Below are 144,179 nucleotides of genomic sequence, written 5' to 3'. Positions count from 1 at the left end.
ATCAAATGAAAGTCAAACACATTCTAACAAAGCTTTTTCAATCAAATGATAGTCAAACACATTCAAATAAATCTTTTTGAATCAAAGTAAAGTCAAACAAATTCAAACAAAGATTTTTGAATCAAATGAAAGTCAAACATATACAAACAAAGCTTTTTCAATCAAATGAAAGTCAATCACATTAAAACAAAGTTGTTTGAATCAAATAAAAGTCAAATACATTCAAACAACTCTTTTTAAATAATATGAAAATCAAACACATTCAAACATATCTTTTTGAATCAAATGAAAGTCAAACACATTCAAATAAAGCTTTTTGAATCATATGAAATTTAAACACATTCAAAGAAATCTTTTTGGATCGAAATACATTCAAACACATTCAAATAATGCATTATAAATCAAAAGAAAGTCAAACACATTCAAAACATTCTATTTGAATCAAAAAAAGTAAAAACACATTCAAATAAAGCTTTTTGAATCAAAAGAAAGTCAACACATTCAAACAAAGTTTTTTGAATCAAATGAAAGTCAAACACATTCAAACAAGTCTTTTTAAATCATATGAAATTCAAACACATTTAAACATAGCTTTTTGAATCAAATGAAAGTCAAACACATTTAAACAAAGCTTTTTGAATCAAATGAAAGTCAAACACATTCAAAAAAATCCTTTTGAATCGAAATAAAGTCAAACACATTCAAACAAAGCTTTTTTAATCAAGTAAAAGTAAAACACGTTCAAACAAAGCTTTTTGAATCAAATGAAAGTAAAAAACATTTAAACAAAGCTTTTTGAATCAATGAATGTCAAACACATTCAAACAAAACTTATTGAATCAAATGAAAGTCAAACACATTTAACCAAATCTTTTTGGATCGAAATACAGTCAAACACATTCAAACATAGCTTTTTGAATCAAATGAAAATCAAACACATTCAAACAAGCTTTTTAAATCAAATGAAAGTAAGACACATTCAAACTAGTCTTTTTGAATCAAATGAAAGTCAAGCACATTTAAACAAATCTTTTTAGATTAAAATACAGTCAAACACATTCAAACAAAGCCTTATTAATCAAAAGAAAGTCAAACACATTCTAACAATTCTCTTTGAATCGAAAAAAAGTAAAACACATTCAAACTAGTCTTTTTGAATCAAATGAAAGTCAAGCACATTTAAACAAATCTTTTTAGATCAAAATACAGTCAAACACATTCAAACAAACCCTTATGAATAAAAAAAAAGTCAAACACATTCTAACAATTCTCTTTGAATAGAAAATAAGTAAAACACATTCAAACAAAGTTTTTTGAATCAAATGAAAGTTAAATAAAATACATTCAAACAATTCTTTTTGAATCGAAAAAAATCAAAACACATTCAAACAAAGCTTGTTGAATAAAAAAAAAGTCAAACACATTCAAACAAAGCTTTTTGAATTAAATGAAAGTCAAACACATTCAAACAACTCTTTTTAAATCAAATGAAAGTCAAACACATTCAAACATAGCTTTTTGAATCAAATGAAAGTCAAACACATTCAAACAAAGCTTTTTGAATCAAATGAAAGTCAAACACATTCAAATAAATATTTTTGAATCGAAATAAAGTCAAACACATTCAAACAAAGCATTTTGAATCAAATGGAAGTAAAACAAGTTCAAACAAAGGTTTTTGAATCAAATTAAAGTCAGACACATTCAAACAAAGCTTGTTTAATCAAATGAAAGTGAAACACATTTTAACATAGATTTTTGAATCAAATGAAAGTCAAACACATTCTAACAAAGCTTTTTCAATCAAATGATAGTCAAACACATTCAAATAAACCTTTTTGAATCAAAGTAAAGTCAAACGAATTCAAACAAAGATTTTTGAATCAAATGAAAGTCAAACACAGTCAAACAAAACTTTTTGAATCAAATGAAAGTCAATCACATTCAAACAAAGTTGTTTGAATCAAATAAAAGTCAAATACATTAAAACAATTCTTTTTAAATCATATGAAAATCAAACACATTCAAAGATAGCTTTTTGAATCAAATGAAAGTCAAACACATTTTAACATAGTTTTTTGAATCAAATGAAAGTCAAACACATTCAAAAAAATCTTTTTGAATCAAATTGAAAGTTAAACACATTTAAACAAATATTTTAAAATGAAATGAAAGTCAAACATAGCTTTTTGAATCAAATGAAAGTCAAACACATTCAAACCAATCTTTCAAAATCAAATGAAAGTCAAACACATTCAAATAAAGCGTTTTGAATCAAATGAAAGTTAAACACGTTCAAACAAAGCTTTTTGAATCAAATGAAAGTAAAAAACGTTCAAACAAAGTTTTTTTGAATCAAATGACAGCCAAACACATTCAAACATAGCCTTTTGAATCAAATGAAAGTCTAACACATTTAAACAAAGCTTTTTGAATCAAATGAAATTCAAACACATTCAAACAAATCTTTTTAGATCGAAATTCAGTCAAACACATTCAAACAAAGCTTTATGAATCAAAAGAAAGTCAAACACATTCTAACATAGCTTTTTGAATCAAATGAAATTCAAACACATTTAAACAAATCTTTTTAGATCGAAATTCAATCAAACACAATCAAATATATCTTTTTGAAGAATAAAAAGTCAAACACATTCAAACAAAGCTTTATGAATCAAAAGAAAGTCAAACACATTCAAACAAATCTTTTTAAATCATATGAAAGTCTAACACATTCAACATAGCTTTTTGAATCAAATGAAAGTCAAACACATTTAAACAAAGCTTTTTGAATCAAATGAAAGTAAAACACATTCAAATAAATCTTTTTGAATCGAAATAAAGTCAAACTTATTCAAACAAAGTATTTTGAATCAAATGGAAGTAAAACACGTTCAAACAAAGCTTTTTGAATCAAATTAAAGTCAAACACATTCAAATAAAGCTTGTTAAATAAAATGAAGTCAAACACATTCAAACAAATCTTTTTAAATCATATGAATGTCAAACACATTCAAACTTAGCTTTTTGAATCAAATGAAAGTCAAACACATTCTAACAAAGCTTTTTCAATCAAATGATAGTCAAACACATTCAAATAAATCTTTTTGAATCAAAGTAAAGTCAAACAAATTCAAACAAAGATTTTTAAATCAAATGAAAGTCAAACACATTCAAGAAAGCTTTTTGAAACAAATGAAAGTCAATCACATTCAAACAAAGTTGTTTGAATCAAATAAAAGTCAAATACATTCAAACAATTCTTTTTAAATCATATGAAAGTCAAACACATTGAAACATAGCTTTTTGAATCAAATGAAAAACAAACACATTTAAACAAACCTTTTTGAATCAAATGAAAGTCAAACACATTCAAATAAATCCTTTTGAATTAAATTAAGTCAAACACATTCAAACAAAGCTTTTTGAATCAAATAAAAGTAAATAACACGTTCAAACAAAGCTTTTTGAATCAAATAAAAGCCAAAAACATTCAAACAAAGCTTTTTGAATCAATGAATGTCAAACACAATTAAACAAAGCTTATTGAATCAAATGAAAGTCAAACACATTTAACCAAATCTTTTTGGATCGAAATCTAGTCAAACACATTCAAACATAGCTTTTAGAATCAAATGAAAGTCAAACACATTCAAACAAAGCTTTTTTAATCAAATGAAAGTTAAACACATTCAAACAAAGCTTTTTGAATCAAATGAAAGTAAAACACATTCAAACAATTTTTTTTAAAACATATGAAAGTCAAACACATTCAAACATAGCTTTTTGAATCAAATGAAAAACAAACACATTCAAACAAAACTTTTTGTATCAAATGAAAGTCAAACACATTCAAACAAATCTTTTTAGATCGAAAAAAGTCAAACACATTCAAACAAATCTTTTTAAATCAAATGAAAGTCAAACACATTCAACCATAGCTTTTTGAATCAAATGAAAGTTAAACACATTCAAACAAAGCTTTTTGATTTAAATGAAAGTCAAACACATTCAAATAAATCTTTTTGAATCGAAATAATGTCAAACACATTCACAGAAAGCTTTTTGAATCAAATTAAAGCCAAACACCTTCAAACAAAGCTTTTTGAAACAAATGAAATTTAAACACATTCAAACAAATCTTTTTAGATCCAAATACAGTCAAATACATTCTTTTTGGATCGAAATCTAGTCAAACACATTTAAACATAGCTTTTTGAATCAAATGAAAGTCAAACACATTTAAACAAATCTTTTTAAATCATATGAAATTCAAACACATTTAAACATTGCTTTTTGAATCAAATGAAAGTCAAACACATTTAAACAAAGCTTTTTGAATCAAATGAAAGTCAAACACATTCAAATAAATCCTTTTGAATCGAAATAAAGTCAAACACATTCAAACAAAGCTTTTTGAATCAAGTAAAAGTAAAACACGTTCAAACAAAGTTTTTTGAATCAAATGAAAGTCAAAAATATTTAAACAAAGCTTTTTGAATCAATGAATGTCAAACACATTCAAACAAAACTTATTGAATCAAATGAAAGTCAAACACATTTAACCAAATCTTTTTGGATCGAAATACAGTCAAACACATTCAAACATAGCTTTTTGAATCAAATGAAAGTCAAACACATTCAAACAAGCTTTTTTGAATCAAATGAAAGTAAGACACATTCAAACTAGTCTTTTTGAATCAAATGAAAGTCAAGCACATTTAAACAAATCTTTTTAGATCAAAATACAGTCAAACACATTCAAACAAAGCCTTATTAATTAAAAGAAAGTCAAACACATTCTAACAATTCTCTTTGAATAGAAAAAAAGTAAAACACATTCAAACAAAGTTTTTTGAATCAAATGAAAGTTAAGTAAAATACATTCAAACAATTCTTTTTGAATCGAAAAAAAGCAAAACACATTCAAACAAAGCTTGTTGAATAAAAAAAAAGTCAAACACATTCAAACAAAGCTTTTTGAATCAAATGAAAGTCAAACACATTCAAACAAATCTTTTTAAATCAAATGAAAGTCAAACACATTCAAACATAGCTTATTGAATCAAATGAAAGTCAAACACATTCAAACAAAGCTTTTTGAATCAAATGAAAGTCAAACACATTCAAATAAATCTTTTTGAATCGAAATAAAGTCAAACACATTCAAAAAAAGCATTTTGAATCAAATGGAAGTAAAACAAGTTCAAACAAAGGTTTTTGAATCAAATTAAAGTCAGAAACATTCAAACAATGCTGTTTTAATCAAATGAAAGTCAAACACATTCAAACATAGATTTTTGAATCAAATGAAAGTCAAACACATTCTAACAAATCTTTTTCAATCAAATGATAGTCAAACACATTCAAATAAATCTTTTTGAATCAAAGTAAAGTCAAACAAATTCAAACAAAGAGTTTTGAATCAAATGAAAGTCAAACACATTCAAACAAAGTTTTTTGAATCAAATGAAAGTCAAACACATTCAAACAAGTCTTTTTAAATCATATGAAATTCAAATACATTTAAACATAGCTTTTTGAATCAAATGAAAGTCAAACACATTCCAACATAGCTTCTTGAATCAAATGAAAGTCAAACACATTCAAACAAAGCTTTTTGAATCAAATGAAATTTAAACACATTCAAAGAAATCATTTTGGATCGAAATACGTACAAACACATTCAAACAAAGCATTATAAATCAAAAGAAAGTCCAACACATTCAAAACATTCTATTTGAATCAAAAAAAGTAAAAACACATTCAAATAAAGCTTTTTGAATCAAAAGAAAGTCAAACATATTCTAACAAAGTTTTTTGAATCAAATAAAAGTCAAACACATTCAAACAAATCTTTTTAAATCATATGAAATTCAAACACATTTAAACATAGCTTTTTGAATCAAGTGAAAGTCAAACACATTTAAACAAAACTTTTTGAATCAAATGAAAGTCAAACACATTCAAATAAATCCTTTTGAATCGAAATAAAGTCAAACACAATCAAACAAAGCTTTTTAAATCAAATAAAAGTAAAACATGTTCAAACAAAGCTTTTTAAATCAAATGAAAGCCAAAAACATTTAAACAAAGCTTTATGAATCAATGAATGTCAAACTCATTCAAACAAAGCTTATTGAATCAAATGAAAGTCAAACACATTTAACCAAATCTTTTTGGATCGAAATACAGTCAAACACATTCAAACATAGCTTTTTGAATTAAATGAAAGTCAAACACATACTAACAAGCTTTTTGAATCAAATGAAAGTAAGACACATTCAAATTAGTCTTTTTGAATCAAATGAAAGTCAAGCACATTTAAACAAATCTTTGTAGATCAAAATACAGTCAAACACATTCAAACAAACCCTTATGAATCAAAAGAAAGTCAAACACATTCAAACACATTCAAACATAGCTTTTTGAATCAAATGAAAGTCAAACACATTCAAACAAAGCTTTTTTAATCAAATGAAAGTTAAACACATTCAAACAAAGCTTTTTGAATCAAATGAAATTTAAACACATTCAAAAAAATATTTTTGTATCGAAATACATTCAAATACATTCAAACACAGCTTTATGAATAAAAAAAAAAAGTCATTAACATTTAATTAATTCTATTTGAATCGAAAAAAAGTAAAAACACATTCAAACAAAGATTTTTGAATTAAAAGAAAGTCAAACACATTCAAAAAAAATTTTTTTAATCAAATGAAAATCAAACACATTCAAACAAATCTTTTTAAATCATACGAAAGTCAAACACATTCAACATAGCTTTTTGAATCAAATGAAAGTCAAACACATTTAAACAAAGCTTTTTGAATCAAATGAAAGTAAAACACATTCAAATAAATCTTTTTGAATCGAAATAAAGTCAAACTTATTCAAACAAAGCGCTTTGAATCAAATGGAAGTAAAACACGTTCAAACAAAGCTTTTTAAATCAAATTAAAGTCAAACACCTTCAAACAAAACTTTTTGAATCAAATGAAAGTCAAACACATTCAAATAAATCTTTTTGAATCGAAATAAAGTCAAACACATTCAAACAAAGCATTTTGAATCAAATGGAAGTCAAACACATTAAACAAAGCTTGTTTAATCAAATGAAAGTCAAACACATTCAAACATAGATTTTTGAATCAAATGAAAGTCAAACACATTCTAACAAAGCTTTTTCAATCAAACGATAGTCAAACACATTCAAATAAATCTTTTTGAATCAAAGTAAAGTCAAACAAATTCAAACAAAGATTTTTGAATCAAATTTAAGTCAAACATATACAAACAAAGCTTTTTCAATCAAATGAAAGTCAATCACATTAAAACAAAGTTGTTTAAATCAAATAAAAGTCAAATACATTCAAACAATTCTTTTTAAATCATATGAAAATCAAACACATTCAAACATATCTTTTTGAATCAAATGAAAGTCAAACACATTCAAATAAAGCTTTTTGAATCATATGAAATTTAAACACATTCAAAGAAATCTTTTTGGATCGAAATACATTTAAACACATTCAAATAATGCATTATAAATCAAAAGAAAGTCTAACACATTCAAAACATTCTATTTGAATCAAAAAAAGTAAAAACACATTCAAATAAAGCTTTTTGAATCAAAAGAAAGTCAACACATTCAAACAAAGTTTTTTGAATCAAATGAAAATCAAACACATTCAAACAAGTCTTTTTAAATCATATGAAATTCAAACACATTTAAACATAGCTTTTTGAATCAAATGAAAGTCAAACACATTTAAACAAAGCTTTTTGAATCAAATGAAAGTCAAACACATTCAAATAAATCCTTTTGAATCGAAATAAAGTCAAACACATTCAAACAAAGCTTTTTGAATCAAGTAAAAGTAAAACACGTTCAAACAAAGCTTTTTGAATCAAATGAAAGTTAAAAACATTTAAACAAAGCTTTTTGAATCAATGAATGTCAAACACATTCAAACAAAACTTATTGAATCAAATGAAAGTCAAACACATTTAACCAAATTTTTTTGGATCGAAATACAGTCAAACACATTCAAACATAGCTTTTTGAATCAAATGAAAGTTAAACACATACTAACAAGCTTTTTGAATCAAATGAAAGTAAGACACATTCAAATTAGTCTTTTTGAATCAAATGAAAGTCAAGCACATTTAAACAAATCTTTGTAGATCAAAATACAGTCAAACACATTCAAACAAACCCTTATGAATCAAAAGAAAGTCAAACACATTCAATAACATTCAAACATAGCTTTTTGAATCAAATGAAAGTCAAACACATTCAAACAAAGCTTTTTTTAATCAAATAAAAGTTAAACACATTCAAACAAACCTTTTTGAATCAAATGAAATTTAAACACATTCAAAAAAATATTTTTGTATTGAAATACATTCAAATACATTCAGACAAAGCTTTATGAATAAAAAAAAAAAGTCATTTACATTTAAACAATTCAATTTGAATCGAAAAAAAGTAAAAACACATTCAAACAAAGCTTTTTGAATTAAAAGAAAGTCAAACACATTCAAACAAAATTTTTTTAATCAAATGAAAATCAAACACATTCAAACAAATCTTTTTAAATCATACGAAAGTCAAACACATTCAACATAGCTTTTTGAATCAAATAAAAGTGAAACACATTTAAACAAAGCTTTTTGAATCAAATGAAAGTAAAACACATTCAAATAAATCTTTTTGAATCGAAATAAAGACAAACTTATTCAAACAAAGCGCTTTGAATCAAATGGAAGTAAAACACGTTCAAACAAAGCTTTTTAAATCAAATTAAAGTCAAACACCTTCAAACAAAGCTTTTTGAATCAAATGAAAGTCAAACACATTCAAATAAATCTTTTTGAATCGAAATAAAGTCAAACACATTCAAACAAAGCATTTTGAATCAAATGGAAGTCAAACACATTAAACAAAGCTTGTTTAATCAAATGAAAGTCAAACACATTCAAACATAGATTTTTGAATCAAATGAAAGTCAAACACATTCTAACAAAGCTTTTTCAATCAAACGATAGTCAAACACATTCAAATAAATCTTTTTGAATCAAAGTAAAGTCAAACAAATTCAAACAAAGATTTTTGAATCAAATGAAAGTCAAACATATACAAACAAAGCTTTTTCAATCAAATGAAAGTCAATCACATTAAAACAAAGTTGTTTGAATCAAATAAAAGTCAAATACATTCAAACAATTCTTTTTAAATCATATGAAAATCAAACACATTCAAACATATCTTTTTGAATCAAATGAAAGTCAAACACATTCAAATAAAGCTTTTTGAATCATATGAAATTTAAACACATTCAAAGAAATCTTTTTGGATCGAAATACATTTAAACACATTCAAATAATGCATTATAAATCAAAAGAAAGTCTAACACATTCAAAACATTCTATTTGAATCAAAAAAAGTAAAAACACATTCAAATAAAGCTTTTTGAATCAAAAGAAAGTCAACACATTCAAACAAAGTTTTTTGAATCAAATGAAAGTCAAACACATTCAAACAAGTCTTTTTAAATCATATGAAATTCAAACACATTTAAACATAGCTTTTTGAATCAAATGAAAGTCAAACACATTTAAACAAAGCTTTTTGAATCAAATGAAAGTCAAACACATTCAAATAAATCCTTTTGAATCGAAATAAAGTCAAACACATTCAAACAAAGCTTTTTGAATCAAGTAAAAGTAAAACACGTTCAAACAAAGCTTTTTGAATCAAATGAAAGTTAAAAACATTTAAACAAAGCTTTTTGAATCAATGAATGTCAAACACATTCAAACAAAACTTATTGAATCAAATGAAAGTCAAACACATTTAACCAAATTTTTTTGGATCGAAATACAGTCAAACACATTCAAACATAGCGTTTTGAATCAAATGAAAGTTAAACACATACTAACAAGCTTTTTGAATCAAATGAAAGTAAGACTCATTCAAATTAGTCTTTTTGAATCAAATGAAAGTCAAGCACATTTAAACAAATCTTTGTAGATCAAAATACAGTCAAACACATTCAAACAAACCCTTATGAATCAAAAGAAAGTCAAACACATTCAATAACATTCAAACATAGCTTTTTGAATCAAATGAAAGTCAAACACATTCAAACAAAGCTTTTTTTAATCAAATAAAAGTTAAACACATTCAAACAAACCTTTTTGAATCAAATGAAATTTAAACACATTCAAAAAAATATTTTTGTATCGAAATACATTCAAATACATTCAAACAAAGCTTTATGAATAAAAAAAAAAGTCATTTACATTTAAACAATTCAATTTGAATCGAAAAAAAGTAAAAACACATTCAAACAAAGCTTTTTGAATTAAAAGAAAGTCAAACACATTCAAACAAAATTTTTTTAATCAAATGAAAATCAAACACATTCAAACAAATCTTTTTAAATCATACGAAAGTCAAACACATTCAACATAGCTTTTTGAATCAAATAAAAGTGAAACACATTTAAACAAAGCTTTTTGAATCAAATGAAAGTAAAACACATTGAAATAAATCTTTTTGAATCGAAATAAAGTCAAACTTATTCAAACAAAGCGTTTTGAATCAATTGGAAGTAAAACACGTTCAAAAAAAGCTTTTTGAATCAAATTAAAGTCAAACACATTCAAACAAAGCTTTTTGAATCAAATGAAAGTCAAACACATTCAAATAAATCTTTTTGAATCGAAATAAAGTCAAACACATTCAAACAAAGCATTTTGAATCAAATGGAAGTAAAACACGTTCAAACAAAGGTTTTTGAATCAAAATAAAGTCAAACACATTAAAACAAAGCTTGTTTAATCAAATGAAAGTCAAACACATTCAAACATAGATTTTTAAATCAAATGAAAGTCAAACACATTCTAACAAAGCTTTTTCAATCAAATGATAGTCAAACACATTCAAATAAATCTTTTTGAATCAAAGTAAAGTCAAACAAATTCAAACAAAGATTTTTGAATCAAATGAAAGTCAAACACATACAAACAAAGCTTTTTCAATCAAATGAAAGTCAATCACATTCAAACAAAGTTGTTTGAATCAAATAAAAGTTAAATACATTCAAACAATTCTTTTTAAATAATATGAAAATCAAACACATTCAAATATAGCTTTATGAATCAAATGAAAGTCAAACACATTCAAATAAAGCTTTTTGAATCATATGAAATTTAAACACATTCAAAGAAATCTTTTTGGATCAAAATACATTCAAACAAATTCAAATTAAGCATTATAAATCAAAAGAAAGTCAAACACATTCAAAACATTCTATTTGAATCAAAAAAAGTAAAAACACATTTAAATAAAGCTTTTTGAATCAAAAGAAGGTCAACACATTCAAACAAAGTTTTTTGAATCAAATGAAAGTCAAACACATTCAAACAAGTCTTTTTAAAACATATGAAATTCAAATACATTTAAACATAGCTTTTTGAATCAAATGAAAGTCAAACACATTTAAACAAAGCTTTTTGAATCAAATGAAAGTCAAACACATTCAAATAAATCCTTTTGAATCGAAATAAAGTCAAACACATTCAAACAAAACTTTTTGAATCAAGTAAAAGTAAAACACGTTCAAACAAAGTTTTTTGAATCAAATGAAAGTCAAAAATATTTAAACAAAGCTTTTTGAATCAATGAATGTCAAACACATTCAAACAAAACTTATTGAATCAAATGAAAGTCAAACACATTTAACCAAATCTTTTTGGATCGAAATACAGTCAAACACATTCAAACATAGCTTTTTGAATCAAATGAAAGTCAAACACATTCAAACAAGCTTTTTAAATCAAATGAAAGTAAGACACATTCAAACTAGTCTTTTTGAATCAAATGAAAGTCAAACACATTTAAACAAATCTTTTTAGATCAAAATACAGTCAAACACATTCAAACAAAGCCTTATTAATCAAAAGAAAGTCAAACACATTCTAACAATTCTCTTTGAATAGAAAAAAAGTAAAACACATTTAAACAAAGTTTTTTGAATCAAATGAAAGTTAAGTAAAATACATTCAAACAATTCTTTTTGAATCGAAAAAAAGCAAAACACATTCAAACAAAGCTTGTTGAATAAAAAAAAAGTCAAACACATTCAAACAAAGCTTTTTGAATCAAATGAAAGTCAAACACATTCAAACAAATCTTTTTAAATCAAATGAAAGTCAAACACATTCAAACATAGCTTTTTGAATCAAATGAAAGTCAAACACATTCAAACAAAGCTTTTTGAATCAAATGAAAGTCAAACACATTCAAATAAATCTTTTTGAATCGAAATAAAGTCAAACACATTCAAAAAAAGCATTTTGAATCAAATGGAAGTAAAACAAGTTCAAACAAAGGTTTTTGAATCAAATTAAAGTCAGACACATTCAAACAAAGCTGTTTTAATCAAATGAAAGTCAAACACATTCAAACAAAGTTTTTTGAATCAAATGAAAGTCAAACACATACAAACAAATCTATTTAAATCATATTAAATTCAAACACATTTAAACATAGCTTTTTGAATCAAATGAAAAACAAACACATTTAAACAAACTTTTTGAATCAAATGAAAGTCAAACACATTAAAATAAATCCTTTTGAATTAAATTAAGTCAAACACATTCAAACAAAGCTTTTTGAATCAAATAAAAGTAAATAACACGTTCAAACAAAGCTTTTTGAATCAAATGAAAGCCAAAAACATTTAAACAAAGCTTTTTGAATCAATGAATGTCAAACACAATTAAACAAAGCTTATTGAATCAAATGAAAGTCAAACACATTTAACCAAATCTTTTTGGATCGAAATCTAGTCAAACACATTCAAACATAGCTTTTAGAATCAAATGAAAGTCAAACACATTCAAACAAAGCTTTTTTAATCAAATGAAAGTTAAACACATTCAAACAAAGCTTTTTGAATCAAATGAAAGTCAAACACATTCAAACAAATTTTTTTAAAACATATGAAAGTCAAACACATTCAAACATAGCTTTTTGAATCAAATGAAAATCAAACACATTCAAACAAAACTTTTTGTATCAAATGAAAGTCAAACACATTCAAACAAATCTTTTTAGATCGAAAAAAGTCAAACACATTCAAACAAATCTTTTTAAATCAAATGAAAGTCAAACACATTCAACCATAGCTTTTTGAATCAAATGAAAGTTAAACACATTCAAACAAAGCTTTTTGATTTAAATGAAAGTCAAACACATTCAAATAAATCTTTTTGAATCGAAATAATGTCAAACACATTCACAGAAAGCTTTTTGAATCAAATTAAAGCCAAACACCTTCAAACAAAGCTTTTAGAAACAAATGAAATTTAAACACATTCAAACAAATCTTTTTAGATCCAAATACAGTCAAATACATTCTTTTTGGATCGAAATCTAGTCAAACACATTTAAACATAGCTTTTTGAATCAAATGAAAGTCAAACACATTTAAACAAATCTTTTTAAATCATATGAAATTCAAACACATTTAAACATTGCTTTTTGAATCAAATGAAAGTCAAACACATTTAAACAAAGCTTTATTAATCAAATGAAAGTCAAACACATTCAAATAAATCCTTTTGAATCGAAATAAAGTCAAACACATTCAAACAAAGCTTTTTGAATCAAATAAAAGTAAAACACGTTCAAACAAAGTTTTTTGAATCAAATGAAAGCCCAAAACATTTAAACAAAGCTTTTTGAATCAATGAATGTCAAACACATTCAAACTTAGCTTTTTGAATCAAATGAAAGTTAAACACATTCTAACAAAGCTTTTTCAATCAAATGATAGTCAAACACATTCAAATAAATCTTTTTGAATCAAAGTAAAGTCAAACAAATTCAAACAAAGAGTTTTGAATCAAATGAAAGTCAAACACTTTTAAACAAAGCTTTTTGAATCAAATGAAAGTCAATCACATTCAAACAAAGTTGTTTGAATCAAATAAAAGTCAAATACATTCAAACAATTCTTTTTAAATCATATGAAAGTCAAACACATTCCAACATAGCTTCTTGAATCAAATGAAAGTCAAACACATTCAAACAAAGCTTGTTAAATCTAATGAAAGTCAAACACATTCAAACAAATCTTTTTAAATCATATGAATGTCAAACACATTCAAACATAGCTTTTTGAATCAAATGAAAGTCAAACACATTCAAACAAATCTTTTTAGACCGAAATAAAGTCAATCACATTTAAACATAGCTTTTTCATTCAAATGAAAGTCAAACACATTCAAAAAAAGCTTTTTGATTAAAAAGAAATTCAAATACAAACAAACAAAGCTTTAAGAATCAAAGGAAAGTCAAACACATTCTAACAATTCTTTTTCAATTTTAAAAAGAAAAATACATTTATACAAAGTTTTTTTAATCAAAACAAAGTCAAACACATTCAAACAAAGCTTTTTGAATCAAATGAAAGTCAAACAAATTCAAACAATTTTTTTTAAAACATATGAAAGTCAAACACATTCTAACATAGCTTTTTGAATCAAATGAAAGTCAAACACATTCAAACAAAACTTTTTGTATCAAATGAAAGTCAAACACATTCAAACAAATCTTTTTAGATCGAAAAAAGTCAAACAAATTCAAACAAATCTTTTTAAATCAAATGAAAGTCAAACACATTCAACCATAGCTTTTTGAATCAAATGAAAGTTAAACACATTCAAACAAATCTTTTTAGATCCAAATACAGTCAAATACATTCTTTTTGGATCGAAATCTAGTCAAACACATTTAAACATAGCTTTTTGAATCAAATGAAAGTCAAACACATTTAAACAAATCTTTTTAAATCATATGAAATTCAAACACATTTAAACATTGCTTTTTGAATCAAATGAAAGTCAAACACATTTAAACAAAGCTTTTTGAATCAAATGAAAGTCAAATACATTTAAATAAATCCTTTTGAATCAAAATAAAGTCAAACACATTCAAACAAAGCTTTTTGAATCAAATAAAAGTAAAACACGTTCAAACAAAGCTTTTTGAATCAAATGAAAGCCAAAAACATTTAAACAAAGCTTTTTGAATCAATGAATGTCAAACACATTCAAACAAAGCTTATTGAATCAAATGAAAGTCAAACACATTTAACCAAATCTTTTTGGATCGAAATACAGTCAAACACATTCAAACATAGCTTTTAGAATCAAATGAAAGTCAAACACATTCAAACAAAGCTTTTTTAATCAAATGAAAGTTAAACACATTCAAACAAAGTTTTTTGAATCAAATGAAATTTAAACACATTCAAAAACATATTTTTGTATCGAAATACATTCAAACAAAGCTTTATGAATAAAAAAAAAATCATATGAATGTCAAACACATTCAAACTTAGCTTTTTGAATCAAATGAAAGTCAAACAAATTCTAACAAAGCTTTTTCAATCAAATGATAGTCAAACACATTCAAATAAATCTTTTTAAATCAAAGTAAAGTCAAACAAATTCAAACAAAGAGTTTTGAATCAAATGAAAGTCAAACACTTTCAAACAAAGCTTTTTGAATCAAATGAAAGTCAATCACATTCAAACAAAGTTGTTTGAATCAAATAGAAGTCAAATACATTCAAACAATTCTTTTTAAATCATATGAAAGTCAAACACATTCCAACATAGCTTCTTGAATCAAATGAAAGTCAAACACATTCAAACAAAGCTTTTTGAATCAAATGAAATTTAAACACATTCAAAGAAATCATTTTGGATCGAAATACGTACAAACACATTCAAACAAAGCATTATAAATCAAAAGAAAGTCCAACACATTCAAAACATTCTATTTGAATCAAAAAAAGTAAAAACACATTCAAATAAAGCTTTTTGAATCAAAAGAAAGTCAAACATATTCTAACAAAGTTTTTTGAATCAAATAAAAGTCAAACACATTCAAACAAATCTTTTTAAATCATATGAAATTCAAACACATTTAAACATAGCTTTTTGAATCAAGTGAAAGTCAAACACATTTAAACAAAACTTTTTGAATCAAATGAAAGTCAAACACATTCAAATAAATCCTTTTGAATCGAAATAAAGTCAAACACATTCAAACAAAACTTTTTGAATCAAGTAAAAGTAAAACACGTTCAAACAAAGCTTTTTGAATCAAATGAAAGCCAAAAACATTTAAACAAAGCTTTTTTAATCAATGAATGTCAAACACATTCAAACAAAGCTTATTGAATCAAATGAAAGTCAAACACATTTAACCAAATCTTTTTGGATCGAAATACAGTCAAACACATTCAAACATAGCTTTTAGAATCAAATGAAAGTCAAACACATTCAAACAAAGCTTTTTTAATCAAATGAAAGTTAAACACATTCAAACAAAGCTTTTTGAATCAAATGAAATTTAAACACATTCAAAAACATATTTTTGTATCGAAATACATTCAAACAAAGCTTTATGAATAAAAAAAAAATTATATGAATGTCAAACACATTCAAACTTAGCTTTTTGAATCAAATGAAAGTCAAACAAATTCTAACAAAGCTTTTTCAATCAAATGATAGTCAAACACATTCAAATAAATCTTTTTGAATCAAAGTAAAGTCAAACAAATTCAAACAAAGAGTTTTGAATCAAATGAAAGTCAAACACTTTCAAACAAAGCTTTTTGAATCAAATGAAAGTCAATCACATTCAAACAAAGTTGTTTGAATCAAATAAAAGTCAAATACATTCAAACAATTCTTTTTAAATCATATGAAAGTCAAACACATTCCAACATAGCTTCTTGAATCAAATGAAAGTCAAACACATTCAAACAAAGCTTTTTGAATCAAATGAAATTTAAACACATTCAAAGAAATCATTTTGGATCGAAATACGTACAAACACATTCAAACAAAGCATTATAAATCAAAAGAAAGTCCAACACATTCAAAACATTCTATTTGAATCAAAAAAAGTAAAAACACATTCAAATAAAGCTTTTTGAATCAAAAGAAAGTCAAACATATTCTAACAAAGTTTTTTGAATCAAATAAAAGTCAAACACATTCAAACAAATCTTTTTAAATCATATGAAATTCAAACACATTTAAACATAGCTTTTTGAATCAAGTGAAAGTCAAACACATTCAAATAAATCCTTTTGAATCGAAATAAAGTCAAACACAATCAAACAAAGCTTTTTAAATCAAATAAAAGTAAAACACGTTCAAACAAAGCTTTTTAAATCAAATGAAAGCCAAAAACATTTAAACAAAGCTTTATGAATCAATGAATGTCAAACTCATTCAAACAAAGCTTATTGAATCAAATGAAAGTCAAACACATTTAACCAAATCTTTTTGGATCGAAATACAGTCAAACACATTCAAACATAGCTTTTTGAATTAAATGAAAGTCAAACACATACTAACAAGCTTTTTGAATCAAATGAAAGTAAGACACATTCAAATTAGTCTTTTTGAATCAAATGAAAGTCAAGCACATTTAAACAAATCTTTGTAGATCAAAATACAGTCAAACACATTCAAACAAACCCTTATGAATCAAAAGAAAGTCAAACACATTCAAACATAGCTTTTTGAATCAAATGAAAGTCAAACACATTCAAACAAAGCTTTTTTAATCAAATGAAAGTTAAACACATTCAAACAAAGCTTTTTGAATCAAATGAAATTTAAACACATTCAAAAAAATATTTTTGTATCGAAATACATTCAAATACATTCAAACACAGCTTTATGAATAAAAAAAAAAAGTCATTAACATTTAATTAATTCTATTTGAATCGAAAAAAAGTAAAAACACATTCAAACAAAGATTTTTGAATTAAAAGAAAGTCAAACACATTCAAAAAAAAAATTTTTAATCAAATGAAAATCAAACACATTTAAACAAATCTTTTTAAATCATACGATAGTCAAACACATTCAACATAGCTTTTTGAATCAAATGAAAGTCAAACACATTTAAACAAAGCTTTTTGAATCAAATGAAAGTAAAACACATTCAAATAAATCTTTTTCAATCGAAATAAAGTCAAACTTATTCAAACAAAGCACTTTGAATCAAATGGAAGTAAAACACGTTCAAACAAAGCTTTTTAAATCAAATTAAAGTCAAACACATTCAAACAAAGCTTTTTGAATCAAATGAAAGTCAAACACATTCAAATAAATCTTTTTGAATCGAAATAAAGTCAAACACATTCAAACAAATCATTTTGAATGAAATGGAAGTAAAACACGTTCAAACAAAGGTTTTTGAATCAAATTAAAGTCAAACACATTAAAACAAAGTTGTTTAATCAAATGAAAGTCAAACACATTCAAACATAGATTTTTGAATCAAATGAAAGTCAAACACATTCTAACAAAGCTTTTTCAATCAAATGATAGTCAAACACATTCAAATAAATCTTTTTGAATCAAAGTAAAGTCAAACAAAATCAAACAAAGATTTTTGAATCAAATGAAAGTCAAACACATACAAACAAAGCTTTTTCAATCAAATGAAAGTCAATCACATTCAAACAAAGTTGTTTGAATCAAATAAAAGTTAAATACATTCAAACAATTCTTTTTAAATAATATGAAAATCAAACACATTCAAATATAGCTTTATGAATCAAATGAAAGTCAAACACATTCAAATAAAGCTTTTTGAATCATATGAAATTTAAACACATTCAAAGAAATCTTTTTGGATCAAAATACATTCAAACAAATTCAAATTAAGCATTATAAATCAAAATAAAGTCAAACACATTCAAAACATTCTATTTGAATCAAAAAAAGTAAAAACACATTTAAATAAAGCTTTTTGAATCAAAAGAAGGTCAACACATTCAAACAAAGTTTTTTGAATCAAATGAAAGTCAAACACATTCAAACAAGTCTTTTTAAATCATATGAAATTCAAATACATTTAAACATAGCTTTTTGAATCAAATGAAAGTCAAACACATTTAAACAAAGCTTTTTGAATCAAATGAAAGTCAAACACATTCAAATAAATCCTTTTGAATCGAAATAAAGTCAAACACATTCAAACAAAACTTTTTGAATCAAGTAAAAGTAAAACACGTTCAAACAAAGTTTTTTGAATCAAATGAAAGTCAAAAATATTTAAACAAAGCTTTTTGAATCAATGAATGTCAAACACATTCAAACAAAACTTATTGAATCAAATGAAAGTCAAACACATTTAACCAAATCTTTTTGGATCGAAATACAGTCAAACACATTCAAACATAGCTTTTTGAATCAAATGAAAGTCAAACACATTCAAACAAGCTTTTTAAATCAAATGAAAGTAAGACACATTCAAACTAGTCTTTTTGAATCAAATGAAAGTCAAACACATTTAAACAAATCTTTTTAGATCAAAATACAGTCAAACACATTCAAACAAAGCCTTATTAATCAAAATAAAGTCAAACACATTCTAACAATTCTCTTTGAATAGAAAAAAAGTAAAACACATTCAAACAAAGTTTTTTGAAACAAATGAAAGTTAAGTAAAATACATTCAAACAATTCTTTTTGAATCGAAAAAAAGCAAAACACATTCAAACAAAGCTTGTTGAATAAAAAAAAAGTCAAACACATTCAAACAAAGCTTTTTGAATCAAATGAAAGTCAAACACATTCAAACAAATCTTTTTAAATCAAATGAAAGTCAAACACATTCAAACATAGCTTTTTGAATCAAATGAAAGTCAAACACATTCAAACAAAGCTTTTTGAATCAAATGAAAGTCAAACACATTCAAATAAATCTTTTTGAATCGAAATAAAGTCAAACACATTCAAAAAAAGCATTTTGAATCAAATGGAAGTAAAACAAGTTCAAACAAAGGTTTTTGAATCAAATTAAAGTCAGACACATTCAAACAAAGCTGTTTTAATCTAATGAAAGTCAAACACATTCAAACATAGATTTTTGAATCAAATGAAAGTCAAACACATTCTAACAAAGCTTTTTCAATCAAATGATAGTCAAACACATTCAAATAAATCTTTTTGAATCAAAGTAAAGTCAAACGAATTCAAACAAAGATTTTTGAATTAAATGAAAGTCAAACACATTCAAACAAAGCTTTTTGAATCAAATGAAAGTCAATCACATTCAAACAAAGTTGTTTGAATCAAAAAAAAGTCAAATACATTCAAACAATTCTTTTTAAATCATATGAAAATCAAACACATTCAAAGATAGCTTTTTGAATCAAATGAAAGTCAAACATATTTTAACAAAGTTTTTTGAATCAAATGAAAGTCAAACACATTCAAATAAATCTTTTTGAATCAAATTAAAAGTCAAACACATTTAAACAAATATTTTTAAATGATATGAAAGTCAAACATATTCAAACATAGCTTTTTGAATCAAATGAAATTTAAATACATTCAAACAATGCTTTTTGAATGAAATGAAATTTAAACACATTTAAACAATTCTTTTTGAATCGAAATAAAGTGAAACAAATTCAAACAAAGCCTTTTGCATCAAAAGAAAGTCAAACACATTCAAACAAGCTTTTGGAATCAAATGAAAGTCAAACACATTCAAACCAATCTTTCAAAATCAAATGAAAGTCAAACACATTCAAATAAAGCGTTTTGAATCAAATGACAGCTAAACACATTCAAACATAGCCTTTTGAATCAAATGAAAGTCTAACACATTTAAACAAAGCTTTTTGAATCAAATGAAATTCAAACACATTCAAACAAATCTTTTTAGATCGAAATTCAGTCAAACACATTCAAACAAAGCTTTATGAATCAAAAGAAAGTCAAACACATTCTAACATAGCTTTTTGAATCAAATGAAAGTCAAACACATTCAAATAAATCCTTTTGAATCGAAATAAAGTCAAACACATTCAAACAAAGCTTTTTGAATCAAATGAAAGTCAAACACATTCAAACAAAAATTTTTGAATCAAAAGAAAGTCAAATACATTCAAACAAAGCTTTTTAATCAAATGAAAGCCAAAAACATTTAAACATAGCTTTTTGAATCAAATGAAAGTCTAACACCTTTAAACAAAGCTTTTTGATTCAAATATAAGTCAAACACATTCAAACAAAGCTTTTTTAGTCAAATGAAAATCAAACACATTCAAACAAAGCTTTTTGAATCAAATGAAAGTCTAACACAATTAAACAAAGCTTTTTGAACCAAATGACAGTCAAACACTTTCAAATATATCTTTTTGAATCAAAATAAAGTCAAACACATTCAAACAAAGCTTTTTGAATCAAGAGAAAGTCAAACACATTCTAACAAAAGTTTTTGAATCAAATGAAACTTAAAAACATTCAAACAAAACTTTTTGAATCAAATGAAAGTCAAATACATTCAAACAAAGCTTTTTGAATCTAATGAAAGTCAAACATATTCAAACAATTCTTTTTGAATCGAAATAAAGTAAAATAAAATTCAAACAAATCTTTTTGAATCTAAAGAAAGTCAAACACGTTCAAACAAGCTTTTTGAATCAAATGAAAGTCAAACACATTCAAACAAATCCTTCAAAATCAAATGAAAGTCAAACACATTCAAACATAACTTTTTAAATCAAATGAAAGTCAAACACATTTAAACAAATCTTTTTAAATCATATGAAAGTCAAACACATTTAAACATAGCTTTTTGAATCAAATGAAAGTCAAACACATTCAAAAAAGCATTTTGAATCAAACGAAAGTCAAACACATTCAAACAATTCATTTTAAATCATATGAAAGTCAAACACATTCGAATATATCTTTTTGAATCGAAATAAAGTCAAACACATTCAAAAAAATTTTTGAATCAAATGAAAGTCAAACACATTCAAACATAGATTTTTGAATCATATGAAAATCAAACACATTCCAACAAAGCTTTTTGAATCATATGAAAACCAAACACATTCAAACAAAGATTTTTGAATCAAATGAAAGTTAAACACATTCAAACAAAACTATTTGAATCAGCTGAAAGTCAAACACATTCAAAAAAGCTTTTTGAATCAAATGAAAGTCAAACAAATTCACACAAATATTTTTAAGTCATATGAAAGTCAAACATATTCAAACATAGCTTTTTGAATCAAATGAAAGTCAAACACATTTAAACAAAGCTTTTTTAATCAAATTGAAAGTCTAACACATTTAAACAAATATTTTTAAATGATATGAAAGTCAAACATAGCTTTTTGAATCAAATGAAATTTAAATACATTCAAACAATGCTTTTTTAATGAAATAAAATTTAAACACATTTAAACAATTCTTTTTGAATCGAAATAAAGTGAAACAAATTCAAACAAAGCTTTTTACATCAAAAGAAAGTCAAACACATTCAAACAAGCTTTTGGAATCAAATGAAAGTCAAACACATTCAAACCAATCTTTCAAAATCAAACGAAAGTCAAACACATTCAAATAAAGCTTTTTGCATCAAATGAAAGTCAAAAACATTTAAACAAAGCTTTTTGAATCAATGAATGTCAAACACATTCAAACAAAGCTTATGGAATCAAATGAAAGTCAAACACTTTTAACCAAATCTTTTTTAATCGAAATACAGTCAATCACATTCAAACATTGCTTTTTGAATCAAATGAAAGTCAAACACATTCAAACAAGCTTTTTGAATCAAATGAAAGTAAGACACATTCAAACTAGTCTTTTTGAATCAAATGAAAGTCAAGCATATTTAAACAAATCTTTTTAGATCAAAATACAGTCAAACACATTCAAACAAAGCCTTATGAATCAAAAGAAAGTCAAACACATTCTAACAATTCTTTTTGAATCGAAAAAAAGTAAAACACATTAAAACAAAGTTTTTTGAATCAAATGAAAGTTAAATAAAATACATTCAAACAATTCTTTTTGAATCGAAAAAAAAGCAAAACACATTCAAACAAAGCTTGTTGAATCAAAAAAAAGTCAAACACATTCAAACAAAGCTTTTTCAATCAAATGAAAGCCAAACACATTCAAACAAATCTTTTTAAATCAAATGAAAGTCAAACACATTCAAACAAAGTTGTTCGAATCAAATAAAAGTCAAATACATTCAAACAATTCTTTTTAAATCATACGAAAATCAAACACATTCAAACATAGCTTTTTGAATCAAATGAAAGCCAAACACATTTTAACAAAGTTTTTTGAATCAAATGAAAGTCAAACACATTCAAATAAATCTTTTTGAATCAAATTGAAAGTCTAACACATTTAAACAAATATTTTTAAATGATATGAAAGTCAAACATAGCTTTTTGAATCAAATGAAATTTAAATACATTCAAATAATGCTTTTTGAATGAAATGAAATTTAAACACATTTAAACAATTCTTTTTGAATCGAAATAAAGTGAAACAAATTCAAACAAAGCCTTTTGCATCAAAAGAAAGTCAAACACATTCAAACAAGCTTTTGGAATCAAATGAAAGTCAAACACATTCAAACCAATCTTTCAAAATCAAACGAAAGTCAAACACATTCAAATAAAGCTTTTTGCATCAAATGAAAGTCAAAAACATTTAAACAAAGCTTTTTGAATCAATGAATGTCAAACACATTCAAACAAAGCTTATGGAATCAAATGAAAGTCAAACACTTTTAACCAAATCTTTTTTAATCGAAATACAGTCAATCACATTCAAACATTGCTTTTTGAATCAAATGAAAGTCAAACACATTCAAACAAGCTTTTTGAATCAAATGAAAGTAAGACACATTCAAACTAGTCTTTTTGAATCAAATGAAAGTCAAGCATATTTAAACAAATCTTTTTAGATCAAAATACAGTCAAACACATTCAAACAAAGCCTTATGAATCAAAAGAAAGTCAAACACATTCTAACAATTCTTTTTGAATCGAAAAAAAGTAAAACACATTAAAACAAAGTTTTTTGAATCAAATGAAAGTTAAATAAAATACATTCAAACAATTCTTTTTGAATCGAAAAAAAAGCAAAACACATTCAAACAAAGCTTGTTGAATCAAAAAAAAGTCAAACACATTCAAACAAAGCTTTTTGAATCAAATGAAAGCCAAACACATTCAAACAAATCTTTTTAAATCAAATGAAAGTCAAACACATTCAAACAAAGTTGTTCGAATCAAATAAAAGTCAAATACATTCAAACAATTCTTTTTAAATCATACGAAAATCAAACACATTCAAACATAGCTTTTTGAATCAAATGAAAGCCAAACACATTTTAACAAAGTTTTTTGAATCAAATGAAAGTCAAACACATTCAAATAAATCTTTTTGAATCAAATTGAAAGTCTAACACATTTAAACAAATATTTTTAAATGATATGAAAGTCAAACATAGCTTTTTGAATCAAATGAAATTTAAATACATTCAAATAATGCTTTTTGAATGAAATGAAATTTAAACACATTTAAACAATTCTTTTTGAATCGAAATAAAGTGAAACAAATTCAAACAAAGCCTTTTGCATCAAAAGAAAGTCAAACACATTCAAACAAGCTTTTGGAATCAAATGAAAGTCAAACACATTCAAACCAATCTTTCAAAATCAAACGAAAGTCAAACACATTCAAATAAAGCTTTTTGCATCAAATGAAAGTCAAAAACATTTAAACAAAGCTTTTTGAATCAATGAATGTCAAACACATTCAAACAAAGCTTATGGAATCAAATGAAAGTCAAACACTTTTAACCAAATCTTTTTTAATCGAAATACAGTCAATCACATTCAAACATTGCTTTTTGAATCAAATGAAAGTCAAACACATTCAAACAAGCTTTTTGAATCAAATGAAAGTAAGACACATTCAAACTAGTCTTTTTGAATCAAATGAAAGTCAAGCATATTTAAACAAATCTTTTTAGATCAAAATACAGTCAAACACATTCAAACAAAGCCTTATGAATCAAAAGAAAGTCAAACACATTCTAACAATTCTTTTTGAATCGAAAAAAAGTAAAACACATTAAAACAAAGTTTTTTGAATCAAATGAAAGTTAAATAAAATACATTCAAACAATTCTTTTTGAATCGAAAAAAAAGCAAAACACATTCAAACAAAGCTTGTTGAATCAAAAAAAAGTCAAACACATTCAAACAAAGCTTTTTGAATCAAATGAAAGCCAAACACATTCAAACAAATCTTTTTAAATCAAATGAAAGTCAAACACATTCAAACAAAGTTGTTCGAATCAAATAAAAGTCAAATACATTCAAACAATTCTTTTTAAATCATACGAAAATCAAACACATTCAAACATAGCTTTTTGAATCAAATGAAAGCCAAACACATTTTAACAAAGTTTTTTGAATCAAATGAAAGTCAAACACATTCAAATAAATCTTTTTGAATCAAATTGAAAGTCTAACACATTTAAACAAATATTTTTAAATGATATGAAAGTCAAACATAGCTTTTTGAATCAAATGAAATTTAAATACATTCAAATAATGCTTTTTGAATGAAATGAAATTTAAACACATTTAAACAATTCTTTTTGAATCGAAATAAAGTGAAACAAATTCAAACAAAGCCTTTTGCATCAAAAGAAAGTCAAACACATTCAAACAAGCTTTTGGAATCAAATGAAAGTCAAACACATTCAAACCAATCTTTCAAAATCAAACGAAAGTCAAACACATTCAAATAAAGCTTTTTGCATCAAATGAAAGTCAAAAACATTTAAACAAAGCTTTTTGAATCAATGAATGTCAAACACATTCAAACAAAGCTTATGGAATCAAATGAAAGTCAAACACTTTTAACCAAATCTTTTTTAATCGAAATACAGTCAATCACATTCAAACATTGCTTTTTGAATCAAATGAAAGTCAAACACATTCAAACAAGCTTTTTGAATCAAATGAAAGTAAGACACATTCAAACTAGTCTTTTTGAATCAAATGAAAGTCAAGCATATTTAAACAAATCTTTTTAGATCAAAATACAGTCAAACACATTCAAACAAAGCCTTATGAATCAAAAGAAAGTCAAACACATTCTAACAATTCTTTTTGAATCGAAAAAAAGTAAAACACATTAAAACAAAGTTTTTTGAATCAAATGAAAGTTAAATAAAATACATTCAAACAATTCTTTTTGAATCGAAAAAAAAGCAAAACACATTCAAACAAAGCTTGTTGAATCAAAAAAAAGTCAAACACATTCAAACAAAGCTTTTTGAATCAAATGAAAGCCAAACACATTCAAACAAATCTTTTTAAATCAAATGAAAGTCAAACACATTCAAACAAAGTTGTTCGAATCAAATAAAAGTCAAATACATTCAAACAATTCTTTTTAAATCATACGAAAATCAAACACATTCAAACATAGCTTTTTGAATCAAATGAAAGCCAAACACATTTTAACAAAGTTTTTTGAATCAAATGAAAGTCAAACACATTCAAATAAATCTTTTTGAATCAAATTGAAAGTCTAACACATTTAAACAAATATTTTTAAATGATATGAAAGTCAAACATAGCTTTTTGAATCAAATGAAATTTAAATACATTCAAATAATGCTTTTTGAATGAAATGAAATTTAAACACATTTAAACAATTCTTTTTGAATCGAAATAAAGTGAAACAAATTCAAACAAAGCCTTTTGCATCAAAAGAAAGTCAAACACATTCAAACAAGCTTTTGGAATCAAATGAAAGTCAAACACATTCAAACCAATCTTTCAAAATCAAACGAAAGTCAAACACATTCAAATAAAGCTTTTTGCATCAAATGAAAGTCAAAAACATTTAAACAAAGCTTTTTGAATCAATGAATGTCAAACACATTCAAACAAAGCTTATGGAATCAAATGAAAGTCAAACACTTTTAACCAAATCTTTTTTAATCGAAATACAGTCAATCACATTCAAACATTGCTTTTTGAATCAAATGAAAGTCAAACACATTCAAACAAGCTTTTTGAATCAAATGAAAGTAAGACACATTCAAACTAGTCTTTTTGAATCAAATGAAAGTCAAGCATATTTAAACAAATCTTTTTAGATCAAAATACAGTCAAACACATTCAAACAAAGCCTTATGAATCAAAAGAAAGTCAAACACATTCTAACAATTCTTTTTGAATCGAAAAAAAGTAAAACACATTAAAACAAAGTTTTTTGAATCAAATGAAAGTTAAATAAAATACATTCAAACAATTCTTTTTGAATCGAAAAAAAAGCAAAACACATTCAAACAAAGCTTGTTGAATCAAAAAAAAGTCAAACACATTCAAACAAAGCTTTTTGAATCAAATGAAAGCCAAACACATTCAAACAAATCTTTTTAAATCAAATGAAAGTCAAACACATTCAAACAAAGTTGTTCGAATCAAATAAAAGTCAAATACATTCAAACAATTCTTTTTAAATCATACGAAAATCAAACACATTCAAACATAGCTTTTTGAATCAAATGAAAGCCAAACACATTTTAACAAAGTTTTTTGAATCAAATGAAAGTCAAACACATTCAAATAAATCTTTTTGAATCAAATTGAAAGTCAAACACATTTAAACAAATATTTTTAAATGATATGAAAGTCAAACATATTCAAACATAGCTTTTTGAATCAAATGAAATTTAAATACATTCAAATAATGCTTTTTGAATGAAATGAAATTTAAACACATTTAAACAATTCTTTTTGAATCGAAATAAAGTGAAACAAATTCAAACAAAGCCTTTTGCATCAAAAGAAAGTCAAACACATTCAAACAAGCTTTTGGAATCAAATGAAAGTCAAACACATTCAAACCAATCGTTCAAAATCAAATGAAAGTCAAACACATTCAAATAAAGAGTTTTGAATCAAATGAAAGTCAAACACGTTTAAATAAAGCTTTTTGAATCGAATGAAAGTAAAAAACGTTCAAACAAAGTTTTTTGAATCAAATGACAGCCAAACACATTCAAACATAGCCTTTTGAATCAAATGAAAGTCTAACACATTTAAACAAAGCTTTTTGAATCAAATGAAATTCAAACACATTCAAACAAATCTTTTTAGATCGAAATTCAGTCAAACACATTCAAACAAAGCTTTATGAATCAAAAGAAAGTCAAACACATTCTAACATAGCTTTTTAAATCAAATGAAAGTGAAACACATTCAAATAAATCCTTTTGAATCGGAATAAAGTCAAACACATTCAAACAAAGCTTTTTGAATCAAATGAAAGTCAAACACATTCAAACAAAATTTTTTGAATAAAAAAAAAGTAAAAAACATTCAAACAAAGCTTTCTTAATCAAATGAAAGCCAAAAACATTTAAACATAGCTTTTTGAATCAAATGAAAGTCTAACACCTTTAAACAAAGCTTTTTGAACCAAATGAAAGTCAAATAAATTCAAATAAATCTTTTTGAATCGAAAAAAAGTCAAACATGTTTCGGGGGTTTTTGTCCCTCAGGAGAGTTACAACACTGAAACTGGATTCAACTGAGGATGCCTGTACCTGCAAAGCAAACGGACCGCCGGATGGTCGGTGGTCCGCCTCCGAAGATTAAGTCAGTAAATGTTCGGAGATAAAACGTGCGGAAGTAAAGTTATCTGCTTGGATTCCAAGCTCAGGTAAAGTGTTGTGTGTTCCTTGAAAACGACAGCTCTGTGGTAAGTGACGTATTGTCTCGTATTACGTGTCAAAAATTCTCTCTTTGTCATAAATGACATAATGTCCCTATTTATAGGGTCCTTTTGAAAAGTGTGCCTTCCTAGGATCTGGTGACCCAGTAATTAGGTCACGCCGTTTTGCGGCGCCTCGGGATTTGGGCTTTAGAAGGCCGCCATCCCAGGGCCAATGCCTGAGTGACACGTGTCACTGTGCCCAAAGGATTTTGAAGCACTTTATGTGTGACACGTGTCGCCACCTGAATGGTCCCTGCTGGACCTGCAGTCCACGTAGGACGGAGAAGAGTCCACCCTCCACGTGTCATTAATCCATAGGTCCAAATGGCACCTATACGGAGGCCACGTGGCACTTTCTGATTGGGCTACCTGGCCGGGTATAAAATACCCAAATCATTTGCCCCTTACAGGGGTCACGTGCATTGCACGTGACTCCTGTGAAAAGTGTCAGTATCTGAGTGGTCAGATTCAAAAATTTACTGGAGGGAAAAAATTAGGGTTTTACCCCCCTATAAATAGTAAGGTTTGACCCCCCCCTCTTGGATTCACACCTTGGCGAATCTCTGGAGAATCTTGGACTTTTTTACTTTAAAGAATCTCAAAATTCCCTAAGCGTTTTTCAAGCATCCGACACTCGGCTACTAGTTCGACCGTTCTTTAGTCAACCAGGCGTCTTTCTCCCTTCTTCTAAAGGTAACGCCTGTATTTTCTTTTTACTCTTCATTTTTTCTTTGTTTTCGAAAAAATGGCTCCCCAAATGCATGCGGCACGGCGTAGGATAGTGATCAGCCGGTCACCGGGGACGGCTGAATCTAGAACTAGCAGTGCCGAATGCTTGGCCAAAGACCCTGCTTTGCGAACTTCTCCGAATCCGACCGTTTCCGTGTCTGTGCAGGACACTATGGCCAGAATCAAAAGAACAACAAGGCAGTGTAGCTCCGATGGAGTTTTCTACCATTCGGATGGGTCGACTGTTTTTTCAGACGGCTCAATAAGAGTGCCTCGAAGTGAGCTGTCGGAACACCCTGACAGCCCTTCCTATCTTCCTCCTACCCCCACTTATTACCATTCGCCCACATCTAGCGGAACTCCCAGTGATGGAATCCTAGGGGAGGCGGATGAAGAATATCAACCCGGGCCTTCTGGACAGGCGCAGGAAGAGAGTCTAGGGGAGGACCCCGCTGGCACCAGTCGGCGGTCCCCTAGCTCTGATGAGAGCTCTGATGACGAGTCGGCCTCGTCATCTTCTTCAGAGAATGCCTCCGTAACTTCAGAGGAGGCTAGATCAAACATAGATTCTGCCAGAGAGTCCCTGGCAGTGGATAGGGGGGAAAGCTGGGCCGAGCCGAGTGCTTCCAGGCGCTTGGAGAGAGCCCCCTACTATCAGCATGTTCCGCCAGGCAGGCGGAGCGCCATGGCGTCCGGCCTTGCCAATTTTAGGCGCAAGGTCGTCCTAGGCTATGGCTACATTTTGTCGGTCCCTAACGAGGGCGACACCATAACCTGGCCGAGCCTGGCCAGCTATCAAGACAAAGCATTCGGCTGCTATGAAGCGGCCTTCCAAGCTGGCCTCCGCTTCCCTCTCCATTCGGCCGTGGAGAGGATCTTGGACGGATACCAACTGGGTATCTGGCAACTTGTACCCAACTCTTGGATCAATATTCTGGGGTACGTTGCCGCCTGTGAGATGCTGCAGGTGGAGGCGAGCTTTGAAGCGTTCGCCCACATGCACTATCTGAGCAGGGCGCCTGCTAGGGGCGGTGAAGGCTGGTACACCTTGACCACTTGCAAGGGGTACATGATGGCTGTTGGCAAAGAGAACAAGTGGAAAGACTGGAGGACTAAGTTTTACATAGTCAAGTCTGCCGATAGCCGCCTGAACCAAAAGTATAACAGGTGGAATAAGGATCCACCTCTCCTAGCAGGCAGGAGCGCATTGCCGCTTATTCCCAGGCGGGCAAAGGAGGAGATCATGGACGCGGGGTTGTTTACCGTGTCCGTGTGGACGAATGATGAGGGGGACAAGGAGGTCACCCTTCAATGCTATCTCCCTTTGTACAAGTGGTTTGAAGAAGGGACATTCTTAGCCGCCTGTGGGCTAAGTTCTGAGATGCCGAGAGGTAGTCGGCCGTCTATTTTTTATGCAATTTACTTCTGCTTTTCAGTACTTGTTTAATGATGCTAGTCACTTGTTCATTTTTGCAGACAAAGCAATGGAAAAGCTCTCGGCCACAAGGAAGCCGGCTGTATCTGCTGCTCGATACAGGTCGAATGTCTTAAACAGGGCAGAAGTAACCACTCACACCAAAGTGGACGAGCAGAAAACTGGCGGCACCTCCAAGGTAGAAAATTGTTATACTTTCATTTCTGACCAATATTAAATTTGCCCGAATGATTTCTAACTTGCGTTTATCTTGTGTTGATGTAGGGTGCGCCTTCCAAATCTCCTTCAAAACCATCCGACCCTAAAATCCAAAAGACTAGGGCGGGTGATGTGAGCGCATCCGGCAAGGGCGGCCGGAAGCACATTGCTCATAGGCCTAAGAAGGGCCCAGACGCCTCTTCTCTCGATGATGAAAAGGAGATCAGCAAACCGGATGCCCAGAGGGCATCGAAGGGTGGCTTTAAGCCACCCACCACTGCTGTCGGCTCAGCAGGAGAGAAGAGGAGCCTGGGGAGAGAGGAGGAACAGATGGACGACGGTAAAATCCATTCGCCCCTATTGTTCTTCCATTTAGATGTACTTGAGTTATTTTTCTAACTTTCTCTCCTTCTCAGTTCCTGTGCAGAGGCCGACTGTAGTCCAGATGGCCAAGTCCATGCTGAGGGCGGTTGATCCTGACGACAAGGCGTCTATCAGAGGAGTCGGCACCCTTGACTTGGATGACATCTTGGGGAACCTCTGCGAGGTATGAGTCTTAGCTCAAGAATTTTTTTTTTTTTTATTAAGCATTATTTCTTTTTCCGCCTGATTTTAACCATTCGGCTCTTTTGCAGGCCATGCTGCGCGTCCAAGGGCTCAGGCAACCCCTCAAGGAGAAATCCAAAGAGGTAACAGTCGCTAAAGCTCGGGCCGAGTCCGCCTTGGATCGAGCTCAATTTGATATTGCTCAGAATGAGTATCTGACGCTTGATATGATGTATTCGCAGGCGGAAGCCAATATGCAGGTGAAGAAGGACCTGGACTCGGCCCGCCTGCGCATCACTTCCCTTAAGAAAGAGATTACAACTCTTAAGGAGAAGCTTGAGCCTCTTCAAGATGCCAAAGAAGAGGCCGAGAGAGCCAAGCAGAAGGTGGGCCGCCTGGAGCAGCGCCTCAGCAACCAGGAGCATCAGCTGAAGTCCAAGTTTGAGTCCGTGGCTGATCAAGAGAGAGAGGCTCTTGTTAAGCAAATGATGAGCGATTATAAAGCCATCATGCGGGACACTTGGGCGGCTGTACAGCCGGACTCGGACTATCAGATTTGGAAATCCAAATTTGACGAAGCCAGCAAAGCATTCGACGCTCGCCTTATTAAAGAGGCTGAGAATGCTGAGGCCTCGCTTAGCCTCTACTTATGCCTCGCTTAGCCTCTACTTATGAAACAGTGACCATTTCTGAACTGCGCTAGATAGAAAATTCAGGTCTTTTAGATTTCATTTTCGATTAAAACAAATGACTGCGAATGCTGCCTTAGCATTCGGTAGGGCCGCTTGATATATTCGTAGAGCAATGTGCCACCCAAATGGGAGATGCTTCTCCTCGACGAATTCGCCCAAATGGACGTCGCCGGTTATCTGACTCATGTTGGAGCAGACTGTGACCATTCGGTCTCTTTTTGTTTATTAACATCCGGCCATGGGCCTCATCATGATTTTATCTGGCCTTAGGCCTCTTAAATGATTAAGTAAATATTCGTCAAGTGTTGGTGTAAACTTGATGAATTTCGTAGGAACGACTGTTCTACAACAATCGGTTCCTTCAGAAGGATTGGAATGTCTGCTTTTGAGACAAACGCTCTACAAACGTATTGGACGTCTGTATTGTATACAGGCGACACTAAGAGCTTAAATAGAAAGACAAGTTGGGAAATGAAGGCATATTCTCATTAACAATACGTGAGATTTACAAAATTGAGGTTTTTACATGCGTACTTAGAAGTAGTACTTTTTCAAGTTGTCTACATTCCAAGTTCTGGGCAGCTGCCTACCGTCTGGGTTTTCCAGGCGGTAGGTGCCGTCTCTTACTTCCTCATAGATTCGGTAGGGGCCTTCCCAATTTGGGGTTAGCTTTCCCTGTTCGTTTGTCCTACCGACTGCCTCCATTTTCCGTAGCACAAAGTCCCCCACTTTGAGAGGACGCTTGTGTACTCTTTTGTTGTATGCCCGAGTCATTCTCAGACGGTATATCTCATGACGCAAGGCAGCATTGCCCCTGCGCTCTGGAAGTGAGTCCAATGCTAGGCGCATGGCCTCCCAATTCGCCTCTTCATCATACAACATGATTCGAAGGGTCGGCTCATAGTGCTCAATGGGCAGAACAGATTCCGCACCATACACCATTAAGAATGGGGTTTCTCCCGTTGCCCCATTAGCAGTCGTTCTGATGGACCAAAGGACGTGTGGTAATTCATCCGCCCAAAGGCCACCAGCCCGCTCAATTTTCTTTTTAATCCCGTCTGAGATTAACTTGTTGAAGGCTTCGACCTGGCCGTTTGCTTGCGGCCGGCCGACTGATGCGAAGAAGCTTGAGACCCCCTGGTCTCCCAGCCAAGTCTTGAGTTGAGGCGTCTCAAATTGAGGACCATTGTCAAAAACCATAGACATGGGCACCCCGAAACGAGTGATTATGTTCCTCCAGATAAAGGAAATGACATCTTTAGTCTTGATATTTTTGACTGCCTCAGCCTCTACCCACTTGGTAAAGTAATCCACAGCCACCAATATATAGCGCTTGCCGCCTGGTGTAGTTGTATATGGCCCCAGAATGTCCATGCCCCATTTGGCAAAGGGTATTGGGTTGTGGATGGCCGTCAGGTCTGTAGCCGGACGATGGATGAGCTTGCCAAACTTTTGGCACTTGTCACATTTTTTCACCATTTCCATGGCATCCGACTCCAGAGTTGGCCAAAAGTAAAGCCGCCTGGCCTTGGCCGCGAGGGATCTGCTGCCTATATGGGAGGCGCAGAATCCCGAATGCAACTCTTCGAGAACTTCCTTCCCCTTTTCAGGGGTAACACACTTCAACAGGGGTTTCAAAAAGCCAGCCCTGAAGAGCTCTCCTTGTCGCAACTCGAAGTTAGCTGCTCGTTTTTTTAGAATAGCCGCCTCCCGTGGTGAGTCAGGGAGCGTGCCGTCTGCAAGATAGGTCCGGATGCTGTCCATCCAGGTTGAGCTTCGGTCGAGAATTCCAATGGGGTCTTCCTCAGATATACTTCTTTTTTCCATGACCTCCCAGAAGACTGACCGAGGCGTTTCACAGGAGGCGGATGATGCCAACTTGGACAGAGCATCCGCCTGATTGTTTGAAGACCTGGGCACTTGAGTTAGATTAAATTCTTCAAGTGTCCCAACTTCACTCTTGACCACCTGCAAATATTTTATCATGGCCGGATGAGTGGCCTCGTACGTTCCATTAACTTGGAGTACAACTAGTTGAGAATCAGAGCAGGCGGATATCTTCTTCGCCCATTCCGCCTTGCAATACCGGATGCCGGCCAGCAGGGCCTCATACTCGGCCTCATTATTAGAGACCTGAAACTTGAACCGTAGTGCGTATTCGTACTTATCTCCTTCAGGAGATTGACAGATAATCCCCGCACCACAGCCATTCACAGTGGAGCTCCCATCCACATACACTTTCCAGACCTGGTCCGTATTGTCCGGAACAACCGGCCTTGTCATTTCGACAATAAAGTCAGCGAATGCTTGTCCCTTTATTGCCTTCCTTGATTCATAAGTGATTTTTAATCCTTGTATTTCAATCGCCCATTTGAGCATTCGTCCAGAAGACTCCAAGGTTGTGAGTGGCCGTTTGATCGGTTGGTCAGTATAGGCCTCTACCGCATGCGCCAAGAAGTAAGGTTTAAGCTTCTTGATGGCCATGTAAAGGGCAAGGCCGAATTTCTCGACCATGGGGTAACGAAGCTCTGCATTTCTCAAAACATGGCTTATGAAATACACCGGGAGCTGGATGCCATCTCTTTCAGCTAAGAGGACAGCACTGAGGGCATGATCAGAGACGGCTAAGTACATGAAGAGGTTCTCTTTAGGCAAAGGGCTGACAAGCCTCGGCAAAGAGTGCAGATGAGTTTTTAGCCTTTGAAAGGCCGCCTCTGCATCATCCCCCCATTCAAAGTTTGTCTTCTTTTTTATTGCCTGGAAAAAGTAGAGACACTTGTCGCCTGAACGGCTGAGGAATCTCCCCAGGGCCGCCAGACAACCTGTTAGTTTTTGCACTTCCTTCACAGTACGGGGCGACTGCATGTTGATTACCGCCTGTATTTTCTCAGGGTTGGCCTCTATTCCTCTTTGGTCAATCAAAAATTCCGAGAAAATTCCCAGACTCAACACCAAAGACACACTTTTTCGGGTTAAGCATGACCTTGTGCCGCATGAGTGTGGCGAATGTTTCTCGGAGATCAGCAAGGTGATCCGCCTGCTGTTTGGATTTGACTATCATATCATCAATATACGCCTCTACATTCCTTCCGATTTGATTAATGAAGACCGTATTTATCATTCGTTGGAAGGTAGCAGGCGCATTCTTCAAACCAAACGGCATCACCGTATAGCAGAACAACCCCTGATCAGTGACGAATGCCGTCTTTTCTTGATCTTTTTTCCACAGGGGGATCTGATGGAAACCTGAATAGGCGTCCATGAAACTCATCAGGGCATGTCCGGCTGTTGAGTCGACCAGACTGTCGATCTTAGGCAGTGGATAGCTATCCTTTGGACATGCCTTGTTGAGGTCTGTGTAATCAACACATATCCGCCAAGTTCCATTCGGCTTTTTTACTAACACAACGTTAGCTACCCACTCAGGGAAGTTGCACGGCCGAATGAACTTGGCATCTAACAGCTTTTTTACTTCGGCAGCTGCCGCCTGACTTCTTTCTTCGCCGTGGTTTCTTTTCTTTTGCCGGATGGGCTTCTTTTTAGGATCCGCGGCGAGTTTGTGGACAGCGAGATCCGGGCTGATGCCTGGCATCTCCTCCACTTCAAAGGAAAAGATGTCTTTGAATTCCTTGAGCAGCTGGTGAATGTTTTCACCCAACTTTGCAAAGGCAATCGTCCCCACCTTAACAGTCCGCTCTAGACGGCTATCATCCAGAGGGATATCAATGTGCTCACCAGTAGGCTGGGGACGAAGATCATCCGACCTTTCCCCGGTCAGTGATTGCTATTGCTTTTCTTTTTTGACCACCACCAGCTGATCAGTCTTTCTTTTCTTTCCGGCTGGTGGAGCCGACTGTTCTTCCTCGACATCGTCGAGGTCAATCATTTTCTTGCCCCGGCCGGATGTTGCGGCCGCAGGCTTGACGTCCGAGAGATAACACTCTCGAGCCGTCTTTTGGTCCCCATTAAGGGAACCAACTGTTCCATCATCCTTCTCATACTTGAGTAGCATGAGAGCAGGGATGATGATGGCCTTACACTCATTAAGAGTGGGTCGGCCAAAGATGAGGTTGTAAGCCGTGAGCTCTTCAACCACTAGGAAACGGATGGTCATGTGCCGACCGTCTCCCCTGCTTCCCAGGCGGACAGGTAGGTCAATTCGTCCGACTGGGTGCACAAGTCCTCCCCCAAACCCAACTAAGGTGTGGGTGACCTCCATCATGCTATCCGGTTTGTACTTGAGATTGGACAAGAATTTGAGGCTGATGAGGTCAGAGGAACTTCCTGTGTCAATCAGAATTCGGCCAACCAGCTGGTTGGCGACTTTACACTCAATGACAACAGGGTCATCATGCGGCCGACGGACTTTGCCTCTGTCCTGTTCGGTGATGACAACTTTAGGGAAGGTGGATGTGCTAGCTGCATCCCCCTCCTCAACAGAATTGACCATCTTTCTTAGATGGTCCTTGGTACCCCGAATGGTTGGGCCACCACCGGCAAATCCGCCTGCTATGGTGTACACCGGTTCTTCATCAGTTTCGGTACTCACAGCGGGCTGGGGAGTCTTTTTCTTGGACTGCCCCGGATTTGCCTTTGAAGTCACTTTGGACTTCACATAGGACTTCAGCTGTCCTTTGTCGGCCAGACGGTCGAGCTCCCGCTTGAGACTAAAGCAGTCGTTCGTGTCATGGCCAACATCCTCATGGAAATGGCAATGATTGTTCTTGTTCCGATTTTCAGCGGAACCTTTCATAGCAGTCGGCTTTTCAAGAGTTAGCCGATCCTTAATTTCCAAAAGGATGGAGCAGCAGTCCTTGTGGAATTCGTACCTTGGGACGTACGGTTTCCACTCTTTTTTCTTCTTCTGGGCCGGTTGATCAGAGTTATCAATGGCCCAGACTTGCTTTTTCTTTTTGCTCTCTTCTGGCTTAGGAGCCGGCTGAGCAGGCCGACTCTCTTTTTGCCGGTCGGACTTCTTATGGTCCGACTGCTTACTAGAGGAGCAGAGTTCGGTCGCCTGTATGTAGGCTTCCGCCTCTCGCAAGGCTCCTTGTAGGGTAAAGATTTGTTTGCGGACGAGTTCGTACTTAAAAGTAGACCCGTCCTTTAGACCCTTAAAGAAGTCTGTGAAGGCGACCTCATCAGACAGCCCATGAATCTAGATTCGGACCAGATAGAACCGCCTGACGTAGGATCGCAAACCTTCTCTATCTCTTTGCTATACATTGCCCAAGTCATGACTTGTCTTTTTGGCAGGGATGTTCATAGAGAAGTTTGATGCAAACAAGAACGCAAGCGTCTTGAAGCTATTTATGTAGCCAGCCGGCAGGTTGCCAAACCACTGCTGGGCTATGCCTTTCAGGGTGGCTGGAAAGCAACGACACCATGCGGCATCATCCAACCCCTGTAAATACATGAGGTGGGTGTATGCCAACAGGTGGTCCTCTGGGTTGGAGGTCCCGTCATAGGCTCCAACCAGAATGTTTTTAACTTTAGCCGGCTGCACGGCTTCAGTTATTTCTCTAGAGAAAGCAGAGGGTTGGTCTCCAAGGTGTTGCAGCCTAAGCTGCCAGTCCATCGGCTGATAGCCGTATGCCGCCTGTCCCCCGTAGAGGGTAGGCTGCATGTAAGGCACTACTGGCGCCTGGTACAATGGTTGTGCCATGTACTGGGCGAACTGAATCACATGCGGCCCAGATTGAACCCTTTGGCTGCTTGCTGGAGTCTCATGTACAGACTGTGAACACCGTACAGAGGTATTCTGAAAGCTATCATGATAAGTCGACGTTGAAGCCGACTCTGATTGCTGGGTTCTCCTCTCCTCAATGTATTGCCGAGCGTCAGAGAACGTTTTCTTGCTACCATCCGGCTGTATGTGCCGGATGGGTTTTCTTGCGCCCGTTTATGGGAAACGGAGCCGATTGAGGTCAAATTGGGGCCTGACCTTCTCCTTAGGAGCAGGATGAGGAGTCGGCTGACGATCCCTGACCGACTTCTGTTTGCCAGCTTGGGCTGGCTTCTTGGCCGACTGCTCCTTTCTAGGAGTAGGCGACTTCTTTGAGGCGAGCTGCTTGATTTCACCCCTAAGGCTGCTCAAGAGTGACATTAGCTCATCCCGAGTGACGGGAGTTGATCCTGCTGCCTGGGAAGGATCAACCGGCCGCCCCGAGGGCTTCTTTGGCTGACCAGCAGTTTTGCTTGGTCCTGCCTGAACATGGGGACGCTCTCGTCGTTCCTTACTGCGGATGCGTTTAGAGATGAGGGATCCATTTGGATCCACATAGGTTTCGACATCAGCGTCGTCACCTGAGTCATGGTCCGTTTGGACCAGTACATCATTTGGAGGCCGAATAGCCTCCGGATTTGGTACAGGTTCTTGTGAAGCCATTTCAGAGGTACTCTCCCCACAGACGGCGCCAAATTTTTCGGGGATTTTGTCCCTCAGGAGTGTTACAACACTGAAACTGGATTCAACTGAGGATGCCTGTACCTGCAAAGCAAACGGACCGCCGGATGGTCGGTGGTCCGCCTCCGAAGATTAAGTCAGTAAATGTTTGGAGATAAAACGTGCGGAAGTAAAGTTATCTGCTTGGATTTTAAGCTCAGGTAAAGTGCTGTGTGTTCCTTGAAAACGACAGCTCTGTGGTAAGTGACGTATTGTCTCGTATTGCGTATCAAAAATTCTCTCTTTGTCATAAATGACATAATGTCCCTATTTATAGGGTCCTTTTGAAAAGTGTGCCTTCCTAGGATCTGGTGACCCAGTAATTAGGTCACGCCGTTTTGCGGCGCCTCGGGATTTGGGCCTTAGAAGGCCGCCATCCCAGGGCCAATGCCTGAGTGACACGTGTCACTGTGCCCAAAGGATTTTGAAGCACTTTTTGTGTGACACGTGTCGCCACCTGAATGGTCCCTGCTGGACCTGCAGTCCACGTAGGACGCAGAAGAGTCCACCCTCCACGTGTCATCAATCCATAGGTCCAAATGGCAACTATACGGAGGCCACGTGGCACTTTCTGATTGGGCCACCTGGCCGGGTATAAAATACCCAAATCAAAACACATTCAAACAAAGCTTCTTGAATAAAATAAAAGTTCAACATGTTCAAACAAATCTTTTTAAATCAAATGAAAGTCAAACACATTCAAACAAAGCTTTTTTAATCAAATGAAAGTGAAACACATTCAAACAAATCTTTTTGGATCGAAGCACAGCTAAACACATTCAAACATAGCTTATTGAATCAAATGAAATTTAAACACATTCAAACAAAGCTTTTTGAATCAAATGAAAGTAAAACACATTCAAATAAATCTTTTTGAATAAAAATAAAGTCAAACATATTCAAACAAAGGTTTTTGAATTAAATGAAAGTCAAACACATTCAAACAAGCTTTTTCAATCAAATGAAAGTCAAACAAATTCAAACAAAACTTTCAAAATAAAATGAAAGTCAAACACATTCAAATATAGCTTTTTGAATCAAATGAAAGTCAAATACATTCAAACAAAGCTTTTGGAATCAAATGAAAGTCAAACACTTTCAAAATAAGCTTTTTGAATTAAATGAAAGTCAAACACATTCAAACAAAGCTTTTTGAATCAAATGAAAGTCACACACATTCAAACAAAGCTTTTTGAATCAAATGAAATTTAAAAAAATTCAAACAAATCTATTTGGATCGAAATACAGTCAAACACATTCAAACAATGCTTTATGAATTAAAAGAAAGTCAAACACATTAAAACAATTCTTTTGGAATCGAAAAAAGTGAAAACACATTCAAACAAAGCTTTTTGAATCAAAAGAAAGTCAAACACATTCAAACAAAGTTTTTTGAATCAAATGAAAGTCAAACACATTCAAACAAATCTTTTTAAATCATATGAAAGCCAAACACATTCAAACATAGCTTTTTGAATCAAATGAAAGTCTAACACAATTAAACAAAGATTTTTGAACCAAATGACAGTCAAACACTTTGAAATATATCTTTTTGAATCAAAATAAAGTTAAACACATTCAAACAAAGCTTTTTGAAGCAAGAGAAAGTCAAACACATTCAAACAAAAGTTTTTGAATCTAATGAAAGTCAAATACATTCAAACAAAGCTTTTTGAATCTAATAAAAGTCAAACATATTCAAACAATTCTTTTTGAATCGAAATAAATTAAAATAAAATTCAAACAAATCTTTTTGAATCTAAAGAAAGTCAAACACATTCAAACAAGATTTTTGAATCAAATGAAAGTCAAACACATTCAAACAAATCCTTCAAAATCAAATGAAAGTCAAACACATTCAAACATAGCTTTTTAAATCAAATGAAAGTCAAACACATTTAAACAAATCTTTTTAAATCATATGAAAGTCAAACACATTAAAACATAGCTTTTTGAATCAAAAGAAAGTCAAACACATTCAAACAAAGCATTTTGAATCAAACGAAAGTCAAACACATTCAAACAAATCATTTTAAATCATATGAAAGTCAAACACATTCGAATATATATTTTTGAATCGAAATAAAGACAAACACATTCAAAAAACTTTTTGAATCAAATGAAAGTCAAACACATTCAAACATAGATTTTTGAATCATATGAAAGTCAAACACATTCCAGCAAAGCTTTTTGAAACATATGAAAACCAAACACATTCAAACAAAGCTTTTTGAATTAAATGAAAGTTAAACACATTCAAACAAAACTATTTGAATCAGCTGAAAGTCAAACACATTCAAAAAAGCTTTTTGAATCAAATGAAAGTCAAACAAATTCACACAAATATTTTTAAATCATATGAATGTCAAACATATTCAAACATAGCTTTTTGAATCAAATGAAAGTCAAACACATTTAAACAAAGCTTTTTGAATCAAATTGAAAGTCAAACACAATTAAACAAATATTTTTAAATGATATGAAAGTCAAACATATTCAAACATAGCTTTTTGAATCAAATGAAATTTAAATACATTCAAACAATGCTTTTTTAATGAAATAAAATTTAAACACATTTAAACAATTCTTTTTGAATCAAAATAAAGTGAAACAAATTCAAACAAAGCTTTTTACATCAAAAGAAAGTCAAACACATTCAAACAAGCTTTTGGAATCAAATGAAAGTCAAACACATTCAAACCAATCTTTCAAAATCAAACGAAAGTCAAACACATTCAAATAAAGCGTTTTGAATCAAATGAAAGTCAAAAACATTTAAACAAAGCTTTTTGAATCAATGAATGTCAAACACATTCAAACAAAGCTTATGGAATCAAATGAAAGTCAAACACTTTTAACCAAATCTTTTTTGATCGAAATACAGGCAAACACATTCAAACATAGCTTTTAGAATCAAATGAAAGTCAAACACATTCAAACAAGCTTTTTGAATCAAATGAAAGTAAGACACATTCAAACTAGTCTTTTTGAATCAAATGAAAGTCAAGCACATTTAAACAAATCTTTTTAGATCAAAATACAGTCAAACACATTCAAACAAAGCCTTATGAATCAAAAGAAAGTCAAACACATTCTAACAATTCTTTTTGAATCGAAAAAAAGTAAAACACATTAAAACAAAGTTTTTTGAATCAAATGAAAGTTAAATAAAATACATTCAAACAATTCTTTTTGAATCGAAAAAAAGCAAAACACATTCAAACAAAGCTTGTTGAATAAAAAAAAAAGTCAAACACATTCAAACAAAGCTTTTTGAATCAAATGAAAGTCAAACACATTCAAACAAATATTTTTAAATCAAATGAAAGTCAAACACATTCAAACATAGCTTTTTGAATAAATTGAAAGTCAAACACATTCAAACAAAGCTTTTTGAATCAAATGAAAGTCAAACACATTCAAATAAATCTTATTAAATCGAAATAAAGTCAAACACATTCAAACAAAGCATTTTGAATCAAATGAAAGTCAATCACATTCAAACAAAGTTGTTTGAATTAAATAAAAGTGAAATACATTCAAACAATTCTTTTTAAATCATATGAAAATCAAACACATTCAAACATAGCTTTTTGAATCAAATGAAAGTCAAACACATTTTAACAAAGTTTTTTGATTCACATGAAAGTCAAACACATTCAAATAAATCTTTTTGAATCAAAAGAAAGTCAAACACATTCAAACAAAGCTTTATGAATCAAAAGAAAGTCAAACACATTCTAACAGTTCTTTTTGAATCGAAAAAAATTAAAACACATTTAAACAAAGCTGTTTGAATCAAATGGAAGTTAAATACATTCAAACAATTCTTTTTGAATAAAAAAAAAAGTAAAATACATTTAAACAACGCTTTTTGAATCAAAAGAAAGTCAGACACATTCAAACTAATCTTTTTTAATCAAATGAAAGTCAAGCACATTTAAACAAATCTTTTTAGATCAAAATACAGTCAACACATTCAAACAAAGCTTTATGAATCAAAATAAAGTCAAACACATTCTAACAGTTCTCTTTGAATCGAAAAAAAGTAAAACACATTCAAACAAAGTTTTTTGAATCAAATGAAAGTTAAATAAAATACATTCAAACAAAGCTTTTTAAATTAAATGAAAGTCAAACACATTCAAACAAATCTTTTTAAATAAAATGAAATTCAAACACATTCAAACATAGCTTTTTGAATCAAATGAAAGTCAAACACATTCAAACAAAGCTTTTTGAATCAAATTAAAGTCAAACACATTCAAATAAATCTTATTGAATCGAAATAAAGTCAAACACGTTCAAGCAAAGCATTTTGAATCAAATGAAAGTCAAACACATTCAAACATAGCTTTTTAAATCAAATGAAAGTCAAACACATTCTAACAAAGCTTTTTTAATCAAATGAAAGTCAAACACATTCAAATAAATCTTTTTGAATCAAAGTAAAGTCAAACACATTCAAACAAAGCTTTTTGAATCAATTGAAAGTCAAACACATTCAAACAAAGCTTTTAGAATCGAATGAAAGTCAATCACATTCAAACAAAGCTGTTTGAATCAAATGAAAGTCAAATACATTCAAACAAATCTTTTTTAATCAAATGAAAGTTAAACACATTCAAACAAAGCCTTTTGAATCAAATGAAATTTAAACACATTCAAAAAAAATATTTTTGTATCGAAATACATTCAAATACATTCAAACAAAGCTTTATGAATAAAAAAAAAAGTCAAATACATTTAAAAAATTCTATTTGAATCGAAAAAAAGTAAAAACACATTCAAACAAAGCTTTTTGAATTAAAAGAAAGTCAAACACATTCAAACAAAGTTTTTTTAATCAAATGAAAGTCAAACACATTCAAACAAATCTTTTTAAATCATATGAAAGTCAAACACATTCAAAATAGCTTTTTGAATCAAATGAAAGTCAAACACATTCAAACAAAGCTTTTTGAACCAAATGAAAGTCAAACATATTCAAACAAAGCTTTTTGAATCAAATGAAATTTAAACACATTCAAACAAATCTTTTTGAATTAAATGAAATTTAAACACTTTCAAAGAAATCTTTTTGAATCGAAATAAAGTCAAACTTATTCAAACAAAGCATTTTGAATCAAATGGAAGTAAAACACGTTCAAACAAAGCTTTTCGAATCAAATTAAAGTCAAACACATTCAAACAAAGCTTGTTAATTCAAATGAAAGTCAAACACATTCTAACAAATCTTTTTAAATCATATGAATGTCAAACACATTTAAACATAGCTTTTTGAATCAAATGAAAGTCATACACATTCAAACAAATCTTTTTAAATCAAATGAAAGTCAAACACATTCAAACATAGCCTTTTGAATCAAATGAAAGTCAAACACATTCAAACAAAGCTTTTTGAATCAAATGAAAGTCAAACACATTCAAATAAATCTTTTTGAATCGAAATAAAGTCAAACACATTCAAACAAAGCATTTTGAATCAAATGGAAGTAAAACACATTCAAACAAAGGTTTTTGAATCAAATTAAAGTCAAACCCATTAAAACAAAGCTTGTTTAATCAAATGAAAGTCAAACACATTCAAACATAGAATTTTGAATCAAATGAAAGTCAAACACATTCTAACAAAGATTTTTCAATCAAATGACAGTCAAACACATTCAAATAAATCTTTTTGAATCAAAGTAAAATCAAACAAATTCAAACAAAGATTTTTGAATCAAATGAAAGTCAAACACATACAAACAAAGCTTTTTCAATCAAATGAAAGTCAATCACATTCAAACAAAGTTGTTTGAATCAAATAAAAGTCAAATACATTCAAACAATTCTTTTTAAATTATATGAAAATCAAACACATTCAAACATAGCTTTTTGAATCAAATGAAAGTCAAACACATTTTAACAAAGTTTTTTAAATCAAATAAAAGTCAAACACATTCAAATAAATCTTTTTTAATCAAATTGAAAGTCAAACACATTTAAACAAATATCTTTAAATGATATGAAAGTCAAACATATTCAAACATAGCTTTTTGAATCAAATGAAATTTAAATACATTCAAACAACGCTTTTTGAATGAAATGATAATTAAACACATTTAAACAATTCATTTTGAATCAAAATAAAGTGAAACAAATTCGAACAAAGCTTTTTACATCAAAAGAAAGTCAAACACATTCAAACAAGCTTTTGGAATCAAATGAAAGTCAAACACATTCAAACCAATCTTTCAAAATCAAATGAAAGTAAAACACATTCAAATAAAGCGTTTTGAATCAAATGAAAGTCAAACACGTTCAAACAAAGCTTTTTGAATCAAATGAAAGTAAAAAACGTTCAAACAAAGTTTTTTGAATCAAATGACAGCCAAACACATTCAAACGTAGCCTTTTGAATCAAATGAAAGTCTAACACATTTAAACAAAGCTTTTTGAATCAAATGAAATTCAAACACATTCAAACAAATCTTTTTAGATCGAAATTCAGTCAAATACATTCAAACAAAGCTTTATGAATCAAAAGAAAGTCAAACACATTCTAACTTAACTTTTTGAGTCAAATGAAAGTCAAACACATTCAAATAAATCCTTTTGAATCAAATGGAAGTAAAACACATTCAAACAAAGCTTTTCGAATCAAATTAAAGACAAACACATTCAAACAAAGCTTGTTAAATCAAATGAAAGTCAAACACATTCTAACAAATCTTTTTAAATCATATGAATGTCAAACACATTCAAACATAGCTTTTTGAATCAAATGAAAGTCAAACACATTCTAACAAAGCTTTTTCAATCAAATGATAGTCAAACACATTCAAATAAATCTTTTTGAATCAAAGTAAAATCAAACAAATTCAAACAAAGATTTTTGAATCAAATGAAAGTCAAACACATTTAATAAAGCTTTTTGAAACAAATGAAAGTCAATCACATTCAAACAAAGTTGTTTGAATAAAATAAAAGTCAAATACATTCAAACAATTCTTTTTAAATCATATGAAAGTCAAACACATTCAAACATAGATTTTTGAATCAAATGAAAGTCAAACACATTTAAACAAAGCTTTTTGAATCAAATGAAAGTCAAACACATTCAAATAAATCCTTTTGAATCGAAATAAAGTCAAACACATTCAAACAAAGCTTTTTGAATCAAATAAAAGTAAAACACGTTCAAACAAAGCTTTTTGAATCAAATGAAAGTCAAAAACAATTAAACAAAGCTTTTTGAATCAATGATTGTCAAACACATTCAAACAAAGCTTATTGAATCAAATGAAAGTCAAACACATTTAACCAAATCTTTTTGGATCGAAATACAGTCAAACATATTCAAACATAGCTTTTTGAATCAAATGAAAGTCAAACACATTCAAACAAGCTTTTTGAATCAAATGAAAGTAAGACACATTAAAACTAGTCTTTTTGAATCAAATGAAAGTCAAGCACATTTAAACAAATCTTTTTAGATCAAAATACAGTCAAACACATTCAAACAAACCCATATGAATCAAAAGAAAGTCAAACACATTCTAACAATTCTCTTTGAATCGAAAAAAAGTAAAACACATTCAAACAAAGTTTTTTGAATCAAATGAAAGTTAAATAAAATACATTCAAACAATTATTTTTGAATCGAAAAAAGCAAAACACATTCAAACAAAGCTTTTTGAATCAAATGAAAGTCATACACATTCAAACAAATCTTTTTAAATCAAATGAAAGTCAAACACATTCAAACATAGCCTTTTGAATCAAATGAAAGTCAAACACATTCAAACAAAGCTTTTTGAATCAAATGAAAGTCAAACACATTCAAATAAATCTTTTTGAATCGAAATAAAGTCAAACACATTCAAACAAAGCATTTTGAATCAAATGGAAGGAAAACACATTCAAACAAAGGTTTTTGAATCAAATTAAAGTCAAACACATTAAAACAAAGCTTGTTTAATCAAATGAAAGTCAAACACATTCAAACATAGATTTTTGAATCAAATGAAAGTCAAACACATTCTAACAAAGATTTTTCAATCAAATGATAGTCTAACACATTCAAATAAATCTTTTTGAATCAAAGTAAAATCAAACAAATTCAAACAAAGATTTTTGAATCAAATGAAAGTCAAACACATACAAACAAAGCTTTTTCAATCAAATAAAAGTCAATCACATTCAAACAAAGTTGTTTGAATCAAATAAAAGTCAAATACATTCAAACAATTCTTTTTAAATTATATGAAAATCAAACACATTCAAACATAGCTTTTTGAATCAAATGAAAGTCAAACACATTTTAACAAAGTTTTTTAAATCAAATAAAAGTCAAACACATTCAAATAAATCTTTTTTAATCAAATTGAAAGTCAAACACATTTAAACAAATATTTTTAAATGATATGAAAGTCAAACATATTCAAACATAGCTTTTTGAATCAAATGAAATTTAAATACATTCAAACAACGCTTTTTGAATGAAATGAAATTTAAACACATTTAAACAATTCATTTTGAATCAAAATAAAGTGAAACAAATTCGAACAAAGCTTTTTACATCAAAAGAAAGTCAAACACATTCAAACAAGCTTTTGGAATCAAATGAAAGTCAAACACATTCAAACCAATCTTTCAAAATCAAATGAAAGTAAAACACATTCAAATAAAGCGTTTTGAATCAAATGAAAGTCAAACACGTTCAAACAAAGCTTTTTGAATCAAATGAAAGTAAAAAACAATCAAACAAAGTTTTTTGAATCAAATGACAGCCAAACACATTCAAACGTAGCCTTTTGAATCAAATGAAAGTCTAACACATTTAAACAAAGCTTTTTGAATCAAATGAAATTCAAACACATTCAAACAAATCTTTTTAGATCGAAATTCAGTCAAATACATTCAAACAAAGCTTTATGAATCAAAAGAAAGTCAAACACATTCTAACATAGCTTTTTGAGTCAAATGAAAGTCAAACACATTCAAATAAATCCTTTTGAATCAAATGGAAGTAAAACACATTCAAACAAAGCTTTTCGAATCAAATTAAAGTCAAACACATTCAAACAAAGCTTGTTAAATCAAATGAAAGTCAAACACATTCTAACAAATCTTTTTAAATCATATGATTGTCAAACACATTCAAACATAGCTTTTTGAATCAAATGAAAGTCAAACACATTCTAACAAAGCTTTTTCAATCAAATGATAGTCAAACACATTCAAATAAATCTTTTTGAATCAAAGTAAAGTCAAACAAATTCAAACAAAGATTTTTGAATCAAATGAAAGTCAAACACATTTAATAAAGCTTTTTGAAACAAATGAAAGTCAATCACATTCAAACAAAGTTGTTTGAATAAAATAAAAGTCAAATACATTCAAACAATTCTTTTTAAATCATATGAAAGTCAAACACATTCAAACATAGCTTTTTGAATCAAATGAAAGTCAAACACATTTAAACAAAGCTTTTTGAATCAAATGAAAGTCAAACACATTCAAATAAATCCTTTTGAATCGAAATAAAGTCAAACACATTCAAACAAAGCTTTTTGAATCAAATAAAAGTAAAACACGTTCAAACAAAGCTTTTTGAATCAAATGAAAGTCAAAAACAATTAGACAAAGCTTTTTGAATCAATGATTGTCAAACACATTCAAACAAAGCTTATTGAATAAAATGAAAGTCAAACACATTTAACCAAATCTTTTTGGATTGAAATACAGTCAAACATATTCAAACATAGCTTTTTGAATCAAATGAAAGTCAAACACATTCAAACAAGCTTTTTGAATCAAATGAAAGTAAGACACATTCAAACTAGTCTTTTTGAATCAAATGAAAGTCAAGCACATTTAAACAAATCTTTTTAGATCAAAATACAGTCAAACACATTCAAACAAACCCATATGAATCAAAAGAAAGTCAAACACATTCTAACAATTCTCTTTGAATCGAAAAAAGTAAAACACATTCAAACAAAGTTTTTTAAATCAAATGAAAGTTAAATAAAATACATTCAAATAATTCTTTTTCAATCGAAAAAAGCAAAACACATTCAAACAAAGCTTGTTAATTAAAAAAAAGTCAAACACATTCAAACAAAGCTTTTTAAATCAAATGAAAGTCAAATACATTCAAACAAATATTTTTAAATCAAATGAAAGTCAAACACATTCAAACATAGCCTTTTGAATCAAATGAAAGTCAAACACATTCAAACAAAGCTTTTTGAATCAAATGAAAGTCAAACACATTCAAATAAATCTTTTTGAATCGAAATAAAGTCAAACACATTCAAACAAAGCATTTTGAATCAAATGGAAGTAAAACACATTCAAACAAAGGTTTTTGAATCAAATTAAAGTCAAACACATTAAAACAAAGCTTGTTTAATCAAATGAAAGTCAAACACATTCAAACATAGATTTTTGAATCAAATGAAAGTCAAACACATTCTAACAAAGCTTTTTCAATCAAATGATAGTCAAACACATTCAAATAAATCTTTTTGAATCAAAGTAAAATCAAACAAATTCAAACAAAGATTTTTGAATCAAATGAAAGTCAAACACATACAAACAAAGCTTTTTCAATCAAATGAAAGTCAATCACATTCAAACAAAGTTGTTTGAATCAAATAAAAGTTAAATACATTCAAACAATTCTTTTTAAATAATATGAAAATCAAACACATTCAAACATAGCTTTTTGAATCAAATGAAATTCAAACACATTTTAACAAAGTTTTTTAAATCAAATGAAAGTCAAACACATTCTAATAAATCTTTTTTAATCAAATTGAAAGTCAAACACATTTAAACAAATATTTTTAAATGATATGAAAGTCAAACATATTCAAACATAGCTTTTTGAATCAAATGAAATTTAAATACATTCAAACAACGCTTTTTGAATGAAATGAAATTTAACCACATTTAAACAATTCTTTTTGAATCAAAATAAAGTGAAACAAATTCGAACAAAGCTTTTTGCATCAAAAAAAGTCAAACACATTAAAACAAGCTTTTGGAATCAAATGAAAGTCAAACACAATCAAACCAATCTTTCAAAATCAAATGAAAGTCAAACACATTCAAATAAAGCGTTTTTAATCAAATGAAAGTCAAACACGTTCAAACAAAGCTTTTTGAATCAAATGAAAGTAAAAAACGTTCAAACAAAGTTTTTTGAATCAAATGACAGCCAAACACATTCAAACATAGCCTTTTGAATCAAATGAAAGTCAAACACATTCAAACAAAGCTTTTTGAATCAAATGAAAGTCAAACACATTCAAACAAAGCATCTTGAATCAAATGGAAGTAAAACACGTTCAAAGAAAGGTTTTTGAATCAAATGAAAGTCAAACACATTCAAATAAATCCTTTTGAATCGAAATAAAGTCAAACACATTCAAACAAAGCTTTTTGAATCAAATAAAAGTAAAACACGTTCAAACAAAGCTTTTTGAATCAAATGAAAGTCAAAAACATTTAAACAAAGCTTTTTGAATCAATGAAAGTCAAACACATTCAAACAAAGCATATTGAATCAAATGAAAGTCAAACACATTCAACCAAATCTTTTTGGATCGAAATACAGTCAAACACATTCAATCATAACTTTTTGAATCAAATGAAAGTCAAACACATTCAAACAAGCTTTTTGAATCAAATGAAAGTCAGACACATTCAAACTAGTCTTTTTGAATCAAACGAAAGTCAAGCACATTAAAACAAATCTTTTTAGATCAAAATACAGTCAAACACATTCAAACAAAGCCTTATGAATCAAAAGAAAGTCAAACACATTTTAACATAGCTTTTTGAATCAAATGAAAGTAAAACACATTCAAATAAATCCTTTTGAATTGAAATAAAGTCAAGCACATTTAAACAAATCTTTTTAGATCAAATACAGTCAAACACATTCAAACAAAGCTTTATGAATCAAAATAAAGTCAAACACATTCTAACAATTCTCTTTGAATCGGAAAAAAGTAAAACACATTCAAACAAATCTTTTTAAATGATACGAAAGTCAAACACGTTTAAACATAGCTTTTTAAATCAAATGAAAGTCAAACACATTTAAACAAAGCTTTTTGAATCAAATGAAAGTAAAACACATTCAAATAAATCTTTTTGAATCGAAATAAAGTTAAACTTATTGAAACAAAGCATTTTGAATCAAATGAAAGTAAAACACGTTCAAACAAAGCTTTTTGAATCAAATTAAAGTCAAACACATTCAAACAAAGCTTGTTAAATCAAATGAAAGTCAAACACATTCAAATAAATCTTTTTAAATCATATGAATGTCAAACACATTCAAACATAGCTTTTTGAATCAAATGAAAGTCAAACACATTCTAACAAAGCTTTTTCAATCAAATGATAGTCAAACACATTCAAATAAATCTTTTTGAATCAAAGTAAAGTCAAACAAATTCAAACAAAGATTTTTGAATCAAATGAAAGTCAAACACTTTCAAACAAAGCTTTTTGAAACAAATGAAAGTCAAACACATTCAAACAAATCTTTTTAAATCATATGAATGTCAAACACATTCAAACATAGCTTTTTGAATCAAATGAAAGTCAAACACATTCTAACAACGCTTTTTGAAACAAATGAAAGTCAATCACATTCAAACAAAGTTGTTTGAATCAAATAAAAGTCAAATACATTCAAACAATTGTTTTTAAATCATATGAAAGTCAAACACATTCCAATATAGCTTCTTGAATCAAATGAAAGTCAAACACATTCAAACAAAGCTTTTTGGTTCAAATGAAATTTAAACACATTCAAAGAAATCTTTTTGGATCGAAATTCATTCAAACAAAGCATTATAAATCAAAAGAAAGTCAAACACATTCAAAACATTCTATTTGAATCAAAAAAAGTAAAAACACATTCAAATAAAGCTTTTTGAATCAAAAGAAAGTCAAGCACATTCAAACAAAGTTTTTTGAATCAAATGAAAGTCAAACATATTCAAACAAATCTTTTTAAATCATATTAATGTCAAACACATGCAAACATAGCTTTTTGAATCAACTGAAAGTCAAACACATTCTAACAAAGCTTTTTCAATCAAATGATAGTCAAACACATTCAAATAAATCTTTTTGAATCAAAGTAAAGTCAAACAAATTCAAACAAAGATTTTTGAATCAAATGAAAGTCAAACACTTTCAAACAAAGCTTTTTGAAACAAATGAAAGTCAAACACATTCAAACAAATCTTTTTAAATCATATGAAATTCAAACACATTTAAACATAGCTTTTTAAATCAAATAAAAGTCAAACACATTCAAACAAATCTTTTTAAATCATATGAATGTCAAACACATTCAAACATAGCTTTTTGAATCAAATGAAAGTCAAACACATTCTAACAAAGCTTTTTGAAACAAATGAAAGTCAATCACATTCAAACAAAGGTTTTTGAATCAAATAAAAGTCAAATACATTCAAACAATTCTTTTTAAATCATATGAAAGTCAAACACATTCCAATATAGCTTTTTGAATCAAATGAAAGTCAAACACATTCAAACAAAGCTTTTTGGATCAAATGAAATTTAAACACATTCAAAGAAATCTTTTTGGATCGAAATTCATTCAAACAAAGCATTATAAATCAAAAGAAAGTCAAACACATTCAAAACATTCTATTTGAATCAAAAAAAGTAAAAACACATTCAAATAAACCTTTTTGAATCAAAAGAAAGTCAAGCACATTCAAACAAAGTTTTTTGAATCAAATGAAAGTCAAACATATTCAAACAAATCTTTTTAAATCATATGAATTTCAAACACATTCAAACATAGCTTTTTGAATCAAATGAAAGTCAAACACATTCTAACAAAGCTTTTTCAATCAAATGATAGTCAAACACATTCAAATAAATCTTTTTGAATCAAAGTAAAGTCAAACAAATTCAAACAAAGATTTTTGAATCAAATGAAAGTCAAACACTTTCAAACAAAGCTTTTTGAAACAAATGAAAGTCAAACACATTCAAACAAATCTTTTTAAATCATATGAAATTCAAACACATTTAAACATAGCTTTTTGAATCAAATAAAAGTCAAACACATTCAAACAAATCTTTTTAAATCATATGAATGTCAAACACATTCAAACATAGCTTTTTGAATCAAATGAAAGTCAAACACATTCTAACAAAGCTTTTTGAAACAAATGAAAGTCAATCACATTCAAACAAAGTTGTTTGAATCAAATAAAAGTCAAATACATTCAAACAATTCTTTTTAAATCATATGAAAGTCAAACACATTCCAATATAGCTTCTTGAATCAAATGAAAGTCAAACACATTCAAACAAAGCTTTTTGGATCAAATGAAATTTAAACACATTCAAAGAAATCTTTTTGGATCGAAATTCATTCAAACAAAGCATTATAAATCAAAAGAAAGTAAAACACATTCAAAACATTCTATTTGAATCAAAAAAAGTAAAAACACATTCAAATAAAGCTTTTTGAATCAAATGAAAGTCAAACACATTCAAATAAGCTTTTTGAATCAAATGAAAGTAAGACACATTCAAACTAGTCTTTTTGAATCAAATGAAAGTCAAGCATATTTAAACAAATCTTTTTAGATCAAAATACAGTCAAACACATTCAAACAAACCCATATGAAGCAAAAGAAAGTTAAACACATTCTAACAATTTTCTTTGAATCGAAAAAAAGTAAAACACATTCAACCAAAGTTTTTTGAATCAAATGAAAGTTAAATAAAATACATTCAAACAATTCCTTTTGAATCGAAAAAAAGCAAAACACATTCAAACAAAGATTGTTGAATAAAAAAAAGTCAAACACGTTCAAACATAGTTTTTTGAATCAAATGAAAGTCAAACACATTCTAACAAAGCTTTTTCAATCAAATGATAGTCAAACACATTCAAATAAATCTTTTTGAATCAAAGTAAAGTCAAACAAATTCAAACAAAGATTTTTGAATCAAATGAAAGTCAAACACATACAAACAAAGCTTTTTCAATCAAATGAAAGTCAATCACATTCAAACAAAGTTGTTTGAATCAAATAAAAGTCAAATACATTCAAACATTTCTTTTTTAATCATATGAAAATCAAACACATTCAAACATAGCTTTTTGAATCAAATGAAAGTCAAACACATTTTAACAAAGTTTTTTGAATCAAATGAAAGTCAAACACATTCAAATAAATCTTTTTGAATCAAATTGAAAGTCAAACACATTTAAACAAATATTTTAAAATGATATGAAAGTCAAACATATTCAAACATAGCTTTTTGAATCAAATGAAAGTCAAACACATTCACACCAATCTTTCAAAATCAAATGAAAGTCAAACACATTCAAATAAAGCGTTTTGAATCAAATGAAAGTCAAACACGTTCAAACAAAGCTTTTTGAATCAAATGAAAGTAAAAAACGTTCAAACAAAGTTTTTTGAATCAAATGACAGCCAAACACATTCAAACATAGCCTTTTGAATCAAATGAAAGTCTAACACATTTAAACAAAGCTTTTTGAATCAAATGAAATTCAAACACATTCAAACAAATCTTTTTAGATCGAAATTCAGTCAAACATATTCAAACAAAGCTTTTTGAATCAAATGAAAGTCAAACACATTCAAACAAAGCTTTTTGAATCAAATGAAAGTCAAACACATTCAAATATATCTTTTTGAAGAATAAAAAGTCAAACACATTCAAACAAAGCTTTATGAATCAAAAGAAAGTCAAACACATTCTAACAATTCTTTTTGAATCGAAAAAAAAGTAAAACATGTTCAAACAAAGCTATTTGAATCAAATTAAAGTCAAACACATTCAAACAAAGCTTGTTAAATAAAATGAAAGTCAAACACATTCAAACAAATCTTTTTAAATCATATGAATGTCAAATACATTCAAACTTAGATTTTTGAATCAAATGAAAGTCAAACACATTCTAACAAAGCTTTTTCAATCAAATGATAGTCAAACACATTCAAATAAATCTTTTTGAATCAAAGTAAAGTCAAACAAATTCAAACAAAGATTTTTGAATCAAATGAAAGTCAAACACATTCAAGAAAGCTTTTTGAAAAAATGAAAGTCAATCACATTCAAACAAAGTTGTTTGAATCAAATAAAAGTCAAAATACATTCAAACAATTCTTTTTAAATCATATGAAAGTCAAACACATTCAAACATAGCTTTTTGAATCAAATGAAAGTCAAACACATTCAAACAAAGCTTTTTGAATCAAATGAAATTTAAACACATTCAAAGAAATCATTTTGGATCGAAATACATACAAACACATTCAAACAAAGCATTATAAATCAAAAGAAAGTCAAACACATTCAAAACATTCTATTTGAATCAAAAAAGTAAAAACACATTCAAATAAAGCTTTTTGAATCAAAAGAAAGTCAAACACATTCAAACTAAGTTTTTTGAATCAAATAAAAGTCAAACACATTCAAACAAATCTTTTTAAATCATATGAAATTTAAACACATTTAAACATAACTTTTTGAATCAATTGAAAAACAAACACATTTAAACAAATCTTTTTGAATGAAAAAAAGTCAAACACATTCAAATAAATCCTTTTGAATCGAAATAAAGTCAAACACATTCAAACAAAGCTATTTGAATCAAATAAAAGTAAATAACACGTTCAAACAATGCTTTTTGAATCAAATGAAAGCCAAAAACATTTAAACAAAGCTTTTTGAATCAATGAATGTCAAACACAATTAAACAAAGCTTATTGAATCAAATGAAAGTCAAACACATTTAACCAAATCTTTTTGGATCGAAATCTAGTCAAACACATTCAAACATAGCTTTTAGAATCAAATGAAAGTCAAACACATTCAAACAAAGCTTTTTTAATCAAATGAAAGTTAAACACATTTAAACAAAGCTTTTTGAATCAAATGAAATTTAAACACATTCAAAAAAATATTTTTGTATCGAAATACATTCAAATACATTCAAACAAAGCTTTATGAATTAAAAAAAAAAAAAGTCAATTACATTTAAACAATTCTTTTTGGATCGAAATCTAGTCAAACACATTCAAACAAAGCTTTTTATTTAAAAGAAAGTCAAACACATTCAAACAAAATTTTTTTTAATCAAATGAAAGTCAAACACATTCAAACAAATCTTTTTAAATGATACGAAAGTCAAACACATTCAAATCTAGCTTTTGGAATCAAATGAAAGTCAAACACATTCAAATCAATCTTTCAAAATCAAATGAAAGTCAAACACATTTAAATAAAGCGTTTTGAATCAAATGACAGCCAAACACATTCAAACATAGCCTTTTGAATCAAATGAAAGTCTAACACATTTAAACAAAGCTTTTTGAATCAAATGAAATTCAAACACATTCAAACAAATCTTTATAGATGGAAATTCAGTCAAACACATTCAAACAAAACTTTATGAATCAAAAGAAAGTCAAACACATTCTAACATAGCTTTTTGAATCAAATGAAAGTCAAACACATTCAAATAAATCCTTTTGAATCGAAATAAAGTCAAACACATTCAAACAAAGCTTTTTGAATCAAATGAAAGTCAAACACATTCAAACCAAATTTTTTGAATCAAAAGAAAGTCAAACACATTCAAACAATGCTTTCTTAATCAAATGAAAGCCAAAAACATTTAAACATAGCTTTTTGAATCAAATGAAAGTCTAACACCTTTAAACAAAGCTTTTTGATTCAAATATAAGTCAAACACATTCAAACAAAGCTTTTTTAGTCAAATGAAAATCAAACACATTCAAACAAAGCTTTTTTAGTCAAATGAAAGTCAAACACATTCTAACAATTCTTTTTGAATTGAAAAAAAGTAAAACACATCCAAACAAAGCGTTTTGAATCAAACACATTCAAACATCGCTTTTTGAATCACATGAAAGTCAAACACATTCAAACAAAGCTTTTTGAATCAAATGAAAGTCAAACAAGTTCAAAAAAAGCTTTTTGAATCTAATGAAAATCAAATACATTCAAACAATTCTTTTTGAATCGAAAAAAAAGTAAAACACATTCAAACAAAGCGTATTGAATAAAAAGAAATTCGAACACATTCAAACAAATCTTTCAAAATGAAATGAAAGTCAAACAAATTCAAACATAGCTTTTTAATCAAATGAAAGTCTAACACATTTAAACAAATCTTTTTGAACCAAATGAAAGTCAAACAAATTCAAATAAATCTTTTTGAATCGAAAAAAGTCAAACACATTCAAACAAAGCTTCTTGAATAAAATGAAAGTTAAACATGTTCAAACAAAGCTTTTTGAATCAAATGAAAGTCAAACACATTCAAACAAAGCTTTTTTAATCAAATGAAAGTGAAACACATTCAAACAAATCTTTTTGGATCGAAATACAGCTAAACACATTCAAACATAGCTTTTTGAATCAAATGAAAGTCAAACACATTCTAACAAAGCTTTTTGAAACAAATGAAAGTCAATCACATTCAAACAAAGTTGTTTGAATCAAATAAAAGTCAAATACATTCAAACAATTCTTTTTAAATCATATGAAAGTCAAACACATTCCAATATAGCTTCTTGAATCAAATGAAAGTCAAACACATTCAAACAAAGCTTTTTTGATCAAATGAAATTTAAACACATTCAAAGAAATCTTTTTGGATCGAAATTCATTCAAACAAAGCATTATAAATCAAAAGAAAGTCAAACACATTCAAAACATTCTATTTGAATCAAAAAAAGTAAAAACACATTCAAATAAAGCTTTTTGAATCAAAAGAAAGTCAAGCACATTCAAACAAAGTTTTTTGAATTAAATGAAAGTCAAACATATTCAAACAAATCTTTTTAAATCATATGAATGTCAAACACATTCAAACATAGCTTTTTGAATCAAATGAAAGTCAAACACATTCTAACAAAGCTTTTTCAATCAAATGATAGTCTAACACATTCAAATAAATCTTTTTGAATCAAAGTAAAGTCAAACAAATTCAAACAAAGATTTTTGAATCAAATGAAAGTCAAACACTTTCAAACAAAGCTTTTTGAAACAAATGATAGTCAAACACATTCAAACAAATCTTTTTAAATCATATGAAATTCAAACACATTTAAACATAGCTTTTTGAATCAAATAAAAGTCAAACACATTCAAACAAATCTTTTTAAATCATATGAATGTCAAACACATTCAAACATAGCTTTTTGAATCAAATGAAAGTCAAACACATTCTAACAAAGCTTTTTGAAAAAAATGAAAGTCAATCACATTCAAACAAAGTTGTTTGAATCAAATAAAAGTCAAATACATTCAAACAATTCTTTTTAAATCATATGAAAGTCAAACACATTCCAATATAGCTTCTTGAATCAAATGAAAGTCAAACACATTCAAACAAAGCTTTTTGGATCAAATGAAATTTAAACACATTCAAAGAAATCTTTTTGGATCGAAATTCATTCAAACAAAGCATTATAAATCAAAAGAAAGTCAAACACATTCAAAACATTCTATTTGAATCACAAAAAGTAAAAACACATTTAAATAAAGCTTTTTGAATCAAAAGAAAGTCAAGCACATTCAAACAAAGTTTTTTGAATCAAATGAAAGTCAAACATATTCAAACAAATCTTTTTAAATCATATAAAATTCAAACACATTTAAACATAGCTTTTTGAATCAAATGAAAGTCAAACACATTCAAACAAGCTTTTTGAATCAAATGAAAGTAAGACACATTCAAACTAGTCTTTTTGAATCAAATGAAAGTCAAGCACATTTAAACAAATCTTTTTAGATCAAAATACAGTCAAACACATTCAAACAAACCCATATGAAGCAAAAGAAAGTTAAACACATTCTAACAATTCTCTTTGAATCGAAAAAAAGTAAAACACATTCAACCAAAGTTTTTTGAATCAAATGAAAGTTAAATAAAATACATTCAAACATTTCCTTTTGAATCGAAAAAAAGCAAAACACATTCAAACAAAGATTGTTGAATAAAAAAAAAGTCAAACACGTTCAAACATAGTTTTTTGAATCAAATGAAAGTCAAACACATTCTAACAAAGCTTTTTCAATCAAATGATAGTCAAACACATTCAAATAAATCTTTTTGAATCAAAGTAAAGTCAAACAAATTCAAACAAAGATTTTTGAATCAAATGAAAGTCAAACACATACAAACAAAGCTTTTTCAATCAAATGAAAGTCAATCACATTCAAACAAAGTTGTTTGAATCAAATAAAAGTCAAATACATTCAAACATTTCTTTTTTAATCATATGAAAATCAAACACATTCAAACATAGCTTTTTGAATCAAATGAAAGTCAAACACATTTTAACAAAGTTTTTTGAATCAAATGAAAGTCAAACACATTCAAATAAATCTTTTTGAATCAAATTGAAAGTCAAACACATTTAAACAAATATTTTAAAATGATATGAAAGTCAAACATATTCAAACATAGCTTTTTGAATCAAATGAAAGTCAAACACATTCACACCAATCTTTCAAAATCAAATGAAAGTCAAACACATTCAAATAAAGCGTTTTGAATCAAATGAAAGTCAAACACGTTCAAACAAAGCTTTTTGAATCAAATGAAAGTAAAAAACGTTCAAACAAAGTTTTTTGAATAAAATGACAGCCAAACACATTCAAACATAGCCTTTTGAATCAAATGAAAGTCTAACACATTTAAACAAAGCTTTTTGAATCAAATGAAATTCAAACACATTCAAACAAATCTTTTTAGATCGAAATTCAGTCAAACATATTCAAACAAAGCTTTTTGAATCAAATGAAAGTCAAACACATTCAAATATATCTTTTTGAAGAATAAAAAGTCAAACACATTCAAACAAAGCTTTATGAATCAAAAGAAAGTCAAACACATTCTAACAATTCTTTTTGAATCGAAAAAAAAGTAAAACATGTTCAAACAAAGCTATTTGAATCAAATTAAAGTCAAACACATTCAAACAAAGCTTCTTAAATAAAATGAAAGTCAAACACATTCTAACAAAGCTTTTTCAATCAAATGATAGTCAAACACATTCAAATAAATCTTTTTGAATCAAAGTAAAGTCAAACAAATTCAAACAAAGATTTTTGAATCAAATGATAGTCAAACACATTCAAATAAATCTTTTTGAATCAAAGTAAAGTCAAACAAATTCAAACAAAGATTTTTGAATCAAATGAAAGTCAAACACATTCAAGAAAGCTTTTTGAAAAAATGAAAGTCAATCACATTCAAACAATATTGTTTGAATCAAATAAAAGTCAAATACATTCAAACAATTCTTTTTAAATCATATGAAAGTCAAACACATTCAAACATAGCTTTTTGAATCAAATGAAAGTCAAACACATTCAAACAAAGCTTTTTGAATCAAATGAAATTTAAACACATTCAAAGAAATCATTTTGGATCGAAATACATACAAACACATTCAAACAAAGCATTATAAATCAAAAGAAAGTCAAACACATTCAAAACATTCTATTTGAATCAAAAAAGTAAAAACACATTCAAATAAAGCTTTTTGAATCAAAAGAAAGTCAAACACATTCAAACTAAGTTTTTTGAATCAAATAAAAGTCAAACACATTCAAACAAATCTTTTTAAATCATATGAAATTTAAACACATTTAAACATAACTTTTTGAATCAATTGAAAAACAAACACATTTAAACAAATCTTTTTGAATGAAATGAAAGTCAAACACATTCAAATAAATCCTTTTGAATCGAAATAAAGTCAAACACATTCAAACAAAGCTATTTGAATCAAATAAAAGTAAATAACACGTTCAAACAATGCTTTTTGAATCAAATGAAAGCCAAAAACATTTAAACAAAGCTTTTTGAATCAATGAATGTCAAACACAATTAAACAAAGCTTATTGAATCAAATGAAAGTCAAACACATTTAACCAAATCTTTTTGGATCGAAATCTAGTCAAACACATTCAAACATAGCTTTTAGAATCAAATGAAAGTCAAACACATTCAAACAAAGCTTTTTTAATCAAATGAAAGTTAAACACATTTAAACAAAGCTTTTTGAATCAAATGAAATTTAAACACATTCAAAAAAATATTTTTGTATCGAAATACATTCAAATACATTCAAACAAAGCTTTATGAATTAAAAAAAAAAAAGTCAATTACATTTAAACAATTCTTTTTGGATCGAAATCTAGTCAAACACATTCAAACAAAGCTTTTTATTTAAAAGAAAGTCAAACACATTCAAACAAAATTTTTTTAATCAAATGAAAGTCAAACACATTCAAACAAATCTTTTTAAATGATACGAAAGTCAAACACATTCAAATCTAGCTTTTGGAATCAAATGAAAGTCAAACACATTCAAATCAATCTTTCAAAAACAAATGAAAGTCAAACACATTTAAATAAAGCGTTTTGAATCAAATGACAGCCAAACACATTCAAACATAGCCTTTTGAATCAAATGAAAGTCTAACACATTTAAACAAAGCTTTTTGAATCAAATGAAATTCAAACACATTCAAACAAATCTTTAAAGATGGAAATTCAGTCAAACACATTCAAACAAAGCTTTATGAATCAAAAGAAAGTCAAACACATTCTAACATAGCTTTTTGAATCAAATGAAAGTCAAACACATTCAAATAAATCCTTTTGAATCGAAATAAAGTCAAACACATTCAAACAAAGCTTTTTGAATCAAATGAAAGTCAAACACATTCAAACCAAATTTTTTGAATCAAAAGAAAGTCAAACACATTCAAACAATGCTTTCTTAATCAAATGAAAGCCAAAAACATTTAAACATAGCTTTTTGAATCAAATGAAAGTCTAACACCTTTAAACAAAGCTTTTTGATTCAAATATAAGTCAAACACATTCAAACAAAGCTTTTTTAGTCAAATGAAAATCAAACACATTCAAACAAAGCTTTTTTAGTCAAATGAAAGTCAAACACATTCTAACAATTCTTTTTGAATTGAAAAAAAGTAAAACACATCCAAACAAAGCGTTTTGAATCAAACACATTCAAAAATCGCTTTTTGAATCACATGAAAGTCAAACACATTCAAACAAAGCTTTTTGAATCAAATGAAAGTCAAACAAGTTCAAAAAAAGCTTTTTGAATCAAATGAAAATCAAATACATTCAAACAATTCTTTTTGAATCGAAAAAAAAGTAAAACACATTCAAACAAAGCGTATTGAATAAAAAGAAATTCGAACACATTCAAACAAATCTTTCAAAATGAAATGAAAGTCAAACAAATTCAAACATAGCTTTTTAATCAAATGAAAGTCTAACACATTTAAACAAATCTTTTTGAACCAAATGAAAGTCAAACAAATTCAAATAAATCTTTTTGAATCGAAAAAAAGTCAAACACATTCAAACAAAGCTTCTTGAATAAAATGAAAGTTAAACATGTTCAAACAAAGCTTTTTGAATCAAATGAAAGTCAAACACATTCAAACAAAGCTTTTTTAATCAAATGAAAGTGAAACACATTCAAACAAATCTTTTTGGATCGAAATACAGCTAAACACATTCAAACATAGCTTTTTGAATCAAATGACAGTCAAACACATTCTAACAAAGCTTTTTGAAACAATTGAAAGTCAATCACATTCAAACAAAGTTGTTTGAATCAAATAAAAGTCAAATACATTCAAACAATTCTTTTTAAATCATATGAAAGTCAAACACATTCCAATATAGCTTCTTGAATCAAATGAAAGTCAAACACATTCAAACAAAGCTTTTTGGATCAAATGAAATTTAAACACATTCAAAGAAATCTTTTTGGATCGAAATTCATTCAAACAAAGCATTATAAATCAAAAGAAAGTCAAACACATTCAAAACATTCTATTTGAATCACAAAAAGTAAAAACACATTTAAATAAAGCTTTTTGAATCAAAAGAAAGTCAAGCACATTCAAACAAAGTTTTTTGAATCAAATGAAAGTCAAACATATTCAAACAAATCTTTTTAAATCATATAAAATTCAAACACATTTAAACATAGCTTTTTGAATCAAATGAAAGTCAAACACATTCAAACAAGCTTTTTGAATCAAATGAAAGTAAGACACATTCAAACTAGTCTTTTTGAATCAAATGAAAGTCAAGCACATTTAAACAAATCTTTTTAGATCAAAATACAGTCAAACACATTCAAACAAACCCATATGAAGCAAAAGAAAGTTAAACACATTCTAACAATTCTCTTTGAATCGAAAAAAAGTAAAACACATTCAACCAATGTTTTTTGAATCAAATGAAAGTTAAATAAAATACATTCAAACATTTCCTTTTGAATCGAAAAAAAGCAAAACACATTCAAACAAAGATTGTTGAATAAAAAAAAAGTCAAACACGTTCAAACATAGTTTTTTGAATCAAATGAAAGTCAAACACATTCTAACAAAGCTTTTTCAATCAAATGATAGTCAAACACATTCAAATAAATCTTTTTGAATCAAAGTAAAGTCAAACAAATTCAAACAAAGATTTTTGAATCAAATGAAAGTCAAACACATACAAACAAAGCTTTTTCAATCAAATGAAAGTCAATCACATTCAAACAAAGTTGTTTGAATCGAATAAAAGTCAAATACATTCAAACATTTCTTTTTTAATCATATGAAAATCAAACACATTCAAACATAGCTTTTTGAATCAAATGAAAGTCAAACACATTTTAACAAAGTTTTTTGAATCAAATGAAAGTCAAACACATTCAAATAAATCTTTTTGAATCAAATTGAAAGTCAAACACATTTAAACAAATATTTTAAAATGATATGAAAGTCAAACATATTCAAACATAGCTTTTTGAATCAAATGAAAGTCAAACACATTCACACCAATCTTTCAAAATCAAATGAAAGTCAAACACATTCAAATAAAGCGTTTTGAATCAAATGAAAGTCAAACACGTTCAAACAAAGCTTTTTGAATCAAATGAAAGTAAAAAACGTTCAAACAAAGTTTTTTGAATAAAATGACAGCCAAACACATTCAAACATAGCCTTTTGAATCAAATGAAAGTCTAACACATTTAAACAAAGCTTTTTGAATCAAATGAAATTCAAACACATTCAAACAAATCTTTTTAGATCGAAATTCAGTCAAACATATTCAAACAAAGCTTTTTGAATCAAATGAAAGTCAAACACATTCAAACAAAGCTTTTTGAATCAAATGAAAGTCAAACACATTCAAATATATCTTTTTGAAGAATAAAAAGTCAAACACATTCAAACAAAGCTTTATGAATCAAAAGAAAGTCAAACACATTCTAACAATTCTTTTTGAATCGAAAAAAAAGTAAAACATGTTCAAACAAAGCTATTTGAATCAAATTAAAGTCAAACACATTCAAACAAAGCTTGTTAAATAAAATGAAAGTCAAACACATTCAAACAAATCTTTTTAAATCATATGAATGTCAAATACATTCAAACTTAGATTTTTGAATCAAATGAAAGTCAAACACATTCTAACAAAGCTTTTTCAATCAAATGATAGTCAAACACATTCAAATAAATCTTTTTGAATCAAAGTAAAGTCAAACAAATTCAAACAAAGATTTTTGAATCAAATGAAAGTCAAACACATTCAAGAAAGCTTTTTGAAAAAATGAAAGTCAATCACATTCAAACAAAGTTGTTTGAATCAAATAAAAGTCAAAATACATTCAAACAATTCTTTTTAAATCATATGAAAGTCAAACACATTCAAACATAGCTTTTTGAATCAAATGAAAGTCAAACACATTCAAACAAAGCTTTTTGAATCAAATGAAATTTAAACACATTCAAAGAAATCATTTTGGATCGAAATACATACAAACACATTCAAACAAAGCATTATAAATCAAAAGAAAGTCAAACACATTCAAAACATTCTATTTGAATAAAAAAAGTAAAAACACATTCAAATAAAGCTTTTTGAATCAAAAGAAAGTCAAACACATTCAAACTAAGTTTTTTGAATCAAATAAAAGTCAAACACATTCAAACAAATCTTTTTAAATCATATGAAATTTAAACACATTTAAACATAACTTTTTGAATCAATTGAAAAACAAACACATTTAAACAAATCTTTTTAAATGAAATGAAAGTCAAACACATTCAAATAAATCCTTTTGAATCGAAATAAAGTCAAACACATTCAAACAAAGCTATTTGAATCAAATAAAAGTAAATAACACGTTCAAACAATGCTTTTTGAATCAAATGAAAGCCAAAAACATTTAACCAAATCTTTTTGGATCGAAATCTAGTCAAACACATTCAAACATAGCTTTTAGAATCAAATGAAAGTCAAACACATTCAAACAAAGCTTTTTTAATCAAATGAAAGTTAAACACATTTAAACAAAGCTTTTTGAATCAAATGAAATTTAAACACATTCAAAAAAATATTTTTGTATCGAAATACATTCAAATACATTCAAACAAAGCTTTATGAATAAAAAAAAAAGTCAAATACATTTAAAAAATTCTATTTGAATCGAAAAAAAGTAAAAACACATTCAAACAAAGCTTTTTGAATTAAAAGAAAGTCAAACACATTCAAACAAAGTTTTTTTAATCAAATGAAAGTCAAACACATTCAAACAAATCTTTTTAAATCATATGAAAGTCAAACACATTCAAAATAGCTTTTTGAATCAAATGAAAGTCAAACACATTCAAACAAAGCTTTTTGAACCAAATGAAAGTCAAACATATTCAAACAAAGCTTTTTGAATCAAATGAAATTTAAACACATTCAAACAAATCTTTTTGAATTAAATGAAATTTAAACACTTTCAAAGAAATCTTTTTGAATCGAAATAAAGTCAAACTTATTCAAACAAAGCATTTTGAATCAAATGGAAGTAAAACACGTTCAAACAAAGCTTTTCGAATCAAATTAAAGTCAAACACATTCAAACAAAGCTTGTTAATTCAAATGAAAGTCAAACACATTCTAACAAATCTTTTTAAATCATATGAATGTCAAACACATTTAAACATAGCTTTTTGAATCAAATGAAAGTCAAACACATTCTAACAAAGCTTTTTCAATCAAATGATAGTCAAACACATTCAAATAAATCTTTTTGAATCAAAGTAAAGTCAAACAAATTCAAACAAAGCTTTTTGAATCAAATGAAAGTCAAACACATTCAAATAAATCTTTTTGAATCGAAATAAAGTCAAACCATTCAAACAAAGCATTTTGAATCAAATGGAAGTAAAACACATTCAAACAAAGGTTTTTGAATCAAATTAAAGTCAAACCCATTAAAACAAAGCTTGTTTAATCAAATGAAAGTCAAACACATTCAAACATAGAATTTTGAATCAAATGAAAGTCAAACACATTCTAACAAAGATTTTTCAATCAAATGACAGTCAAACACATTCAAATAAATCTTTTTGAATCAAAGTAAAATCAAACAAATTCAAACAAAGATTTTTGAATCAAATGAAAGTCAAACACATACAAACAAAGCTTTTTCAATCAAATGAAAGTCAATCACATTCAAACAAAGTTGTTTGAATCAAATAAAAGTCAAATACATTCAAACAATTCTTTTTAAATTATATGAAAATCAAACACATTCAAACATAGCTTTTTGAATCAAATGAAAGTCAAACACATTTTAACAAAGTTTTTTAAATCAAATAAAAGTCAAACACATTCAAATAAATCTTTTTTAATCAAATTGAAAGTCAAACACATTTAAACAAATATTTTTAAATGATATGAAAGTCAAACATATTCAAACATAGCTTTTTGAATCAAATGAAATTTAAATACATTCAAACAACGCTTTTTGAATGAAATGATAATTAAACACATTTAAACAATTCATTTTGAATCAAAATAAAGTGAAACAAATTCGAACAAAGCTTTTTACATCAAAAGAAAGTCAAACACATTCAAACAAGCTTTTGGAATCAAATGAAAGTCAAACACATTCAAACCAATCTTTCAAAATCAAATGAAAGTAAAACACATTCAAATAAAGCGTTTTGAATCAAATGAAAGTCAAACACGTTCAAACAAAGCTTTTTGAATCAAATGAAAGTAAAAAACGTTCAAACAAAGTTTTTTGAATCAAATGACAGCCAAACACATTCAAACGTAGCCTTTTGAATCAAATGAAAGTCTAACACATTTAAACAAAGCTTTTTGAATCAAATGAAATTCAAACACATTCAAACAAATCTTTTTAGATCGAAATTCAGTCAAATACATTCAAACAAAGCTTTATGAATCAAAAGAAAGTCAAACACATTCTAACTTAACTTTTTGAGTCAAATGAAAGTCAAACACATTCAAATAAATCCTTTTGAATCAAATGGAAGTAAAACACATTCAAACAAAGCTTTTCGAATCAAATTAAAGACAAACACATTCAAACAAAGCTTGTTAAATCAAATGAAAGTCAAACACATTCTAACAAATCTTTTTAAATCATATGAATGTCAAACACATTCAAACATAGCTTTTTGAATCAAATGAAAGTCAAACACATTCTAACAAAGCTTTTTCAATCAAATGATAGTCAAACACATTCAAATAAATCTTTTTGAATCAAAGTAAAATCAAACAAATTCAAACAAAGATTTTTGAATCAAATGAAAGTCAAACACATTTAATAAAGCTTTTTGAAACAAATGAAAGTCAATCACATTCAAACAAAGTTGTTTGAATAAAATAAAAGTCAAATACATTCAAACAATTCTTTTTAAATCATATGAAAGTCAAACACATTCAAACATAGATTTTTGAATCAAATGAAAGTCAAACACATTTAAACAAAGCTTTTTGAATCAAATGAAAGTCAAACACATTCAAATAAATCCTTTTGAATCGAAATAAAGTCAAACACATTCAAACAAAGCTTTTTGAATCAAATAAAAGTAAAACACGTTCAAACAAAGCTTTTTGAATCAAATGAAAGTAAAAAACAATTAAACAAAGCTTTTTGAATCAATGATTGTCAAACACATTCAAACAAAGCTTATTGAATCAAATGAAAGTCAAACACATTTAACCAAATCTTTTTGGATCGAAATACAGTCAAACATATTCAAACATAGCTTTTTGAATCAAATGAAAGTCAAACACATTCAAACAAGCTTTTTGAATCAAATGAAAGTAAGACACATTCAAACTAGTCTTTTTGAATCAAATGAAAGTCAAGCACATTTAAACAAATCTTTTTAGATCAAAATACAGTCAAACACATTCAAACAAACCCATATGAATCAAAAGAAAGTCAAACACATTCTAACAATTCTCTTTGAATCGAAAAAAAGTAAAACACATTCAAACAAAGTTTTTTGAATCAAATGAAAGTTAAATAAAATACATTCAAACAATTATTTTTGAATCGAAAAAAGCAAAACACATTCAAACAAAGCTTGTTATTTTAAAAAAAAGTCAAACACATTCAAACAAAGCTTTTTGAATCAAATGAAAGTCATACACATTCAAACAAATCTTTTTAAATCAAATGAAAGTCAAACACATTCAAACATAGCCTTTTGAATCAAATGAAAGTCAAACACATTCAAACAAAGCTTTTTGAATCAAATGAAAGTCAAACACATTCAAATAAATCTTTTTGAATCGAAATAAAGTCAAACACATTCAAACAAAGCATTTTGAATCAAATGGAAGGAAAACACATTCAAACAAAGGTTTTTGAATCAAATTAAAGTCAAACACATTAAAACAAAGCTTGTTTAATCAAATGAAAGTCAAACACATTCAAACATAGATTTTTGAATCAAATGAAAGTCAAACACATTCTAACAAAGATTTTTCAATCAAATGATAGTCAAACACATTCAAATAAATCTTTTTGAATCAAAGTAAAATCAAACAAATTCAAACAAAGAATTTTGAATCAAATGAAAGTCAAACACATACAAACAAAGCTTTTTCAATCAAATGAAAGTCAATCACATTCAAACAAAGTTGTTTGAATCAAATAAAAGTCAAATACATTCAAACAATTCTTTTTAAATTATATGAAAATCAAACACATTCAAACATAGCTTTTTGAATCAAATGAAAGTCAAACACATTTTAACAAAGTTTTTTAAATCAAATAAAAGTCAAACACATTCAAATAAATCTTTTTTAATCAAATTGAAAGTCAAACACATTTAAACAAATATTTTTAAATGATATGAAAGTCAAACATATTCAAACATAGCTTTTTGAATCAAATGAAATTTAAATACATTCAAACAACGCTTTTTGAATGAAATGAAATTTAAACACATTTAAACAATTCATTTTGAATCAAAATAAAGTGAAACAAATTCGAACAAAGCTTTTTACATCAAAAGAAAGTCAAACACATTCAAACAAGCTTTTGGAATCAAATGAAAGTCAAACACATTCAAACCAATCTTTCAAAATCAAATGAAAGTAAAACACATTCAAATAAAGCGTTTTGAATCAAATGAAAGTCAAACACGTTCAAACAAAGCTTTTTGAATCAAATGAAAGTAAAAAACAATCAAACAAAGTTTTTTGAATCAAATGACAGCCAAACACATTCAAACGTAGCCTTTTGAATCAAATGAAAGTCTAACACATTTAAACAAAGCTTTTTGAATCAAATGAAATTCAAACACATTCAAACAAATCTTTTTAGATCGAAATTCAGTCAAATACATTCAAACAAAGCTTTATGAATCAAAAGAAAGTCAAACACATTCTAACATAGCTTTTTGAGTCAAATGAAAGTCAAACACATTCAAATAAATCCTTTTGAATCAAATGGAAGTAAAACACATTCAAACAAAGCTTTTCGAATCAAATTAAAGTCAAACACATTCAAACAAAGCTTGTTAAATCAAATGAAAGTCAAACACATTCTAACAAATCTTTTTAAATCATATGATTGTCAAACACATTCAAACATAGCTTTTTGAATCAAATGAAAGTCAAACACATTCTAACAAAGCTTTTTCAATCAAATGATAGTCAAACACATTCAAATAAATCTTTTTGAATCAAAGTAAAGTCAAACAAATTCAAACAAAGATTTTTGAATCAAATGAAAGTCAAACACATTTAATAAAGCTTTTTGAAACAAATGAAAGTCAATCACATTCAAACAAAGTTGTTTGAATAAAATAAAAGTCAAATACATTCAAACAATTCTTTTTAAATCATATGAAAGTCAAACACATTCAAACATAGCTTTTTGAATCAAATGAAAGTCAAACACATTTAAACAAAGCTTTTTGAATCAAATGAAAGTCAAACACATTCAAATAAATCCTTTTGAATCGAAATAAAGTCAAACACATTCAAACAAAGCTTTTTGAATCAAATAAAAGTAAAACACGTTCAAACAAAGCTTTTTGAATCAAATGAAAGTCAAAAACAATTAGACAAAGCTTTTTAGATCAATGATTGTCAAACACATTCAAACAAAGCTTATTGAATCAAATGAAAGTCAAACACATTTAACCAAATCTTTTTGGATCGAAATACAGTCAAACATATTCAAACATAGCTTTTTGAATCAAATGAAAGTCAAACACATTCAAACAAGCTTTTTGAATCAAATGAAAGTAAGACACATTCAAACTAGTCTTTTTGAATCAAATGAAAGTCAAGCACATTTAAACAAATCTTTTTAGATCAAAATACAGTCAAACACATTCAAACAAACCCATATGAATCAAAAGAAAGTCAAACACATTCTAACAATTCTCTTTGAATCGAAAAAAAGTAAAACACATTCAAACAAAGTTTTTTAAATCAAATGAAAGTTAAATAAAATACATTCAAATAATTCTTTTTCAATCGAAAAAAGCAAAACACATTCAAACAAAGCTTGTTAAATAAAAAAAAGTCAAACACATTCAAACAAAGCTTTTTAAATCAAATGAAAGTCAAATACATTCAAACAAATATTTTTAAATCAAATGAAAGTCAAACACATTCAAACATAGCCTTTTGAATCAAATGAAAGTCAAACACATTCAAACAAAGCTTTTTGAATCAAATGAAAGTCAAACACATTCAAATAAATCTTTTTGAATCGAAATAAAGTCAAACACATTCAAACAAAGCATTTTGAATCAAATGGAAGTAAAACACATTCAAACAAAGGTTTTTGAATCAAATTAAAGTCAAACACATTAAAACAAAGCTTGTTTAATCAAATGAAAGTCAAACACATTCAAACATAGATTTTTGAATCAAATGAAAGTCAAACACATTCTAACAAAGCTTTTTCAATCAAATGATAGTCAAACACATTCAAATAAATCTTTTTGAATCAAAGTAAAATCAAACAAATTCAAACAAAGATTTTTGAATCAAATGAAAGTCAAACACATACAAACAAAGCTTTTTCAATCAAATGAAAGTCAATCACATTCAAACAAAGTTGTTTGAATCAAATAAAAGTCAAATACATTCAAACAATTCTTTTTAAATTATATGAAAATCAAACACATTCAAACATAGCTTTTTGAATCAAATGAAATTCAAACACATTTTAACAAAGTTTTTTAAATCAAATAAAAGTCAAACACATTCAAATAAATCTTTTTTAATCAAATTGAAAGTCAAACACATTTAAACAAATATTTTTAAATGATATGAAAGTCAAACATATTCAAACATAGCTTTTTGAATCAAATGAAATTTAAATACATTCAAACAACGCTTTTTGAATGAAATGAAATTTAACCACATTTAAACAATTCTTTTTGAATCAAAATAAAGTGAAACAAATTCGAACAAAGCTTTTTGCATCAAAAGAAAGTCAAACACATTCAAACAAGCTTTTGGAATCAAATGAAAGTCAAACACATTCAAACCAATCTTTCAAAATCAAATGAAAGTAAAACACATTCAAATAAAGCGTTTTGAATCAAATGAAAGTCAAACACGTTCAAACAAAGCTTTTTGAATCAAATGAAAGTAAAAAACGTTCAAACAAAGTTTTTTGAATCAAATGACAGCCAAACACATTCAAACGTAGCCTTTTGAATCAAATGAAAGTCTAACACATTTAAACAAAGCTTTTTGAATCAAATGAAATTCAAACACATTCAAACAAATCTTTTTAGATCGAAATTCAGTCAAATACATTCAAACAAAGCTTTATGAATCAAAAGAAAGTCAAACACATTCTAACATAGCTTTTTGAGTCAAATGAAAGTCAAACACATTCAAATAAATCCTTTTGAATCAAATGGAAGTAAAACACATTCAAACAAAGCTTTTCGAATCAAATTAAAGTCAAACACATTCAAACAAAGCTTGTTACATCAAATGAAAGTCAAACACATTCTAACAAATCTTTTTAAATCATATGAATGTCAAACACATTCAAACATAGCTTTTTATATCAAATGAAAGTCAAACACATTCTAACAAAGCTTTTTCAATCAAATGATAGTCAAACACATTCAAATAAATCTTTTTGAATCAAAGTAAAGTCAAACAAATTCAAACAAAGATTTTTGAATCAAATGAAAGTCAAACACATTCAATAAAGCTTTTTGAAACAAATGAAAGTCAATCACATTCAAACAATGTTGTTTGAATAAAATATAAGTCAAATACATTTAAACAATTCTTTTTAAATCATATGAAAGTCAAACACATTCAAACATAGCTTTTTGAATCAAAGGAAAGTCAAACACATTCAAACTAAGCTTTTTGAATCAAATGAAATTTAAACACATTCAAAGAAATCTTTTTGGATCGAAATACATTCAAACACATTCAAACAAAGCATTATAAATCAAAAGAAAGTCAAACACAATCAAAACATTCTATTTGAATAAAAAAAAAAGTAAAAACACATTCAAATAAAGCTTTTTGAATCAAAAGAAAGTCAAACACATTCAAACAAAGTTTTTTGAATCAAATAAAAGTGAAACACATTCAAACAAATCTTTTTAAATCATATGAAATTCAAACACATTTAAACATAGGTTTTTGAATCAAATGAAAGTCAAACACATTTAAACAAAGCTTTTTGAATCAAATGAAAGTCAAACACATTCAAAAAAATCCTTTTGAATCGAAATAAAGTCAAACACATTCAAACAAAGCTTTTTGAATCAAATAAAAGTAAAACACGTTCAAACAAAGCTTTTTGAATCAAATGAAAGCCAAAAACATTTAAACAAAGATTTTTGAATTAATGAATGTCAAACATATTCAAACAAAGCTTATTGAATAAAATGAAAGTCAAACACATTTAACCAAATCTTTTTAGATCGAAATACAGTCAAACACATTCAAATATAGCTTTTTGAATCAAATGAAAGTCAAACACATTCAAACAAAGCTTTTTTAATCAAATGAAAGTTAAACACATTCTAACAAAGCTTTTTAAATCAAATGAAATTTAAGCACATTCAAAAAAATATTTTTGTATCGAAATACATTCAAACACATTCAAACAAAGCATTATGTATCAAAAGAAAGTCAAACACATTCAAGACATTATAATTGAATCAAAAAAAGTAAAAATCACATTCAAATAAAGCTTTTTGAATTAAAAGAAAGTCAAACACATTCAAACAAAGTTTTTTGAATCAAATGAAAGTCAAACACATTCAAACAAATCTTTTTAAATCATACGAAACTCAAACATATTTAAACATAGCTTTTTGAATCAAATGAAAGTCAAATACATTTAAACAAAGCTTTTTGAAGCAAATGAAAGTCAAACATATTCAAATAAATCCTTTTGAATCGAAATAAAGTCAAACACATTCAAACAAAGCTTTTTGAATCAAATAAAAGTAAAACACGTTCAAACAAAGCTTTTTGAATCAAATGAAAGTCAAAAACATTTAAACAAAGCTTTTTGAATCAATGAAAATCAAACACATTCAAACAAAGCTTATTGAATCAAATGAAAGTTAAACACATTTAACCAAATTTTTTTGGATCGAAATATAGTCGAACACATTCAAACATAGCTTTTTGAATCAAATGAAAGTCAAACACATTCAAAAAAGCTTTTTTGAATCAAATGAAAGTCAGACACATTCAAACAAGTCTTTTTGAATCAAATGAAAGTCAAGCACATTTAAACAAATCTTTTTAGATCAAAATACAGTCAAACACATTCAAACAAAGCTTTAATAATCAAAAGAAAGTCAAACACATTCTAACAATTCTCTTTGAATCGAAAAAAAGTAAAACACATTCAAACAAAGTTTTTTGAATCAAATGAAAGTTAAATAAAATACATTCAAACAATTTTTTTTTAATCAAAAAAAAGTAAAACACATTCAAACAAAGCTTTTTGAATAAAAAAAAAGTCAAACACATTCAAACAAAGCTATTTGAATCAAATGAAAGTCAAACACATTCAAACAAATCTTTTTAAATCAAATGAAAGTCAAACACATTCAAACATAGCATTTTGAATCAAATGAAAGTCAAACGCATTCAAACAAAGCTTTTTGAATCAAATGAAAGTCAAACACATTCAAACAAAGCTTTTTGAATCAATGAAAATCAAACACATTCAAACAAAGCTTATTGAATCAAATGAAAGTTAAACACATTTAACCAAATTTTTTTGGATCGAAATATAGTCGAACACATTCAAACATAGCTTTTTGAATCAAATGAAAGTCAAACACATTCAAAAAAGCTTTTTTGAATCAAATGAAAGTCAGACACATTCAAACAAGTCTTTTTGAATCAAATGAAAGTCAAGCACATTTAAACAAATCTTTTTAGATCAAAATACAGTCAAACACATTCAAACAAAGCTTTAATAATCAAAAGAAAGTCAAACACATTCTAACAATTCTCTTTGAATCGAAAAAAAGTAAAACACATTCAAACAAAGTTTTTTGAATCAAATGAAAGTTAAATAAAATACATTCAAACAATTTTTTTTTAATCAAAAAAAAGTAAAACACATTCAAACAAAGCTTTTTGAATAAAAAAAAAGTCAAACACATTCAAACAAAGCTAATTGAATCAAATGAAAGTCAAACACATTCAAACAAATCTTTTTAAATCAAATGAAAGTCAAACACATTCAAACATAGCATTTTGAATAAAATGAAAGTCAAACGCATTCAAACAAAGCTTTTTGAATCAAATGAAAGTCAAACACATTCAAATATATCTTTTTGAATAAAAAAAGTCAAACTTATTCAAACAAAGCTTTATGAATCAAAAGAAAGTCAAACACATTCTAACAATTCTTTTTGAATCGAAAAAAATGTAAAACATTTTCAAACAAAGCTATTTGAATCAATTGAAAGTTAAATACATTCAAACGATTTCTTTTTGAATCGGAAAATGTAAAGCACAATCAAACAAAGCTTTTTAAATCAAAAGAAAGTCAAACACATTCAAACAAATCTTTTTAAACCAAATAAAAGTCAAACACATTCAAACATAGCTTTTTGAGAAAAATGAAAGTCAAACACATTCAAACATAGCTTTTTGAATCAAATGAAAGTTTATACATTCAAATATATATTTTTGAATCAAATGAGAGTCAAACACATTCAAAAAAATCTTTTTGAATCGAAAAAAAGTCAAACACATTCAAACAAAGCTTTTTTAATCAAATGAAAATCAAACACATTCCAACAAAGCTTTTTTAATCAAATGAAAATCAAACACATTCAAACAAAGCTTTATGAATCAAATGAAAGTAAAAAACATTTGAATAAATCATTTTAGATCGAAATACAGTCAAACACATTCAAACCAAGCTTTATGAATCAAAAGAAAGTCAAACACATTCGAACAAAGCTTATTGAATCAAATGACAGTCAAACACATTTAACCAAATCTTTTTGGATCGAAATCTAGTCAAACACATTCAAACATAGCTTTTAGAATAAAATGAAAGTCAAACACATTCAAACAAAGCTTTTTTAATCAAATTAAAGTCAAACACATTCAAACATAGCTTTCTGAATCAAATGAAAGTCAAACACATTCAAACAAATCTTTTTGAATCAAATGAAATTTAAACACATTCAAAGAAATCTTTTTGGATCGAAATACATTCAAACAAATTCAAACAAAGCATTATGAATCAAAAGAAAGTCAAACACATTCAAAACATTCTATTTGAATCAAAAAAAGTAAAAACACATTCAAATAAAGCTTTTTGAATCAAAAGAAAGTCAAACACATTCAAACAAAGTTTTTTGAATCAAATGAAAGTCAAACACATTCAAACAAATCTTTTTAAATCATATGAAACTCAAACACATTTAAACATAGCTTTTTGAATCAAATGAAAGTCAAATACATTTAAACAAAGCTTTTTGAAGCAAATGAAAGTCAAACACATTCAAATAAATCCTTTTGAATCGAAATAACGTCAAACACATTCAAACAAAGCTTTTTGAATCAAATAAAAGTAAAACACGTTCAAACAAAGCTTTTTGAATCAAATGAAAGTCAAAAACAGTTAAACAAAGCTTTTTGAATCAATGAAAGTCAAACACATTCAAACAGAGCTTATTGAATCAAATGAAAGTCAAACACATTTAACCAAATCTTTCTGGATAAAAATATAGTCGAACACATTCAAATATAGCTTTTTGAATCAAATGAAAGTCAAACACATTCAAATAAGCTTTTTGAATCAAATGAAAGTCAGACACATTCAAACTAGTCTTTTTGAATCAAATGAAAGTCAAGCACATTTAAACAAATCTTTTTAAATCAAAATACAGTCAAAAATTGCATTTTGAATCAAATGAAAGTAAAACACATTCAAACAAAGCTTTTTGAATAAAAAAAAAGTCAAACACATTCAAACAAAGCTATTTGAATCAAATGAATGTCAAACACATTCAAACAAATCTTTTTAAATCAAATGAAAGTCAAACACATTCAAATATAGCTTTTTGAATCAAATGAAAGTCAAACACATTCAAACAAAGCTTTTTGAATCAAATGAAAGTCAAACACATTCAAATATATCTTTTTGAATAAAAAAAAGTCAAACACAATCAAACAAAGCTTTATGAATTAAAAGAAAGTCAAACACATTATAACAATTCTTTTTGAATCGAAAAAAAAGTAAAACATTTTCAAACAAAGCTATTTGAATCAAATGAAAGTTAAATACAATCAAACAAAGCTTTTTAAATCAAAAGAAAGTCAAACACATTCAAACAAATCTTTTAAAACCAAATAAAAGTCAAACACATTCAAACATAGGTTTTTGAGAAAAATGAAAGTCAAACACATTCAAACATAGCTTTTTGAATCAAATGAAAGTCAAACACATTCAAATAAATCTTTTTGAATTGAAATAAAGTTAAACACATTCAAACAAAGGTTTTTGAATCGAATGAAAGTCAAACACATTCAAACAAAGATTTTTGAATCAAATGAAATTTAAACACATTCAAACATAGCTTTTTGAATCAAATGAAAGTTAATACATTCAAATATATCTTTTTGAATCAAATGAGAGTCAAAGACATTCAAAAAAATCTTTTTGAATCGAAATAAAGTCAAACACATTCAAACAAAGCTTTTTTAATCAAATGAAAGTCAAACATATTCAAACAAAGCTTTTTGAATCAAAGGAAATTTAAACACATTCAGAAAAAATATTTTTGTATCGAAATACATTCAAACAAAGCTTTATGAATAAAAAAAAAGTCAAATACATTTAAACAATTTTATTTGAATCGAAAAAAGTAAAAACACATTCAAACAAAGCTTTTTGAATCAAAAGAAAGTCAAACACATTCCAACAAAGTTTTTTTAATCAAATGAAAGTCAAACACATTCAAACAAATCTTTTTAAATCATATGAAAATCGAACACATTCAACATAGCTTTTTGAATCAAATGAAAGTCAAACACATTTAAACAAAGCGTTTTGAATCAAATGGAAGTAAAAAACGTTCAAACAAAGCTTTTTGAATTAAATTAAAGTCAATCACATTCAAACAAAGCTAGTTAAATCAAATGAAAGTCAAACACATTCAAACAAATCTTTTTAAATCATATGAATGTCAAACAAATTCAAACATAGCTTTTTGAATCAAATGAAAGTCAAACACATTCTAACAAAGCTTTTTCAATCAAATGATAGTCAAACACATTCAAATAAATCTTTTTGAATCAAAGTAAAGTCAAACACATTCAAACAAAGATTTTTGAATCAAATGAAAGTCAAACACATTCAAACAAAGCTTTTTGAATCAAATGAAAGTCAATCACATTCAAACAAAGTTGTTTGAATCAAATAAAAGTCAAATACATTCAAACAATTCTTTTTAAATCATATGAAAATCAAACACATTCAAACATAGCTTTTTGAATCAAATGAAAGTCAAACACATTCAAACAAAGCTTATTGAATTAAATGAAAGTCAAACACATTTAAACAAATCTTTTTGGATCGAAATACAGTCGAACACATTCAAACATAGCTTTTGTATTCAAATGAAAGTAAAACACATTCAAACAAGCTTTTTGAATCAAATTAAAGTCAGACTTATTCAAACTAGTCTTTTTGAATCAAATGAAAGTCAAGCACATTTAAACAAATCTTTTTAGATCAAAATATAGTAAAACACCTTCAAACAAAGCCTGATTAATCAAAAGAAAGTCAAACACATTCTAACAATTCTCTTTGAATCGAAAAAAAGTAAAACACATTCAAACAAAGTTTTTTGAATCCAATGAAAGTTATATAAAATACATTCAAACAATTCTTTTTGAATCGAAAACAAGTAAAACACATTCAAACAAAGCTTTTTGAATAAAAAAAAAGTCAAACACATTCAAACAAAGCTATTTGAATCAAATGAAAGTCAAATACATTCAAACAAATCTTTTTAAATCAAATAAAAGTCAAACACATTCAAACATAGCTTTTTGAATCAAATGAAAGTCAAACACATTCAAACAAAGCTTTTTGAATCAAATGAAAGTCAATCACATTCAAACAAAGTTGTTTGATTCAAATTGATCTGTACCATTTATGGCACCTTTAGGCTATGTTTTCTTTATATTTCTATGCTCCTTTGTAGTCGTTTATGTTGTGTTTTTAGAGAATAATGCTCGATTCGCGTGTTTTTGTGTTAGTTTAGAGAAATGCATGCTTTTAATGGATTTCTTATCATTTTATTCATTTCTCGGCTATTTCTCTTGCTTCTCCGTTTCTTTGTCTTGTTTTGTAGGTACGTCGCGGGCTATTTGCATGGGAATTCAAAATAGCACCCACTAGGATCAATATGCACTTTTCGGAATTGAATTTGAGTTTGAAACAAAGGAAAACGAAGGATTGCAAAGTATCAAATAGGACCTTTGTGCATTTTTTTAGTCATATCTCAAGTTCTACAGATCGGATTAGGGTGATTCAAGTTGGGTTGGAAACTAGACTTGAAGAGCTTTCCAATGATAGGTTTCACGCCTTTATACAATTCTTAGATCGGAAGTTACAGCCTTCTGAAGTTGGCCCTGGAAAACTGCCGCGGGCGCGGGCTACAGTACCCGCGGGCGCGGGGTTGCTGCAGCTCCAAAACTGCCGTATTTGGGCAGTAAGCACCCGCGGTTGTCCCGAGGGCTCCCCGAGGGCGCGGGCGCGGCTATCGGGGTGTCCGTTCCCCTCCGCGGGCGCGGCCGATTTCTCTGCGGGCGCGGGTTTCTGGGTCTTTTACGATTTTAAGCTTCTTTTCTCCTTTTGTTTATATAGTTTTTGGTTTCCTTTATTCTTTATTCATGTAATTCTTTAGTTTTAGAATAGTTTTCTCTCTCTTAGGTTGAGAGCTTCTCTCTCTAGATTAGGTTAGATTAGGAGTAGTTTTAGAGAGAGAAAGTGAGGAATTTCAATGGTGATTGAGAGATTGAAGATGCAAGAGTGACAATTGTATTGGAGATCTTCTTAATTATCAATGAGCATTTCTAAACTCTATCTCATTCGATTGCTTTGTTTAATTTGATGTTTGTTTGGTTTGATTTTGATATTTGATGTTTGATTAGAGTAATTGTTCTTGGTATTTTGTTGATTCTTGTTCTCTATAGTTGATAGTTGATTTGATGATGTTGTTTGAGTAGTTGTTGGCTAGGAATTGGGTGAAACTTGTATGATTGATTAATTGTGATTAATTTTGGAATTGTGTTGATTAATTGTTGAGATTAAAGTGATTAGTGAAGGTTTGCATGTGTGTAATTCAATTTGGCCTTGAGAATTATGCTAGATTGCATTGTAATTGCTAATGACATGAACAATTGATTTAGGAATTGCAATTATCAATTGGTTTTGATTGTGATTCTCTTAGTTTGTTATTCATAGTGAACCCTAGCTTAACAATTAGGAGATAGCTCTTTGATTCCTATTGATTGCTCTTATCATTTAGTCCTCACAACCTTTGATTGGCATGCTCTTCCCAAGTTGTTGCAATTGACATGATTACTTGTTGATCCCCGTTCCTAGTGTTTTATTTCCTTGGTTACTTGTTTTGTTAGTTGTTAGTATTCTCTCTTACCTTCGTCTTCGACCTAGCTTAGGCGCATAATTCAAAGTGTTTGAACATTACCGTTCCTTTGGGTTCGACCCTTGACTTGCCTCTATACTCGTATTTAGGATTGTTAAGTGCTTATAAATTTAGTTTGACCGAGGGAAGATTAGATAACGACCTAGTTTTCCCCTCGTCACAAATAAAAGTCAAATACATTCAAACAATTCTTTTTAAATCATATAAAAATCAAACACATTCAAACATAGCTTTTTGAATCAAATGAAAGTCAAATACATTTTAACAAAGTTTTTTGAATCAAATGAAAGTAAAAAACATTCAAATAAATCTTTTTGAATCAAAATAAAGTCAAACACATTCAAACAAAGCTTTATGAATCAAAAGAAAGTCAAACACATTCTAACAGTTCTTTTTTAATCGAAAAAAATTAAAACACATTTAAACAAAGCTGTTTGAATCAAATGGAAGTTAAATACATTCAAACAATTCTTTTTGAATAAAAAAAAAGTAAAATACATTCAAACAAAGCTTTTTGAATCAAAAGAAAGTCAGACACATTCAAACTAATCTTTTTGAATCAAATGAAAGTCAAGCACATTTAAACAAATCTTTTTAGATCAAAATACAGTCAAACACATTCAAACAAAGCTTTATGAATCAAAATAAAGTCAAACACATTCTAACAATTCTCTTTGAATCGAAAAAAAGTAAAACACATTCAAACAAAGTTTTTTGAATCAAAAGAAAGTAAAATAAAATACATTCAAACAATTCTTTTTGAATCGAAAAAAAGTAAAACACATTCAAACAAAGCTTTTTGAATTAAAAAAAAGTCAAACACATTCAAACAAATCTATTTGAATCAAATGAAAGTCAAACACATTCAAACAAATCTTTTTAAATCAAATGAAAGTCAAACACATTCAAACATAGCTTTTTGAATCAAATGAAAGTCAAACACATTTAAACAAATCTTTTTGAATCAAATGAAAGTCAAACACATTCAAATAAATCTTTTGGAATCGAAATAATGTCAAACACATTCAAACAAAGCTTTTTGAATCAAATGAAAGTAAAAAAAACACGTTCAAACAAAGTTTTTTGAATTAAATTAAAGTCAAACACTTTCACACAAAGCTTTTTGAATCAAACGAAAGTCAAACACATTCATACAAATCTTTTTAAATCATATGAAAGCAAACACATTCAAACATAGCTTTTTAAATCAAATGAAAGTCAAACACATTCTAACAAAGCTTTTTTAATCAAATAAAAGTCAAACACATTCAAATAAATCTTTTTGAATCAAAGTAAAGTCAAACAAAATCAAACAAAGCTTTTTGAATCAATTGAAAGTTAAACACATTCAAACAAAGCTTTTAGAATCAAATGAAAGTCAATCACATTAAAACAAAGCTTTTTGAATCAAATGAAAGCAAATACATTCAAACAATTCTTTTTAAATCAAATGAAAGTCAAACACATTCAAATAAATCTTTTTGAATCAAATGAAAGTCAAACACATTTTAACAAAGCTTTTTGAATCAAATGAAAGTAAAACACATTCAAATAAATCTTTTTGAATCAAAATAAAGTCAAACACATTCAAACAAAGCTTTATGAATCAAAAGAAAGTCAAACACATTTTAACAATTCTTTTTGAATCGAAAAAAATTTAAACACATTCAAACAAAGTTATTTGAATCAAACGAAAGTTAAATACATTCAAACAATTCTTTTTGAATCGAAAAAAGTAAAACACATTCAAACAAAGCTTTTTGAATCAAAAGAAAGTCAAACACATTCAAACAAAGCTTTTTGAATCAAATGAAAGTCAAACACATTCAAACAAATCTTTTTAAATCAAATTAAAGTCAAACACATTCAAACATAGATTTTTGAATCAAATGAAAGTCAAACACATTCAAACAAATCTTTTTGAATCAAATGAAATTTAAACACATTCAAATAAATCTTTTTGGATCGAAATACATTCAAACACATTCAAACAAAGCATTATGAATAAAAAGAAAGTCAAACACATTCAAAACATTCTATTTGAATCAAAAAAAGTAAAAACACATTCAAATAAAGATTTTTGAATCAAAAGAAAGTCAAACACATTCAAACAAAGTTTTTTGAATCAAATGAAAGTCAAACACATTCAAACAAATCTTTTTAAATCATATGAAATTGAAACACATTTAAACATATCTTTTTGAATCAAATGAAAGTCAAATACATTTACACAAATATTTTTGAAGCAAATGAAAGTCAAACACATTCAAATAAATCCTTTTGAATCGAAATAAAGTCAAACACATTCAAACAAAGCTTTTTGAATCAAATAAAAGTAAAACACGTTCAAACAAAGCTTTTTGAATCAAATGAAAGTCAAAAACATTTAAACAAAGCTTTTTGAATCAATGAAAGTCAAACACATTCAAACAAAGCTTATTAAATCAAATGAAAGTCAAACACATATAACCAAATCTTTTTGGTGTGGCTGTTTGCTTGCTGTCTTTGTGCTTTTGGTGTTGTACTCTTCTAGGTGTTCTGCTGTACACTGCTTTGCACTGCTGTCTGCCCTGCTGGTTTTGCCTTTGCTTTGCTGTTCTGGAGCTTTTGCTGTTGCTGCAGTGTGCTGCTGTTGTCTAGTGGTGTTGCTGCCTTGCTGTTCTGATCTTTTTGCTGCTGCTCTGGTCTGCTCAGTGCTCTGTTGTCTGCTTTGGTGCTGTTGTTTTTGATGCAGTGTGCTGCGGTAGGCTGTGGGAGGTTTTATTGCTGCTGCTTTGCTGTTCTGCTGTGCTCTGCTACCTGCTGACTGCCTTGCTGCTGGGTGTTCTGCTGTGTTGTGCTGGGTGCTGCTGTATGCTGCACTGCTGGTGTGGTGTTGCTGGTTGTTTGTGTTTTGCTGAGCTGCTGGGTTGCTGCAGTTTGTTGTTGTTATGCTGTGTTGCTGCTTTGCTTTCTGCTGCAGCTGGTTTGTTTCAGCTGCTGTTGCACTGTCCTGCCTTGCTGCTCTTTGCTGCTGGTGCTGCGTTCTGCTTTTGGTGTTGCTGTTGCCTATTTTCTTGCTGCTGCACTGCTGGTTTTGTTAATGCACTGTTGTTTTGGTGTTGTTTTTGTTGCTGCAGTTTGTTGTTTTTGTTGCTTTGGTGCTCGTTTTGTGGTTTATCTTTGTTCTTTTGGTTTCTTTAGTCGGTTTGCAGGCATGTCTGCTTCTGGCTGTAGGTTTTGGTGATCTTCGGGTGTTTGGCTTTGTTGTTTTCTGGTTTTTTTGTTGTCTGGTCCTGGTTTCCGGAACCCTTCCTAGAAGGTGGCCGGAAATCTGAGTCCAATTGTTCTAGGCCTTCCTATAACCCTTCCTAGAAGGTGGCTAGGTTTGGGTCTAGAACTGGTCGTGGGGTGACCTGTTGATTTCAGGTCTTTTGGTGTTCTGGTGGTAGTTATAATTTAGCTTCTGTAAGTTGTAACTTTCTCTTTTTGGTAATAAAATCTTATTTTCCAAAAAAAAAAATCTTTTTGGATCGAAATATAGTCGAACACATTCAAATATAGCTTTTTGAATCAAAAGAAAGTCAAACACATTCAAACAAGCTTTTTGAATCAAATGAAAGTCAGGCACATTCAAACTAGTCTTTTTGAATCAAATGAAAGTCAAGCACATTTAAACAAATCTTTTTAGATCAAAATACAGTCAAACACATTCAAACAAAGCCTTATTAATCAAAAGAAAGTCAAACACATTCTAACAATTCTCTTTGAATCGAAAAAAAGTAAAACACATTCAAACAAAGTTTTTTTAATCAAATGAAAGTTAAATAAAATACATTCAAACAATTCTTTTTGAATCGAAAAAAAGTAAAACACATTCATACAAAGCTTTTTGAATAAAAAAAAAGTCAAAAACATTCAAACAAGCTATTTGAATCAAATGAAAGTCAAACACATTCAAACAAATCTTTTTAAATCAAATGAAAGTCAAACACATTAAAACATAGCTTTTTGAATCAAATAAAAAGTAAAACACATTCAAACAAAGCTTTTTGAATCAAATGAAAGTCAAACACATTCAAATATATCTTTTTGAATAAAAAAAAAGTCAAACACATTCAAACAAAGCTTTATGAATCAAAAGAAAGTCAAACACATTCTAACAATTCTTTTTGAATCGAAAAAAAAAGTAAAACATTTTCAAACAAAGCTATTTGAATCAAATGAAAGTTAAATACATTCAAACAATTTCTTTTTGAATCGAAAAATGTAAAACACAATCAAACAAATCTTTTTTAAATCAAAAGAAAGTCAAACACAATCAAACAAATCTTTTTAAACCAAATAAAAGTCAAACACATTCAAACATAGCTTTTTGAATAAAATGAAAGTCAAACACATTCAAACATAGCTTTTTGAATCAAATGAAAGTTAATACATTCAAATATATCTTTTTGAATCAAATGAGAGTCAAACACATTCAAAAAAATCTTTTTGAATCGAAAAAAAGTCAAACACATTCAAACAAAGCTTTTTTAATCAAATGAAAATCAAACACATTCAAACAAAGCTTTATGAATCAAATGAAAGTCTAAAACATTTGAATAAATCATTTTAGATCGAAATACAGTCAAACACATTCAAATAAAGCTTTATGAATCAAAACAAAGTCAAACACATTCGAACAATTCTTTTTGAATCGAAAAAAGTAAAATACATTAAAACAAAGGTTTTTGAATCAAAAGAAAGTCAAACACATTTAAACAAAGCTTTTTGAATCAACTGAAAGTCAATCACATTCAAACATATCTTTATAAATCAAATGAAAGTCAAACAAATTCAAACTTAGTTTTTGAATCAAATGAAATTCAAACACATTCAAACAAAGCTTTTTGAATCAAATGAAAGTCAAACACATTCAAATAAACCTTTTTGAATCGAAATAAAGTCAAACACATTCAAACAAAGCTTTTTTAATCAAATGAAAGTCAAACACATTCAAACAAAGCTTTTTGAATCAAATGAAATTTAAACACATTCAGAAAAAATATTTTTGTATCGAAATACATTCAAATACATTCAAACAAAGCTTTATGAATAAAAAAAAGTCAAATACATTTAAACAATTCTATTTGAATCGAAAAAAAGTAAAAACACATTCAAACAAAGCTTTTTGAATCAAAAGAAAGTCAAACACATTCAAACAAAGTGTTTTTTAATCAAATGAAAGTCAAACACATTCAAACAAATCTTTTTAAATCATATGAAAGTCAAACACATTCAACATAGCTTTTTGAATCAAATGAAAGTAAAACACATTTAAACAAAGCGTTTTGAATCAAATGAAAGTAAAACACATTCAAATAAATCTTTTTGAATCGAAATAAAGTCAAACTTATTCAGACAAAGCATTTTGAATCAAATGGAAGTAAAACACGTTCAAACAAAGCTTTTTGAATTAAATTAAAGTCAAACACATTCAAACAAAGCTTGTTAAATTAAATGAAAGTCAAACACATTCAAACAAATCTTTTTAAATCATATAAATGTCAAACACATTTAAACATAGGTTTTTGAATCAAATGAAAGTCAAACACATTCTAACAAAGCTTTTTTAATCAAATGATAGTCAAACACATTCAAATAAATCTTTTTGAATCAAAGTAAAGTCAAACACATTTAAACATAGCTTTTTGAATCAAATGAAAGTCAAACACATTCAAACAAAGCTTTTTGAATCAAATGAAAGTCAATCACATTCAAACAAAGTTGTTTGAATCAAATAAAAGTCAAATACATTCAAACAATTCTTTTTAAATCATATGAAAATCAAACACATTCGAACATAGCTTTTTGAATCAAATGAAAGTCAAACACATTTTAACAAAGTTTTTTGAATCAAATGAAAGTCAAACAAATTCAAATAAATCTTTTTGAATCAAAATAAAGTCAAACACATTCAAACAAAGCTTTATGAATCAAAAGAAAGTCAAACACATTCTAACAGTTCTTTTTAAGTCGAAAAAAATTAAAATACATTTAAACAAAGCTGTTTGAATCAAATGGAAGTTAAATACATTCAAACAATTCTTTTTGAATAAAAAAAAAGTAAAATACATTCAAACAAAGCTTTTTGTTTCAAAAGAAAGTCAGACACATTCAAACTAATCTTTTTGAATCAAATGAAAGTCAAGCACATTTAAACAAATCTTTTTAGATCAAAATACAGTCAAACAAATTCAAACAAAGCTTTATGAATCAAAATAAAGTCAAACACATTCTAACAATTCTCTTTGAATCGAAAAAAAGTAAAACACATTCAAACAAAGTTTTTTGAATCAAATGAAAGTTAAATAAAATACATTCAAACAATTCTTTTTGAATCGAAAAAAAGTAAAACACATTCAAACAAAGCTTTTTGAATAAAAAAAAAGTCAAACACATTCAAACAAAGCTATTTGAATCAAATGAAAGTAAAACACATTCAAACAAATCTTTTTAAATCAAATGAAAGTCAAACACATTAAAACATAGCTTTTTGAATCAAATGAAAGTAAAACACATTGAAACAAAGCTTTTTGAATCAAACGAAAGTCAAACACATTCAAATATATCTTTTTGAATAAAAAAAAGTTAAACACATTCAAACAAAGCTTTATGAATCAAAATAAAGTCAAATACATTCTAACAATTTTCTTTGAATCGAAAAAAAGTTAAACACATTCAAACAAAGTTTTTTGAATCAAATGAAAGTTAAATAAAATACATTCAAACAATTCTTTTTGAATCGAAAAAAGTAAAACACATTCAAACAAAGCTTTTTGAATCAAAAGAAAGTCAAACAGATTCAAACAAAGCTTTTTGAATCAAATGAAAGTCAAACACATTCAAACAAATCTTTTTAAATCAAATTAAAGTCAAACACATTCAAACATAGCTTTTTGAATCAAATGAAAGTCAAACACATTCAAACAAATCTTTTTGAATCAAATGAAATTTAAACACATTCAAAGAAATCTTTTTGGATCGAAATACATTCAAACACATTCAAACAAAGCTATTTGAATCAAATGAAAGTCAAACACATTCAAACAAATCTTTTTAAATCAAATGAAAGTCAAACACATTCAAACATAGATTTTTGAATCAAAAGAAAGTCAAACACATTCAAACAAAGTTTTTTGAATCAAATGAAAGTTAAACACATTCAAACAAATCTTTTTAAATCATATGAAATTCAAACACATTCAAACATAGCTTTTTGAATCAAATGAAAGTCAAACACATTCAAACAAAGCTTTTTGAATCAAATGAAAGTCAAACACATTCAAATATATCTTTTTGAATAAAAAAAATTCAAACACATTCAAACAAAGCTTTATGAATCAAAAGATAGTCAAATACATTCAAACAAAGCTATTTGAATCAAATGAAAGTTAAATACATTCAAACAATTTCTTTTTGAATCGAAAAATGTAAAACACAATCAAACAAAGCTTTTTAAATCAAAAGAAAGTCAAACACATTCAAACAAATCTTTTTAAACCAAATAAAAGTCAAACACATTCAAACATAGCTTTCTGAATAAAATGAAAGTCAAACACATTCAAACATAGCTTTTTGAATCAAATGAAAGTTAATACATTCAAATATATCTTTTTGAATTAAATGAGAGTCAAACACATTCAAAAAAATCTTTTTGAATCGAAATAAAGTCAAACACATTGAAACAAAGCTTTTTTAATCAAATGAAAATCAAACACATTCAAACAAAGCTTTATGAATCAAATGAAAGTCAAAAACATTTAAATAAATCATTTTAGATCGAATTACATTCAAACACATTCAAACAAAGCTTTATGAATCAAAAGAAAGTCACACACACTCGAACAATTCTTTTTTAATCGAAAAAAAGTAAAATACATTCAAACAAAGGTTTTAAAATCAAAATTAAGTCAAACACATTTAAACAAAGCTTTTTGAATCAACTAAAAGTCAAACAAATTCAAACAAAGTTTTTTGAATCAAATGAAAGTCAAACACATTCAAACAAAGCTTTTTTAATCAAATGAAAGTCAAACACATTCAAACAAAGCTTTTTGAATCAAATGAAATTTAAACACATTCAGAAAAAATATTTTTGTATCGAAATACATTCAAATACATTCAAACAAAGCTTTATGAATAAAAAAAAAGTCAAAAACATTTAAACAATTCTATTTGAATCGAAAAAAGTAAAAACACATTCAAACAAAGCTTTTTGAATCAAAAGAAAGTCAAACACATTCAAACAAAGTTTTTTTAATCAAATGAAAGTCAAACACATTCAAACAAATCTTTTTAAATCATATGAAAGTCAAACACAATCAACATAGCTTTTTGAATCAAATGAAAGTCAAACACATTTAAACAAAGCGTTTTGAATCAAATGAAAGAAAAACACATTCAAATAAATCTTTTTGAATCGAAATAAAGTCAAACTTATTCAAACAAAGCATTTTGAATCAAATGGAAGTAAAACACGTTTAAACAATTCTTTTTGAATCGAAAAAAAAAGTAAAACACATTCTAACAAAGCTTTTTGAATCAAAGAAAGTCAAACACATTCAAACAAAGCTTTTTGAATCAAATGAAAGTCAAACACATTCAAACAAATATTTTTAAATCATATGAAAGTCAAACACATTCAAACGTAGCTTTATGAATCAAATGAAAGTCAAACACATTCAAACAAAGCTTTTTGAATCAAAAGCTTTTTGAATCACATTGGGGTTTGACTTTCGTTGTCTTTCTCTCTTCTCTCTCTTCTCCATGGTTCTTCATCTTTGATTGGTTTTCTTCATCAATTTTGGATTTCAATGGCTAAGAAGAAGAAGCAGAGTACTTCTACACCTCAAGTAGCGCAACAGAAGAATGCTCATGAAGCCTTTGACACGATTTTGCAGAATTTGAGAAACTCAGGTACATCGTTTGTTCCTAGTCCGATTCAAGAGGTGGATGAATTGGTTACTCTGGCCCCGGCGTTAGTGCACCCAGCATGTGGAGCTATTCCCAAAAGCAATGGTGAGACAATTTCTCTGTTTGCTGAAGCTACTGCTAGGCCAGATTCGAGACATTCCAATGGAACAGTACCTAGGGTTTCTAGGTTTACTGTTCCATTGGTTGCTGGTGGATCTAAGCAACGATCTGAGCCAATAATTCCTCCTCGCCATTCCTCAACTTCTCTGGAGCAGAACACGCACAAGCACATTGAGGATCGGGCTGCTCCCTCACCTTCTCTGGAGCTGAATTCGCGCAAGCACAGTGAGGATCGGGCTGCTCCTTTCACTGGGAATTTGGCTGCCAAAGGAGCTTCTTTGTCTTTTGTTGCTCCGAAAGTCCAGGAAGGGAAGCAATTTGCTAAACTACAGGAATCCTAGCTTGAAGCAGGTAATAAAAAATGGTCTAATGCTTTAGTTTTCTATGTGGTTGGCTTTTACCCTACTATTGCTGCTGTTCTTCAATTTTTTGCTCAACAATGGAGTGATATGAAAAAAACAGTTGTTTATTGGCATGATGATGGGTACTTAATCGTTAATATTTGTTCTAGTGATGATAAAGATACCATACTTTGTTCTGGTCCTCATATGTTCCTTGGAAAACCAACAATAGTGAAGCCTTAGTGTCCTAAATTTGACTTTAATGCTGAAATTCTTAGAACTGTTCCTCTCTGGGTTAAGTTTCCTAATCTCCCACTTAATTGTTGGGGATCTGACACTCTTAGCCGCATTGGTAGTTTTCTTGGAGTGCCAATTTGTGCTAATGAGTGTACTACTAGACAACTTAGAGTGTCTTTTGCTAGGGTCCTAATTGAAATTAATGTTACAAAGCCTGGCCTATGCCTAACTCTGTCTTGGTTGAGAGTCCTTCAAAGGAACTACTGGAGCTCAAGGTAGTGTATGAGTGGGCCCCACCTTTTTGTTCTAAGTGCAACAAGGTTGGTCATGATTGCTCTATTAAGCCTGCTATTGCTAAGCCTAAGCAGGTTCCTAAGCAGCCAACTCCTGTTGCTCCTAAGCAAAAGCAGGCCTGGGTTCCTAAGCCTAACCAAGCTCCTGCTCCTGCTGTTGATGTTGGTGCTTCTGTTCATGGACAATCTGTCATTACTCCACAGGTTCATACTTCTCAAAATTCAGATGAGGGGTGGAGAATAGTTGGAAGGAAGACAAAAAGCCAACAAACTAGAGTTCATCAGCCTGCCTCTACTTCTAATGCTTTTGTTGCTTTATTTGCAAATGAAATGGATGGTGCAGGTGGCTTCACTATAAATCCAAGTGGGGGTGAGGTTAATCCCCCTTTGGTGTCATGATTTACTCTATTTGGAATGTCAGGGGCCTAAATGACCCAGGCAAAGTTGCCTCCGTAAAGAGGTTGCTTCATTCCCATTCAGTTGATGTTGTTGGTTTGCTGGAAACAAAAATAAAATTGAAAAATATTCTCACTTATCAGAGGAAGTTTGGCTCTTCTTGGCTTTGGTTGTGTAATTATGATCATTCTCCCAAAGGGAGGATCTGGCTTGGTTGGAATGCAGATAGAGTAACTGTTAATGTCTTGAAGGTTCATGAAAAATTCATTCATTGTAGTGTCTCTTCTAAGGACCTCTCTACTCAAATTCATCTCACTGTTGTCTATGGGCTTCACTCCATTCATGATAGGCTTCCTTTGTGGGAAGGAATTAGAAGCATCTCTATTCAGCATTCTCCTTGGCTTTGTGCTGGTGACTATAACTCTGTTCTTCATACTTCAGATAGGCTTCATGGTAATGATGTTACTGATTATGAGACTAGAGATTTCCAGAGTCTGGTTGATGATTTGGACCTCACTGAGATCAAAAGCAAAGGAGCCTTCTACTCTTGGTCAAATAAGGCTCACACTGGTCCTAGAACTCTCTCTAGGATTGATAGAGTCTTTGGTAACCAAGCTTGGCTAGCCTCTCATGGGCATGTTGAGACTGTCTATCTCCCCCCCTCTTTATCTGATCATAGTCCAGTTCTGTTGGATGTTTGTTCTGCCCCTGCTGGGAAAGGTAGACCTTTCAGGTTTCTAAACTGTATTGCTGATCACCCTGATTTCCTTGATACTATTTCTCAGGCTTGGAGTTCTGGTAGTTCTGTTTGGCAGAAACTTAATTCTGTGAAGTCTAGTATCAAGTCTCTTAATAGCAAGCAGTTTGGCAACATTGAGGAAAAGATTGATCGAGCTAATGTTGAGCTTTCTGGAATTCAAAACTTAATGGCTCAGAATCCTTATGATTTGGATTTATATGCTAAAGAATCTGATGTTATTAAGGTTGTCAAACACTAGAATGATATTCAGGAAAGCATCTTCAAACAAAAATCTAGGATCAATTGGATTAAGCTTGGAGATGGCAATTCTCATTATTTCTTCTCTGTGATGAAGAATAGACAAGCAAGGAATAGAATTGACTCCATCTTTGACTTTAATCAGGTGTTGCTCAAGGATTCGGATGCTATTTCTCATGAAATTATCTCATTCTATAAGTCTCTTTTAGGGACTCAGGCTCCTTGGCTTCCTGCTGTTGACCTTGTCACTATGAGGAGGGGTAAGCAGCTTAGCTCTGCTGCTCAGAGCTATCTCATTAGACCTATAGCCTGTTGTACTGTGGTTTATAAGCTCATTTCTAAGGTCATAACTGCTAGACTTGCTGCTATCATTGGTGAGGTGATCGATGATGCTCAGGAAGGGTTCATTCCAGGCAAGCACATTGGTGACAATATCCTTCTTGCAACTGAATTGATCAAAGGCTATGATCATAAATTTATCTCTCCTAGATGCATGGTTAAGGTGGATTTGAAGAAAGCCTGTGATTCAGTTGAGTGGGGATTCTTGATCACTGTTATGCGGGAGCTTGGTTTCCCTCAGAGATTTATTAGCTGGATCTGGACTTGTCTTACTTCTGTCTCTTATTGTACTCTTATTAATGGTTTTCCTGCCCCTCCCTTTGAAGCTAAGAAAGGCTTAAGACAAGGTGACCCTATGTCTCCCTTTTCTTTTTGCTATTGGTATGGAATACCTCTCCAGATGCCTTGATGAGCTTAGGTTAACTTCTGATTTTAACTTCCATCCTAGATGTGAAAAGTTAAACCTAACTCACATGCTGTTTGCTGATGATCTATTGATGTTTTCTAGAGCTGATAGTGTTTCTGTTAAGCTCCTCTTCCAAGCCTTCTTGAAATTCTCGGGTGCCTCTGGGCTTTCTGCTAATCTTGATAAAAGTGAAGTCTATTTTGGAGGAGTTTCTATTGATGTTCAGACAGAGCTGAGGGAGCTTCTTGGTGTTTCTCAAGGTACTATCCCTTTTAGGTATCTTGGGGTCCCTCTTTCTTCCAAGAAGCTTAATATTGCTCAGTGTAGGCCTTTGGTGGAGAAGGTGACTGCTAGAATCCAAGGGTGGATGGCTAAACACTTGTCTTATGCTGGGAGGCTTCAGTTGGTGAAGAGTGTGTTGTTTGGTATTCAGACATATTGGGCTCAAATTTTCATCTTGCCAAAGAAAATTTTGAAAGAGGTTGAGGCTAGATTCGGGTGCTTTCTTTGGACTGGTTCCTCTGCCCCTGCTAAAAAATCTTTGGTTGCTTGGAATAATGTCTGTCTCCCTAAAGTTTGTGGTGGCTGGAACTTGCTTTCTCTTCCTGAATGGAATAAAGCAGCTGTCACTAAGTTACTTTGGGATATTGCTCACAAGGCTGATAATCTTTGGGTTAAGTGGGTCCATATCTATTATTTCAAGCATAAAGATTGTTGGACCACCCCTACCCCTGCTAAATGCTCTTGGTTTTTGAAGAAGATTCAGATAATCAAGGGGGATGGGATGGTTTCATACAGGGCAACAAAGTGAAAATCAAGAAGCTTTATGCTGCTATTAGACCTCAAGTCCTTAAGGTTCCTTGGAAGAGAGTCATTTGTCATAACTTAGCAACTCCTAAAAGTGTTTTTATCTTGTGGCTAGCTTTGTGGAATAGGCTTGTCACTAAGGATGGGTTGCTCCAATGGAACATTTCTTGTGATCCAAGGTGTTTCTTGTGTTTGAATAGCAATGAAAGTGTTCAACATCTATTCTTTGATTGTGAATACTCTAGACAGGTTTGGAACAAGGTGTTGGGTATCTTACATGTTTCCAAGCCTGTTCAGCAGTTTAGTGATTAGATTGATTGGATGAAGAAAATCTACAGAAGTTCCAGATTGAAAAACAAAGTGATCCATGTAGCCTTCATTGAAACATTTTATGGTATTTGGATTCAGAGGAATGCAGTCTTGTTTACTGGGTGTTGCAAATCTGTTGATGCTCTAGTTAGGGATATTGTCTTTCATTCAGTCTGTAGAATCCCAGCGGGAATCAAATATTTGATTGTTTAGGAGCTGCTTCTGCTTCTCTGGTTTTCTGATGTTGTTGCAGGTTCTTGATGTTTTCTGATTCCACATTCAAACAAAGCTTTTTGAATCAAATGAAAGTCAAAACACATTCAAACAAATCTTTTTAGATAGAAATACAGTCAAACACATTGAAACAAAGCTTTATGAATCCAAAGAAAGTCAAAAACAATCTAATAATTCTTTTTTAAATCGAAAAAAAGTAAAACATATTCAAACAAAGTTTTTTTAATCAAAAGAAAGTCAAACACATTCAAACAAAGCTTTTTGAATCAAATGAAAGTCAAACACATTCAAACAAAATTTTTTAAATCATATGAAAGTCAAACACATTGAAACATAGCTTTTTGAATCAAATGAAAATCAAACACATTCAAACAAAGCTTTTTGAATCAAATGAAAGTCAAACACATTCAAATAAATCTTTTTGAAACGAAATAAAGTCAAACACATTCAAACAAAGCTTTTTGAATCAAATGAAATTCAAACACATTCAAACAAAGTTTTTAGAATCAAATGAAAGTTAAACACATTCAAACATAGCTTTTTGAATCAAATAAAAGTCAAACACATTTAAACAAAGCTTTTTCAATCAAATGAAAGTCAAACACATTCAAACAACTTTTTTAATCAAATGAAAATCAAACACATTCAAACAAATCTTTCAAAATCAAATAAAAGTCAAAAACAAACAAACATAGCTTTTTGAATCAAATGAAAGTCAAACACACTCAAACAACGCTTTTTGAATCAAATGAAAGTCAAACACATTCAAACAAATCTTTTTAGATCAAAATACAGTCAAACACATTCAAACAATGATTCTTGAATTAATTGAAAGTCAACCACATTCAAACAAATCTATTTGGATCGAAATACAGTCAAACACATTCAAACAAATCTTTTTGGATCGAAATACAGTCAAACACATTCAAAAATTGCTTTTTGGATCAAATGAAAGTCAAATACATTCAAACAATGCTTATTGAATCAAATGAAAATCAAACACATTCTAACAATTCTTTTTGAATCGAAAAAAGTAAAACACATTCAAACAAAGTTTTTTTAATGAAACAAAGTCAAACACATTCAAACAAAGCTTTTTGAATCAAATGAAAGTCAAACACATTCAAACAAAGCTTTTTGAATCAATTGAAAGTCAAACACATTCAAACATAACTTTTTGAATCAAATGAAAGTCAAACACATTCAAACAAATACTTTTAGACCGAAATAAAGTCAAACACATTCAAACATAGCTTTTTCAATCAAATGAAATTCAAACACATTAAAACTAAGCTTTTTGAATAAAAAGAAAGTCAAATACATTTAAACAAAGCTTGACGAATCAAAAGTCAAACATATTCTAACAATTCTTTTTGAATCGAAAAAATTAACACACATTCAAACAAAGCTTTTTGAATCAAAAGAAAGTCAAACACATTCAAACAAAGTTTTTTGAAACAAATGAAAGTCAAACACTTTCAAAAAAATCTTTTTAAATCAAATTAAAGTCAAACACATTCAAACATAGCTTTTTGAATCAAATGAAAGTCAAACACATTCAAACAAAGCTTTTTGTACCAAATAAAAGTCAAACACATTCAAACAAATCTTTTTAAATCATATGAAAGTCAAACACATTCAAACATAGCTTTTTGAATCAAATGAAAGTCAAACACATTCAAATAAATCTTTTTGAACCGAAATAAAGTCAAACACATTCAAACAAAGCTTTTTGAATCAAATGAAAGTCAAACTCGTTCAAACAAAGCTTTTTGAATCAAATGAAAGTCAAACACATTCAAACAAAGCTTTTTGAATTAAAAGAAAGTCAAACACATTCAAACAAATCTTTTTAGATCGAAATTCTGTCAAACACATTCAAACAAAGCTTTTTGAATCAAAAGAAAGTTAAATACATTACAATTCTTTTTGAATCGAAAAAAAAGTAAAACACATGTAAACAAAGTTTTTTGAATCAAAAGACTATCAAACACATTCAAACAAAGCTTTTTGAATAAAAAGAAAGTCAAACACATTCAAACAAAGTTTTTTGAATCAAAATAAAGTCAAACATATTCAAACATAGTTTTAGAATAAAATGAAAGTCAAACACATTCAAACAAAGCTTTTTGAATCAAATGAAAGTCAAAACACATTCAAATAAATCTTTTTGAATCGAAATAAAGTCAAACACATTCAAACAAAGCTTTTTGAATCAAATGAAATTCAAACACATTCAAACAAAGCTTTTAGAATCAAATGAAAGTTAAACACATTCAAACATAGCTTTTTGAATCAAATGAAAGTCAAACACATTTAAATAAAGCTTTTTCAATCAAATAAAAGTTAAACACATTCAAAAAAGCTTTTTGAATCTAATGAAAATCAAACACATTCAAACAAATCTTTCAAAATCAAATAAAAGTCAAACACAAACAAACATAGCTTTTTGTATCAAATGAAAGTCAAACACATTCAAACAAAGCTTTTTGAATCAATTAAAAGTCAACCACATTCAAACAAATCTATTTGGATCAAAATACAGTCAAACACATTCAAACAAATCTTTTTGGATCTAAATAAAGTCAAACTCATTCAAACATAGCTTTTTGAAACAATTGAAAGTCAAATATATTCAAACAAAGCTTTTTGAATCAAATGAAAATCAAACACATTCTAACAATTCTTTTTTAATTGAAAAAAGTAAAACACATTCAAACAAAGTTTTTTTAATCAAACAAAGTCAAACACATTCAAACAAAGCTTTTTGAATCAAATGAAAGTCAAACACATTCAAACAAAGCTATTTGAATTAATTGAAAGTCAAACACATTCAACCATAAATTATTAAATCAAATGAAAGTCAAACACATTCAAACAAATCTTTTTAAATCATATGAAAGTCAAACACATTCAAACATAGCTTTTTGAATGAAATGAAAGTCAAACACATTCAAATAAATCTTTTTTAATCGAAATAAAGTCAAACACATTCAAACAAAGCTTTTTAATCAAATGAAAGTCAAACACGTTCAAACAAAGCTTTTTGAATCAAATGAAAGTCAAACACATTCAAACAAAGCTTTTTGAATCAAAAGAAAGTCAAACACAATCAAACAAATCTTTTTAGATCGAAATTCAGTCAAACACATTCAAACAAAGCTTTATGAATCAACAGAAAGTTAAACACATTCTAAAAATTCTTTTTGAATCAAAAAAAATTAGAACACATGTAAACAAAGTTTTTTGAATCAAAAGAAAGTCAAACACATTCAAACAAAGCTTTTTGAATAAAAAGAAAGTCAAACACATTCAAACAAAGTTTTTTAAATCAAAATAAAGTCAAACAGATTGAAACATAGCTTTTTGAATAAAATGAAAGTCAAACACATTCAAACAAAGCTTTTTGAATAAAATGAAACTCAAAACACATTAAAACAAATCTTTTTAGATAGAAATACAGTCAAACACATTAAAACAAAGCTTTTTGAATCAAACGAAAGTCAAACACATTCTAACAATTCTTTTTGAATCGAAAAAAAGTAAAACATATTCAAACAAATATTTTTAAATCATATGAAAGTCAAACACATTGAAACATTGCTTTTTTAATCAAATGAAACTCAAACACATTTAAACAACGCTTTTTGAATCAAATGAAATTCAAACACATTCAAATAAATCTTTTTTGAATCGAAATAAAGTCAAAAACATTCAAACAAAGATTTTTGAATCAAATGAAAGTCAAACACATTCAAACAAAGCTTTTTAAATCAATTGAAAGCCAAACACATTCAAACATAGCTTTTTGAATCAAATCAAAGTCAAACACATTCAAACAAATATTTTTAGACCGAAATAAAGTTAAACACATTCAAACTTAGCTTTTTCAATCAAATGAAAGTCAAACACATTCAAACAAAGCTTTTTAAATCAAAAGAAAGTCAAATACATTTAAACAAAGCTTGATGAATCAAAAGAAAGTCAAACACATTCTAACAATTCTTTTTGAATCGAAAAAAGTAAAACACATTCGAACAAAGCTTTTTGAATCAAAAGAAAGTCAAACACATTCAAACAAAGTTTATTGAATCAAATGAAAGTCAAATACATTGAAACAAAGTTTTTTGTATCAAATGAAAGTCAAATACATTCAAACAAAGCTTTTTTAATCTAATGAAAGTAAAACACAAAGTAACAATTCTTTTTTAATCTAAAAAAAGTAAAACAAATTCAAACAAAGCTTTTTGAATCAAAAGAAAGTGAAACACAATCAAACAAGCTTTTTAAATCAAATGAAAGTCAAACACATTCAAACAAATCTTTCAAAATCAAATAAAAGTCAAACACATTCAAACATAGCTTTTTGAATCAAAAGAAAGTCAAACAAATTCTAACAATTCTTTTTAAATTGAAAAAAGTATAACACATTCAAACAAAGTTTTATTAATAAAAAGAAAGTCAAACTCATTTAAACAAAGCTTTATGAATCAAATGAAGTTAAACACATTCAAACAAATATTTTTAAATCATATGAATGTCAAACACATTCAAACATAGCTTTTTGAATCAAATGAAAGTCAAACACATTCAAACAAAGCTTTTTGAATCAAATGAAAGTCAAACACAATCAAATAAATCTTTTTAAATCGAAATAAAGTCAAACACATTCTAACAAAGCTTTTTGAATAAAATAAAAGTCTAACACATTCAAACAAATCTTTTTAAATCATATGAAAGGCAAACACATTCAAACATAGCTTTTGAATCAAATGAAAGTCAAACACATTCAAACATAGCTTTTGAATCAAATATAAGTCAAACACATTCAAACAAAGCTTTTTGAATCAAATGAAAATCAAACACATTCAAATAAATCTTTTTGAATCAAAATAAAGTCAAACACATTCAAACAAAGCTTTTGAATCAAATGAAATTCAAACACATTTAAACAAAGCTTTTAGAATCAAATGAAAGTTAAACACATTCAAACATAAATTTTTGAATAAAATGAAAGTCAAACACATTTAAACAATGCTTTTTAAATCAAATAAAAGTCAAACACATTCAAACAAGATTTTTGAATCAAATGAAAGTCAAACACATTCATACAAATCTTTCAAAATCAAATTAAAGTCAATCACAAACAAACATAGCTTTTTGAATCAAATGAAAGTCAAACACATTCAAACAAAGCTTTTTGAATCGATTGAAAGTCAACCGAATTCAAACAAATCTATTTGGATCGAAATAAAGGTAAACACATTCAAACAAATCTTTTTGGATCGAAATACAGTCAAACACATTCAAGCATAGCTTTTTGAATCAATTGAAAGTCAAATACATTCAAACAAAGCTTTTTGAATCAAATGAAAATCAAACAGATTCTATCAATTCTTTTTGAATAAAAAAAAGTAAAACAGATTCAAACAAAGTTTTTTTTAAACAAAACAAAGTCAAACACATTCAAACAAAGCTTTTTATATCAAATGAAAGTCAAACACATTAAAACAAAGCTTTTTGAACCAAATAAAAGTCAAACACATTCAAACAAATCATTCAAAATCAAATGAAAGTCAAACACATTAAGACATAGCTTTTAGAGTCAAATGAAAGTCAAAGATATTCAAATAAAGCTTTTCAGTCAAACGATAGTCAAACACGTTCAAACAAATCTTTTTGAATCAAATGAAAGTCAAATAAATTCAAATAATTCTTTTTGTAGCGAAAAAAAAGTAAAACACATTCAAACAAAGCTTTTTGAATCAAAAGAAAGTCTAACACATTCAAACAAAGTTTTTTAAATCAAATGAAAGTCAAACACATTCAAACAAATCTTTTTAAATCAAATTAAAGTCAAACACATTCAAACATAGCTTTTTGAATCAAATGAAAGTCAAACACATTCAAACAAAGCTTTTTGAATCAAATGAAAATCAAATACATTCAAACAAAGCTTTTTTAATCTAATGAAAGTCAAACACAAAGTAACTATTCTTTTTGAATCGAAATAAAGTAAAACAAATTCAAACAGAGCTTTTTGAATCAATAGAAAGTCAAACACATTCAAACAAGCTTTTTGAATCAAATGAAAGTCAAACACATTTAAATAAATGTTTCAAAATCAAATGAAAGTCAAACATATTAAAATGAAGCTTTTTGAATCAAATAAAAGTCAAACACATTCATACAAAGCTTTATGAATCAAATGAAAGTCAAACCCTATCAAATAAATCTTTTTAAATCGAAATAAAGTCAAACACATTCAAACAAAGCTTTTTGAATATAAAGAAAGTCAAACACATTCAAATAAATCTTTTTAAATCATATGAAAGGCAAACACATTCAAACATAGCTTATGAACCAAATGAAAGTCAAACACATTCAAACAAAGCTTTTTGATTCAAATGAAAGTCAAACACATTCAAACTAAGCTTTTTAGATCGAAATACAGTCAAACACATTGAAACAAAGCTTTATCAATCAAAATAAAGTCAAACACATTCTAACAATTCTTTTTGAATCGAAAAAAAGTAAAACACATTCAACAAAGTTTTTTTAATCAAAAGAAAGTCAAACACATTCAAACAAAGCTTTTTGAATCAAATGAAAGTTAAACATATTCAAACAAATATTTTTAAATCATATTAAAGTCAAACACATTGAAACATAGCTTTTTGAATCAAATGAAAGTCAAACACAATCAAACAAAGTTGTTTGAATCAAATGAAAGTTAAACACATTCAAATAAATCATATTGAATCGAAATAAATGAAACACATTTAGAAAAAGCTTTTTAAATTAAATAAAAGTCAAACACATTCAAACAAAGCTTTTTGAATCAAATGAAAGTCAAACACATTCAAACAAAGCTTTTTAAATCAAATGAAAGTCAAACATATTCAAACAAAGCATTTTGTATCAAATAAAAGTCAAATACATTCAAACAAAGCTTTTTTAATCTAATGAAAGTCAAACACAAAGTAACAATTCTTTTTGAATCGAAAAAAAGTAAAACAAATTCAAACAAAGCTTTTTGAATCAAATGAAAGTCAAACACAATAAAACAAGCTTTTTAAATCAAATGAAAGTCAAACTCATTCAAACAAATCTTTCAAAATCAAATAAAAGTCAAACACATTCAAACATAGCTCTTTTTTTCAAATGAAAGTCAAACATATTCAAATTAAGCTTTTTGAATCAAATGAAAGTCAAACACGTTCAAACAAAGCTTTTAGAATCAAAAGAAAGTCAAACACATTCTAACAATTCTTTTTTAATCGAAAAAAGTAAAACACATTCAAACAAAGTTTTTTTAATCAAAAGAAAGTCAAACTCATTTAAACAAAGCTTTATGAATCAAATGAAAGTCAAACACATTCAAACAAATATTTTTAAATCATATGAAAGTGAAAAACATTCAAACACAGCTTTTTGAATCAAATTAAAGTCAAACACATTCAAACAAAGCTTTTTGAATCAAATGAATGTCAAACACAATCAAATAAATTTTTTTGAATGGAAATAAAGTCAAACACATTCAAACAAAGCTTATTGAATCAAATGAAAGTCAAACACATTCAAACAAATCTTTTTAAATCATATGAAAGTCAAACACATTCAAACATAGCTTTTTGAATCAAATGAAAGTCAAACACATTCAAATGAATCTTTTTGAATCAAAATAAAGTCAAACACATTCAAACATAGCTTTTTCAATCAAATGAAAGTCAAACACATTCAAACATAGCTTTTTGAATCAAATGAAAGTCAAACACAATCAAACAAAGCTTTTTGAATCAAAAGAAAGTCAAACACATTCAAACAAATCTTTTTAGATCGAAATTTTGTCAAACACATTTAAACAAAGCTTTATGAATCAAAAGAAAATTAAACACATTCTAACAATTCTTTTTGAATCAAAAAAAATTAAAACACATGTAAACAAAGTTTTTTTAATCAAAAGAAAGTCAAACACATTTAAACAAAGTTTTTTGAATAAAAAGAAAGTCAAACACATTCAAACAAAGTTTTTTGAATCAAAATAAAGTCAAACAGATTCAAACATAGCTTTTTGAATAAAATGAAAGTGAAACACATTCAAACAAAGCTTTTTGAATCAAATGAAACTCAAAACACATTCAAACAAATCTTTTTAGATAAAAATACAGTCAAACACATTAAAACAAAGCTTTATGAATCAAAAGAAAGTCAAACACATTCTAACAATTCTTTTTGAATCGAAAAAAAGTAAAACATATTCAAACAAAGTGTTTTTAATCAAAAGAATATCAAACACATTTAAACAAAGCTTTTTGAATCAAATGAAAGTCAAACACATTGAAACATTGCTTTTTTAATCAAATGAAAATCAAACACATTTAAACAAAGCTTTTTGAATCAAATGAAAGTCAAACACATTCAAATAAATCTTTGTGAAACGAAATAAAGTCAAACACATTCAAACAAAGCTTTTTGATTCAAATGAAAGTCAAACACATTCAAACTAAGCTTTCTAGATCGAAATACAGTCAAACACATTGAAACAAAGCTTTATGAATCAACATAAAGTCAAACACATTCTAACAATTCTTTTTGAATTGAAAAAAAGTAAAACACATTCAACAAAGTTTTTTTAATCAAAAGAAAGTCAAACACACTCAAACAAAATTTTTTGAATCAAATGAAAGTTAAACATATTCAAACAAATATTTTTAAATCATATGAAAGTCTAACACATTGAAACATAGCTTTTTGAATCAAATGAAAGTCAAACACATTCAAACAAAACTTTTTGAATCAAATGAAAGTTAAACACATTCAAAAAAATCTTTTGGAATCGAAATGAAGTCAAACACATTCAAAAAAAGCTTTTTGAATCAAATAAAAGTCAAACACATTCAAACAAAGCTTTTTGAATCAAATGAAAGTCAAACACATTCAAACAAAGCTTTTTGAATAAAATGAAAGTCAAACACATTCAAACAACTCTATTTAAATCATATGAAAGTCAAACACATGCAAACATAGCTTTTTGAATAAAATGAAAGTCAAACAAATTTAAACAAAGCTTTTTGAATCAAATGAAAGTCAAACACATTCAAATAAATCTTTTTAAATCGAAATAAAGTCAAATACATTTAAACAACGCTTTTTGAATCAAATGAAAGTCAAACACATTTAAACAAAGCTTTTTGAATCAAATGAAAGCTAAACACATTCAAACAAAGCTTTTTGAATCAAATGAAATTCAAACACATTCAAACAAATCTTTTTAGATTGAAATTAAGTCAAACACATTCAAACAAAGCTTTTTAAATCTAATGAAAATCAAACACATTCAAATAAAGCTTTTTGAATCAAAAGAAATACAAACACATTCAAACAAAGCTTTTTGAATCAAATAAAAGTCAAACACATTCAAACAAATCTTTTTAAATCATATGAAAATCAAAGACATTCAAACATAGCTTTTTGAATCAAATGAAAGTTAAACACATTCAATTAAAGCTTTTGAATCAAATAAGAGTCAAACACATTCAAATATATCTTTTTGAATCGAAATAAAGTCAAACACATTCAAACAAAGCTTTTTGAATCAAATGAAAGCCAAACACATTCAAACTAAGCTTTTTGTATTAAATGAAAGTCAAAAACGTTCAAACAAATCTTTTTGGATCAAAATACAGTCAAACACATTCAAACAAAACTTTTTGGATAAAAAGAAAGTTAATCACATTCAAACAAAAGTGTTTGAATAAAATGAAAGTCTAACACATTCAAACAAAGATTTTTGAATCAAATGAAAGTCAAATACATTCAAACAAATCTTTTTGAATCTAATTAAAGTTAAACACATTCAAACAATTCTTTTTGAATCGATATAAAGTAAAACAAGTTCAAACAAATCTTTTTGAATAAAAAAAAAGTCAAACACATTCAAACAAGCATTTTAAATCAAATGAAAGTCTAACACATTCAAACAAATCTTTCAAAATAAAAAGAAAGTCAAACACATTCAAACATAGATTTTTGAATCAAATGAAAGTCAAACACATTCAAACAAAGGTTTTAAATCAAATAAAAGTCAAACACGTTCAAACAAAGCTTTTTGAATCAAATGAAAGTCAAATACATTCAAACAATTCTTTTTGAATCGAAAAAAAAAGTAAAACACATTCAAACAAAGCTTTTTGAATCAAAAGAAAGTCAAACACATTCAAACAAAGTTTTTTGAATCAAATGAAAGTTAAACACATTGAAACAAATCTTTTTAAATTAAATTAAAGTCAAACACATTCAAACATAGCTTTTTGAATCAAATGAAAGTCAAACACATTCAAACAAAGATTTTTGAATCAAATGAAAGTCAATTACATTCAAACAAAGCTTTTTTAATCTAATGAAAGTCAAACAAAATCAAACAATTCTTTTTGAATCGAAATAAAGTACAACAAATTCAAACAAAGCTTTTTGAATCAAAAGAAAGTCAAACACATTCAAACAAGCTTTTAAAATCAAATGAAAGTCAAACAAATTCAAACAAATCTTTCAAAATCAAATAAAAGTGAAACACATTCAAACATAGCTTTTTGAATCAAATGAAAGTAAATCATATTCAAATGAAGCTTTTTGAATCAAATGAAAGTCAAACACGTTCAAAGAAAGCTTTTAGAATCAAATGAAAGTCAAATACATTCAAACAATTTTTTTAAATCGAAAAAATGTAAAACACATTCAAACAAAGCTTTTTGAATCAAAAGAAAGTTAAACACATTAAAACAAAGCTTTTTGAATCAATTGAAATAAGGAATTGAAAGAAGAGGTTTGACTTTCGTTGACTTTCTCTCTTCTCCCTTTTCTCCATGGTTAATCGATTTTGATCGGTTTCTTCATCAATCTTGATCTTCGATGGCTAAGAAGAAGAGCAGAACAATTCTACACCTCAATTAGTATAGCATAGGAGTTCTACTGATGCAATCTTGTAGAATTTGCGAAACTCAAGTACAACTTTTGTTCCAAGCCCGATTTAGGAGGTAGATAAGCTTTTCACTCCGGCGCCGACACTGGTCAATCCGTCTTGTGGTTCTATTCCCCGGAGTGATGATAAAACTATTGCTCTATTTGATGAAGTCATTTCTAGACCGGCATCTTCGAATTCCAATAAAACAATACCTAGGGTTTCTGGGTCTACTATTCCTTTGGATGCTTGAGCTGCTGCTCATCGATCTGAACCAGTTGTTCCTGATTCTCACTCTGTACCTCCCCCGGAACAGAACTTACACAAGGATGGTGAAGATCGAAGCTCATTTTCTGGGAAGTTGGCTGCTAAGGGAGCTCCCCTGTTCTTTGTTGCCCCGGTGATTCAGAATGGGAAGCAGGTGGCTCAGCTTCAGGATTCAGAACTTTTGGAAGGTAATAGGAAATGGTCTAATGCTTTAGTTTTCTATGTTGTTGGTCATTATCCTACTATTGCTGTTGTTCATCGTTTCATAGTTCAACAATGTCATGATGTGAAAAAACCAGACATTTTTTGCATGACGATGGGTATTTTATCATTAATTGTTGCTCAGTTAGTGATAAGGATACTATTCTTTGCTCTGGTCCGCATATGTTCATGGGAAAACCAGCAATCATTAAACCTTGGAGTCCTAAATTTGATTTTGGTGCTGAGATTTTGAGAACTGTTCCATTATGGGTTAAGTTCCCAAACTTGCCTTTAAATTGCTGGGGTCCTGAAACTCTTAGTCGTATTGGTAGTTTGCTTGGTATAACAATTTGTTCTGATTAATGTACTACAAGACAACTAATAGTTTCCTTTGCTAGAGTTCTAATAGAAATTGATGTTACCAAGCCATTGCCTAAATCTGTATTTGTGGAAAGCCCCTCGAAGGAAACTCTGGAACTTAAGGTAGTTTATGAATGGACTCCACCTTTTTGCTCTAAGTGCAATAAAGTGGGCCATGATTATTCTGTCAAAGTGCCATCAGTTCCTAAGCATTTAGTGACTACAGCTCCCAAGCAGTCAGTAACTGCAGCTTCTAAAGTGCGGCAAGTCTGGGTTGCTAAGCCTAGTCAAGCTCCTGCTCCTGTTGTTGATGTTGATGCTTTTGTTCATGGGAAATCTATTATCACTCCACAGGTTCATACTTCTCAAAACTCAGATGAGGGGTGGAGAATAGTTAGAAGGAAGACAAAAAGTCAGTAAACTAGGGTTAATCAGCCTGCTTCTACCTCTAATGCTTTTGTTACTTTATTTGCAAATGAAATGGATGGTGCAGGTGGTTTCACTATAAATCCAAGCGGGGGTGAGGTTAATCCCCCTTTGGTGTCATGATTTACTCTTTCTGGAATGTCAGGGGCCTGAATGACCCTGGCAAAGTTGCCCCTGTAAGGAGGTTGCTTCATTCTCATTCAGTTGATGTTATTGGCCTTCTTAAAACAAAAGTCAAATAAAAAAATGTTCTCACTTAAAAGAAGAAGTTTGGCTCTTATTGGCTTTGGATGTGCAATTATGATCATTCTCTTAAAAGGAGGATTTGGCTTCGTTGGAATGCAGATAGAGTAACTGTCAATGTCTTGAAGATTCATGAGCAGTTTATTCATTGTAGTGTCCTTTCTAAGGATCTTTCTACTCAAATTCATCTCACTATTGTCTATGGGCTTCACTCTATTCATGATAGGCTTCCTATGTGGGAAGGAATTAGGAACATCTCTATTCAGCATTCTCCATGGCTCTATGCTGGTGATTTTAACTCTGTTCTTCGTACTTCAGACAGGCTTCATGGTACTGATGTCACTGATGATGAGACTAGAGATTTCCAGAGTTTGGTTGATGATTTGGACCTCACTGAGGTTAAGAGCAAAGGAGCTTTGTACTCTTGGTCAAATAAGGCTCACATTGGTCCTAGAACTCTTTCTAGGGTTGATAGAGTCTTTGGTAACTAAGCTTGGCTGACCTCTCATGGGCATGTTGAGGCTGTCTATCTTCCCCCTTCTTTATCTGATCACAGTTCAGTTCTGTTGGATATTTGTCCTACTCCTGCTAGGAGAGGTAGACCTTTCAGGTTTCTAAACTGTATTGTGGATCATCCTGATTTCCTTGATATTGTTTCTCAGGCTTGGTGTTCTGGTGGCTCTGTTTGGCAGCAGCTTAATTCTGTGAAGTCTAGTATCAAGTCTCTTAGCAAGCCGTTTGGTAACATTGAGGAGAAGATTAATCAAGCTAATGTTGAGCTTGCTGGAATTCAGAACTTAATGGCTCAGAATCCTGATGATTTGGATTTATATGTTAAAGAATCTGATGCTATTAAGGTTGTCAAACACTGGAATGATATTCAAGAAAGCATCTTCAAACAAAAGTCTAGGATCAACTGGATTAAGCTTGGAGATGGCAATTCTCATTATTTTTTCTCAATGATGGAGAATAGACAAGCAAGGAACAGAATTGACTCCATCTTTGACCCTAACCAGGTTTTGCTTAAGGATCCGGATGCTATTTCTCATGAAATTATCTCCTTCTATAAGTCTCTTTTAGGGACTCAGGCTCCTTGGCTTCCTGCTGTTGATCTTGTTACTATGAGGAGGGGTAAACAGCTTAGCTCTGTTGCTCAGAGCTATCTCATTCAACCTGTCTCTCATGCTGAAATTCATGCTACTCTTAAGGGAATTGATAGCACTAAAGCTCCTGGTATTGATGGCTTTAACTCCTTTTTCTTTAAGAGAGCTTGGCATATTGTGAAAGATGATATTTTTGCTAGTGTTATTGATTTCTTTACTAAAGGGACCTTGCCTAAGCAATGGAATTGCACAACTATCATTCTTGTTTCTAAAATCCCTAATGCTTCCCATGTTAAGGATTTTAGACCTATAGCTTGTTGCACTGTGGTTTATAAGCTCATTTCTAAGGTCATAACTACTAGACTTGCTGCTATCATTGGTGAGGTCATTGATGATGCTCAAGTAGGTTTCATTCCAGGCAAGCACATTGGTGACAATATCCTTCTTGCAACCGAGTTGATCAAAGGCTATGATCACAAATTTATTTCACCTAGATGCATGGTTAAGGTGGATCTGAAGAAAGCCTGTGATTCAGTTGAGTGGGGATTCTTGATTACTGTTATGCAAGAGCTTGGTTTTCCTTAGAGATTTATTAAGTGGATCTGGACATGTCTTACTTCTGTCTCTTATTCTATTCTTATCAATGGTTTCCCTGCCCCTCCTTTTGAAGCTAAGAAAGGTTTAAGACAAGGTGATCCTATATCTCCCTTTCTTTTTGCTATTGGTATGGAATACCTTTCCAGATGCCTTGATGAGCTTAGGTTAACTCCTGACTTTAACTTTCATCCTAGATGTGAAAAGTTAAACCTAACTCATATGATGTTTACTGATGATCTGTTGATGTTTTCTAGACCTAATAGTGTTTCTGTTAAGCTTCTCTTCCAAGCTTTCTTGAAATTTTCTGGTGCCTCAGGGCTTTCTGCTAATCTTGATAAAAGTGAAGTTTACTTTGGGGGAGTTCCTGTTGAAGTTCAGATAGAGCTGAAAGAGCTTCTTGGTGTTTCTCAAGGTTCTATTCCTTTTAGATATCTTGGGGTCCCTCTCTCTTCTAAGAAGCTTACAATTGCTCAGTGTAGGCCTTTGGTGGAGAAAGTGACTGCTAGAAGTCAAGGGTGGATGGCTAAACACTTGTCCTATGCTAGGAGGCTCCAGTTGGTTAAGAGTGTGTTGTTTGGTATTCAGACATATTGGGCTCAAATCTTTATCTTGCCAAAGAAAATTCTGAAAGAGATTGAGGCTAGATTCAGATGCTTTCTTTGGACTAGATCCTCTGCTCCTGCTAAGAAATCTTTGGTTGCTTGGAACTATGTCTGTCTTCCTAAAGTCTGTGGTGGCTGGAACTTGCTTTCTCTCCCTGAGTGGAATAAGGCAGCTGTCACTAAGTTACTTTGGGATATTGCTCACAAGGCTGATAATCTTTGGGTTAAGTGGGTCCATATCTATTATTTCAAGCATAAAGATTGTTGGACCACTCCTACCCCTGCTAAATGCTCTTGGTTTTTGAAGAAAATTCTGAGTTGTAGAGATATTGTGAATGATCAAGGGGGATGGGATGGTTTCATACAGGGCAATAAAATGAAAATCAAGAAGCTTTATGCTGCTATTAGGCCTCAAGTCCCTAAGGTTCCTTGGAAGAGGGTCATTTGTCATAACTTGGAAACTCCTAAAAGTGTATTTATCTTGTGGCTAGCTTTGTGGGATAGGCTTGTCACTAAGGATAGGTTGCTACAATGGCACATCTCTTGTGATCCAAGGTGTTTCTTTTGCTTGAATATCAATGAAAGTGTTCAACACTTATTCTTTTATTGTGAGTACTCTAGACAGGTTTGGAACAAGGTGTTGAGTATTTTACATGTTTCCAAGCCTGTTCAGCAGTTTGATGATGAGATTGAATGGTTGAAGAAAATCTGCAGAAGTTCCAGAATGAAAAACAAAGTGATCCAAGTTGCCTTCACTGAAACAGTCTATAGTATTTGGATACAGAGGAATGCAGTTTTGTTTACTGGTTGTTGCAAGCCTGTTGATGTCCTAGTTAGGGATATTATCTTTCATTCAGCTTGTAGAATCCCAGCGGGAAACAAATACTTGATTGTGTAATTTTCTGCTTAGTTGATTTTATCAGGGTGCTGCAGGTTTGCTGGTGCTTTGTTTTGGTTTCAGGCTGCTGGTGCTGTTTTGAAGTCTGTAGTAGCCTAGTCTGCTGCTACTGCTGTTTTATTTTGCTGCTGCTGTTGCTGATTTCTGTTGCTGTTCTGATCAGCAAGTTGGTTGTTGCTGTTCAGATGTTTGAAGCATGTAGCAGCTGGTTGATGTTTCTGCAGTTGCTGTTCTGGCAGGCTGGTGTTGTTCTGCAGTTGCTAATTCAGGTGGCTCTGTTGCTACTGTTTCTGTATGCTGCTGCCTGGTCTCTTGGTCAGGCGCTGCTGTTGTTGTGTTAATGTTTTGCTATTCTGTTCAGGCCTGCTGCAGCTTGTTTTGGGTGGATGCTGTTGCTATTTCTAATCTGCTACTACTGCTGTTTCTTTAGTCAACAATTTGCAAATTGTTTTGTCTTTCTGGTGCTTAGATTGGTTGTATTCTCTGAGTTGTTGTATTACCTCCTTTTGTCTAGTCCTGTTGCTTTTGCAGCTGAGTCTAGGTGGGGGTTTTCTTTTATACAGTTTGAAGGGGTGGTGTAACTTGTTTGCATGTTAATCCTGCTCTGTGTTTTTTTTTTGTGTCCCTCTGCCTGGTTTCCAGAACCCTTCCTAGAAGGTGGCTGGAAGCTTGAGCTCAGGTTGTTCTTGTCTCATTCTCTTGAACCCTTCCTAGAAGGTGGCAGGAGATTGAGCTTGAACTGTTTAGTGGTTGGTTGGCCTGTTTTTCAGGTCTTGTGGGGTTTGGTGTTTGTTATAACTTAGCTTTTGTAAGTTGAAACTTTTCCTTTTGGTAATAAAATTTTTCGTATTTTCCAAAAAAAAAAAAAAAAAAAAAAAAGCTTATTAAATAAAATGAAAGTAAAACACATTCAAACAAATCTTTTTAAATCAAATGAAAGTCAAACACATTCAACCATAGCTTTTTGAATCAAATGAAAGTTAAACACATTCAAACAAAGTCTTTTGAAACAAATGAAAGTAAAAAACATTCAAATAAATCATTTTGAATCGAAATAAAGTCAAACACATTCACAAAAAACTTTTTGAATCAAATGAAAGCTAAACACATTCAAACAAAGTTTTTTGAATCAAATGAAATTTAAACACATTCAAACAAATCTTTTTAGATCGTAATACAATTAAACACATTCAAACAAAGCTTTATGAATCAAAAGAAAGTGAAAGACATTGAAACAATTCTTTTTGAATCGAAAAAAAGTAAAATCACATTCAAAAAAAGTTTTTGAATCAAAAGAAAGTCAAACACATTCAAACAAAGTTTTTTTAATCAAATGAAAGTCAAACACATTCAAACAAATCTTTTTAAATCATATGAAAGTCAAACACATTCAAACATAGCTTTTTGAATCAAATTAAAGTCAAACACACTCACACAAAGCTTTTTTAATCAAATGAAAGTCAAATACATTCAAACAAATCATTTTAGATCGAAATACAGTCAAACACATTCAAACAAAGCTTTAATCAAAAGAAAGTCAAACACATTCTAACAATTCTTTTTGAATCGAAAAAAAAGTAAAACACATTCAACCAAAGTTTTTTTAATCAAAAGAAAGTCAAACACATTTAAACAAAGATTTTTGAATCAAATGAAAGTCAAACAAATTCAAACAAAATTTTTTAAATCATACAAAAGTCAAACACATTAAAACATAGATTTTTGAATCATATGAAAGTCAAACACATTCAAACAAAGCTTTGTGAATCAAATGAAAGTCAAACACATTCAAATAAATCTTTTTGAATTGAAATAAAGTTAAACACATTCAAACAAAGGTTTTTGAATCGAATGAAAGTCAAACACATTCAAACAAAGATTTTTGAATCAAATGAAATTTAAACACATTCAAACATAGCTTTTTGAATCAAAAGAAAGTCAAACACATTTAAACAAAGCTTTTTGAATCAAATGAAAGTCAAACAAATTCAAACAATTCTTTTTGAATCGAAATAAAGTAAAACAAATTCAAACAAAGCTTTTTCAATCAAAAGAAAGTCAAACGCATTCTAACAAGCTTTATGAATCAAATGAAAGTCAAACACATTCAAACAAATCTTTCAAAATCAAATAAAAGTCAAACATATTCAAACATTTCTTTTTGAATCAAATGAAAGTCAAACATATTCAAATGAAGCTTTTTCAATCAAATGAAAGTCAAACACGTTCAAACAAAGCTTTTAGAATCAAATGAAAGTCAAATACATTCAAACAATTCTTTCTAAATCGAAAAAAAGTAAAACACATTCAAACAAAACTTTTTGAATCACAAGAAAGTTAAACATATTAAAACAAAGCTTTTTATAAAAGTCAAACACATTCAAACAAATCTTTTTAAATCAAATAAAATTCAAACACATTCAACCATGACTTTTTGAATCAAATGAAAGTTAAACACATTCAAACAAAGATTTTTGAATCAAGTGAAGGTCAAACACATTCAAATAAATCTTTTTGAATCGAAAAAAAGTCAAACACATTCACACAAAGCTTTCTGAATTAAATGAAAGACAAACACATTCAAACAAAGCTATTTGAATCAAATGAAATTTAAACACATTCAAACTAATCTTTTTAGATCAAAATACAGTCAAACACATTCAAACAAAGCTTTATGAATCAAAAGAAAGTCAAACACATTGAAACAATTCTTTTTAAATCGAAAAAAAGTAAAATCACATTCAAAAAAAGCTTTTTGAATCAAAAGAAAGTCAAACACATTCAACCAAAGTTTTTTTAATCGAAAGAAAGTCAAACACATTTAAGCAAAGATTTTTGAATCAAATGAAAGTCAAACAAATTGAAACAAAATTTTTTAAATCATACAAAAGTCAAACACATTAAAAAATAGATTTTTGAATCAAATGAAAGTCAAACACATTCAAACAAAGCTTTGTGAATAAAATGAAAGTCAAACACATTCAAATAAATCTTTTTGAATTGAAATAAAGTCAAACACATTCAAACAAAGCTTTTTGAATCGAATGAAAGTCAAACACATTCAAACAAAGCTTTTTGAATCAAATGAAATTTAAACACATTCAAACATTGCTTTTTGAATCAAAAGAAAGTCAAACACATTTAAACAAAGCTTTTTGAATCAAATGAAAGTCAAACAAATTTAAACAATTCTTTTTGAATCGAAATAAAGTAAAACAAATTCAAACAAAGGTTTTTCAATCAAAAGAAAGTCAAACACATTCTAACAAGCTTTATGAATCAAATGAAAGTCAAACACATTCAAACAAATCTTTCAAAATCAAATAAAAGTCAAACACATTCAAACATTGCTTTTTTAATCAAATGAAGGTCAAACATATTCAAGTGAAGCTTTTTAAATCAAATGAAAGTCAAACACGTTCAAACAAAGCTTTTAGAATCAAATGAAAGTCAAATACATTCAAACAATTCTTTTTAAATCGAAAAAAAGTAAAACACATTCAAACAAAGCTTTTTGAATCAAAAGAAAGTTAAACATATTAAAACAAAGCTTTTTGAATCAAATAAAAGTCAAACACATTCAAACAAATCTTTTTAAATCAAATAAAAGTCAAACACATTCAACCATAGCTCTTTGAATCAAATGAAAGTTAAACACATTCAAACAAAGCTTTTTGAATCCAGTGAAGGTCAAACACATTCAAATAAATCTTTTTGAATCGAAAAAAAGTCAAACACATTCACACAAAGCTTTTTGAATTAAATGAAAGACAAACACATTCAAACAAAGCTATTTGAATCAATTGAAATTTAAACACACTCAAACTAATCTTTTTAGATCAAAATACAGTCAAACACATTCAAATAAAGCTTTATGAATCAAAAGAAAGTCAAACACATTGAATCAATTCTTGTTAAATCGAAAAAAAGTAAAATCACATTCAAAAAAAGCTTTTTGAATCAAAAGAAAGTCAAACACATTCAAACAAAGTTTTTTTAATCAAAAGAAAGTCAAACACATTTAAACAAAGATTTTTGAATCAAATGAAAGTCAAACAAATTCAAACAAAATTTTGTAAATCATAAAAAAGTCAAACACATTAAAACATAGATTTTTGAATCAAATGAAAGTCAAACACATTCAAACAAAGCTTTGTGAATCAATTGAAATTCAAACATATTCAAATAAATCTTTTTGAATTGAAATAAAGTCAAACACATTCAAACAAAGCTTTTTGACATGAATGAAAGTCAAACACATTCAAACAAAGCTTTTTGAATCAAATGAAATTTAAACACATTCAAACATAGCTTTTTGAATCAAACGAAAGTCAAACACATGTAAACAAAGCTTTTTGAATCAAATGAAAGTCGAACAAATTCAAACAATTCTTTTTGAATCGAAATAAAGTAAAACAAATTCAACCAAAGCTTTTTCAATCAAAAGAAAGTCAAACACATTTTAACAAGCTTTATGAATCAAATGAAAGTCAAACACATTCAAACAAATCTTTCAAAATCAAATAAAAGTCAAACACATTCAAACATTGCTTTTTTAATCAAATGAAAGTCTAACATATTCAAATGAAGCTTTTTGAATCAAATGAAAGTCAAATACATTCAAACAATTCTTTTTAAATCGAAAAAAAGTAAAACACATTCAAACAAAGCTTTTTGAATCAAAAGAAAGTTAAACATATTAAAACAAAGCTTTTTGAATCAAATAAAAGTCAAACACATTCAAACAAATCTTTTTAAATCAAATAAAAATCAAACACATTCAACCATAGCTTTTTGAATCAAATGAAAGTTAAACACATTCAAAAAACGCTTTTTGAATCAAATGAAGGTCAAACACATATAAATAAATCTTTTTGAATCGAAAAAAAGTCAAACACATTCACACAAAGCTTTTTGAATTAAATGAAAGACAAACACATTTAAACAAAGCTTTTTGAATCAAATGAAAGTCAAACAAATTCAAACAATTCTTTTTGAAACGAAATTAAGTAAAACAAATTCAAACAAAGCTTTTTCAATCAAAAGAAAGTCAAACACATTCTAACAAGCTTTATGAATCAAATGAAAGTCAAACACATTCAAACAAATCTTTCAAAATCAAATAAAAGTCAAACACATTCAAACATTTCTTTTTGAATCTAATGAAAGTCAAACATATTCAAATGAAGCTTTTTGAATCAAATGAAAGTCAAACACGTTCAAACGAAACATTTAGAATCAAATGAAAGTCAAATACATTCAAACAATTGTTTTTAAATCGAAAAAAAGTAAAACACATTCAAACAAAGCTTTTTGAATCAACAGAAAGTTAAACATATTAAAACAAAGCTTTTTGAATCAAATAAAAGTCAAACACATTCAAACAAATCTTTTTAAATCAAATAAAAATCAAACACATTCAACCATAGCTTTTTGAATCAAATGAAAGTTAAACATATTCAAACAAAGCTTTTTGAATCAAATGAAGGTCAAACACATTCAAATAAATCTTTTTGAATCGAAAAAAAGTCAAACACATTCACACAAAGCCTTTTGAATTAAATGAAAGACAAACACATTCAAACAAAGCTATTTGAATCAAATGAAATTTAAACACATTCAAACTAATCTTTTTAGATCAAAATACAGTCAAACACATTCAAACAAAGCTTTATGAATCAAAAGAAAGTCAAACACATTTTAACAATTCTTTTTAAATCGAAAAAAAAGTAAAATCACATTCAAAAAAAGCTTTTTGAATCAAAAGAAAGTCAAACACATTCAACCAAAGTTTTTTTAATCAAAAGAAAGTCAAACACATTTAAACAATTATTTTTGAATCAAATGAAAGTCAAACAAATTCAAACATAATTTTTTTAATGATACAAAACTCAAACATATTAAAACATAGATTTTTGAATCAAATGAAAGTCAAACACATTCAAACAAAGCTTTGTGAATCAAATGATAGTCAAACACATTCAAATAAATCTTTTTGAATTGAAATAAAGTCAAACACATTCAAACAAAGCTTTTTGAATCGAATGAAAATCTAACTCATACAAACAAAGCTTTTTGAATCAAATGAAATTTAAACACATTCAAACATAGCTTTTTAAATCAAAAGAAAGTCAAACACATTTAAACAAAGCTTTTTGAATCAAATGAAAGTCAAACAAATTCAAACAATTCTTTTTGAAACGAAATAAAGTAAAACAAATTCAAACAAAGCTTTTTCAATCAAAAGAAAGTCAAACACATTCTAACAAGCTTTATGAATCAAATGAAAGTCAAACACATTCAAACAAATCTTTCAAAATCAAATAAAAGTCAAACACATACAAACATTTCTTTTTGAATCATATGAAAGTCAAACATATTCAAATGAAGATTTTTGAATCAAATGAAACTCAAACACGTTCAAACGAAACATTTAGAATCAAATGAAAGTCAAATACATTCAAACAATTGTTTTTAAATCGAAAAAAAGTAAAACACATTCAAACAAAGCTTTTTGAATCAACAGAAAGTTAAACATATTAAAACAAAGCTTTTTGAATCAAATAAAAGTCAAACACATTCAAACAAATCTTTTTAAATCAAATAAAAATCAAACACATTCAACCATAGCTTTTTGAATCAAATGAAAGTTAAACACATTCAAAAAAAGCTTTTTGAATCAAATGAAGGTCAAACACATATAAATAAATCTTTTTGAATCGAAAAAAAGTCAAACACATTCACACAAAATTTTTTAATTAAATGAAAGACAAACACATTTAAACAAAGCTTTTTGAATCAAATGAAAGTCAAACAAATTCAAACAATTCTTTTTGAAACGAAATTAAGTAAAACAAATTCAAACAAAGCTTTTTCAATCAAAAGAAAGTCAAACACATTCTAACAAGCTTTATGAATCAAATGAAAGTCAAACACATTCAAACAAATCTTTCAAAATCAAATAAAAGTCAAACACATTCAAACATTTCTTTTTGAATCTAATGAAAGTCAAACATATTCAAATGAAGCTTTTTGAATCAAATGAAAGTCAAACACGTTCAAACGAAACATTTAGAATCAAATGAAAGTCAAATACATTCAAACAATTGTTTTTAAATCGAAAAAAAGTAAAACACATTCAAACAAAGCTTTTTGAATCAACAGAAAGTTAAACATATTAAAACAAAGCTTTTTGAATCAAATAAAAGTCAAACACATTCAAACAAATCTTTTTAAATCAAATAAAAATCAAACACATTCAACCATAGCTTTTTGAATCAAATGAAAGTTAAACATATTCAAACAAAGCTTTTTGAATCAAATGAAGGTCAAACACATTCAAATAAATCTTTTTGAATCGAAAAAAAGTCAAACACATTCACACAAAGCCTTTTGAATTAAATGAAAGACAAACACATTAAAAAACAAAGCTGTTTGAATCAAATGAAATTTAAACACATTCAAACTAATCTTTTTAGATCAAAATACAGTCAAACACATTCAAACAAAGCTTTATGAATCAAAAGAAAGTCAAACACATTGAAACAATTCTTTTTAAATCGAAAAAAAGTAAAATCACATTCAAAAAAAGCTTTTTGAATCAAAAGAAAGTCAAACACATTCAAACAAAGTTTTTTTAATTAAAAGAAAGTAAAAAATATTTAAACAAAGATTTTTGAATCAAATGATAGTCAAACACATTCAAATAAATCTTTTTGAATTGAAATAAAGTCAAACACATTCAAACAAAGCTTTTTGAATCGAATGAAAGTCTAACTCATACAAACAAAGCTTTTTGAATCAAAAGAAATTTAAACACATTCAAACATAGCTTTTTGAATCAAAAGAAAGTCAAACACATTTAAACAAAGCTTTTTGAATCAAATGAAAGTCAAACAAATTCAAACAATTCTTTTTGAAACGAAATAAAGTAAAACAAATTCAAACAAAGCTTTTTCAATCAAAAGAAAGTCAAACACATTCTAACAAGCTTTATGAATCACATGAAAGTCAAACACATTCAAACAAATCTTTCTAAATAAAATAAAAGTCAAACACATTCAAACATTTCTTTTTGAATCAAATGAAAGTCTAACATATTCAAATGAAGCTTTTTGAATCAAATGAAAGTCAAACACGTTCAAACGAAACATTTAGAATCAAATGAAAGTCAAATACATTCAAACAATTCTTTTTAAATCGAAAAAAAGTAAAACACATTCAAACAAAGCTTTTTGAATCAAAAGAAAGTTAAACATATTGAAACAAAGCTTTTTGAATCAAATAAAAGTCAAACACATTCAAACAAATCTTTTTAAATCAAATAAAAGTCAAACACATTCAACCATAGCTTTTTGAATCAAATGAAAGTTAAACACATTCAAACAAAGCTTTTTGAATCAAATGAAGGTCAAACACATTCAAATAAATCTTTTTGAATCGAAAAAAAGTCAAACACATTCACAAAAAGCTTTTTGAATTAAATGAAAGACAAACACATTCAAACAAAGCTATTTGAATCAAATGAAATTTAAACACATTCAAACTAATCTTTTTAGATCAAAATACAGTCAAACACATTCAAACAAAGCTTTATGAATCAAAAGAAAGTCAAACACATTTTAACAATTCTTTTTAAATCGAAAAAAAAGTAAAATCACATTCAAAAAAAGCTTTTTGAATCAAAAGAAAGTCAAACACATTCAACCAAAGTTTTTTTAATCAAAAGAAAGTCAAACACATTTAAACAAAGATTTTTGAATCAAATGAAAGTCAAACAAATTCAAACAAAATTTTTTTAATGATACAAAACTCAAACACATTAAAACATAGATTTTTGAATCAAATGAAAGTCAAACACATTCAAACAAAGCTTTGTGAATCAAATGATAGTCAAACACATTCAAATAAATCTTTTTGAATTGAAATAAAGTCAAACACATTCAAACAAATCTTTTTAAATCAAATAAAAGTCAAACACATTCAACCATAGTTTTTTGAATAAAATGAAAGTTAAACACATTCAAACAAAGCTTTTTGAATCAAATGAAGGTCAAACACATTCAAATAAATCTTTTTGAATCGAAAAAAAGTCAAACACATTCACACAAAGGTTTTTGAATTAAATGAAAGACAAACACATTCAAACAAAGCAATTTGAATCAAATGAAATTTAATATCATTCAAACTAATCTTTTTAGATCAAAATACAGTCAAACACATTCAAACAAAGCTTTATGAATCAAAAGAAAGTCAAACACATTGAAACAATTCTTTTTAAATCGAAAGAAAGTAAAATCACATTTAAAAAAAGCTTTTTGTATCAAAAGAAAGTCAAACACATTCAAACAAAGTTTTTTTAATCAAAAGAAAGTCAAACACATTTAAACAAAGATTTTTGAATCACATGAAAGTCAAACAAATTCAAACAAAATTTTTTAAATCATACAAAAGTCAAACACATTAAAACATAGATTTTTGAATCAAATTGAAAGTCAAACACATTCAAACAAAGCTTTGTGAATCAAATGAAAGTCAAACACATTCAAATAAATCTTTTTGAATTGAAATAAAGTCAAACACATTCAAACAAAGCTTTTTGAATTGAATGAAAGTCAAACACATTGAAACAAAGCTTTTTGAATCAAATGAAATTTAAACACATTCAAACATAGCTTTTTGAATCAAAAGAAAGTCAAACACATTTAAACAAAGCTTTTTGAATCAAATGAAAGTCAAACAAATTCAAACAATTCTTTTTGAATCGAAATAAAGTAAAACAAATTAAAACAAAGCTTTTTCAATCAAAAGAAAGTCAAACACATTTTAACAAGCTTTATGAATCAAATGAAAGTCAAACACATTCAAACAAATCTTTCAAAATCAAATAAAAGTCAAACACATTCAAACATTCCTTTTTGAATCAAATGAAAGTCAAACATATTCAAATGAAGCTTTTTGAATAAAATAAAAGTGAAACACGTTCAAACAAAGCTTTTAGAATCAAATGAAAGTCAAATACATTCAAACAATTCTTTTTAAATCGAAAAAAAGTAAAACAAATTCAAACAAAGCTTTTTGAATCAAAAGAAAGTTAAACATATTGAAACAAAGCTTTTTGAATCAAATAAAAGTCAAACAAATTCAAACAAATCTTTTTAAATCAAATAAAAGTCAAACACATTCAACCATAGCTTTTTGAATCAAATGAAAGTTAAACACATTCAAACAAAGCTTTTTGAATCAAATGAAGGTCAAACACATTCAAATAAATCTTTTTGAATCGAAAAAAAGTCAAACACATTCACACAAAGGTTTTTGAATTAAATGAAAGACAAACACATTCAAACAAAGCAATTTGAATCAAATGAAATTTAATATCATTCAAACTAATCTTTTTAGATCAAAATACAGTCAAACACATTCAAACAAAGCTTTTTGAATCAAAAGAAAGTTAAACATATTGAAACAAAGCTTTTTGAATCAAATAAAAGTCAAACACATTCAAACAAATCTTTTTAAATCAAATAAAAGTCAAACACATTCAACCATAGCTTTTTTAATCAAATGAAAGTTAAACACATTCAAACAAAGCTTTTTGAATCAAATGAAGGTCAAACACATTCAAATAAATCTTTTTGAATCGAAAAAAAGGCAAACACATTCACACAAAGGTTTTTGAATTAAATGAAAGACAAACACATTCAAACAAAGCAATTTGAATCAAATGAAATTTAATATCATTCAAACTAATCTATTTAGATCAAAATACAGTCAAACACATTCAAACAAAGCTGTATGAATCAAAAGAAAGTCAAACACATTGAAACAATTCTTTTTAAATCGAAAGAAAGTAAAATCACATTCAAAAAAAGCTTTTTGAATCAAAAGAAAGTCAAACACATTCAAACAAAGTTTTTTTATTCAAAAGAAAGTCAAACACATTTAAACAAATATTTTTGAATCAAATGAAAGTCAAACAAATTCAAACAAAATTTTTCAAATCATACAAAAGTCAAACACATTAAAACTTAGATTTTTGAATCAAATGAAAGTCAAACACATTCAAACAAAGCTTTGTGAATCAAATGAAAGTCAAACACATTCAAATAAATCTTTTTGAATTGAAATAAAGTCAAACACATTCAAACAAAGCTTTTTGAATTGAATGAAAGTCAAACACATTCAAACAAAGCTTTTTGAATCAAATGAAATTTAAACACATTCAAACATAGCTTTTTGAATCAAACGAAAGTCAAAGACATTTAAACAAAGCTTTATGAATCAAATTAAAGTCGAACAGATTCAAACAATTCTTTTTGAATCGAAATAAAGTAAAACAAATTCAAACAAAGCTTTTTCAATCAAAAGAAAGTCAAACACATTTTAACAAGCTTTATGAATCAAATGAAAGTCAAACACATTCAAACAAATCTTTCAAAATCAAATAAAAGTCAAACACATTCAAACATTGCTTTTTGAATCAAATGAAAATCAAACATATTCAAATGAAGCTTTTTGAATCAAATAAAAGTCAAACACGTTCAAACAAAGCTTTTAGAATCAAATGAAAGTGAAATACATTCAAACAATTCCTTTTTAAATCGAAAAAAAGTAAAACACATTCAAACAAAGCTTTTTGAATCAAAAGAAAGTTAAACATATTAAAACAAAGCTTTTTGAATCAAATAAAAGTCAAACATATTCAAACAAATCTTTTTAAATCAAATAAAAGTCAAACACATTCAACCATAGCTTTTTGAATCAAATGAAAGTTAAACACATTCAAACAAAACTTTTTTAATCAAATGAAGGTCAAACACATTCAAATAAATCTTTTTGAATAAAAAAAAAGTCAAACACATTCACACAAAGCTTTTTGAATTAAATGAAAGACAAACACATTCAAACAAAGCTATTTGAATCAAATGAAATTTAAACACATTCAAACTAATCTTTTTAGATCAAAATACAGTCAAACACATTCAAACAAAGCTTTATGAATCAAAAGAAAGTCAAACACATTTTAACAATTCTTTTTAAATCGAAAAAAAAGTAAAATCACATTCAAAAAAAGCTTTTTGAATCAAAAGAAAGTCTAACACATTCAACCAAAGTTTTTTTAATCAAAAGAAAGTCAAACACATTGAAACAAAGATTTTTGAATCAAATGAATGTCAAACAAATTCAAACAAAATTTTTTTAATGATACAAAACTCAAACACATTAAAACATAGATTTTTGAATCAAATGAAAGTCAAACACATTCAAACAAAGCTTTGTGAATCAAATGATAGTCAAACACATTTAAATAAATCTTTTTGAATTGAAATAAAGTCAAACACATTCAAACAAAGCTTTTTGAATCAAATGAAAGTCAAACACATTCAAACAAAGTTTTTGAATCAAAAGAAATTCAAACACAATCAAACAAATCTTTTTAGATCGAAATTCTGTCAAACACATTCAAACAAAGCTTTATGAATCAAATGAAAGTCAAACACATTCAAACAAAGCTTTTTGAATCGAATGAAAGTCAAACACATACAAACAAAGCTTTTTGAATCAAATGAAATTTAAACACATTCAAACATAGCTTTTTGAATCAAAAGAAAGTCAAACACATTTAAACAAAGCTTTTTGAATCAAATGAAAGTCAAACAAATTCAAACAATTCTTTTTGAAACGAAATAAAGTAAAACAAATTCAAACAAAGCTTTTTCAATCAAAAGAAAGTCAAACACATTCTAACAAGCTTTTATGAATCAAATGAAAGTCAAACACATTCAAACAAATCTTTCAAAATCAAATAAAAGTCAAACACATTCAAACATTGCTTTTTGAATCAAATGAAAGTCAAACATATTTTAATGAAGCTTTTTGAATCAAATGAAAGTCAAACACGTTCAAACGAAACATTTAGAATCAAATGAAAGTCAAATACATTCAAACAATTCTTTTTAAATCGAAAAAAAGTAAAACACATTCAAACAAAGCTTTTTGAATCAACAGAAAGTTAAACATATTAAAACAAAGCTTTTTGAATCAAATGAAGGTCAAACACATTCAAATAAATCTTTTTTAATCGAAAAAAAGTCAAACACATTCACACAAAGCTTTTTGAATTAAATGAAAGACAAACCCATTTAAACAAAGCTTTTTGAATCAAATGAAAGTCAAACAAATTCAAACAATTCTTTTTGAAATGAAATAAAGTAAAACAAATTCAAACAAAGCTTTTTCAATCAAAAGAAAGTCAAACACATTCTAACAAGCTTTATGAAGCAAATGAAAGTCAAACACATTCAAACAAATCTTTCTAAATCAAATAAAAGTCAAACACATTCAAACATTTATTTTTGAATCAAATGAAAGTCAAACATATTCAAATGAAGCTTTTTGAATCAAATGAAAGTCAAACACGTTCAAACGAAACATTTAGAATCAAATGAAAGTCAAATACATTCAAACAATTCTTTTTAAATCGAAAAAAAGTAAAACACATTCAAACAAAGCTTTTTGAATCAACAGAAAGTTAAAATTATTAAAACAAAGCTTTTTGCATTAAATAAAAGTCAAACACATTCAAACAAATCTTTTTAAATCAAATAAAAATCAAACACATTCAACCATAGCTTTTTGAATCAAATGAAAGTTAAACACATTCAAACAAAGCTTTTTGAATCAAATGAAGGTCAAACACATTCAAATAAATCTTTTTGAATTGAAAAAAAGTCAAACACATTCACACAAAGCTTTTTGAATTAAATGAAAGACAAACACATTCAAACAAAGCTATTTGAATCAAATGAAATTTAAACACATTCAAACTAATCTTTTTAGATCAAAATACAGTCAAACACATTCAAACAAAGCTTTTTGAATCAAAAGAAAGTCAAACACATTGAAACAATTCTTTTTAAATCGAAAAAAAGTAAAATCACATTCAAAAAAAGCTTTTTTAATCAAAAGAATGTCAAACACATTCAAACAAAGTTTTTTTAATCAAAAGATAGTCAAACACATTTAAACAAAGATTTTTGAATCAAATGAAAGTCAAACAAATTCAAACAAAATTTTTTTAATGATTCAAAACTCAAACACATTAAAACATAGATTTTTGAATCAAATGAAAGTCAAACACATTCAAACAAAGCTTTGTGAATCAAATGATAGTCAAACACATTCAAATAAATCTTTTTGAATTGAAATAAAGTCAAACACATTCAAACAAAGCTTTTTGAATCGAATGAAAGTCAAACACATACAAACAAAGCTTTTTGAATTAAATGAAATTTAAACACATTCAAACATAGCTTTTTGAATCAAAAGAAAGTCAAACACATTTAAACAAAGCTTTTTGAATCAAATGAAAGTCAAACAAATTCAAACAATTCTTTTTGAAACGAAATAAAGTAATACAAATTCAAACAAAGCTTTTTCAATCAAAAGAAAGTCAAACACATTCTAACAAGCTTTATGAATCACATGAAAGTCAAACACATTCAAACAAATCTTTCTAAATCAAATAAAAGTCAAACACATTCAAACATTTCTTTTTGAATCAAATGAAAGTCAAACATATTCAAATGAAGCTTTTTGAATCAAATGAAAGTCAAACACGTTCAAACGAAACATTTAGAATCAAATGAAAGTCAAATACATTCAAACAATTCTTTTTAAATCGAAAAAAAGTAAAACACATTCAAACAAAGCTTTTTGAATCAAAAGAAAGTTAAACATATGAAACAAAGCTATTTGAATCAAATAAAAGTCAAACACATTCAAACAAATCTTTTTAAATCAAATAAAAGTCAAACACATTCAACCATAGCTTTTTGAATCAAATGAAAGTTAAACACATTCAAACAAAGCTTTTTGAATCAAATGAAGGTCAAACACATTCAAATAAATCTTTTTGAATCGAAAAAAAGTCAAACACATTCACACAAAGGTTTTTGAATTAAATGAAAGACAAACACATTCAAACAAAGCAATTTGAATCAAATGAAATTTAATATCATTCAAACTAATCTTTTTAGATCAAAATACAGTCAAACACATTCAAACAAAGCTTTATGAATCAAAAGAAAGTCAAACACATTGAAACAATTCTTTTTAAATCGAAAGAAAGTAAAATCACATTCAAAAAAAGCTTTTTGAATCAAAAGAAAGTCAAACACATTCAAACAAAGTTTTTTTAATCAAAAGAAAGTCAAACACATTTAAACAAAGATTTTTGAATCACATGAAAGTCAAACAAACTCAAACAAAATTTTTTAAATCATACAAAAGTCAAACACATTAAAACATAGATTTTTGAATCAAATGAAAGTCAAACACATTCAAACAAAGCTTTGTGAATCAAATGAATGTCAAACACATTCAAATAAATCTTTTTGAATTGAAATAAAGTCAAACACATTCAAACAAAGCTTTTTGAATCAAATGAAATTTAAACACATTCAAACATAGCTTTTTGAATCAAAAGAGAGTCAAACACATTTAAACAAAGCTTTTTGAATCAAATGAAAGTCAAACAAATTCAAACAATTCTTTTTGAATCGAAATAAAGTAAAACAAATTCAAACAAAGCTTTTTCAATCAAAAGAAAGTCAAACACATTTTAACAAGCTTTATGAATCAAATGAAAGTCAAACACATTCAAACAAATCTTTCAAAATCAAATAAAAGTCAAACACATTCAAACATTGCTTTTTGAATCAAATGAAAGTCAAACATATTCAAATGAAGCTTTTTGAATCAAATGAAAGTCAAACACGTTCAAACAAAGCTTTTAGAATCAAATGAAAGTGAAATACATTCAAACAATTCCTTTTTAAATCGAAAAAAAGTAAAACACATTCAAACAAAGCTTTTTGAATCAAAAGAAAGTTAAACATATTAAAACAAAGCTTTTTGAATCAAATAAAAGTCAAACACATTCAAACAAATCTTTTTAAATCAAATAAAAGTCAAACACATTCAACCATAGCTTTTTGAATCAAATGAAAGTTAAACACATTCAAACAAAACTTTTTGAATCAAATGAAGGTCAAACACATTCAAATAAATCTTTTTGAATAAAAAAAAAGTCAAACACATTCACACAAAGCTTTTTGAATTAAATGAAAGACAAACACATTCAAACAAAGCTATTTGAATCAAATGAAATTTAAACACATTCAAACTAATCTTTTTAGATCAAAATACAGTCAAACACATTCAAACAAAGCTTTATGAATCAAAAGAAAGTCAAACACATTTTAACAATTCTTTTTAAATCGAAAAAAAAGTAAAATCACATTCAAAAAAAGCTTTTTGAATCAAAAGAAAGTCTAACACATTCAACCAAAGTTTTTTTAATCAAAAGTAAGTCAAACACATTTAAACAAAGATTTTTGAATCAAATGAATGTCAAACAAATTCAAACAAAATTTTTTTAATGATACAAAACTCAAACACATTAAAACATAGATTTTTGAATCAAATGAAAGTCAAACACATTCAAACAAAGCTTTGTGAATCAAATGATAGTCAAACACATTCAAATAAATCTTTTTGAATTGAAATAAAGTCAAACACATTCAAACAAAGTTTTTTGAATCAAATGAAAGTCAAACACGTTCAAACAAAGCTTTTTGAATCAAATGAAAGTCAAACACATTCAAACAAAGCTTTTTGAATCAAAAGAAAGTCAAACACAATCAAACAAATCTTTTTAGATCGAAATTCTGTCAAACACATTCAAACAAAGCTTTATGAATCAAATGAAAGTCAAACACATTCAAACAAAGCTTTATGAATCAAATGAAAGTCAAACACATTCAAACAAAGCTTTTTGAATCGAATGAAAGTCAAACACATACAAACAAAGCTTTTTGAATCAAATGAAATTTAAACACATTCAAACATAGCTTTTTGAATCAAAAGAAAGTCAAACACATTTAAACAAAGCTTTTTGAATCAAATGAAAGTCAAACAAATTCAAACAATTCTTTTTGAAACGAAATAAAGTAAAACAAATTCAAACAAAGCTTTTTCAATCAAAAGAAAGTCAAACACATTCTAACAAGCTTTTATGAATCAAATGAAAGTCAAACACATTCAAACAAATCTTTCAAAATCAAATAAAAGTCAAACACATTCAAACATTACTTTTTGAATCAAATGAAAGTCAAACATATTCAAATGAAGCTTTTTGAATAAAATGAAAGTCAAACACGTTCAAACAAAGCTTTTAGAATCAAATGAAAGTCAAATACATTCAAACAATTCTTTTTAAATCGAAAAAAAGTAAAACACATTCAAACAAAGCTTTTTGAATCAAAAGAAAGTTAAACATATTAAAACAAAGCTTTTTGAATCAAATAAAAGTCAAACACATTCAAACAAATCTTTTTAAATCAAATAAAAGTCAAACACATTCAACCATAGCTTTTTGAATCAAATGAAAGTTAAACACATTCAAACAAAGCTTTTTGAATCAAATGAAGGTCAAACACATTCAAATAAATCTTTTTGAATCGAAAAAAAGTCAAACACATTCACACAAAGCTTTTTGAATTAAATGAAAGACAAACACATTCAAACAAAGCAATTTGAATCAAATGAAATTTAATATCATTCAAACTAATCTTTTTAGATCAAAATACAGTCAAACACATTCAAACAAAGCTTTATGAATCAAAAGAAAGTCAAACACATTGAAACAATTCTTTTTAAATCGAAAGAAAGTAAAATCACATTTAAAAAAAGCTTTTTGTATCAAAAGAAAGTCAAACACATTCAAACAAAGTTTTTTTAATCAAAAGAAAGTCAAACACATTTAAACAAAGATTTTTGAATCACATGAAAGTCAAACAAATTCAAACAAAATTTTTTAAATCATACAAAAGTCAAACACATTAAAACATAGATTTTTGAATCAAATTGAAAGTCAAACACATTCAAACAAAGCTTTGTGAATCAAATGAAAGTCAAACACATTCAAATAAATCTTTTTGAATTGAAATAAAGTCAAACACATTCAAACAAAGCTTTTTGAATTGAATGAAAGTCAAACACATTCAAACAAGCTTTATGAATCAAATGAAAGTCAAACACATTCAAACAAATCTATCATAATCAAATAAAAGTCAAACACATTCAAACATTTATTTTTGAATCAAATGAAAGTCAAACATATTCAAATGAAGCTTTTTGAATCAAATGAAAGTCAAACACGTTCAAACAAAGCATTTAGAATCAAATGAAAGTCAAATACATTCAAACAATTCTTTTTAAATCGAAAAAAAGTAAAACACATTCAAACAAAGCCTTTTGAATCAAAAGAAAGTTAAACATATTAAAACAAAGCTTTTTGAATCAAATAAAAGTCAAACACATTCAAACAAATCTTTTTAAATCAAATAAAAGTCAAACACATTCAACCATAGCTTTTTGAATCAAATGAAAGTTAAACACATTCAAACAAAGCTTTTTGAATCAAATGAAGGTCAAACACATTCAAATAAATCTTTTTGAATTGAAATAAAGTCAAACACATTCAAACAAAGCTTTTGAATCGAATGAAAGTCAAACACATTCAAAAAAAGCTTTTTGAATCAAATGAAATTTAAACACATTCAAACTAATCTTTTTAGATCAAAATACAGTCTAACACATTCAAACAAAGCTTTATGAATCAAAAGAAAGTCAAACACATTGAAACAATTCTTGTTAAATCGAAAAAAAGTAAAATCACATTCAAAAAAAGCTTTTTGAATCAAAAGAATGTCAAACACATTCAACCAAAGTTTTTTTAATCAAAAGAAAGTCAAACACATTTAAACAAAGATTTTTGAATCAAATGAAAGTCAAACAAATTCAAACAAAATTTTTTAAATCATACAAAAGTCAAACACATTAAAACATAGATTTTTCAATCAAATGAAAGTCAAACACATTCAAACAACGCTTTGTGAATCAAATGAAAGTCAAACACATTCAAATAAATATTTTTAAATTGAAATAAAGTCAAACACATTCAAACAAAGCTTTTTGAATCGAATGAAAGTCAAACACATTCAAACAAAGCTATTTGAATCAAATGAAATTTAAACACATTCAAACATAGCTTTTTGAATCAAAAGAAAATCAAACACATTTTAACAAAGCTTTTTGAATAAAATGAAAGTCAAAAAAATTCAAACAATTCTTTTTGAATCGAAATAAAGTAAAACAAATTCAAACAAAGCTTTTTCAATCAAAAGAAAGTCAAACACATTCAAACAAATCTTTCAAAATCAAATAAAAGTCAAACTCATTCAAACATTTCTTTTTGAATCAAATGAAAGTCAAACACATTCAAACAAAGCTTTTTGAATCAAATGAAAGTCAAACACATTCAAATAAATCTTTTTGAATCGAAAAAAAGTCAAACACATTCACACAAAGCTTTTTGAATTAAATGAAAGACAAACACATTCAAACAAAGCTATTTGAATCAAATGAAATTTAAACACATTCAAACTAATCTTTTTAGATCAAAATACAGTCAAACACATTCAAACAAAGCTTTATGAATCAAAAGAAAGTCAAACACATTGAAACAATTCTTGTTAAATCGAAAAAAAGTAAAATCACATTCAAAAAAAGCTTTTTGAATCAAAAGAAAGTCAAACACATTCAAACAAAGTTTTTTTAATCAAAAGAAAGTCAAACATATTTAAACAAAGATTTTTGAATCAAATGAAAGTCAAACAAATTCAAACAAAATTTTTTAAATCATACAAAAGTCAAACACATTAAAACATAGATTTTTGAATCAATTCAAAGTCAAACACATTCAAACAATGCTTTGTGAATCAAATGAAAGTCAAACACATTCAATTAAATATTTTTAAATTGAAATAAAGTCAAACACATTCAAACAAAGCTTTTTGAATTGAATGAAAGTCAAACACATTCAAACAAAGCTTTTTGAATCAAATGAAATTTAAACACATTCAAACATAGCTTTTTAAATCAAACGAAAGTCAAACACATTTAAATAAAGCTTTTTGAATCAAATGAAAGTCAAACAAATTCAAACAATTCTTTTTGAATCGAAATAAAGTAAAACAAATTCAAACAAAGCTTTTTCAATCAAAAGAAAGTTAAACACATTTAAACAAGCTTTATCAATCAAATGAAAGACAAACACATTCAAGTAAATCTTTCAAAATCAAATAAAAGTCAAGCACATTCAAACATTGTTTTTTTAATCAAATGAAAGTCAAACATATTCAAATGAAGCTTTTTGAATCAAATGAAAGTCAAACACATTCAAACAAATCTTTCTAAATCAAATAAAAGTCAAACACATTCAAACATTTCTTTTTGAATCAAATGAAAGTCTAACATATTCAAATGAAGCTTTTTGAATCAAATGAAAGTCAAACACGTTCAAACGAAACATTTAGAATCAAATGAAAGTCAAATACATTCAAACAATTCTTTTTAAATCGAAAAAAAGTAAAACACATTCAAACAAAGCTTTTTGAATCAAAAGAAAGTTAAACATATTAAAACAAAGCTTTTTGAATCAAATAAAAGTCAAACACATTCAAACAAATCTTTTTAAATCAAATAAAAATCAAACACATTCAACCATAGCTTTTTGAATCAAATAAAAGTTAAACACATTCAAACAAAGCTTTTTGAATCAAATGAAGGTCAAACACATTCAAATAAATCTTTTTGAATCGAAAAAAAGTCAAACACATTCACACAAAGCTTTCTGAATTAAATGAAAGACAAACACATTCAAACAATTCTATTTGAATCAAATGAAATTTAAACACATTCAAACTAATCTTTTTAGATCAAAATACAGTCAAACACATTTAAACAAAGCTTTATGAATCAAAAGAAAGTCAAACACATTGAAACAATTCTTTTTAGATCGAAAGAAAGTAAAATCACATTCAAAAAAAGCTTTTTGAATCAAAAGAAAGTCAAACACATTCAAACAAAGTTTTTTTAATCAAAAGAAAGTCAAACATATTTAAACAAAGATTTTTGAATCAAATGAAAGTCGAACACATTGAAACAATTCTTTTTAGATCGAAAGAAAGTAAAATCACATTCAAAAAAAGCTTTTTGAATCAAAAGAAAGTCAAACACATTCAAACAAAGTTTTTTTAATCAAAAGAAAGTCAAACATATTTAAACAAAGATTTTTGAATCAAATGAAAGTCGAACAAATTCAAACAAAATTTTTTAAATCATACAAAAGTCAAACACATTAAAACATAGATTTTTGAATCAATTGAATGTCAAACACATTCAAACAAAGCTTTGTGAATCAAATGAAAGTCAAACACATTCAAATAAATCTTTTTGAATTGAAATAAAGTCAAACACATTCAAACAAAGCTTTTTGAATCGAATGAAAGTCAAACACATTCAAACAAAGCTTTTTGAATCAAATGAAATTTAAACACATTCAAACATAGCTTTTTGAATCAAACGAAAGTCAAACACATTTAAACAAAGCTTTTTGAATCAAATGAAAATCAAACAAATTCAAACAATTCTTTTTGAATCGAAATAAAGTAAAACAAATTCAAACAAAGCTTTTTTAATCAAAAGAAAGTCAAACACATTTTAACAAGCTTTATGAATCAAATGAAAGTCAAACACATTCAAACAAATCTTTCAAAATCAAATAAAAGTCAAACACATTCAAACATTGCTTTTTGAATCAAATGAAAGTCAAACATATTCAAATGAAGCTTTTTGAATCAAATGAAAGTCAAACACGTTCAAACAAAGCTTTTAGAATCAAATGAAAGTCAAATACATTCAAACAATTCTTTTTAAATCGAAAAAAAGTAAAACACATTCAAACAAAGCTTTTTGAATAAAAAGAAAGTTAAACATATTAAAACAAAGCTTTTTGAATCAAATAAAAGTCAAACACATTCAAACAAATCTTTTTAAATCAAATAAAAGTCAAACACATTCAACCATAGCTTTTTGAATCAAATGAAAGTTAAACACATTCAAACAAAGCTTTTTGAATCAAATGAAGGTCAAACACATTCAAATAAATCTTTTTGAATCGAAAAAAAGTCAAACACATTCACACAAAGCTTTTTGAATTAAATGAAAGACAAACACATTCAAACAAAGCTATTTTAATCAAATGAAATTTAAACACATTCAAACTAATCTTTTTAGATCAAAATATAGTCAAACACATTCAAACAAAGCTTTATGAATCAAAAGAAAGTCAAACACATTAAAACAATTCTTTTTAAATCGAAAAAAAAGTAAAATCACATTCAAAAAAAGCTTTTTGAATCAAAAGAAAGTCAAACACATTCAACCAAAGTTTTTTTAATCAAAAGAAAGTCAAACACTTTTAAACAAAGATTTTTGAATCAAATGAAAGTCAAACAAATTCAAACAAAATTTATTAAATCATACAAAAGTCAAACACATTAAAACATAAATTTTTGAATCAAATGAAAGTCAAACACATTCAAACAAAGCTTTGTGAATCAAATGAAAGTAAAACACATTCAAATAAATCTTTTTGAATTGAAATAAAGTGAAACACATTCAAACAAAGCTTTTTGAATCGAATGAAAGTCAAACACATTCAAACAAAGCTTTTTGAATCAAATGAAAGTCAAACACATTCGAACAAAGCTTTGTGAATAAAATGAAAGTCAAGCACATTCAAATAAATATTTTTAAATTGAAATAAAGTCAAACACATTCAAACAAAGCTTTTTGAATCGAATGAAAGTCAAACACATTCAAATAAAGCTTTTTGAATCAAATGAAATTTAAACACATTCAAACATAGCTTTTTGAATCAAACGAAAGTCAAACACATTTAAACAAAGCTTTTTGAATCAAATGAAAGTCAAACAAATTCACACAATTCTTTTTGAATCGAAATAAAGTAAAACAAATTCAAACTAAGCTTTTTGAATCAAAAGAAAGTCAAACATATTTTAACAAGCTTTATGAATCAAATGAAAGTCAAACACATTCAAACAAATCTTTCAAAATCAAATAAAAGTCAAACACATTCAAACATTGCTTTTTGAATCAAATGAAAGTCAAACATATTCAAATGAAGCTTTTTGAATAAAATGAAAGTCAAACACGTTCAAACAAAACTTTTAGAATCAAATGAAAGTCAAATACATTCAAACAATTCTTTTTAAATCGAAAAAAAGTAAAACACATTCAAACAAAGCTTTTTGAATCAATTGAAAGTTAAACATATTAAAACAAAGCTTTTTGAATCAAATAAAAGTCAAACACATTCAAACAAATCTTTTTAAATCAAATAAAAGTCAAACACATTCAACCATAGCTTTTTGAATCAAATGAAAGTTAAACACATTCAAACAAAGCTTTTTGAATCAAATGAAGGTCAAACACATTCAAATAAATCTTTTCGAATCGAAAAAAAGTCAAACACATTCACACAAAGCTTTTTGAATTAAATGAAAGACAAACACATTCAAACAAAGCTATTTGAATCAAATGAAATTTAAACACATTCAAACTAATCTTTTTAGATCAAAATATAGTCAAACACATTCAAACAAAGCTTTATGAATCAAAAGAAAGTCAAACACATTGAAACAATTCTTTTTAAATCGAAAAAAAAGTAAAATCACATTCAAAAAAAGCTTTTTGAATCAAAAGAAAGTCAAACACATTCAACCAAAGTTTTTTTAATCAAAAGAAAGTCAAACACTTTTAAACAAAGATTTTTGAATCAAATGAAAGTCAAACAAATTCAAACAAAATTTATTAAATCATACAAAAGTCAAACACATTAAAACATAAATTTTTGAATCAAATGAAAGTCAAACACATTCAAACAAAGCTTTGTGAATCAAATGAAAGTAAAACACATTCAAATAAATCTTTTTGAATTGAAATAAAGTCAAACACATTCAAACAAAGCTTTTTGAATCGAATGAAAGTCAAACACATTCAAACAAAGCTTTTTGAATCAAATGAAATTTAAACACATTCAAACATAGCTTTTTGAATCAAACGAAAGTCAAACACATTTAAACAAAGCTTTTTGAATCAAATGAAAGTCAAACAAATTCAAACAATTCTTTTTGAATCGAAATAAAGTAAAACAAATTCAAACAAAGCTTTTTTAATCAAAAGAAAGTCAAACACATTTTAACAAGCTTTATGAATCAAATGAAAGTCAAACACATTCAAACAAATCTTTCAAAATCAAATAAAAGTCAAGCACATTCAAACATTGCTTTTTAAATCAAATGAAAGTCAAACATATTCAAATGAACCTTTTTGAATCAAATGAAAGTCAAACTCGTTCGAACAAAGCTTTTAGAATCAAATGAAAGTCAAATACATTCAAACAATTCTTTTTAAATCGAAAAAAATTAAAACACATTCAAACAAAGCTTTTTGAATCAAAAGAAAGTTAAACATATTAAAACAAAGCTTTTTGAATCAAATAAAAGTCAAACACATTCAAACAAATCTTTTTAAATCAAATAAAAATCAAACACATTCAACCATAGCTTTTTGAATCAAATGAAAGTTAAACACATTCAAACAAAGCTTTTTGAATCAAATGAAGGTCAAACACATTCAAATAAATCTTTTTTAATCCAAAAAAAGTCAAACACATTCACACAAAGCTTTCTGAATTAAATGAAAGACAAACACATTCAAACAAATCTATTTGAATCAAATGAAATTTAAACACATTCAAACTAATCTTTTAAGATCAAAATACTGTCGAACACATTCAAACAAAGCTTTATGAATCAAAAGAAAGTCAAACACATTGAAACAATTCTTTTTAAATCGAAAAAAAGTAAAATCACATTCAAAAAAAGCTTTTTGAATCAAAAGAAAGTCAAACAACTTCAAACAAAGTTTTTTTAAACAAAAGAAAGTCAAACATATTTAAACAAAGATTTTTGAATCAAATGAAAGTCAAACAAATTCAAACAAAATTTTTTAAATCATACAAAAGTCAAACACATTAAAACATAGATTTTTGAATCAAATGAAAGTCAAACACATTCAAACAAAGCTTTGTGAATCAAATGAAAGTCAAACATATTCAAATAAATCTTTTTGAAATGAAATAAAGTCAAACACGTTCAAACAAAGCTTTTTGAATTGAATGAAAGTCAAACACATTCAAATAAAGCTTTTTGAATCAAATGAAATTTAAACACATTCAAACATAGCTTTTTGAATCAAACGAAAGTCAAACACATTTAAACAAAGCTTTTTGAATGAAATGAAAGTCAAACAAATTCAAACAATTCTTTTTGAATCGAAATAAAGTAAAACAAATTCAAACAAAGCTTTTTTAATCAAAAGAAAGTCAAACAAATTTTAACAAGCTTTATAAATCAATTGAAAGTCAAACACATTCAAACAAATCTTTCAAAATCAAATAAAAGTCAAACACATTCAAACATTGCTTTTTGAATCAAATGAAAGTCAAACATATTCAAATGAAGGTTTTTGAATCAAATGAAAGTCAAACACGTTCAAACAAAGCTTTTAGAATCAAATGAAAGTCAAATACATTCAAACAATTCTTTTTAAATCGAAAAAAAGTAAAACACATTTAAACAAAGCTTTTTGAATCAAAAGAAAGTTAAACATATTAAAACAAAGCTTTTTGAATCAAATAAAAGTCAAACACATTCAAACAAATCTTTTTAAATCAAATAAAAGTCAAACACATTCAACCATAGCTTTTTGAATCAAATGAAAGTTAAACACATTCAAACAAAGGTTTTTGAATCAAATGAAGGTCAAACACATTCAAATAAATCTTTTTGAATCGAAAAAAAGTCAAACACATTCACACAAAGCTTTCTGAATTAAATGAAAGACAAACACATTCAAACAAATCTATTTGAATCAAATGAAATTTAAACACATTCAAACTAATCTTTTAAGATCAAAATACAGTCAAACACATTCAAACAAAGCTTTATGAATCAAAAGAAAGTCAAACACATTGAAACAATTCTTTTTAAATCGAAAAAAAGTAAAATCACATTCAAAAAAAGCTTTTTGAATCAAAAGAAAGTCAAACACATTCAAACAAAGTTTTTTTAATCAAAAGAAAGTCAAACATATTTAAACTAAGATTTTTGAATAAAATGAAAGTCAAACAAATTCAAACAAAATTTTTTAAATCATACAAAAGTCAAACACATTAAAACATAGATTTTTGAATCAATTGAAAGTCAAACACATTCAAACAAAGCTTTGTGAATCAAATGAAAGTCAAACACATTCAAATAAATCTTTTTGAATTGAAATAAAGTCAAACACATTCAAACAAAGCTTTTTGAATTGAATGAAAGTCAAACACATTCAAACAAAGCTTTTTGAATCAAATAAAATTTAAACACATTCAAACATAGCTTTTTGAATCAAACAAAAGTCAAACACATTTAAACAAAGCTTTTTGAATGAAATGAAAGTCAAACAAATTCAAACAATTCTTTTTGAATCAAAATAAAGTAAAACAAATTCAAACAAAGCTTTTTCAATCAAAAGAAAGTCAAACACATTTTAACAAGCTTTATGAATCAAATGAAAGTCAAACACATTCAAACAAATCTTTCAAAATCAAATAAAAGTCAAACACATTCAAACATTGCTTTTTGAATCAAATGAAAGTCAAACATATTCAAATGAAGCTTTTTGAATCAAATGAAAGTCAAACACGTTCAAACAAAGCTTTTATAATCAAATGAAAGTCAGATACATTCAAGTAATTCTTTTTAAATTGAAAAAAAGTAAAACACATTCAAACAAAGCTTTTTGAATCAAAAGAAAGTTAAATATATTAAAACAAAGCTTTTTGAATCAAATAAAAGTCAAACACATTCAAACAAATCTTTTTAAATCAAATAAAAGTCAAACACATTCAACCATAGCTTTTTGAATCAAATGAAAGTTAAACACATTCAAACAAAGCTTTTTGAATCAAATGAAGGTCAAACACATTCAAATAAATCTTTTTGAATCGAATAAAAGTCAAACACATTCACACAAAGCTTTTTGAATTAAATGAAAGTCAAACACATTGAAACAATTCTTTTTAAATCGAAAAAAAGTAAAATCACATTCAAAAAAAGCTTTTTGAATCAAAAGAAAGTCAAACACATTCAAACAAATTTTTTTTAATCAAATGAAAGTCAAACACATTCAAACAAATCTTTTTAAATCAAATAAAAGTCAAACACATTCAACCACAGCTTTTTGAATCAAATGAAAGTTAAACACATTCAAACAAAGGTTTTTGAATCAAATGAAGGTCAAACACATTCAAATAAATCTTTTTGAATCGAATAAAAGTCAAACACATTCACACAAAGCTTTATGAATCAGAAGAAAGTCAAACACATTGAAACAATTCTTTTTAAATCGAAAAAAAGTAAAATCACATTCAAAAAAAGCTTTTTGAATCAAAAGAAAGTCAAACACATTCAAACAAAGTTTTTTTAAACAAAAGAAAGTCAAACATATTTAAACAAAGATTTTTGAATCAAATGAAAGTCAAACAAATTCAAACAAAATTTTTTAAATCATACAAAAGTCAAACACATTAAAACATAGATTTTTGAATCAAATGAAAGTCAAACACTTTCAAACAAAGCTTTGTGAATCAAATAAAAGTCAAACACATTCAAATAAATCTTTTTGAATTGAAATAAAGTCAAACACATTCAAACAAAGCTTTTTGAATTGAATGAAAGTCAAACACATTCAAACAAAGCTTTTTGAATCAAATGAAATTTAAACACATTCAAACATAGCTTTTTGAATCAAACGAAAGTCAAACACATTTAAACAAAGCTTTTTGAATGAAATGAAAGTCAAACAAATTCAAACAATTCTTTTTGAATCGAAATAAAGTAAAACAAATTTAAACAAAGCTTTTTCAATCAAAAGAAAGTCAAACACATTTTAACAAGCTTTATGAATCAAATGAAAGTCAAACACATTCAAACAAATCTTTCAAAATCAAATAAAAGTCAAACACATTCAAACATTGCTTTTTGAATCAAATGAAAGTCAAACATATTCAAATGAAGCTTTTTGAATCAAATGAAAGTCAAACACGTTCAAACAAAGCTTTTAGAATCAAATGAAAGTCAAATACATTCAAACAATTCTTTTTAAATCGAAAAAAAGTAAAACACATTCAAACAAAGCTTTTTGAATCAAAAGAAAGTTAAATATATTAAAACAAAGCTTTTTGAATCAAATAAAAGTCAAACACATTCAAACAAATCTTTTTAAATCAAATAAAAGTCAAACACATTCAACCATAGCTTTTTGAATCAAATGAAAGTTAAACACATTCAAACAAAGCTTTTTGAATAAAATGAAGGTCAAACACATTCAAATAAATCTTTTTGAATCGAATAAAAGTCAAACACATTCACACAAAGCTTTTTGAATTAAATGAAAGTCAAACACATTGAAACAATTCTTTTTAAATCGAAAAAAAGTAAAATCACATTCAAAAAAAGCTTTTTGAATCAAAAGAAAGTCAAACACATTCAAACAAATTTTTTTTAATCAAATGAAAGTCAAACACATTCAAACAAATCTTTTTAAATCAAATAAAAGTCAAACACATTCAACCATAGCTTTTTGAATCAAATGAAAGTTAAACACATTCAAACAAAGGTTTTTGAATCAAATGAAGGTCAAACACATTCAAATAAATCTTTTTGAATCGAATAAAAGTCAAACATATTCACACAAAGCTTTATGAATCAAAAGAAAGTCAAACACATTGAAACAATTCTTTTTAAATCGAAAAAAAGTAAAATCACATTCAAAAAAAGCTTTTTGAATCAAAAGAAAGTCAAACACATTCAAACAAAGTTTTTTTAATCAAATGAAAGTCAAACACATTCATACAAAGCTTTTTTAATCAAATGAAATTTAAACACATTCAAACAAATCTTTTTGGATCGAAATACAGTCAAATACATTCAAACAATGCTTTATGAATCAAAATAAAGTAAAAAACACATTCAAACTAATCTTTTTAGATCAAAATACAGTCAAACACATTCAAACAAAGCTTTAAGAATAAAAAAAAGTCAAACACATTCTAACAATTCTTTTTGAATCGAAAAAAAGTAAAAATCATTCAAAGAAAGTTTTTTAAATCAAATGAAAGTCAAACAAATATTTTTAAATCATACGAAAGTAAAACACATTTAAACATAGCTTTTTGAATCAAATGAAAGTCAAATACATTCAAACAATGCTTTGTGAATCAACTGAAAGTCAAAAACATTCAAATAAATCTTTTTGAATCGAAATAAAGTCAAACACATTCAAAGAAAGCTTTTTGAATCAAATAAAATTCAAACACATTTAAACAAAGCTTTTAGAATCAAATGAAAGTTAACACATTCAAACATAGCTTTTTGAATCAAATGAAAGTCAAACACATTTAAACAAAGCTTTTTGAATCAAATGAAAGTTAAACACATTCAAACAAGCTTTTTGAATCAAATGAAAGTCAAACACATTCAAACAAATCTTTCAAAATAATATGAAAGTCAAATACAAACAAACATAGCTTTTTGAATCAAATGAAAGTCAAACACATTCAAACAAAGCTTTTTGAATCAATTGAAAGTCAAATACATTCAAACAAATCATTTTGGATCGAAATACAGTCAAACACATTCAAACAAATCTTTTTGGATCGAAATACAGTCAAACACATTCAAACATAGCTTTTTAAATCAAATGAAAGTCAAATACATTCAAACAAAGCTTTTTAAATCAAATGAAAATCAAACACATTCTAACAATTCTTTTTGAATCGAAAAAAGTAAAACACATTCTAACAAAGTTTTTTTAATCCAAACAAAGTCAAACACATTCAAACAAAGCTTTTAGAATCAAATGAAAGTCAAACACATTCAAACAAATATTTTTAAATCATATGAAAGTCAAACACATTCAAACATAGCTTTTTTAATAAAATAAAAGCCAAACACGTTCAAACAAATCTTTTTCGAAATAATGTCCAACACATTCAAACATAGCTTTTTCAATCAAATGAAAGTCAAACACAGTCAAACAAAGATTTTTGAATCAAAAGAAAGTCAAATACATTCAAACAAAGCTTTATGAATCAAAAGAAAGTTAAACACATTCTATTAATTCTTTTTTAATCGAAAAAAGTAAAACACATTCAAACAAAGTTTTTTTAATCAAAACAAAGTCAAACACATTCAAACAAAGCTTTTTGAATCAAATGAAAAGCAAACACATTCAAACAAATATTTTTAAATCTTATGCAAGTCAAACACATTCAAACATAGTTTTTTGAATCAAATGAAAGTCAAACACATTCAAACAAAGCTTTCGTATCAAATGAAAGTTAAACACATTCAAACAAATCTTTTTTAGATCGAAATAAAGTCATGCACATTCAAACATAGCTTTTTCAATCAAATGAAAGTCAAACACATTCAAACATAGCTTTTTAAATCAAATGAAAGTAAAATACGTTCAAAAAAAGCTTTTTAAATCAAATGAAAATCAAATACATTCAACCAATTCTTTTTCAATAGAAAAAAAGATAAATACATTCAAACAAAGCTTTTTGAATCAAATGAAAGTCAAACGCATTCAAACAAAGCTTTTTAAATCAAATGAAAGTCAAACACATTCACACAGAGCTTTTTGAATCAAATGAAAGTCAAACACATTCAAATAAATCTTTTTGAATCGAAATAAAGTCAAACACTTTCAAACAACGCTTTTTGAATCAAATGAAAGTCAAACACATTCTTCCAAAGTTTTTTAAATCAAATGAAATTCAAACACATTCAAACAAATCTATTTAGTTCAAAATTCAGTCAAACACATTAAAACAAAGTTTTTTGAATCAAAAGAAAGTCAAACACATTCAAACAAAGCTTTTTAAATCAAAAGAAAGTCAAACACATTCAAACAAAGCTTTTTGAATCAATTGAAATTCAAACACATTCAAACAAATCTTTTTAAATCATATGAAAGTCAAACACATTCAAACATAGCTTTTTGAATCAAATGAAAGTCAAACACATTCAAACAAAGCTTTTGAATCCAATAAGAGTGAAACACATTCAAATATATCTTTTCGAATCGAAATAAAGCCAAACACATTCAAATAAAGCTTTTTGAATCAAATGAAAGTCAAACACATTCAAACAAAGCTTTTTGAATTAAATGAAAGTCAAACACGTTCAAACAAATCTTTTTGGATCAAAATACAGTCAAACACATTCAAACAAAACTTTTTGATTCAAAAGAAAGTCAAACACATTCAAATAAAAGTGTTTGAATCAAATGAAAGTCAAACACATTCAAACAAAGCTTTTTGAATCAAATGAAAGTCATATACATTCTAACAAAGCTTTTTAAATCAAAAGAAAGTCAAACACATTCAAACCAACTTTTTGAATTAAATGAAAGTCAAACACATTCAAACAAATCTTTCAAAATAAAATAAAAGTCAAACACATTCAAACATAGCTTTTTGAATCAAATGAAAGTCAAACACATTCAAACAAATGTTTCAAAATCAAATGAAAGTCAAACACATTCAAACATAGTTTTTTGAATCAATTGAAAGTCAAACACATTCAAACAAAGGTTTTGAATCAAATGAAAGTCAAACACGTTCAAACAAACCTTTTTTAATCAAATGGAAGTCAAATGCATTCAAACATTTCTTTTCGAATCGAAAAAAGTAAAACACATTCAAACAAAGCTTTTTGTATCAAAAGAAAGTCAAACACATTAAAACAAAGTTTTTTTAATCAAATGAAAGTCAAACACATTTAAACAAATCTTTTTAAACCAAATTAAAGTTAAACACATTCAAACATAGGTTTTTTAATCAAATGAAAGTTAAACACATTCAAACAAAGCTTTTTGAAACAAATGAAAGTCAAATACATTCAAACAAAGCTTTTTTAATCTAATGAAAGTCAAACAGAATCAAATAATTCTTTTTGAATCGAAATAAAGTAAAACAAATTCAAACAAAGCTTTTTGAATCAAAAGAAAGTCAAACACATTCAAACAAGCTTTTTTAATCAAATGAAAGTCAAACACATTCAAACAAATCTTTCAAAATCAAATAAAAGTCAAACACATTCAAACATAGCTTTTTGAATCAAATGAAAGTCAAACATATTCTAATTAAGCTTTTTGAATCAAATGAAAGTCAAACACGTTCAAACAAAGCTTTTAGAATCAAATGAAAGTCAAATACATTCAAATAATTCTTTTTAAATCGAAAAAAAGTAAAACACATTCAAACAATGGTTTTCTAATCATAAAAAACTTAAACACAATAAAACAAAGCTTTTTTGAATCAAATGAAAGTCAAACATATTCAAAGAAATGTTTATAAATCAAATGAAAGTCAAACACACTCAACCATAGCTTTTTGAATCAAATGAAAGTTAAACATATTCAAACAAAGGTTTTTGATTCAAATGAAATTCAAACACATTCAAACAAATCTTTTTAGTTCGAAATTCAGTCCAACACATTCAAACAAAGCTTTTTAAATTAAATGAAAGTCAAACACATTCAAACAAAGCCTTTTGAATTAAAAGAAAGTTAAACACATTCAAACAAAGTTTTTTGAATCAAATAAAAGTCAAACACATTCAAACTAAGCTTAATGAATCAAAAGAAAGTCAAACACATTGAAACAATTCTTTTTTAATCGAAAAATGTAAAATCACATTTAAAATAAGCTTTTTGAATCAAAAGAAATCTAAACACATTCAAATAAAGCTTTTTGAATCGAAAAAAGTAAAATACATTCAAACAAAGTTTTTTTAATTAAAACAAAGTCAAACACATTCAAACAAAGCTTTTTGAATCAAATGACAGTCAAACACATTCAAACAAATTTTTTTTAAATCATATAAAAGTCAAGCACATTCAAACATAGCTTTTTGAATCAAATGAAAGTCAAACACATTCAAACAAAGCTTCTTGTATCAAGTGAAAGTCGAACACATTATTCAAACAAATCTTTTTAGATCGAAATAAAGTCAAACACATTCAAACTTGCTTTTTCTGTCAAATGAAAGTCAAACACATTCAAACAAAGCTCTTTAAATCAAATGAAAGTAAAAAACGTTCAAAAAAAGCTTTTTAAATCAAATAAAAATCAAATACATTCAATCAATTCTTTTTTAATCAAAAAAAAGTTAAACACATTCAAACAAAGCTTTTTGAATCAAAACAAAGTCAAACACATTCAAACCAACTTTTTGAATCAAATGAAAGTCAAACACATTCAAACAAATCTTTCAAAATAAAATAAAAGTCAAACACATTCAAACATAGCTTTTTGAATCAAATGAAAGTCAAACACATTCAAACAAAGCTTTTTGAATGAAATGAAAATCAAACATGATAAAAAAAAGCTTTTTTAATAAAATACATTCAAACCATTCTTTTTGAATCAAAAAAAAGTAAAACAAATTCGAACAAAGCTTTTTGAATCAAAAGAAAGTCAAACACATTCAAACAAAGCTTTTTGAATCAATTGAAAGTCAAACACATTCAAACAAATCTTTTTAAATCAAATGAAAGTCAAACACTTTCAAACATATCTTTTTGAAACAAATAAAAGTCAGATCAGTTCAAACAAAGCTCTTTAAATCAAAAGAAATTTAAACACATTCAAACAAATCTTTTCGGATCGAAAAACAGTCAGACACATTCAAACAAAGCTTTATGAATCAAAAGAAAGTCAAACACATTCAAACAGTTCTTTTTGAGTAGAAAAAAGTAAAAACACATTCAAACAAAGCTTTTAGAATAAAAAGAAAGTAAAAAACATTCAAACAAAGTTTTTTGAATCAAATGAAAGTCAAACACATTCAAACAAATTTTTTTAAATCATATGAAAGCCAAACACATTCAAACATAGCTTTTTGAATCAAATGAAAGTCAAACGCATTCAAACAAAGCTTTTTAAATCAAATGAAAGTCAAATACATTCAAACAAAACTTTTTTAATCTAATGAAAGTAAAACACAATCAAACAATTCTTTTTGAATCGAAATAAAGTAAAACAAATTCAAACAAAGCTTTTTGAATCAAAAGAAAGTCAAACACCTTCAAACAAGCTTTTTTAATCAAATGAAAGTCAAACACATTCAAACAAATCTTTCAAAATCAAATAAAAGTCAAACAAATTCAAACATAGCTTTTTGAATCAAATGAAAGTCAAACATATTCAAATTAAGCTTTTTGAATCAAATGAAAGTCAAACACGTTCAAACAAAGCTTTTAGAATAAAATGAAATTCAAATTCATTCAAACAATTCTTTTCAAATCGAAAAAAAGTAAAACACATTCAAACAAAGTTTTTTGAATCAAATGAAAGTCAAACACATTCAAACAAATCTTTTTAAATCATATGAAAGTCAAACACATTCAAACATAGCATTTTGAATCAAATGAAAGTCAAACGCACTCAAACAAAGCTTTTTGAATCAAATGAAAGTCAAACACATTCAAACAAATCTTTTTAGATCAAAATGCAGTAAAAAAACAATCAAACAAAGCTTTAAGAATCAAAAGAAAGTCAAACACATTGAAACAAATCTTTCTGAATCGACAAAAAGTAAAATCACATTCAAAAAAAGGTTTTTGAATC

This window comes from Chenopodium album, chromosome 5 (genome assembly GCF_948465745.1).
Source record: "Chenopodium album chromosome 5, dcCheAlbu1.1, whole genome shotgun sequence".
Classification (NCBI taxonomy): Eukaryota; Viridiplantae; Streptophyta; class Magnoliopsida; order Caryophyllales; family Amaranthaceae; genus Chenopodium; species Chenopodium album.
The sequence above is the reverse complement of the archived record's forward strand: the minus strand, read 5'-3'. Positions refer to the sequence as shown.